General features: G+C 36.6%; 2 protein-coding genes and 1 pseudogene across 4 annotated transcripts; 2 read left to right on the top strand and 1 right to left on the bottom strand.

Moving 5' to 3' along the window:
* Positions 1–3,708: 3,708 nt before the first annotated feature.
* LOC130852089 (uncharacterized) lies at positions 3,709–5,391 on the bottom strand. Of its 2 annotated transcripts, none has more exons than XM_057732740.1 (2): positions 4,953–5,391; positions 3,709–4,434 (listed from the first exon to the last, which is right to left on the bottom strand). In XM_057732740.1, the coding sequence occupies exons 1-2, from the start codon at positions 5,389–5,391 to the stop codon at positions 4,202–4,204; spliced, it is 672 nt and encodes a 223-aa protein (XP_057588723.1). In that variant the 3' UTR covers positions 3,709–4,201. The 2 variants fall into 2 exon arrangements, with proteins under 2 accessions (XP_057588723.1, XP_057588724.1); XM_057732741.1 differs by having other exon boundaries at positions 4,309–4,532.
* Positions 5,390–106,145, top strand: ZNRF2 (zinc and ring finger 2). Of its 2 annotated transcripts, none has more exons than XR_009053297.1 (5): positions 5,390–5,840; positions 66,725–66,820; positions 69,999–70,086; positions 94,937–95,042; positions 102,402–102,425. XR_009053297.1 is itself a non-coding variant. In XM_057732739.1 (5 exons), exons 1-4 carry the CDS (start codon positions 5,390–5,392, stop codon positions 102,457–102,459), a joined length of 711 nt encoding a protein of 236 aa, XP_057588722.1. In that variant the 3' UTR covers positions 102,460–102,481; positions 104,871–106,145. The 2 variants fall into 2 exon arrangements, 1 of the variants encoding a protein (XP_057588722.1); XM_057732739.1 differs by lacking the exon at positions 69,999–70,086 and adding an exon at positions 104,871–106,145 and having other exon boundaries at positions 102,402–102,481.
* Positions 54,369–55,179, top strand: LOC130852088 (40S ribosomal protein S3a-like; annotated as a pseudogene).
* Positions 106,146–119,294: the final 13,149 nt, after the last annotated feature.

Here is a 119,294-nt window from a genome sequence, read left to right as displayed (position 1 = left end):
AAGCCTATTTAAAGACAGATAATTATACATATAGTCCTATAGTTTGGTAAGGAGACTAGGTAGTATACAATACTTACCAAAAAAAAAAAAAAAAGGCAAATTCATGGCCATCTTTTAAATACTATAATGAGAGGAAAGTGGGATGGCAGAGACTTTAACAAACAGCATAGGGCTGGTGCTGGCTGTAGCAGAGCATGGTTGGGAGGCTGTGGGTCTGACTGAGCAGAATAAGTGCTGTGACAGGTCTTCTGTCCTGTGCAGATCTGCTGTCCTACATGACAAAGGTCTGATCCATCACAGCTTTGAAAGAGTGGGCAAGAGAGGAAAGAGAAGCACAAAAAAAGGGTAAGTGCCAAAGGGAAGAGACTTGCTCCAACTGAAATTCAAACTAGGTAACAGCAAACTGATTGGTCGGGTGTTTTTATTGAGATGTCCACAACTAGCTTATCCGTTCCAGTGTGGGTTTCTGGTCACCAAATTTGTCAACATGAAGTGTTTTAACAATACAAACTAATTGTGAACCCCAAAAGTCTGTGGTCAAATATCATCATTTAAACCTGTCAGGAGGAGGAAAAACAGAGCATAAAAAAGCTTCAAATACTAGAAATTTTAAAGAGCTGGAGCTCTGGTCTCTTGAAGAGTCACTGAGACATTAAAACAACAGTTCTGATTATGTACAGGAGAGTGTTGTTTAGACCATCGCTTCTCCAAGGATGGTCAGAGGTCTTGTGGCATCAGCATCACTGGGCTGCTTACTAGAATGCACATTCTCAAGGTCCAACCCTGATCTAAGGAAGGAGAATCACTGAGGGTGGGGCCCAGCAGTCTGTTTTAAGAAGGTCTCCAGTTGATTCTTTCATGCACTGAACTTTGCAAAGCACTGATTTAGACCATCGTTTGTCCAACTTCAGATTACAATCCATTAGTGGGTTATAAAATCAATTCAGCAGGCAGTGACCAGCATTTTACAAAAGTGAAATGAAATAGAGACTAGAGTGCATCCCACGTAGCATGGGTATGATCTCATAGAACTTTCTTCAGTTCTATGCACGGGTACTGATTTGGATGAAGCAGCACTTTTGATTTCTGAAGAACTGGTAGGCTATCCTAATAAAGAAGCTACAAATTTTAAATGAAGTCAGAACTATTTGGTTGATAGTAAAACACACTGACAGCTTAATGTGGATTCTTGTTTGGAGAGAGGCAGAGGAGATAGGAAAGAGGGCCAAGGAAAGAACATAGCAGGCCAAAGTTTCATAACTCCAGAATCCTCAAGGTGAAAGAAACAAAAAGTACCACCCAGAGAGGAAATAGAAGGGGCACCTACCACAGGAGAGATGTCAAGGAGGTTAAGTAGGAGATAGGTCATGTGTGACCTTTAGGAAACCATCATTTAAGTTGGAATATTCATTCTCTCCTTTATTCATTCACTCACAGATCACTTATTGTACCATCACAGGTCCCAGGCACCGTGTTAGATGTTGGGGGTACAGATGTGAGGCCTATCATGGACAGTATTGTTTAATGACAGCAAGATCACTAATTCAATATTGCTGTGAAGATCAGTGCTGTGAAGGGATTAATAACACAGCACTGAGTGGGGATACTGAAGTTAGTCTGTGATGATGGGGTTAAGAGTGGGGTGACAGGGGACATCCATATGGAGAGGGCATTTAATCAAGATGATGACCACTTTTTTTTTTTAATCTTTTTGAATTAGTGTTTTTATTTTCTTTGGAGAAGCACATTTTAACATGATATTCTATTTTGAAACTAATCAGTGGCTATCTAGATTGGTGGTTCACACACATTAGCTTGCCTCACAATCCCTTGGAGGGCTTGTTCAAGCAATTTTTGATTTAGCAGTTCTGGGGGGGAGGGTCTGAAAATCTGCCTTTCTTACAATTTCCCAAATGATGCACATACTATTGATCTGGGCAACATACTTTGAGGATCACTGGTCCAAATGGCTGAATGAAGAGTTGAGCTAGATGGTGTTTCTAGATACACAATTTAAAGCAGAAGGAATTTAGCTGATCCACACGGACACAAAAAGTATTTCTTTATGACATTTTGATGTCTTAATAACAATAACGGCCACTTGAAAAATTTTCATGTAACAATTTTTATCATAAAATGTTTTACTGAGTTCATATTTAGCTTAGATATTTGACAGCCAGACAATTATTCTTGTGTGTGGCAAAGATGTGCTTGCTATGTGCTTGCCATAATTATTTCCTTCTTTTCCTGGGTACACACACAAAACCACATTTTCTGACCTCTTTGCAGGTAGGTTAGGCCATGTGACTGATTTCTGCCAACATGGATAGTGGGCAGAGGGATGCATACCTTTTCAGTCTTGGCCAAAACTTCTAATATCTGCCCCTTTTCTTTGGCCAGCCAGATGCACAGGATCTAGTGAAGGACCCTGTGAAGGACCCGGGGGCCTGCTTAGCTGCTAGATAAGAACCTGGGTCCTTGAGTCACCACTTGGAGAAGAGACACCCAGGATTGCCACTTAAGTGAGGAACTGTTTGGAGGGAGATGAGAGGGTATACCAAGTGAACTTGTAATGTGCTTTTGCTGCATCAAGACCCTGAAGTTGAGGGCCTTGTTTCCACTGCATGGCTTAGCCTGCCCTAAGATGCCGTCCCTGGCACTGCGTAACACAAAACACATATTTATGAGCTGAATGAATGATCATTACGACTCTAATTTTTATCCTCTGTATCCAATGTTCAGCCTGTAAAGGGCCTTCTCACTACTCATGTATTCAACAAATACTTACCTGGAGGTTACTACATGCCAAGCACTGCAACAGTGAGCCAAAAAAACATGCTTTCCATGCCCTCATGGAACTTGTGAGGAATGGACACCAACAATCCAACAAATGTAAAATTCCAACTGTTGTGAGTGGTGTGAATGCTGGAAACCTGGCACTATAAGGGGATTTTTTTTCCTAGGCAGAAATAAATGAATAAATGTTGAGTACTTTTCAGGTGTCTGGATAAAAATGATTTAAAAATGTAGGTTTGGATGTGATGAAGCAAAGTGTAACTAAATCTGGATATAAGAGTCATAGAGTTAACGCTTTCCATTTATTAGTTTTAACTAATGAATGGACTTTGTTCCATATTATAGTTATCTAAACTTTTAAAATGCATATGTATAATATTTTATAGATGGTAAAATATGAGTGAAACTCTTTATCAGTTGTTAGCTCCTCAGAGACTTGCAAAAAGTCTTTTACTCCTTTTTAAAAATCATAGATTATTACTTTTCTCTATTAACAGTAAGTTCTTGCCATATTGGTAACAAATTCCTGCTGAACCAGAGTTTTGCACCGAAGGCCTCATTCCATAAAAGTTAAATCGGATCAAACCACTAGACACCTTTTTAAATGAGAGCTTGTCATTCTGGTAATCACTCTGGCCTTTCAAATTTTTCTTTGCTTACCAAGTAAACGTTGGTTTCAGCAAGCTCATACCCAAGATGAAAGAATTTTAGATTTGAATTGAGTAACTTTGTGTGTATGTATATATATATAATATATATACACACACAATGCATCAATGTCTATATATATAATTCTTCACTTCTGTTTAAAAACTTGATTCTCATACTTCAAAGAGTGATAAAAATCATTACATAAATGATTCATTACAAATATGGGGAAAAAAACCGAAGTATTTATTTCTGTACAAAAAACACCAGTTGCTATTATTTTCACATGGAGGACACTTTTAGGCATTTTAAAAATGGGAGGGTCAGAGTAGGCTGTCCACTGGCTATTCAGACCATGCTTTGCTACCAAGATACCACATTACACTTAGGAATGGAGTGGGGAGAATTTTATTAATTGCCATGTTAGAGAAATAATAGGATTTTAAAGCTGCAGGTGCCGTCGAGATTTGATAGAAACATCCCAGGTAAGGAAACTAAAGTTCAAAAAGGTAAAATCATTTGCTTATTACACATAACTTAGTTTTGGTCCCAGACCTTGGACCCCGGGTCTCCTGAATCCGGTGTAGCTTTCTCTGCGCCAGTTTTTGCCCTACAGCTGAAGATCAACCTGGATTATCGTTAGTTCTATCAACTCCGTGCTTTCTGCACAGTCAGAGTGTTTAAATGGGATAGATCTAATTCAGATCAAGTTGGCTTCTGCCTTCTCGGTTCTTTCTTTTGTTTTCAGTCTTTATCATCAGCTTTGGTTAGCTTCTGTTTTATTTAAACACTCGGAGTAACACCAAGGAGGAGGCTGACACCCACCCAAACTGAATGACTCCGGACACCCGACCGAGCCAGTCCCACCCCGAGCTGAAAAAGGTGAGGTACCGCGCGGTCGCATCCGGCATCCGAGGGCCACGTGCGGGAGGAGGGGCCGCCTTCTGGTTGGCGTCCGCAGGGGCTCTGTCCCTCCAATCGACGTGGGTCCTGCGGTGGAAAGGGGGCGCGCCCTGCGTTGGGGGGCGGGGCCAGCGACCTGTCCATCACCGATTCCACAGGCGGCAGCACCTACCACACCGAGGCACCTAGGCGAGACAGGGCCGAAGCGGGCAGGCCGCGGCTGGGGGAGGCGGGGCCAGGCTGGCGGGAGCCAATCCGCCGGGCGGCGCCAGGGGGCGGGGGCGGGGCCACAGCGCGCGACCCAAACACACGGGCCCAGGCGCACCCTGGAGCAGCGCTGCTCCTCCGCCTTCCGGTGCGAGGGCCGGAGAGCCTCCTCCCCTCCTGGACACCCCCACCTTCGCGGCCCAGACCTCCCCCTCGCCCCTCCTTCGCGGGGGGGAGCGCGGTGACGGTTGCCGGGAAGCGCGCGCCGCCTCTCCCTCCCCTCCGGCGTCCTCCACTCACGCGCCACCCGTTTTTCCTCCTCCGTTATTAACAGCTGGGTGGCTGGGGGAGGAGGGAAGGTGGCCCCGGCGGAGTCTGGGCGGGCGCCTCCCACTCACCCGCGAGCCGCCGTGGGAGCAGGAGGATGGCGGCGGTAGCGGCGGCCGCCCGGGAGGAGGCGGTGCCGAGGCCCCGGGCGCAGAGCGCGGCGGCGGCAGAGAGCGGCAGCGGCCCGTCGCGGCGCCCCAGAACCGAAAGCAGCAGCAGCCGCACAGCCACCTGAGCCGCCCCTCCCGCCGGAGCCGGGACCTGCTTCCTCTCTGCCTCTGCCGGTCTCCCGCGCCCCCCGTCAGGCCGCCGGTCTCGCCCTCCGCCCCTGAGAAGAGCGCGCCGGGCGCCGACCGCCCCTCGGGGCGCCGGGCGGCGGCCCTGGACGTGCGGGCTTCTTTCTGCGCCGGCCTCGGCGCCTCGACCCTGCCCTCTCGCTCCCGCGCTCGCTCCCGCCCTCCCGGCGCTCCGGGCGCTGCGCGCGGGCCCGGCCCGGTGCAGGGCGGACATGGGCGCCAAGCAGAGCGGCCCGGCCGCTGCTAACGGCCGCACCCGCGCGTACTCGGGCTCGGATGTACCTTCCAGCAGCAGCGGAGGAGCCAACGGGACGGCGGGCGGCGGGGCGCGAGCCGCGGCCGCCGGGAGGCTTCCGGCTCAGGTGCCCAGCCCGCACCAGCCCAGCGCCTCCGGCGGCGCCGCGGCGGCCTCGGCGGCCCCGCGCAGCCGCTCCCTCGGCGGGGCCGTGGGGACCGTGGCGTCGGGGGCCCGAGCGGCGCAGTCCACCTTCAGCATCCCCAACAGCAGCAGCGGCCCGTACGGCTCCCAGGACTCGGTTCACAGCAGCCCCGAGGACGGCGGCGGCGGCGGCGGCAGGGACCGGCCGGCGAGCGGGGGTTCCGGCGGGCCGCGCCTGGTGATCGGCTCCTTACCAGCCCACCTCTCGCCGCACATGTTTGGAGGTATGGCCCCTTCCCTCCTTGGCTCCCGCGGGCGGCACGTGGGCCGCGTCTGCCCTTATTTTTATTCTTCTCCTTTTCTCCTTCAGCCTGAACGCCGGGGGATGGCCGCGCTGCCGGGCCGGGTCACCCCTCTTGGTGGGTGGGTGGGTGGGGGGAGTGAGGAGATCGCCCCTTAACCCTTGCAGCGCCGCTACCGCGCGACCTTTGGGTTTGGTTTTTGAAGACCTCGTGCACCCTCACCTCTTCGTGGCTCCCTAGTACAGAAAGCCCTTGTTTGCCCCCCCGGAGGGGAAGGGAGCAAATATTGTTTGAAAAACAAACCGACGCCACAGTCCTGGTGCTTGTGGTTTTTAGTAGCAGGAAGTCAGGAGAAGACCCGTTGCTAAATGTAGTTCTATCTGGTGACTCGAGTGGTGAGCAGTTTTTAAAGGCCAAAAGTCAGAGAGTCTCAAATGAACAGATGAGTATTTGAAAAAGAAGGGAGTTATCGCCTTTGGAGTGACTGTTAATATAATACTGTCATTCTTATGTGTGTGTAAATAGTCCCACCTACTGCGTACACTTTAATTGGATGAATGTGTTAGTGAAAAGTGTGTTTTTAACCCCAGAAAACTGCTACTTTAGATAATGGTTAATGTGAGTCCTTAATTTGGACAGAGCATTAAAAAATTGAAAACAGTTTTTTAAGGAGAAGCTAATAATTGTCACAGCTGTCGCTACAAGATGCAGTAAAAGCCTAGGTGCTTTTGAAAAGCAGTGTTCCCTAGAGTTCGGGGAAAGACACTGAGAAGTGGAAATTTTAGTAGCAAAACGGTATGTTTTTATGTAGATACAGTGAGTAAAGGTGCCCCTGATCTGAGGAAAGCAAATTCGACCTCTTCAATTATGTTTTATGGTTGTCAACTTATCGTCAAAATGGTTAATGATAAACGAATTAAGACACCCTTCCCAGTTCATGAAAAGAAGTAGAAGTTAACTCTGCTTAGAGATGCACACTATAGAAGATAAACATTTCAGTATTATTGCATTATGCATCATGATACAGTTGAGCACAGATGAATGGTGAAAACACCATCTTTTCCATTTCTGTGCCTCTTTTACTCATATGCTTATAAATGTGAGAAATTTGAGTAGGTAGTTGGTAAAGTGGAATGTTCATTAATGTAATTTTTATGCTCTGATGTTCTGTACTATCAGCACTCACATTAGCATAAATTAAAAATGGGAATGACATGTTTAGTTTTTCCCATCTTTTTAATACTAGTTTGCCTATTCAAAATATAGAGCAACTCTTTAATTACCTTACTTTAATTACTTGTTATGAAGTGATTTTTTCTCTGTAGCTAAAAATGTTGATTTTTCTTAAGATTGGCCCTTAAAAAAAACTTTTGTTTTTGAGAAAAAGTAGTGCTGACTGTACTGTGATTTGTGATTCATAGTCAACACAGTTGAAGGTACTGTAGTCACCACATTGAAGAATAACAAGACAGTTTCTTGAGAATGGGAGATTAGTGCAAGAATAAAGGCTAAGCTTGTTTTTAAAAATATCTTTTTAAGATTAAAATTCACATTTAGCAGTTATGTATATTTAGAAGCTTGCTAAAAAAGGGAATAAAAAAGATTTGCTGAATTAGTAGCTCTTATTTCTTTGGTGTATTGTTGGACTGTCTTAATTCATTTTTTAACGAATAACTTCTTTTAACAAAGTATTGTCTGTATGGGTTTCTTTTCTTAAATATGTATCATTCAGAGCAGGGGCAAATAGTTGACACCTGTGCTATTAATTCATAGTGAAATAGCAAATGAAGAAGACCTAGTTGCTGGAAGTTGGAGAAGGAAAGCATTTATGTTTTTTCTTACTTAAGTCCTAAATTTGTGCACTTAGCCCTTTTAGTATCTTGGTGGTTAGGATGATTGGGGCCTAGTGGAAGCACGGTGACACAGGGAACTGTGGTAGCCTTTCTTAACCAAGTCTCTGTAGAGAATGGAGCCCTAGTGTCTAAGGCATCTGTTGTATGCAGTTAAATTTTTTCTCCTGTGCATTTAGAGTGTTTCCAGTTCTGTGTTATTCTTAGGAAATTTGGGGAAACAGTCACTCAAATAATCTCATGTTTGGTAGTTCAGATGAGGAACCTCAGTTGAGAAAGTTTGAAAGAGAATCAGAAATTACCTGTTCTTATTAAATGATGGGAACAGATCAAAGTGCCAGTACCTTAAATCCTAGTTAAGACTGGGAGATGGAATACACCTAGGTGAAAAAACATCTTTTTAGCAGCATTTGCTTTAATGAGATTTTACCTTCATTTCAGTGGATGGGCTCATTAGGGAAACTTAATAGAAGCATGTTTGTCATCATCCTGAGATTTAGGGAACCAGCTGATGAATCATTATTATTATTATTTGGATCTTATTAAAACTTAGGCTTTATTATACTCCACGTTGACTTTTTGTTTGTTTTATAGTATTAATATGTTTATTCAGTTACAAATTATACAGATGTTTGGGCAATATAAAGTAACTCCATTTGAAAATTGAGAAAAGGAATATTTCTAAATTAGTGGAAAGTTATTTCTGTAATTTTATAAAACTTATATTAATGTTTGTACTGTTACTATCTCCTAATAGGAAAATATGGTACTAATAAGGCTCAAAATCATCTTTCCCTTATGGGCTGTCATGTAATTTATAGAAAAGGAAAGCCTAAACAATACCACTTAAAAAAAAAATTTGAAGTCTGGTAAGTTGAACTGTTACTAGTTCTGTCATAATGAATGAGGTTTTCTGCGTTGGTTTTATGTTTTGCTCTCTTTGGGACATTTTGGCTATATTCGCTCTTATTTGGTTCCCTCTAGAGAACCAGAAGAGAGGTGCTTAATTCAGATATTTCAGTTTACAGAAATTTCCTAGAACTTCCTGAAACTGAGTTGCTGTGTATCAGAATGTGATTATGAAACATTTTAGTTTTTAGCTCAAGTAGGTTTTTCTTCTTTTTGTTATTATTTTGAGTGCTGAGTTTAATACTATTACAGTGAACAAAAGCTTTTTCTTGTTTATCACCTTTTTTTAAAAACAGGTCTTTAAGGGAATAGTCTAATATTTAAAAGACTTAGTGGTATCTAAGTCTTTTGGCTTTATTGGGGTATGTCTACATTTTTTCCACTATCAAGTTGCTACTATTCATGAAATCAATTATTATGGGTAGTAAAATAGTGTTTAATGATCCAGCAAGGATGGTGGAAATAAATTGGACTGTAAAATTGTACCAGTCAATGGAGGTCATTTCTAGAGAAATCATGTGGGCTTCCTTTATATACATGACTTTGGAAGTGAAAAAGTAAAAAGAATTAATCTAGACAATTTATTGATGGTACTGGGTTGTTTTTGGCCTCCTCCTAATTGATTGGCTTTGAGTTTGTAATTCAGGTGCCTCCTGTTACTTAGAAAACATGCTACCTTTTATTGAAGGAGTTTAGGTTATCACTTAAAACAATGTTAAATAAAACTTGTACTTCTAGGCAGACTTCTCTTAATCTTCAAGACGGATGTGGGTTTTAAGGTGTTAGATTATCTCCATTAATTACCTGTATTGAATTGTAGTCAGTCACTACTTCTTACCGGTTATCTAGTGCCAAAATGTTTGAATTGGGGATATTGTGATTAATCTGCTTTCTATTCCTGAACGTTCTCTTACTCAATTGAAGGCTTTTATGGGGTGGTAGAAGAGAAATATCTGCTGCTTCTTAAGAAAAATGACTCTTCTAACCACTATCTCCACCCCACCCCCGGCCAAAACAAAACAAGAACTTGGTGGTTAATGTTTCTCACTTGTAATCTCACATAATCTTTAAACACTCTAGGGAGATACCTGTGTTGTATGCTTTGTTATGCTGAAGTGTGGCCTCTGTCATGGAAGTTTAGCATTTGGGAGTGTTTTGAGTTTTCTTGACTGCAAGGTAGAAGGTGTGCCAGAGGGAGGAGTGGTTTGTGTTGCATTGGGCATCATCTGATATGAGAGCTTCCTGACCTAAGTACTTTTGATGCCTTGCTGGCTGCATAGCCAGTAAGAGCTCCGTTGTTTTACTGACAGGTAGTGTCTCCAGCAAGTCCCCCAGCTGCCTCCAATTTGATTGCTTTGCCTGGTAACCAGTAAGTAGGTTCTTATTTATTTTCTGGTTACTGATACCACTAATTAGATACCAGTTTTTTTCAATTTATTATTTATCTTGTGTTTATAAGAATTGCCTTAATGTTATATACGTACTGGGTATATGTACAATTGGGTATATTAACAAATGGGTTGAAAAAGAAGTATAGGGACTACTTTACATAGCAGAGTACTTCCTAAATGTTTTAATTTTGGATGTATGTACTTGACTGGTGTTATTAATTAAATTTGTTCTACACTTATTTAAGTGTTTAGAAATTGGGGCAAACATGCCCTTTCTGTGAGCAGAGTGTTCAGAAATACTTTAAGTTCTGGTTGTATTCTGTTGCAGATAGTTTTCTATGCTGCTTATTAAATTACTATAAATTTAGCTGCCTAAAGCAACGCATCTTTATGATCTCACAGTTTCTATGGGTTAGGAGTCTGGGTGCAGCTTAGCTTGCAAGACTGCGATCAAGGTGTTGGCCAGGACTGGGTTGTAATCTAGAGACTGGGCAGGGGAAGGGTGGAATTCCAAGCTCCTTCCCTCTCTCAGGTTTTTGGCATAATTCATTTCCTCATGGTTGTTAACCTCTTGACAACTTGCTTCTTCAAAGCCAGCAAAGGAGAGACTAGCAAGATGGGCTGGTACTACACTCTTATGTAAATATGTGCATGTAATCACACACATCCCATCGCCTTTGCTGCATTCCATTGGTTATAAACAAGTCACAGGTTCTGCTCATACTCAAGGGTGAGGGAATGACAGAAGGGTATCAGCAGGCAGGGATCATGTGTGGCCACACTGATTATAGACTTAGGTTGACCAGCTGAACGTACAACTGTTCTAATCGTATTTTTGAACTCATTATATACTTTGAAGAAGTTGTAATAGTGTAGGTGCTAAGGGTTGCTTTAGTAAACATGAATTGGGCCCCTTCTAGGAGCTGGGCGTTTTAGTTGTTAGGGATACAAACATAGGGCTTCTCGCTGTTCTTGCTCAGCTCTCAGTTGAATTTGAGAGGATTATACACTTGTAACAAGTGCTGTAATAAATAGGACTGTTAACAGAATACTTTCTTGAGGTATCAATACTGGGGCAGTCTAAGAATACCTCACAGAGAAAGATAACATTTGAATTTTTTTTAAAGAACTTTTATTGAGATACAATAAACTGCATAGATTTAAAGTGTACAGTTTGATATTTTTATCTTATTAGTAATGTATATATGGCAATTCCCCCCCACCACTTTCCCCACTTAGTGTCCATATGTTTTGAACTGTCTTTTGAAAGATTTAGAAGTTTTATGCAGGGAGGACAGAACAGACTAAAGAAGAATCCACAAAAGCCTTGGCTTTGATAAGGCATATTAAAAAGTTGTGTGTCTGGATTGTAGGGTGCAAGGAGGAATGATGAGAACATGAAACTAGAAAAATAGCCTTGAACCAGTTGTTGAAGGATTTTACAGTGCTAGAAGTTTGTTTTACCTAACCAGGTTTTAAAGCAGGGTGGTATCATGATCAGGCCAGGGGTACCATTATAATCCTAGCTTATATGATGGCAGTTTTCAAAGCTGTATACAGCAGCCCTGATCACGATTAAATTGCTTGTTAGGAGGGGGAGAGTGGTAGCAGGAAGCTAAGCTAGGACTCTTCTAGAATATAATTGGTGGAAGATGCCTAAAGTGAAATCATGGCATAGGTGAGGAAGAGGAAAATTTGGATTTGATTGAGATTTCTAAGATAGAACTGATAGAATTGAGAACTGGGGTGTGTAGTGATGTCATTAGCCAATATTAAAAATAAAGAAAAAAAGAACAAGTTTTAGTCCTTTTAGGCTTGCTAAATTTTGAGGATTTCCGTCTAGAAGCATCTTTTAAGCAACTGGAAATATGTCTCTAATTTAGGACATTACAAAAAATTGAGGAATTGTCAATTTGCAGATTATAAGTGAAGCTGAACAGTGGTTAAGATTACTGGGGGTGGATATAAATTGAGGAGGAGCAAGCATGGAATCCTGGTGACAAGAATTTTAAGAGATAGGCAGAGTAGCAGGCCAGCGATTACAGTTAAAGCACAAGGAAAAGAACTTGTTTAAAATGTCTTCTATTATTAAAATAATGTATGTTCATTAGAGAAAACTAATGTGTAAAATATAGAAAGGCACATATAAGAAATTGCAAATTATAATATTACTGCAAGAGATAACCAGTATGAAATGTTGATGTCTATTTTTTTATAAATTTATTCTTTGTTTATTGGCTGCAGTGGGTGTTCGTTTCTGTGCATTGGGTCTTCTCCAGTTGTGACGAGTGGGGGCTGCTCTTCGATATGGTGTGCGGGCTTCTCATTGCAGTGGCTTCTCTTGTTGTGGAGCATGGGCTCTAGGAGCACAGGCTTCAGTAGTTGTGGCACTCAGGCTCAGTAGTTGTGGTGCACAGGCTTAGTTGCCCTGTGGCATGTGGGATCTTCCTGGCCCAGGGCTCGAACCTGTGTCCCCTGCATTGGCAGGTGGATTTTTAACCACTGAACCACCAGGGAAGTCCCTGATGTCTATTTTTTTCATATATATGTTTTTTGTTTGTTTTTTAGTATTTCTTTCTTATTTTTTAATTTTTTTAAAGAACTTTTATTGAGATACAGTTAACATACAATAAACTGCATATATTTAGAGTATACAATTTGGTATTCTTTTTCTTATTAGTAATGTATATATGGCAATCCCAGTCTCCCAATTCATTCCCCCCCAACCCTCCCTACTTTCCCCACTTGGTGTCCATAGGTTTAGTCTCTACATCTCTGTCTCTATTTCTGCCTTGCAAACTGGTTGATTTGTGCCATTTTTCTATATTCCTCATATATGTGTTAATATACGATATTGGTTTTTCTCTTTCTGACTCACTTCACTCTGTATGACAGTCTCTGGGTCCATCCATGTCTCTACAAATGTCCCAGCTTCATTCCTTTTTACAGCTGAGTAATATTCCATTGTGTATATGTACCACATCTTTTATATCCATTCATCTGTTGATGGACCATATATATGTTTTAGATAGAAAATTTGGAAGTCATTCTTGTATATTCTTTTGATTTTAAACCTGATGTCCTAATATAAGATTTTAAAGATACAGATTTCCTTCCAAGAATTGGCTTTAGCTAAATGCCACAAATTTTGAAGTGTTTTGTTAACATGCAGTTAAAAATATTATCTTATTTCCCTTGTGATTTTTTTTCTTTGATCCCTGGGTTATAAATCCTCTTTCTACTTCATCAGGTTCTTCTATCATGTTAATTTTTTTACAGCATTGTTTTTAATGACTGCCCAGTATTCCAGAATTCTTTCAATAAATATTTAATGAAGACCTACTTTGCCTTGCCCTGTCGTAAGGATACAGAAGTGAAGAAATCTCCCTGCTTTCATGGACCTTATATTCTACTTGGGGAGACAGTAAACAAACAAGTAAAATATATAGTGTCAGAGAGTGTTGAATGTGATGGAGAAAGATGGAGTGGAAAGGTAGATAGAGATTGTGGGGTGGAGACTTGTTCCTGTTTTAAAGAGGATTTTAGGGATAACCTCTCTAACAAGATGACATTCAAGCAGAGACATAGGGAGCAAGCCATGAAGGATTTCTAGTGGAAAAGCAAACCCAGGCAGAAGAACAGTAACTAGAAAGGCACTAAGGTGTGATTGTAATGAATGTACCTGATGTGTCTGCGAATAGCTATGAAACCAGTGTAATTGGAGTGCAGAGGGTTATAGAAGATGAGAGGAGTGGGGTGGAGCAGAATCATGAAATGCCTCATAACCATTGACCTAGTTTTTATAGTTTTGTTTTAGAGAGAAATGGGGAGGCATTAATTTTTTTGAAGAGAAGATTGATGTAACCTGACTTAGGTTTTTAAAGGATTGCTCTGGCCCCTGTGTGGGAGTAGACCCTAGAGACCAAGAGTCAAGCAAAGATGCAAAACTCTCAGCAAGAGATAACAGTGGCTTGGACAGGGTGGTGTCACTGGGGTTGGTGAAGAGTTGCCAGACTCTGGATATCTGGTTCTTTGAAGATGGATCCAACTGGATTAGATGTAGAGGAGTGAAGGATTTATGTTCAGCCAACCGTTGAACAGTGTGGGTGTTAGGGGTACGGGTGCCCTGGGCAGTCCAGTTTAATTTGTAGCTCCCCCTCTGAAATCACCATTCCTCCATTTCCATGGTTAGGCGTGTGGGATTCAACCAACTGAGGATAGTGTACTGAAGTATTTACTATACTGAAAAAAATACACATATAATTTGAGTTCAGGGGTGAACTGTAGATTGTTTGCAGTTTGGTACTATTAAACATACTATTGCTGTCAAAATCCTGGCATTCAAATTTTTATATTTCTCCAGTTACTTCTTAGAAGTTTACCAGAGACAAGGAATCCTTAGAAACAAAAATGTACATTTGTTCAAGGCATTTGATCTTTATTGCTGACATTGCCCTTTAGAAAGGAAAGCTTCTGCAAGCAAGGTATAATTTTTAGGACTATCTAAATCTTTTTTTTTTTCTCCCCATGAAAACTTAGATGAAGTTTTTGGTACTTAACAAGTGCATATTGGTAGGTGTGTTTCAAGTAATACCTGTCAGAATCATTATTTTATTCAGTGTGTGTGCGCTCTTTTTACAGTAAAGAAATTTAGTATATGAAAAAGAGTAAGTACATTCCATCATTTGAATTCAATAAATTCTGACCATCTTGTATATCCTAATTTTTGTTTGAATTGTGATTAGCCTATGATGATTCATTAATTTATCCTATTTATATACATGTAAGCTGAGAAAAAGAACAAAGTAACCATACACACACACATATATAAAATACGTTATTACATATAATTTGTTTCAAAGAGCCAGGTCTTGGTTTGAACAATAAATATTACTGTTTGTCTTATTGATTTTTTATTTATTCATTGGCTGTGTTGGGTCTTCGTTGCTGCACATGGGCTTTCTGTAGTTGTGGTGAGCAGGGGCTACTCTTCATTGTGGTGCTCGGGCTTCTCATTGTGATGGCTTCTCTTGTGGAGAACAGGCTCTAGGTGTGAGGGCTTCAGTAGTTGCGGCATACAGGCTCAATAGTTGTGGCTCACGGGCCCTAGAGCGCAGGCTCAGTAGTTGTGGTACACAGGCTTAGTTGCTCGGCGGGCATGTGGGATCTGCCTGGAGCGGGGATCGAACCCATGTCTCCTGCATTGGCAGGCGGATTCTTAACCACTGCGCCACTTAGGAAGTCCCTATTTCATTAGTTCTTTTATTTCTTAGTTTCTTTCTCATTTTGTAGTTAATTTTATTCTTCTAGCTTCTTAATTCATTTATTTTTCTTTTCTTTTTAAATAATAAAAGCATTTAAGGCTATGATTACTCTTTCGTACATGTAGTCACTTCGCACAACTAGACACTTAGTATTTTCATTGTCGTTAAGTGTACTTTTTTCATTTTGAATCAACTCTGTTGAGGAATAATTTCGTTAACTACATTTAGATTTTTTCCTTTAGCCTGGGAATTATTTTAAAGTGTAGCTGTGGTAAATTTTTAGGTGGTAAATTTACCGCTGTTGCTCTGGCTACTCTTGCTATTTCTAGTGTTAACTAGGGAGGCAGCTGTGCACACCACTATACCACCAACACTGCAAACCTCCAGTGTTAACTAGGAATATTACATCATGGTCAGGGAATCTGAAAACTTTTTCAACTGAGCGTGATAGATATACAACTCAAAATAGCATTAAATGGAAAAACAATGTATTGTCTTAAATTATTAGAAAGGATCCTAAAATAGCTCACAGAATCAAAGGAACAAGTTCAGGAGCCAGGGTCCGTGGAGCTGAAATTTAGCAATTCCATGTGTGCATGCACACCCACACCCTGGTTTCCTTTTGTTACCTAGTTTTATCCTCTTGTATTGATTATAGGCCTTCTTTAAGCTGATGGCCTACAGGCTCATGGTTAACTTCCTTCCGCATGTCATCTGAGTGGCCTGAAGGGAATATTTCCCTCCAGCTCCAGCAGAAGAACTCTGATTTAAGTTGTGTGCCTAACCATAAATCAGTCACCGAAGTGAAGGAGATGGAATGCTCTCTATGTGCAGGGTATATTCTGCTGTTATGTGGAGGAGTTTGGGTTTTCAAGTCAGACTGCCTGGATTGAGTCCATCCACGCCCTGTGACCTTAAGCAAGTTATTTAATCCCTCCATACCTTAGTTTTTTATCTCTAAAATCAGGATAAAAATCTTGTTTTGTGGTATTGTGAGGCTTAAAGTAATCTGTATAAGATATATCTTTATATTTTTAACTAACATTTGAATCTCTATCAAAAATGAAAACATTCAAGACTTAAATCCCTCTTCTCATTCTCACCCTCTTCAGGAAGACCATGTCCTTTACTCTTCTCAACTTCTCAGATTTTGCAAAAAAATCCAAAATTTCAGTTTTAGTTTTTGTAGATGTGTCTTCTGTTTCCATGAATCTCCCCTGAATATTTGAAATAAGCTTTATAGTACATTTACTGTGTCAGATGGTAAAAACTTTGTAAATATTGTAAATATCAGTTTTCTTCAAATACATTTTGTATTTGATAACAAGGCTAGTAATCACCAAAATTATTGTTTATTTATATCATATATAAAAACTTGTTCCAGAGAGAAGTGTTGTGTTTTTGTGTAAAGTAAGTATATGTAAACTGAATTTTTGAGCCAAAGACAATAGGTATAATGTGGACTATACAAATGGGGCCAATCATAAAATTGTCTTAGAAATAAAATTATGCTGTGCTTAATAGCCCTTTTTTTCATAACCATTTGACTGTGCTACAAAACATTCTTAATTAGTCTGAATATGACTTGTGGGTGTTGGAGATGGTTGGGGGAGATGGTTGGTGAGAAGTTAAGTCAAGTCAGTCCTTCTGTTAAGTGTATGCGACTTCTCCAGTATCTGAAAAGTATCTGAGAAACTTAATGTTTTTGTATTGTATGATTTACTGCATCTTGGGCATCTTGAATGACATGGCATTTGATAAAGGAATATACAGCTCTGCTGGTGTTTTGGCATGCTCTGGTCTGAGACCTCTAAGGTCTTGACTTGGAATTTTTCAGATTTCCTGTCTATTATAACACATCTTCAAAAACAGTACATCTGGTCACTTTGAAATCTCAGTTCCTTAATAACTCCCATGTTTCACTCTTTCCACCATCTTGCCACGTAAAGAGTTTTTCAGAGGAATGTCATTAGTTTCCTTAAGAAACTTAAATGAAGAATATTTAATATTATAGACCACTTTTAATGTCTTTTTAAATATAGAACTAATACTATTACTTTTGTATAGTAATTTATGGATTAGGAAAGTGATTTCACAAGCACTAACTCGTTTGTGTCTCATAAGAATTATGTAGGGTAGATAATTTCCTTGGTTATTTGGAGATGACAATCAGAAGTTAGATGAACCTCTTGCATTTGTTGTATTTTAAATGTCATTTATTCTGTATCTTAGTTGTAAAGTGTAATTAACCTCTACTAATTCAGCATCCTGTTCAGTTGGCTGCTTTTGTTTTCCTGTACAATTAAAAAAATTTTTTGTGTAGTTTTGTGTGTCATCTCCAGAGCTTCCCTCAATTGTCTATATCTTCTCTCATTTTGTTCATAAGCTGTGTATTCTGTGAATTTCATGTCCTTGTTAAATCTCTTCCGGGGCCTTCTGGCCAGCCCCATCCTGAGGTAGTTATCGGGTGAGGCCTCTGTTCATTATCGTTCTGAGAGTTTCATCTCTTTCTCAAATCCCCTAGTTTCTTGGTCTCATGCTTTTCTTTCTTATTGCACTACACTGTTTTTAGTAAAACAATTGTCTGTGTCTTACTGAGAAAGAATGTGTGTAAAGTAAAAGGCATTGAGACTTCAATGTCTGAAAGAAAATATTTTATTTCTGCCCTCACTCTTGATTGACAGTTTGACTTGATATAGAATTCTAGGTTGGAAATTATTTTTCCCCAGCATTTAAATTTTTTAAAATTGCTCTGTTGTTTTCTGGCTTTTGGTGTTTGCTGTTGAGCACACCCATGTCATTCTGGGTTTTGCTCCTTTGCGTGAAATATCTCTTACGCCTACTCCCCACCCCAAGCTTTTCAGATCTTCTTTAGCCCTAGGGTTATACAATTTCATTATTATATGTCTTGAGATAGCTCTGTGTTCATCCATTGCGCTGCATATCGGCAGACCCTTTCAGTCTGCTAACTCTTTAATTTTGGGTAGTTTTTAAAAAATTATTTCTGTGATTATGTATTCTTGCATTTTTTTTTTTCTCATTTCAGTGTTGGACACTGAGGGATCTTTTGCTTTATCTTTTCTCTCTCTCTTTTTTAAAAAAAATCTCTTTCAGTCTCTTTTGGGGGGATTTTTTCCCCCAACTTTATTTCTAACCTTTTAGTGAATTTTTGTTTCTGTGATCTTTTTTACTTTCCAAAAGTTTTCTTTTTATAATGAATTTTTTCATACATTCCATTCTTGTTTTGTGGGTACAATATCTTTTTCTAAGAATATTAAACTGTATTTTTGTGTACGTGTGTGTGCATATGCTTTTTTTTCACCTTGATCACTCAGTTTCTTCCCAGTTGCATTTTTCCCTTTGTTTAGCTTTAGTCTTTTATTAGGCTCTTTCTTCAAATGTTTGATCATCTTTGACTGGTTATTCATTCTTTAAGGCACTGAAAAGCTGATTGGAAGCTGTCTCTGCAGGTAGGGTCACCTGTCTGGACCATTTTCTTTTTAATAGTAAATTACTGTCTTTTCTCTTGGCTGGTCCGATGTTCCAGAATGGCTTTTCTCTTTTCTTATCTAGAGGACATTCTTTTTTATACCAGTGTTTTAGGAGCAGAGTGAGAAGAAAGTTGGGATACTTAATGTTCAATATGATAGTTTCATTTAATCTTCACATTCATTGTCAATAGGTACCTCTGCCTTTAGCTGTCTCTGTTGTCCCCAAGTCCAGAAACTTCCCTCCTCAAATAACAAACCTCTAGTCTTAGTGCCAGGGTTGAGAAGGAGCAGTTGCCTGGTTGTTTGAAGTCAGGGAGGACATCTGGGGGGCTCTCACTGCTTCTTACATGGACTTGCAGTAAATGTTTCTCTTTTTTGTCCTCTTCTGCCCACCTGCAAATTCTTGTGCCTGGTGTAAATCAGGTTGCTACTCTACTTTCCTAGTTCTGCAGTGAAAGTTACCACTCATTTATTTTCTTTCCATAGTCTAATAGCATTGCTTTTTTTTTTTTTTCCCCATTTACTCTATCCTTTTACAGGCTTATTCCCTTAAAAAATACATTTTTAATAATCCTAGGATGTTTGGACTGAACAGAGGCTGATAAATGTGTTCAAGCAGTCTTCTTTTTTTGTTGTTTTTTTTAAAAAAAATTTATTTGGCTGCACCGGGTCTTAGTTGCAGCACACGGAATCTTCATTGAGGCATGCATGCAGGATCTAGTTCCCTGATTAGGGATGGAACCTGGATCCCCTGCATCAGGAACGCAGTGTCTTAGCCATTGACTGCAAGTTCTTTTTTTTAATTGTAGAAGAAATATGAATCCATTTCTATATTCTTCTAAAACCCGCTTTTTTCTCTCTAATGTGTTTAAGAGGTTTTTATGTGGGAGGACATGGAAATGTAACTTTTTTTTTTCAGCTACTGCATAGTGTCCCATAGTATGCATGTACTGTAGTCCCGTTCTTCCATTGGTAAGCATTTAAGATGTTTATACTTTACCAGTGTTGGAATAAACATCTTTATGAATATGTACATGTGTACAGGTTTTTCTCAGATGGATACTATTATGATACCAGCCATCTGGAATTAGTGTCAGACTCAGCAAGTTTAAGGGCACTGACCTGAGAAGACTGCCCTCACTTCAGATGTCAGCCACGCTTTGGGGGTCCCTAGGCCACCTGCATTTCTCCTCTCTAGAGGATGGCCTGGCTCAAAGCCTCCATCCCTTTTCTCTAGTGGTTGGTCTTTCTGATGATTAACTCCATTATGAATCATCTCATTAGTATAAAGTCAGGTGCCATCCAAGGGGCTTATGAATAATGAAAATACTCTTATCACTGGGAAAATTACAAGGGTTTTAGAAGCTCTGTGTCAGGAATCCAGGAACCAAGACCAGACAAATTCTTTATTATACAACAGATTCCTAGAAGTAGAATTTTCTGGTTGAAAATTTTTAATAGATACTGAAAATCCCTTCAAAGGCATTAGTTATGTATTCTGCACCAATATATGACAGTACTAAATTTTCTGTAGCTTAGCTGGAATTAGATGCTATTATTTTTACTTCCATTTCACTTGAAAAATTTTGATTTGCATTTCCAGATTACTAGTGAAAATGAGCATTTTTCCATGTATATATTTTTGAACTGCCTACTCTGCCCATTTTTCTGTTCGGTTGTTCATCTGTTTTATATTGATTTGTAGTTTACTGTATATTCTACAAATTAGTCTTTGACTATATGTTTTAAATATCTCCTCCCAGGTTATTGACTTATAAGATTAAATTTTTATGAATTAGATTTATTGTATCAATTCTAATGGTGCAAGGTTATAAATTTAAATTATTAAAATGGTACTTAAAAGTCTATTGCTTCCTATAAATGAAGAAGAAAGGGTCTTTATTAATGGCAAGATAGTTGGGTGATTTTTAGCTCTCTTAGATATATTGGGTCTAATTTCATAGAGATTTAAATTATATAGGCCCTTGGCTGTCTCGTTCCCACTTTTTGGAACATTTGAACTCCTCTAAAGAGTAATTAAGAGGAAGAGGAGAATATTTACTGTGGCAGTATGATGGAGTCCGAAAGTAATAACTAATTCTTAAAAATTCTGTGGATGGTATTTTTCCACATTGTCCCTTTTCTGTTTTATTAAAGGTGATTTAGAATTGTCCATAACTCCAAGTGACATAATTCTATAAATATTACATTCTCTATTATAATGATTTATTATATGTATAGCATCTTTATAAATTGCTATGTGGTATGTTCTTTATGGAGTATAAAAGTATGTAGTAGAAGACTTAGTTCTTCCCATTTAAAATTTTACCACTGAAGAGCTATTTTAGAAGTTTAAATGCTCATTTTTTTTTTTTTTTTGGCATAAAACTTTCAAAAACACATATTTTAAATAGCCCCAATAAATATTAATCAAGCTTTGTTTCTAAAACTCTTAGTTGTGAATGTATTGACTACATCTTAATATTGATAGCATGAATGTTATGTTTATATTGATCTTGTGTAATATTGCTAGCTCATATCTGTAGATTTTTAGTTCATGAGAGCATATTTATGTACTCTATAGCTTCGAGTAACACTTTGCAAGAGTCAGAGAACATAATTTCCCCGTTTTATAAATGAGAAAACTGAAGCTCTGAGATGTTAAGAAATTTGGCTCTTAAGTGGTATAATGACTTAAAGTCATTAGTAAGTTCATAATGACTCCGAATCAGTTCAGTGCTTTTTTCATTTCACCATGTGTATTACTTTCCTATGGATGCTATAACAAGTTCCAATAAGCATGGTGACTTAAAACCACACATTTATTATTTTACAGTTACAGAGGCCAGAGGTACACAATAGGGCTCATGGGGCTCAGAGCAAAGTGTTGGTAGGCTGATTCTGGAGGTTCTAGGGGAGGACCTGTTACTTGCCTTTTCTGGCTTCTAGAGACCACTTTCATTTTTTTGGCTATGATCCCTTCCACCATCTTCAAAGTGAGTAACATGGGGCCAAGCCTTTCTCATACTGCCAGCTCCCTGGTTTTGACTCTTCTGCCTCACTCTTCCACATTTTAAGGACCCTTGTGATTAAGTTAGGCCTAGCCAGATAATCTCCCTATTTTAAGATCAGTGATTAGCAACCTTAATTGCATCTGCAACTTAATTCTTCTTTGCCATGTAACCTAGCATGGTTCTAGTGGTAAGGCTGTAGACATCTTTGGAAGGCCATTATTCTGCCTACCACACTATGATACTCTTGAATATCCTTATCATTTAAGGAAAATGCAGTATTTTTAGTAATATATGTTATCTATAGAGAAAAAAATGATTGAGATAGAACTGTAAAGAAAATATTTTGAGATAGCTATTGTACCTAAAAGAGAGTTGTAAAGAATTCTTTATCTAAAAGATGGTTAAATGAGTACTTTTCAAATATTCTATGAAACAGTAAAAATGAGTAAGCTGGTAAAATTTTAAAAACCTACAAAACAAAAATGCAGTGATCACCTGCTGTAGTCCATTGAACAGTTTTTATTCATATTAATTTACATATTGAAATTAAGTCTAGTTACGAAAAGAGATTCTTTGCTCACAGTCAGTAGGTCCCGGAGGATTTCTTGTGTAAACTTCAGGTGGCCCATAAAGCTTTTGAAATTATGTACGAAATTTTGTGGTTTATGTTCTGTAGGAATAATCCATAGATTTCTTCATCAGGTTCTCAAAGGGGTCTATCGTCCTAAATTGATTTAAGAACCATTGGTCTATGAATTTTTTTCATGTCTGATTAAGTTCTTAATGTTTTTTGTAAAGCTCTCTGATGTTTTTGTGTAGCTCTATTATACTTGAAGTTTTATGTGTAAAACAAATTATTAAGCTTCTGTTATATACTAGGTTCTGATAGTGGTGAGTGTAGCGTGGACCCTGTTTTCATCAAGCTGGGTAATTGTCATGTTCTTTTCTCAATCTTTTTTCTTTTAAACTTTTAATTTTTCTCCCCCTGAGCCTTCTCTAATTTTATTGTTGGGAACTGACCTCTTTGTGGAAAGGAGCAGCTACTTTTCCCCCTTTTTGAAAATTTAGGATTATTTTGAATATGTTGGAATGCACAGATCCTGAGTGTACATTTGATGAGTTTTGACAAATATATTTGACAATACATTGTGTAACCAACACACCATCAAAATAGGGAACACTCTCTTCTCCCCAGAAGTTCTCTTATGCTCCTTCCCAGTCATTCCCACAGTACTTCCAAGAGGCTGATTAATACTACCTATTTCTATTATCATGCATTAGTTTTGCCTGTTCTTGAACTTCATATAAATGGAGTCAGTTAACCTGTACTTTTTCATGTTGAGGGTTTGGGGTAATTGTAAAGTAAATTTAAAATGGGAGACCTTGGAAAGGTTAATAAAACTCTCTCTTGCCACTCTCATTTTCTCTATCCCTTTCATGCCACTCCCTCCCTAATCAGATACTGTACAGTAACACTGTGTTCTCACGTGTGGACAGTAAGCCTAAGAATACCCAAAGTGTTTAACCAACGATGGATTTATAATAGAACACTTGAGTGTATAAATACTTCAAGTTAAAAAGCAACTTAATTTTTAAATTAATGCTTAAATTTTTCCTTAAACTTTGTCCATTCTTTAAATTATCTGATTGGCAAAGGTTTTGAATGATACTAAATGTTTTATATGGTATTCACTATATCAAAGTGGGATATAGTGGTTAATTTATTTGCGGATTGTCAGTTCTCAGGAAAAGGACAAAGTTCAGGAAACTTTTTTTTTAGAATCAGTATTTCTAAGCATGGGAGAAATTTAACTTGTCCAGGGAATGTAGGGAAGTTGTTGAACAAAGATGCAAGAGTTGGGAATTTATTATGTTTTGGTTTAGTCTAAATCTTTTAAAAATTAGGTAGACAATGGCTAGACATCTAACAATTTTCTTTCTGCCTCTGTTTTTTGTTTGTCTGTTTTCATATATGAATCCAGCAAGTATAAATGAGGCAAAGGTCATATTAAGTTAGTTGTACAACTTAACTGTAATCCAAAATAACAGCTAGTAGTAGAAATTCCAGTCTTATGCAAGAAGAACCAGAAAAAGGAGTTCTTATGGCTGTTTTGACAATGAGACAGACTGTTCCAAGTCTTGAATATGTATTCCATATTCACCAGGGATGAGAACAGGAGAAGGATCTGCTCATTTTTTATATGATGCATGTATCAAGCTACATGGATTGAGAAAGGTGACTAGTATGGCAGAATCTCAGCCTGGAGATTCCTTTAGTACCTATGGAGAAGAGGATTCTTAAAAAGCGAGTAAAAGGGCCTGACTAAAATTCCTAAAAGCAATCTGGGGCATGGTTAGCTGCATTCACTTTTGATATGTTAAATATTTTCAGAAGGCTCATTGGTTATGGTGAGAACAAGTTATACTTTGAGGTCAATAAAGCTTGTTTTATGACTTTCATCTTTCATTCTCCTGGGCTTCAATTTCCATGATAAGCTAAAGCATTATGAGGCTTAAAAAAATAATTATGTCCATGTCTTGGGTTTGAATATACTACTGCAGGCAGTTCCCATTATTACTCACTCCATAAAGGTAATTAAATCTGCTGTATAAGAGCAAATGATTATGGAGAAGAATCAAGATGGCGGAGTAGGAGGGTGTGCGCTTACTCCCTCTTGCAAGAGCACCAGAATTACAACTAACTGCTGAACAACCATTGACAGAAAGACACTGGAACTCACCAAAAAAAACCACCCCACATCCAGAGACAAAGGAGAAGCTGCAATGAGATGGTAGGAGGGGCGCAGTTGTGTTAAAGTCAAATCCCATAAATGCTGGGTGGGTGACTCACAAGCTGGAGAACAGTTATACTGCAGAAGTCCCAAGGGTTCTGAGCCCCATGTCAGGCTTCCTAACCTGGGATTCCAGCAATGGGAGGAGGAATCCCCAGAGAATCAGACTTTGAAAGCCAGCAGGATTTGATTGCAGGACCTCCACAGGGCTGGGGAAAATGGAGACTCCATTCTAGGAAGGCACACAAAAAAGTGTGCTCACCAGGACCCAGGGGGAAGGAGCAGTGACCCCATAGGAGACTGAACCAGACCTACTTGCTGCTGTTGGAGGGTTGCCTGCAGAGGTGAGCGGCAGCTGTGGCTCACCGAAGGAGCCGGGGCACTGGCAGCAGGGGTTCTGAGAAGTGCTCATTGGCGTGAGCCCTTCCAGAGTCCACCATTAGCTCCACCAAAGAGCCTGTAAATTCCAATGCTGGGTCGCCTCAGGCCAGATGACCACCAGGTGGGAACACAGCCCCACCCATTGGCAGACAAGCAGATTAAAGTGTCACTGAGCTCCACCCACCAAATCAGATTAAAGTTTTACTGAGCTCCACCCACCCAGCCCAACCCACCATCAGTCCCTCCCATCAGGAAGCACCCACGAGCTTCCTAGAGAGCTTCCTCCACAAGAAGGCAGACAGCAGAATCAAGCAGTATCAGCAGTATTTCATCTTGTGGAACTGAAAATCACAGCCACAGAAAGACAGAGAAAATGCAAAAGACTTTGTACCAGATGAAGGGACAAGATAAAACACCAGAAAAACAGCTAAATGAAGAGGAGATAGGCACTTTTCCAGAAAAAGAATTCAGAATAATGATGGTGAAGATGATCCAGGACTTTGAAAAAAGATTGGATGCAAAGATCGAAAAGTTGCAAGAAAAGTTTAGCAAAGACCTAGAAGAATTAAAGAACAAACAAACAGAGATGTGCAACACAATAACTGAAATGAACAATACACTAGAAGGAACCAATAGCAGATTAACTGAGGCAGAAGGACGAATAAGTGACCTGGAAGACAGAATGGTGATAATCACGGATGCAGAAAAGAATCAAGAAAAAAGAATGAAAAGAACTGAAGACAGCCTAAGAGACCTCTGGGACGTTAAACACACCAACATTCGCATTATAGGGGTCCCAGAAGAAGAGAGAGAGAAAGGAACTGAGAAAATACTGGAAGAGATTATAGTTGAAAACTTCCCTAACATGGGAAAGGAAAAAGCTGCCCAAATGCAGGAAGTGCAGAGAGTCCCAGGCAGGATAAACCCAAGGAGAAACATGCCAAGACATATAGTAATCAAACTGACAGAAAAATTAAAGACAGAGAAAAGTTATTAAAAGCAACAAGGGATAAAGGACAAATATCATACAAGGGAACTCCCATCAGGTTAACAGCTGATTTCTCAGCAGAAACTCTGCAAGCCAGAAGGGAGTGGCATGATATATTTCAAGTGATGAAAGGGAAGAACCTACAATCTAGAATACTCTACCCAGCAAGGATCTCATTCAGATTTGAGGGAGAAGTCAAAAGCTTTACAGACAAGCAACAGCTAAGAGAATTCAGCACCACCAAACCAGCCTTACAACAAATCCTAAAGGAACTTCTCTAAGTGGGAAACAGAAGAAACGGACCTACAGAAACAAAAACAAAACAATTAAGAAAATGGTAATAGGAACATACATATCGATAATTACCTTGAATGTAAATGGACTAAATGCCCCAACCAAAAGACACAGACTGGCTGAATGGATACAAAAACAAGACCCATATATTTGCTGTCTCGAAAAGACCCACTTCAGACCTAGGGACACATACAGACTGAAAGTGAGGGGATGGAAAAAGATATTCCATGCCAATGGAAATCAAAAGAAAGCTGGAGTAGTGATACTCATATCAGATAAAATAGACTTTAAAATAAAAAATGTTACAAGAGACAAGAAAGGACACTACATAAAGATCAAGGGATCGATCCAAGAAGAAGAGATAACAATTATAAATATCTGTGCACCCATTATAGGAGCACCTCAATACATAAGGCAAATGGTAACAACTATGAAAGAGGAAATTGACAGTAACACAATCATAGTGGTGGACTTTAACACCCCACTTACACCAATGGACAGGTCATCCAGACAGAAAATTAATAAGGAAACACAAGCTTTAAATGACACAATAAATCAGCTTGATTTAACATATCTATAGGACATTCATCCAAAAACAGCAGATTACACATTCTTCTCAAGTGCACATGGGACATTCTCCAGGAGAGATCACATTTTGGGTCATAAATCAAGCCTTGGTAAATTCAAGAAAATTGAAACCGTATCAAGCATCTTTTCTGACCACAACGCTATGAGATTAGAAATCAATTACAGGAAAAATACTGTAAAAAACACAAACACATGGAGGCTAAACAATACTCTACTAAATAACCAAGAGATCACTGAAGAAATCAAAAAATACCTAGAGACAAATGACAGTGAAAACACAACAATCCAAAACCTATGGGATGCAGCAAAGGCAGTTCTAAGAGGGAAGTTTATAGCGATACAATCTTACCTGAAGAAACCAAATAAAATCCCAAATAAACAATCTAATCTTACACCTAAAGAAACTAGAGAAAGAAGAGCAAACAAAACCCAAAGTTAGTAGATGCAGAGAAATCATAAAGATCAGAGCAGAAATAAATGAAATAGAGACAAAGAAAACAATAGCAAAAATCAATAAAACTAAAAGCTGGTTCTTTGAGAAGATAAATAAAATTGATAAACTTTTAGCAAGACTCATCAAGAAGAAGAGGGAGAGGACTCAAATCAATAAAATTAGAAATGAAATAGGAGAAGTTACAAAGGACACCGCAGAAATAACAAGCACCATAAGAGATTACTACAAGCAACTATATGCCAATAAAATGGACAACCTGGATGAAATGGACAGATTCTTAGAAAGGTATAACCTTCCAAGACTGAATCAGGAAGACAGAGAAAATATGAACAGACCAATCACAAGTCATGAAATTGAAACTGTGATTAAAAATCTCCCAACAAACAAAAATCCAGAACCAGATGGATTCACAGGTGAATTTTATCAAACATTTAGAGATGAGCTAACACCCATCCTTCTCAAACTCTTCCAAAACATTGCAGAGGAAGGAACACTCCCAAACTCATTTTATGAAGCCACCATCATCCTGATACCAAAAGCAGACAAAGATACTACAAAAAAAGAACACTACAGACCAATATCACTGATGAGTTTAGATGCAAAAATCCTCAACAAAATACTAGCCAACAGAATCCAACAACACATTAAAAGGATCGTATACCATGATCAAGTGGGGTTTATCCCTGGAATGCAAGGATTCTTCAATATATGCAAATCAATCAATGTGATACACCATATTAACAAACTGAAGGATAAAAACCACATGATCATCTCAATAGATGCAGAAAAAGCTTTTGACAAAATTCAACACCCATTTGTGATAAAAACTCTCCAGAAGGTGGGCATAGAGGGAACCTACCTCAACATAATAAAGGCCATATATGACAAACTCACAGCAAACATCCTTCTCAGTGGTGAAAACCTGGAAGCATAACCTCTAAGATCAGGAGCAAGACAAGGGTGTCCACTCTTGCCACTACTATTCAACATAGTTTTGGAAGTCCTTGCCACAGCAATCAGAGAAGAAAAAGAAATCAAAGGAATCCAAATTGGAAAAGAAGAAGTAAAACTGTCACTGTTTGCAGATGACACGATACTATACATAGAAAATCCTAAAGATGCCACCAGAAAACTACTTGAGCTAATCAATGAATTTGGTAAAGTTGCAGGATACAAAATTAACACACAGAAATCTCTTGCATTTCTATACACCAACAGTGAAAGATCAGAAAGAGAATTTAAGGAAACAATCCCATTCACCATAGCAACAAAAAGAATAAAATACCTAGGAATAAACCTAACCAAGGAGGTAAAAGGCCTGTACTCAGAAAACTATGACACTAATGAAAGAAATCAAAGACGACGTAAACAGATGGAGAGACATACCATGTTCTAGGATTGGAAGAATCAACATTGTGAAAATGACTATGTTACCAAAAGCAATTTACAGATTCAATGCAATCCCAATCACATTACCAATGGCATTTTTCACAGAACTAGAACAAGAAATTTTACGATTTGTATGGAAACACAAAAGACCCTGAATAGCCAAAGCAATCTTGAGAAGGAAGGACGGAGTTGGTGGAATCAGGCTTGCCAACTTCAGGCTATACTACAAGGCTACAGTGATCAAGACAGGATGGTACTGGCACAAAAACAGAAAAATAGATCAATGGAACAGGATAGAACCAGAGATAAACTATGGTCAACTATTCTATGACAAAGGAGGCAAGGATATACAGTGGAGAAAAGGCAGCCTATTCAATAAGTGATGCTGGGAAAACTAGACAGCTACATGTAAAAGAATGAAATCAGAACACTTCCTAACACCACACACAAAAATAAACTCACAATGGATAAAAGACCTAAATGTAAGGGCAGACACTAAAACTCCTAGAGGAAAACATAGGAAGAACACTCTTCGACATGCATAACAGCAAGATCTTTTCTGATCCACCTCCTAGAATAATGGAAATAAAAACAAAAATAAATAAGTGGGACCTAATGAAACTTCAAAGCTTCTGCACAGCAAAGGAAACTGTAAGCAAGACGAAAAGACAACCCTCAGAATGGGTAAAAACATTTGCAAACAGATCAACAGACAAAGGACTAATCTCCAAAATATATAAACAATTTTTCCAGCTCAATATGAAAAAAACAAACAACCCAATCCAAAAATGGGCAGAAGACCTAAATAGGCATTTCTCCAAAGAAGACATACAGATGGCCAAGAGGCACATGAAAAGCTGCTCAACATCACTAATTATTAGAGAAATGCAAATCAAAACTACATTGAGGTATCACCTCACCCTAGTTAGAATGGACATCATCAGAAAATCGACAAACAGTAAATGCTGGAGAGTGTGTGGAGAAAAAGGAATGCTCTTACGTTGCTGGTGGGAATGTAAATTGAAACAGCCACTATGGAGAACAGTATGGAGGTTCCTTGCAAAACTAAAAATAGAACTACCATATGACCCAGCAATCCCAGTACTGGGGATATACCCAGAGAACACCATCATTCAAAAAGACACATGCACTCCAGTGTTCATTGCAGCACTATTGCAGCACTATTTACAATAGCCAGGACATGGAAGCAACCTAAATGTCCATCAACAGATGGTTGGATAAAGAAGATGTTGTACATACATACAATGGAATATTACTCAGCTGTAAAAAGCAATGAAACTGGGACATTTGTAGAGACATGGATGGACCTAGAGACTGTCATACAGAGTGAAGTGAGTCAGAAAGAGAAAAACAAATATCGTATATTAACACATATATGTGGACTGTAGAAAAATGATACAAATCAAGTGGTTTGCAAGGCAGAAATAGAGACCCAGATGTAGAGAACAAACCTATGGACACCAAGTGGGGAAAGTGGCGAGGGTTGGGGGGGGAATGAATTGGGAGACTGGGATACCAAATTGTACACTCTAAATATATACAGTTTATTGTAAAAAATAAAAAAAATAAAATGTTTAAAAAAAGCAAATGATTAGGACAGCAGCTTAGAAGAGTGTCCTCTTGCAGTTTAGTGCACCAAAGAGTCATAGTGATACTTGTAGAAAGGGGCATGTTGTTGCATGTTCAGAGAAGGAGGTAGTTTCACTTTTTTCAGAAGGGGTGGTGAACTGGTTCTGTCAGCATTATTTTTTGGTGTTTTGAAAGCAGTCTTCCTCTGTTGGAGAGTCAAGAGCTCTAGAGAAATTTGAGAAATCTGATAAGCTTATGCCACAGAAAGTTATACATACATATATATTCTTTTTCAGATTCTTTTCCATCATAGTTTATTACAATATGTTGGATTTAGTTCCCTGTGTATACAGTAGGACCTTGTTGTTTATTTTATATATAGTAGTTTGTACCTGCTAATCCCAAACTGCTAATTTATCCCCCCTCCCCCCCTTCCCCTTTGGTAACCATAAATTTATTTTCTATGTCCATGAGTGTGTTTCTGTTTTGTAAATAAGTTCATTTGTATCATATTTTAGATTCCATATGTTAAGTGATATCATATGTGTCAGACTTCACTTAGTATGCTAATCTCTAGGTCCATCCATGTTGCTGCAGATGGTATTATTTCATTCTTTTTTTATAGCTGAGTAGTATTCCCTTATATACATATATACCACATCTTCTTTATCCAGTCATCTGTCAGTGGACATTTACATTGTTTCCATGTCTTGGCTGTTGTAAATAGTGCTACTGTCAACATTGGGGTGCAGCTATCTTTTCAAGTTAGAGTTTTCTCTGGGTATATACCCAGGAGTGGGATTACTGGATCATATGCTAAGTCTATTTTTAGTTTTTTAAGGAACCTCAATACTGTTTTCCATAGTGGCTACATCAGTTTACATTCCCATCAACAGTGTAGGAGGGTTCCTTTTTCTCCACACCCTCTCCAGCATTTATTATCTGTAGACTTTTTAATGAGAGCCATTCCAACTGGTGTGAGGTGAAACCTCATTGTAGTTTTGATTTACATTTCTTTAATAATTAACGATGTGCATCTTTTCATGTGCCTGTTGACCATTTATATGTCATCTTTGGAGAAATGTCTATTTAGGTCTTCTGCCCATTTTTTGATCCCCAAACATGACCTCCTTTCATGTTTTTTAACTTGGCATCTAATTTTTCTTATCATAGTGTTTAAATAGTTGCAAGGGATGTAATTTAAGGAATATTAAAAATACTGATGTTTTAAAATACTGATATCACTCTTAAGTGTATCCAGTGGAATATTAAATATAAATACCTGAGTGTCTTGAGATTTACTTGCATCCTTTAAAACATCCATGAAAAGCTAGTGTATAATTGTTGGAAGTTTTACATTGTTCCTTTTTCACCTTGAAATCATATTTGTATTTTATTTTCCTCACAAAATTTTATACCAGAGGAGCATACTTTTATGTTTGTCTTCTCTGATCACTTTATCATACTCCTCCTCATGTATTTATATACACATATGTGTATGTTATGTAGTACTTACACATAAAACTTAATATATTTTATTTATTTATTTATGTATTATTTTTGGGGGGGCTACACCAAGTTCAATCATCTGTTTTTATACACATGTCCCCGTATTCCCTCCCTCCCTTGATTCCCCCCCACCCTCCCCGTCCCAGTCCTCTAAGGCATCATCCATCCTCAAGTTGAACTCCCTTTGTTATACAACTTCCCACTGGCTATCTATTTTACAGTTGGTAGTATATATATGTCTATGCTACTCTCTCACTTCATCTCAGCTTCCCCTTCACCCCCTGCCCCCCCCAAACCTCGAGTTCTTCAGTCCATTCTCTGCATCTGCGTCCTTGCTCTTGTCTTGTCACTGAGTTCAGTACCATTTTTAGGTTCCGTATATATGAGTTAGCATACAATATTTGTCTTCCTCTTTCTGACTTACTTCACTCTGTATGACAGACTCTAGGTCTATCCACCTCATTACATATAGCTCCAACTCATTCCTTTTTATAGCTGCGTAATATTCCATTGTATATATATGCCACATCTTCTTTATCCATTCATTTGTTGATGGGCATTTAGGTTGCCTCCATGTCCTGGCTATTGTAAGTAGTGCTGCAGTAAACATTATGGTACATGTTTCTTTTGGGATTATGGTTTTCTTTGGGTATATGCCCAGGAGTGGGATTACTGGATCATATGGTGGTTCTATTTGTAGTTTTTTAAGGAACCTCCAAACTGTTTTCCATAGTGGCTGTACCAACTTACATTCCCACCAACGGTGCTGGAGAGTTCCCTTTTCTCCACACCCTCTCCAACATTTGTTGCTTCCAGATTTTGTGATGATGGCCATTCTGACTGGTGTGAGGTGATACCTCATTGTGGCTTTGACTTGCATTTCTCTGATGATTAGTGATGTTGAGCATCTTTTCGTGTGTTTGTTGGCCATCTGTATGTCTTCTTTGGAGAAATGTCTATTTAGGTCTTCTGCCCGTTTGTGGATTGGGTTACTTGCTTTTTTGGTATGAAGCTGCATGAGCTGCTTGTATATTTTGGAGGTTAATCCTTTGTCCGTTGTTTCATAGGCAACTATTTTTTCCCATTCTGAGGGTTGCCTTCTAGTCTTGTTTATGGTTTCTTTCACTGTGCAAAAGCTTTTAAGTTTCCTGAGGTCCCATTTGTTTATTCTTGATTTTATTTCTGTGATAATAGGAGGTGGGTTAAAAAGGATCTTGCTTTGATGTATGTCATAGAGTGTTCTGCCTGTGTTTTCCTCTAGGATTTTTATAGTGTCTGGCCTTACATGTAGGTCTTTAATCCATTTTGAAAAACTTAATATATTTTATTTTATTTTTTTTGTCTTTATTTTATTTATTTATTTTATTATTTTTTGGGGGGCTACACCAGGTTCAATCATCTGTTTTTATACACATATCCCCGTATTCCCTCCCTTCCTTGACTCCCCACCTCTTGAGTACCCCCCACCCTCCCCGCCCCAGCCCTCTAAGGCATTTTCCGTCCTCGAGTTGGACTCCCTTTGTTATACAACAACTTCCCACTGACTGTTTTACAGTTGGTAGTATATATATGTCTGTGCTACTCTCTCGCTTCGTCTCAGTTTCCCCTTCGCCCCCCGCCCCCTCCCATACCTCGAGTTCTCCAGTCCATTCTCTGTATCTGCATCCTTGTTCTTGTCACTGAGTTCATCAGTACCATTTTTAGATTCCGTATATGTGAGTTAGCATACAATATTTGTCCTTCTCTTTCTGACTTACTTCACTCTGTATGACAGACTGTAGTTCTATCCACCTCATTACATATAGCTCCATCTCATCCCTTTTTATAGCTGAGTAATATTCCATTGTATATATATGCCACATCTTCTGTATCCATTCATTTGTTGATGGGCATTTAGGTTGCTTCCATGTCCTGGCTATTGTAAGTAGTGCTGCAATAAACATGATGGTACAAGTTTCTTTTGGGATTATGGTTTTCTTTGGGTATATGCCCAGAAGTGGGATTGCTGGATCATATGGTAGTTCTATTTGTAGTTTTTTAAGGAACCTCCAAATTGTTTTCCATAGTGGCTGTACCAACTTACAGTCCCACCAACAGTGCAGGAGAGTTCCCTTTTCTCCACATCCTCTCCAACATTTGTGGTTTCCAGATTTTGTGATGATGGCCATTCTGACTGGTGTGAGGTGATACCTCATTGTGGCTTTGACTTGCATTTCTCTGATGATGAGTGATGTTGAGCATCTTTTCGTGTGTGTGTTGGCCATCTGTATGTCTTCTTTGGAGAAATGTCTATTTAGGTCTTCTGCCCATTTGTGGATTGGGTTATTTGCTTTTTTGGTATTAAGCTTCATGAGTTGCTTGTGTATTTTGGAGGTTAATCCTTTGTCCGTTGTTTCGTAGGCAATTATTTTTTCCCATTCTGAGGGTTGCCTTTTAGTCTTGTTTATGGTTTCTTTCGCTGTGCAAAAGCTTTTAAGTTTCCTGAGGTCCCATTTGTTTATTCTTGATTTTCTTTCCATGATTCTAGGAGGTGGGTCAAAAAGGATCTTGCTTTGATGTATGTCATAGAGTGTTCTGCCTATGTTTTCCTCTAGGAGTTTTATAGTGTCTGGTCTTACATATAGGTCTTTAATCCATTTGGAGTTTATTTTTGTGTATGGTGTTAAGAAGTGTTCTAATTTCATTCTTTGACATGTAGCTGTCCAATTTTCCCAGCACCACTTATTGAAGAGGCTGTCTTTTGTCCATTGTATACTCATGCCTCCTTTGTCAAAGATAAGGTGCCCATATGTGTTTGGGCTTACTTCTGAGTTCTCTCTTCTATTCCATTGATCTTCCTTTCTATTTTTGTGCCAGTACCATACTGTCTTGATCACTATGGCCTTGTAGTCTAGTTTGAAGTCAGGAAGCCTGATTCCACCAACTCCATTTTTCCTTCTCAAGATTGCTTTGGCTATTCGGGGTCTTTTGCGTTTCCATACAAATCGTAAGATTTCTTGCTCTAGTTCTGTGAAGAATGCCATTGGTAATTTGATCGGGATTGCATTGAATCTTTAAATTGCTTTGGGTAGTACAGACATTTTCACTATGTTGATTCTTCCAATCCAGGAACATTGTATGTCCCTCCATCTGTTTGTGTCGTCTTTGATTTCTTTCATCAATGTCTTAAAGTTTTCTGCATACAGATCTTTTGCCTCCTTAGGCAGGTTTATTCCCAGGTATTTTATTCTTTTTGTTGCAATGGTGAATGGGAGAGTTTCCTTAATTTCTCTTTCTGCTCTTCCGTTGTTAGTGTATAGGAATGCAAGAGATTTCTGTGCATTAATTTTGTATCCTGCTACTTTACTAAACTCATCAATTAGTGCTAGCAGTTTTCTGGTAGAGTCTTTAGGGTTTTCTATCTATAATATCATGTCATCTGCAAAAAGTGACAATTTTACTTCTTCTTTTCCAATTTGGATTCCTTTGATTTCTTTTTCTTCTCTGATTGCTGTGGCTAAAACTTCCAAAACTATGTTGAATAATAGTGGTGAGAGTGGGCACCCTTGTCTTGTTCCTGTTTTTAGAGGGAATTTTTGCAGTTTTTCCCCATTGAGAACGATGTTGGCTTTTGGTTTTTCATATATGGCTTTTATTATGTTGAGGTAATTTCCTTCTATGTCCATTTTCTGGAGAGCTTTTATCATAAATGGATGTTGAACTTTGTCAAAAGCTTTTTCTGCATCTATTGAGATGATCATATGGTTTTTATCCTTCACTTTGTTGATATGATGTATCATGTTGATTGATTTGCGTATATTGAAGAATCCTTGCATCCCAGGGATAAACTCCACTTGATCATGGTGTATGATTTTTTTTAATGTGCTGTTGGATTCTGTTAGCTAGTATTTTGTTGAGGATTTTTGCATCTATATTCATCAGTGATATTGGTCTGTAGTTTTCTTTTTTTGTGACCTCTTTGCCTGGTTTTGGTATCAGGGTGATGGTGGCCTCGTAGAATGAGTTTGGGAGTGTTCCGCCTTCTGCAATACTTTGGAAGACTTTGAGAAGGATAGGTGTTAACTCTTCTCAAAGTGTTTGATAGAATTCGCCCGTGAACCCCTCTGGTCCTGGGCTTTTGTGTGTTGGGAGATTTTTAATCACTGTCTCAATTTCCGTACCTGTGATTGGTCTGTTCATGGTTTCTATTTCTTCGTGGTTCAGTCTTGGAAGATTGTATTTTTCTAAGAATGTATCCATTTCTTCCAGGTTATCCAATTGATTGGCATATAGTTGCTTGTAGTAGTCTCTCATGATCTTTTGTATTTCTGAGGTGTCCGTTGTGACTTCTCCTTTTTCATTTCTAATTCTGTTGATTTGCATCTTCTCCCTTTTTTTCTTGATGAGTCTGGCTAATGGTTTATCAATTTTTTTAATCTTCTCAAAGAACCACGTTTTCGTTTTATTAATTTTTGCTATGGCTTCCTTCCTTTCTTTTTCATTTATTTCTGCTCTGATCTTTATGATTTCTTTCCTTCTGCTCACTTTGGGGTTTCTTTGTTCTTCTTTCTCTAATTGTTTTAGGTGTAAGGTTAGGTTGTTTATTCAATCATTTTCTTGTTTCTTAAGGTAGGACTGTATTGCTATAAACTTCCCTCTTAGAACTGCTTTTGCTGCGTCCCATAGGTTTTGGGTTGTTGTGTTTTCGTTGTCATTTGTTTCTAGGTATTTTTTGATTTCCTCTTTGATTTCTTTAGTGATTCCTTGGTTGTTTAGGAGTGAATTGTTTAGCCTCCATGTGTTTGTATTTTTTGCAGTTTTTTTCCTGTAATTGATATCTAGTCTCATGGCGTTGTGGTCTGAGAAGATGCTTGATATGATTTCAATTTTCTTGAATCTGCCGAGGTTTGATTTGTGACCCAAGATGTGATCTATCCTGGAAAATGTTCCGTGTGCACTTGAGAAGAAAGTGTATTCTGTCGTTTTTGGATGGAATGTCCTATAAATATCAATTAAGTCGAGATGGTCTAATGTGTCATTTAAAGCTTGTGTGTCTTTATTTTCTGTTTGGATGATCTGTCCATTGATGTAAGTGGGGTGTTCAAGTCTCCCACTATTATTGTGTTCCTGTCGATGTCCCCTTTTATAGCTGTTAGCATTTGCCTTATGTATTGAGGTGCTCCTATATTGGGGGCATAGATATTTACCATTGTGATATGTTCTTCTTGAATGGATCCCTTGATCATTATGTAGTGTCCTTCCTTGTCTCTTGTAATAGTCTTTACTTTCAAATCTAATTTGTCTGATATGAGTATTGCTACTCCAGCTTTCTTTTGACTTCCATTTGCATGGAATATCTTTTTCCATCCCTTCCCTTTCAGTCTATATGTATCCCTTGGTCTGAAGTGGGTTTCTTGTAGGCAGCATATAGAAGGGTCTTGTTTTTGTATCCATTCAGCCAGTCTGTGTCTTTTGGTTGGAGCATTTAATCCATTTACATTTAAAGTGATTATTGACATGTGTGTTCCAATTACCATTTTCTTAATTGTTTTGGGTTTGTATTTGTAGGTGTTTTCCTTTTCTTGTGTTTCCTACTTAGAGAAGTTCCTTTAGCACTTGTTGTAAGGCTGGTTTGGTGGTGCTGAATTCTCTTAACTTGTGCTTGTCTGGAAAGCTTTTGATTTCTCCCTCAAATCTGAATGAGATTCTTGCTGGGTAGAGTATTCTTGGCTGTAGGTTTCTCTCTTTCAGGACTTTCAGTATATCCTGCCATTCCCTTCTGGCCTGCAGAGTTTCTGTAGAGAGGTCAGCTGTTATCCTTATGGGTTTTCCCATATATGTTGTTTGTTGCTTTTCTCTTGCTGCTTTTAATATTTTTTCTTTGTGTTTAATTGTCATTAGTTTGATTAATATGTGTCTTGGCGTATTTCTCTTTGGGTTTATTCTGTATGGGACTCTCTGTGCTTCTTGGACTTGGTGAATTATTTCCTTTCCCATGTTGGGGAAGTTTTCCACTAGAACCTCTTCAAATATTTTCTCAGACCCTTTCTTGTTTTCTTCTTCTTCTTCTGGGATGCCTATAATTCGAATGTTGGTATGCTTAATGTTATCACTGAAGTCTCTGAGACTGTCTTCTATTCTTTTTATTCTTTTTTCTTTTTCCTGCTCTGTGGCGTTTATTTCCCACATTCTATCTTCCAACTCACTTATTCGTTCTTCTGCCTCAGTCATTCTGCTGGTTCTAGCATCTAGAGTATTTTTAATTTCAGTTATTTTGTTATCCATTGCTGTTTGTTTTTCTGAGTTCTTATGAACTGTTTCTTGTACTTTCTCTATTTTGTTATTGAGATTTTGTATCATTTTTACTATCATTACTCTAAATTCTTTTTCAGGCATTTTTCCTATTTCCTCCTCATTTATTTGGTCTTGTGGGTTTTTTTCCTGCTCCTTTGCCTGCATGGTATTTCTTTGTTTCCTCATGGTTGTGCAAACTCTTGGGGTTGCTTGTCCGGGCGATAGAGGTGTTTATAGAAGACTGTCCAATCCTCAGACTAATGTCCAAGTATTGGATTAAACGAATATTAAGTCTACGGAACACATACATGTATAAGACACACAATTACTGAATCCGTTAGGACATAAGGCTCTAGAAAGACCTGACAGAACCCCAGTGTGCTATCAGATATTCAAGGAGAAACCCAACAGAAATTGACAACTGAAACAGAACAAATCAGAGACAAAAGCAAAGAAACAAACAAACAAATAACACCTTACACATACAAACATTAATCCAGGGAGATTTTGTAAGCTAGGATCAAATATAGAAAAGAGCCAGAGTACCACCAGAGAGAATGGAGATTCTCAGAATGAGATTAGACAACTGTACTAAGAACTAAGATAAAGACAAAAGCCTAATATTAAATACCAAGGCAGTGCGTCATCTGGAGAATAGAGCAAGGAGTCTGAGCAGACCAATAGTGTTGCTTATAAGTATGTTAAGATAAAATAAACTTAAAAAGGCTGGAAGAAAGGGGAACAGAAGAGCGTAGTGTGGTTGGAAATATGCAAATAAAAAGAAAGGAATAGGAATGTATAAAAGATAGGGATGAAAGGAAAGCATGAGAGATATATTGTCCGTACTACCAAAAACTTAGCTAGATATAGAAGTATAGATAAAGGCAAAAAAAGAATAAAAAATATCATTAAAAAATTATGTTATAAAACTTGTAGATCCCTTAGGGCTAAGATCGTATTTAATAAAGAAAAAAAAGAAAAAAGAGAGAGACAAAAAGAAAAAGAAAAAAAAAAAATCCAGAACTGTTCCCAGAATGGACCAGTTCAATAGGTATTGATACTACTATTTCTGTTTCCTTAGCGTCTCAGCTGTAAGTGTCCTTCTACTCGCCTTGGGTTTTTTTGCATTATTCTGTGACCAGCAGAGGTTCCTTTATTGTTCATCTGTAAGCATCGGTGTGTGGAGAGGGATAGGGTACAATAGTGGCTCCTTCTCCTGGGCGTGAGTGAGCACTGGCGCACTGTTGTTTCAGTCCGGCTTGGAGGTGCCTGTTGCAGAGGGACGGCGGTGGCTCAGGCGTAAACAGAAAGTCTTAGAGTTGGGCCTCCCTCGGGTTTTTTTTTTTGTTGCTGTTGTTGTTTTTTTTTTTTTTTTTCTCTCGGCAGCCTCCCTGCTGCTGGCATTGCAAGGAGTTTTAATCTAGCCCCGCCTGAGGGTGCTTGTTATCTCTGAGCGCCTTAGGTGGCCCACGGGTGTCTCTCCACTGCCTGTTGCAGAGGCGCCAAAAGAGAGAGAGAGGCTATACGCGAGGCTCCTCCCCCCGCCCGTGAGCCTGCAGCCTCCAGCCGCCATCATGGCCAGGCAGCTCTCACGGACGGGCACTCCTCTCCGCGGACCTCCTCCCTCCTGTCCTCTCGGTCCGTCACCCTACCGGCAACAATGATTCTCACCCTGAACCAGCTCTCCGGTTCCCACGCTCCCGCTCCCGGACCCTCCGTTCAGCCGCGGATCGATGTCTTGGTCCGTCAACGCTGAGCTGCGCTGCGGCCCCTCCGTATGTTTCTCACTCCCTCCCGTCTGCCACAGCTCCGCCGCTTCACCCTCTTTGAGCTGTCGTAGATGCCTCCCTACCGGCTATGTCGGGCTCCCTGCAGTCCTTTCTGGTGTCTGAGGCCGTCTGCTGGTGTTCTGCTGGTTCTCTGTGGGAATTACTGCGTCCTTCCGTGCATTCCCAATGCATCTGTGGAGAGGGATGCACTCCACGTCTCTCTACTTCGCCGCCCTTAAGATATTTTAAATATACTTTAAATTTCATTAAAAATTTTGTGTTGCCATCAAGCTCTAGATAGTAAACATTGCAGCTGATAATAATATACAGTTGATCAAAAATAACATTGAAATCATACAAATTTTATATATGTATGTTTGTCTATTAGAGGGGGCAGCATCAGTCTGTTTAAATAGGCCATCCAGATGATTCTGATACATGTTAAAGTGTGAGAATTTCAGTGTAGGGTTTTTAGACTACCTAGGAATTATGAATTCAGACAGCAAATGCAGCAAGAGTTCTATCTGTGGCTCCAAATTCTCAGTAATGATTTTTCCGTCTCCTCCCCACCCAGTGTCAACGTTCAGTGTATTTTCCTTGAAGTTGTCTGGGAGATGGTGGCAAAGAGAGAAAGGTTATTTCTAATTTACTGTAATTGTAACGTTGTAGCCATTTGAGGGTATCCTAACTCAAGGTAAAAGCCTATTGCTGTTCACTGTGCTGTTTTGGATTTTCAGCGTTCTCATTTTCTGGCCTCCGAATTTGTATCTTTCTTGGCAGCTCGTTAATGTTTTAATATTTTTTTTAATCCTGGATTTTTTTTTTTTTTTCCTGTTAGGGTTGGCCTAAGTACCTGTTCTACTATACTATATTCCTGGAACAGCATTCTCTACTATTAAATTCAATAGATTTTGCCAGATTGCTTTCTAGGGAAATGAAAACTAAGGTAGTAATGCGATAACACTTTATTCCTGTCAGGTTGGCAGAAAGTAAAGTAGTAACAACATACCATTGCAGGTGACAGGGGTTGTAAGTGATACTGGTGTAAATGTAAATTGTTCTGGTCTTTTAGGAAACTTAAAAACAGCTCATGTCTGGCAAAAACCATCATGTCAAAGGAATAGGTTGGGGGAAGTATGTCTCCAGCAAATGCAGCTGACCACTGCTTTCATTTTTCTGTGGTGAGGACCCGAAATGGATGGTTCTTACTAAATTCTTATGTTTAGGACCTGGGTGGGTGAGGTTTGCTTAACCAAACAGAAAGAGTAGGTGGACTTAGGGGACGTTTACATAGGCTTGGAAGAAAGAATTGAAAGCACTGGTAGATTAAACCGTTACATCTTCCTTACTGATCCACCAAAAAGTATAATAGGAAAGTGAGGGAAATAAACAAAAGCCTGGGGTGAATTAAGAAGGGAACTGTATGCGAGTGGTGTGCTGGAACCAACTCTTCGTGGAGTTGATTGTTAAAGTCAGGATTTGAGCAGCATTGTTAAAATTATGTAAACTTACAGTTAGATAAATTACGTTTTGAAGAAAGATAATAAATACTCAAAACTTATCACTTCCTAGTTATTTTATTACATTTTACTGTTAATGTATTCGAGATTTTTTTTTTACAGAATAAAATTTTACATTATTTTAATTAAAGAAAGAAGAAAGCATATTATAAAGAAAGATGTGGGGACTTGCTGGTGGTCCAGTGGTTAAGACTCCATGCTTCCACTGCAAGGGGCATGGGTTTGATCCCTGGTCCAGGAACTAAGATCCCAGGTGTTGCTGGGACTTCCCTGGTGGTCCAGTGGGTAAGACTCTGCTCCCAATGAGGGGGTCCAGTCTGATCCCTGGTGGGGGAACTAGATCCCTCATGCATGTCGCAACTAAAGATCCTGTGTGCAGCACGTAAGACCTGTCGCAGTTGTGTGGCATTCTCTGGTTCAGTTGGTAGGATGCAGGCCAAAACTCAAGGTCTTTTGGAGTTAGAAGCAGCCAACATAGAAGTACTTGATGGCATCTGGTTTCAGGACTTAATGAAGCTCAGGTTCTTGATGTCTTGTTGCAGAAAGAATTCAGTGAGAGACAAAGTGATAGGTAGGACGTGGATTTGTTCAGAGACAGACACACTCCACAGACAGAGCGTGGGCCATCTCAGAAGGTGAGAAAAGGCCTTCTTGAGGTTATTGACATCTGTTGATTGTATCTGTGTGGTGGAAATACTGTATAACTATGTGCTACTGCTCATCTCTTCCCAGTTCTGTGTTCAGTGGTGATACTTTGGTGGCTTAAAATCAAACGTAGAAATCATGGAAATCAGCAAATATCAAGAGTCAGGGGACTTCCCTGGTGGCACAGTGGTTAAGAATCCGCCTGTGAATGCAGGGGACATGGGTTCTATCTCTGGTCCGGGAAGATCCCACATGCCACAGAGCAACTAAGTCTGTGTGCCACAACTACTGAGCCTGTGCTCTAGAGCCCGTGAGCCACAACTACTGAAGCCCACGCGCCTAGAGCCTATGCTCTGCAACAGGGGAAGCTCCCGCAATGAGAAGCCTGCGCACCACAACGAAGAGTAGTGGTGCGCAGCCCCCGCCCCGCCACCGCAACTAGAGAAAGCCTGTGTGCAGCAACGAAGACCCAGTGCAGCCAGTAAATAAGTAAATTAATTAATTTTTAAAAAAGCAACCAGAAAACAAACAAACAAAAAGTCAGGACTTCTTTTTTTCCCTCTGGAGAGCAGTTGTTGCACATTCACCAGAACACCTTTAGGTATAACATTTTGCTATTAGAGATACCGATTGCTTTTTGCAAATTTGTTCTCCTAGTCTTTTAAAACATCGTTATTTAAAGGTATCTTGGTAAGTCTTTTTCTTGTAAGCCATTAGTTTCACTTATTGAGTTCCTTGTAGCAAGAAGGAATATAGTTTTTTGTTTTTAGAGAGATTGAGAGATTTAATGCTTATAGCAGTGTTATCAATGAAGTAGACTAGTTAACACTAAGACATTATTTCTCTAGTATTTTTATTTGTGACTAGAATTTGATTTTTTAATAAGATTAAAGTAGTATTGTTTTAATTATTTCTTACTTGTATATTTGGTGTCTTTATGTTCGAGTACTTCAGAAAATCAGTGAATTAGGAAATTCTCCATAAAACTTTTGATTCACATTACATTGATCTGTCATGCATATTTTCAGCACTCATAGGAATAAGAAAATAACATTGAAATATTGTGAAAATACTATTCAAAGTTGTTTACTTACTATTCAGTGGTATAGTGGTTTACATTTTTGGATCTGTAGTTGGGCCTTTGTGACTTTGGCCAAATCATTTTAAGCCTCTATTTCCTCAATTAAAGTGGTGATAGCAGATATTAGTACCTACCTCATGTGGTGGATTTGAAGTTAGATGAGATAATGTAGCATTCAGCAAATTGTTTAGCTTATAGTAAAGTGCTCTGCCAATGTGAGCTAACATTCTTATTACCAAAATAATAAATCCTCCTATCTACAAGTTGCCTTGAATGGTGGGTATGAAAGCTAGTAGTAAGTAAAAGATTATATGATATACTTTATAAAACAATAAAAGCTACTGAAACAAAGTTGTGAGTAAAATTTAGTCTTTTATGGCATATTAGGTGCATGTAAGTAAGGTGATTAAGTGTTGTCACCTTTCATTTGTTTAGGGCAGTGGTTAGATATGAACCATTCCAACAAATAAGAAAACCATCTATTCACTGAAATGTTAAACTACTACTTTAGTTGTATAGATACATTCTGGATAAACTTAGGTGATTTTCCTAAAATACTAAGTAGTCCAGTTGCTATAGAATAGAATTTAAGGATTCTTGGTTCCCTTAGTAACTTAAGTTGCATATTGACTTGTTGGCTGTGATGAAAATTACAGACTTTACCTTTTTTGCCCTCCCAAGCCTGCTCTTTAGAGGAACTGTGTCTAAATAATAAGCAAAACAGGAGTAAGAAGCAGAAGAGGGCACCAAAAACCCCATCTCTCATTACTTGTAGAAAGTTGGCTGCTTAACCTCATATTTTCTATTTATTTGCTATTTTATTGTGGGTGCCTAGAGTTGATATTGTGTTGCCACTTTTTATTCTTAGTATTGATTGGGTTTTCCCTCTTTTTTCTACTCTGCTACCTCTATTCCTTCTGGAACCAGTAGTTTAATGGTAAGTATTTAAATAAGATTTACAAAGTTTTTGACCTAGTGAGGAATTTTTTTACCCTCACCTATGTTGGTGAAAACTTTGTAGACTCCAGATGGTCTCTGTGGTTTCCCAGGTTTCCATTGTGGCGTTGTTTGTGTGTAGACTGATGAAATTTAGTTTTGAGGTACACCTGTCCTTGCATGCTGTGTCAAATGGCATCCATTGTTTGTATGTTTCATAGTGATGTTTCTCTTGGAGCTTGCACTCTTCTTTTCTCCTTCTTTCTGCTGTTTTTGGGGGGGGGGCAGGAGGGGGAGCTTTTGGGGTGGAAAGGAGAAAAATGTTTCTCACACTTGCACTTTTATTTTTCCTACAGTATTTGGAATCTTTCCAAATTTTGCCAGTCAGATATCTGTAAGATGTTTATTTTATACAAATTAAAAACATAATTACCATTATCTTTGGTCAGAATTATAGATTGAATTCGAGTCTAAGTGATACTGCTTTCATCCATTGACTCTTCACTGCTAAATTTGCAGTCAAATTTTGTGTTGCTTTATTTCTCATTTCAGATTTCAAGATATTTGAGCCTTTTACGTATTTTTAAAAGGTAGAAATAGGTTTTTTAGGATTTATCATAGCCGTATCTATTTGTTATGCTTTTCCTTCAAAGCTTTATACTTTAATGATAAATTACTGTTGCATTTACCACCAAGACTAATACTTATTTTTTGAACTTACATTATGAAATGTAATTTAATTGATTAAAAGGATGAGGCTAGATTTAGAGCACTAAGATTCAAATAGTAAACTTTGGGAAGTCATTCTCATAAAATCCTATCATTAAAAAAATCAATTTTTTTTGTTATACATGAGAAAGATGCATAAAATAGAGTAATTCATATTTAAAATATGAATACCAGTGCAGCTATCACCAATGTCCAGAAGTAGATAGAACATTGCCAGTACCCCAGAAACCCTCCCCTATGTCTTCCTGATTATGAAACTTTTTCTTTCTCTTAGAATAATCATAATTTTTTGGATAACCATTTCCTTGCTTTTGTTTGTTTTGTCATTTACGTATGCATTCTAAAGAATATCTTTAATTTTGCTGGCTATATATAAGTGAAATCATACTCTTAATTTGGATCTTTCTTCTCTTCCTCAGTATTATTTTTGTAAGATTCATGTATAATGTGTGTAGGATACGGAGGGAATAATAATTTTCCCTCTACCCTTCTAAGTTTTTAGCTGAGACTCTGGTAATAAATGACAGATTAACATGAGAAAAACAAACAAGTTTATTAACATGTATGCTTTATGTATATGTGGGAGAAACCCAGGGAAAAATGATGCAGCCTGGGCAGTTAAAGTTGCTTCTCATAATTATTGCAAAGGCCACTGTCAAACCATCCTGTAGGATCCCTGCTAGACACCACATACTCATTAGGATGTATTCATTCAAGAAAATTTACTAAGCACCTACTGGCACAAACAGTGCCAGGCACTGTGTGTGTTGGTTGCTGGGATACAGGAATAAACAAGGCAGATGGAGTCCCTGCCCTCATCAAGCACACGGTCTAATGACGGAGCTATTAAAAGGGTCTGCACATAATTAGCATGAATTATGAAAAGCACTACAAAGAATGTTTTTATCAATTGGGATTGAGTTTGGCTTCCAGGAATAGAAATTCAACTACAGCGATGGAAACAAAGGAGGGTTTTATCTCTTGCATAAAACAAGTCCAGAAGTAGGCAGCCCAGTGCTGGAGTGATGGCTTCCACAAAGCCTTCAAGTACCCAAACTCTTGCTATGCTTCTGCTGTAACATATAAGCATCCTTAATATCCTTAACCTAAAGGTCCAAGACAGCTGCTAGAGCTCCAGCCACCACATCTGTGTTCTAGGAATAATAAAGGAAAGACACAAAGAGCAAAGTGCAAAGAGAAAAAATAGTCAGCTCTTTTTCAATTTCTCAGAAGCCCTACCCAGCAATTTCCTGGCTATCAGGAAGGCTATGAGAGGTAGTCTTTTTTTTTTTTTTTTAATGAATTTATTATTGGCTGTGTTGGGTCTTTGTTGCTGTGCGCGGCTTTCTCGTAGTTGCAGCGAGTAGGGCCTACTCTGCTGTGCGTGGGCTTCTCATTGTGGTGGCTTCTCTTGTTGCTGAGCATAGGCTCTAGGCATGTGGGTTTCAGTAACTGTGGTACGTGGGCTTCAGTAGTTTTAGCATGTGGGCTCAGTTGTGGCTCATGGGCTTAATTAGTTGCTCCACAGCATGTGGGAATCTTCCCAGACCAGGGATTGAACCTGTGTCCCCTGCATTGGCAGGCGGATTCTTAACCACTGCGCCACCAGGGAAGTCCCTGACTCTTTACTTTTAAAAGCGACACTTTGAGAGCTTCGACGTATAATCTTTCATATCTGCCACTGGCTCACTGTTGATCTGTGCTGAGTTTAGTACCCTGAATCAGCATAGCCCAGTCTAAGCTTCCAGCACAATTAAGAACACATGCATGGTTTTATAATAAATCAGCAGTGGGTATTTTTTGAGTGGGTCTACTTTGTTGGTCATTGTTGAATAAAAGTGAAAGTATAGGTAACTTTCACGGTTGATGGGAAGGCAAAAATTAAATACTCTATCATTGCATGTTAGTACAAAAAATGCTTAGTAATGTTTGGTTGATTTTTGCATTCTTGTGATTCAGTTAAATCCTGCTTATCAGGAAACTACAGATTCGTAGTATGTAATATATGTTGTTTTAAAAAGTGTAAGTTAATGGTTGGAAGAGAAATGAGGCAGGAGTTGGGAGGGAACAGATAATGAAGGCTTTGTGTAATGAATGAAAAGATTCTCTCTGTATGTACATATGTATGTATTTATTTATTTCTTGGCTGCACCACTTGGCTTGTGGGATCTTAGTTCCCAGACCAGGGATGGAACCCAGGCCCCTGACTGAAAGTGTGGAGTCCTAACCACTGGACAGCCAGGGAATCCCTTATCTCCATGTTTTAAATAGGAGAGTGACAAGATCAGATTTGCATTATGAAGATGGGCTATAAAAACAGTTTGGGGAAGGGGAGGGCTAGAGCAGAGATATATAGAGGCTACTATGGCAGTCCAGGAAATATAGTAGCTAGATACAGAGCAGTGATGGATGTCTAGAGAACTGGTTGAATTTGACAGATACTTGGGTGGTAAAATCTACAGGTTTGTGATGGATTGAGAATAAATAGGTGTGGCTTCAGGGAAGCAGTGATAATATTGGCCTGACCTGAACATCATTATTCCTCAACTCCTTCGTAGTCTAAACTTTTTAATCAAGTTAATTGGCAGCTTACAGTTTTAGTCATAACCCAATGTTTTTGAAGTGGTTTTCCTAGCTCCCTCCTTGAAACAAATATTCAGACATTTTGAGCAATTTTTAATGACTTCAGGGATCAGCAAACTTTAAGTAAAGGGACAGATAATAAACATTTTAGGCTTTGCAGGCCATTTGATCTCTGTCACTTCTGCATTGTGAAGCCAAACATAGAAAATATATAAATGCATGCATATGGCTGTGTTCCAATAAAACTTTATTAGTGGACACTGAAATTTGAATTTCATATAATTTTCATGTGTCACAAAATATTAGTTTTTTCCCCAAACATTTAAAAGTGTAAAACTGTTTTTGATTCAGGGGCTGTGCAAAAGCAGACTGCGTTTTAGCTCATAGGCCCATAGTTTGCCAGTTACCCCAGCTGCAGTGTCTTCACAAGAAACTTTTAAGATAAATAGCAAATAGGCTGTAAGATGTTAATTCCTTTCATTCTTGAGGATATATAAATCCTTAAGTCTGTAATGCTATTATTTGATCCTTTCATTATGGGTTGAGGGGGACTGGAGAGACAGGAATACACATAGAAACAAGGAACTCCCAGCACACTCAGTATAACTGGGAAAATATTTAATGCAGAGTGAATTCCCTGAAGAACTGTTATCTTTAAGGAGGTAATTAACACCATACCAATGAGAAGTAGTTTCCAGAGGTCAGCCCTTATGGGAAAGAAACTTTGTCAGACTAATTGCATGTGTTAAGAAAGTGGAGTTGGGTTATATTATAGTAGTAAGGAACCTGATTTGTACCTGAGAGTTGGCAGTTCTTTTAGCCTTTGCTCTTCTTGGAATACCACATGCTAGTGATTTCACATCTTCTGCTTAACTTGAAAACACTTATAGAACCAGCCTCTTAATTCTAAATCAAATCTGACATGGTAAATCATGAGAATTAAATTATGTACGCATGGTATTAGGAGTTACCGGCAAAATCGAGTTAGATTATTTGAGTACAAACATAGTGGGCAAAGTTTTACCTACGAAAAAGCAATACTGATTACAGTTAGGTACCCAGCTACTGTAATTAACATTTGATTTTAATTGTTATACTAAACTATTTTTTGTTTGTTTTGTTTTTTGGTCATGGCTTGTGGAATCTCAGTTCCCCGAGCAGGAATTGAACATTGAACCCAGGCCATGGCAGTGAAAGCCTGGAATCTTAACCACTAGTCCACCAGGAAACTCCCAATACTAAACTGTTAATGTATATTTAGACTTCATAATTACCTCTTTGTCGTGGTGGCCTTAAAAAATTAAATTATTGACAATAGTAGAAAATACTTTTAGCCAAACATATGTAAGATTTTAGAGCCCCGGTTGCCAAAAGAGCATTTTTAAAAAAATCCTGTCAAATTTTGTTAGGTACATTTTGCTTTCAGTTGGGTATCTAAAAAACAGTTATTTGGTAAAGAATGTGATAAATAGATTTATGTTAAATTTTCACACTTGTGAATTACTTTGTTAATATTTATTGTCGATAGGAAATCTCTAAACATCAAAGCCATATTACTTTTTTTTAAAGAACTTTTATTGAGATAAAATTGACATATAATAAACTGCATATATTTAAAGTGTACAATTTGATATTTTTTTTCTTATTAATAATGTATATATGGCATTCCCAATCTCTCAGTTCATCCCCCCAACCCTCTCCCCCCATCCACTTTCCCCGCTTGGTGTCCACGTGTTTGTTCTCTACATCTGTGTCTCTATTTCTGCCTTGCAAACTGGTTGATCTGTACCATTTTTCTAGATTCCACATTTATGTGTTAATATATTTGTTTTTCTCTTTCTGACTTCACTCTGTATAACAGTCTCTTGGTCCATCCATGTCTCTACACATGTCCCAGTTTCATTCCTTTTTACAGCTGAGTAATATTCCGTTGTATATATGTACCACTCCTTCTTTATCCATTCATATGTTGATGGACATTTAGGTTGCTTCTGTGTGCTGGCTATTGTAAATAGTACTGCAATGAACATTGGGGTGCATGTGAAAGCCATGTTACTTTTAACGGAAAGAAATATAATTTTTAAAATATCTGGCTATTTAATTACAATTTTGTTTTAATTATTAATTATTTTTGTCCTCACATTTCAAATTAGTACATTAGTACATGGGGAAAAGTAGGTTTACTCATTCAAGTGTAAGATATAACTGGGATGACACAAATATAATTTAAATCTAATTCTGGAAGCTTAAAAAATGTAAATATTTTGTATACTTTGTCCCTGTATATATGTGGCCCAGTATTTTTTCTTTCAACTTTTTTTTTTTTTGCATTTCCAATTAAAATATTTTTTTCTTTTTTCATTTTTGGACAATATAGAGTACAGTGAGAAGAGAAATAAAACTATAGAATAGAGGATATATTATTTTTATTCTTTACTGTATCTTCCTGTTTTCTCACCTATGTTCTAACAGTTCTGCTTTAGCCAGTGCACCAGGTTCTTGCACTTTCTCTTGATCTTTAAGCCTTCCCAATTGGATTTTAACGTTTCTTCTTTTGCTTCTTTGTTTTAAGTGGGTATTCGTGGGGAATCCTTTAAAGTCTCTAATTGCACTTAAGTGAATAGAATCGTTAAAGATTTTAAAATTTAGTTGATCAGGATGAGTGATAAAAGATTATCTCCCTTAGAAATAAAGTGCATGCTAAAAATTTTAGGATTTTATTAAAAAGTAAGTTCTTTAAGAATGTAATGTGCATATCATTCCCTGATATTTTTTGGAAAACATATCTTTGTGGTGGATGAGGGAGAATTTATACTATGATTATTTATCAGAAGAATATGTAGCTCATTATGTCTGCTTCTGTGGCTGAGTGGAGCATTAAACCATTTAAATATATGTTTTACCTGAAACAGCAACAGAAAGGCACCAGATACTGCTTACCAAATAACTGTTGTATAGTTTTTCAATGAACTGTTGTTCATTTCATCTACTTTCTAGAAAATTATGTCACACATTTTGTTGTCTTTAGGTTAAATTCTGATAGGTGACAGCATGATAAAATGTCCGTGTTGTATGTGGGTGTTTGCGCCTGTACGCGTGCGGATGTGGGGGTGTGTGTGTGAGAGAGAGAGAGAGAGAGAGAGAGAAGCAGAGGGAGGGGGGAGGAAAGGGGAGGAGAAAAGGAGGAACGTTAAGTGTAGCCATGTTTTAAAAATGTCATAGCTAGCTCTTCAAAGCTGCCATTGTTAACTTGAGCACTAAGGAGAGAATTGTGAAGAGAGAAAGAACTCCACACTTCATCATCAAATTTGGGCAAGAGGAAGGGTGTGTTAGAGGGAGTACATGGCTGTTCATTCAGTAAATATTTATTGAGTGTCTACTTTGGTATGGTGCTGGGAAGTAGATATCTTGATGTGAAACATGAAGAAGATATATTTTAAAATCATTCCTTATTTTTTTTTCGTTCAGCAGAATATTTTGCATATTTTATATCTGTATTTGAAAGTTCTAAAGATATTTGACTTTCATTAAGACTATAATATAATTAATTGCCTTGTAGTTCTTGGAAAAAATTTTAAGTCTAATGAAGTCTGGTTACTAAGCTAGTAGTAATTTTGTTCTTGTTTACATTTTGAAAAGACTTAAAAAGCTTCAGTAAAATTCAACTGACCTTCTAGTAAATCGTTTTTGGAATAGCTAACTATGGTAAGACAACATATAAATATGATAGGAACAGTATGTGTCTTATAGAACCTGAAGTGAAACAGCTGATAAACAATTATAAGCCATGTGGGCCGTACCCAAGTTGATACTCTGTTTATAGAACTTTGATCATATAATAGCTGTGTTGCTCCTCAAGGGAATTGGAGCTATGTCTGTTTAGAAGCAAACTATTTTGGGACATTGAGCTTATTGAGAATTTTAGTTGTACAGATTTTCCGTAGTATTTTGCTTTAAGCCAATGAGTATGAAAAGTTATTAACTGGTGGTTAGAGTTCACCGTAATAATTATTCTGAAATCTATATTTAAATATTTTCCCTTCATTTGATTTCTTTGTTAATCTAGAGCCATGGCAAAACTACCATGTGGTTTATATATTACATATGATGCCATAGTCTAGTGGGCATTATACAGCTATACTGTGTCTTAGATGAGAAGCTGTGGCTTAAAGGTGCATTTCTCCATCTAATATGTGAATTCCCAGAGCAAATGCCATTACTCTATCCTCTGCCTCCCCTCCTCCCCTGAAAGAAAATTCCAGAGCAGAGGTTATTGTCCTATTTATAAAAAATGAATAAACTCTGACTACTGTTGAAACTTGACTCCAAAAGTTCCTTGCATACTGCTGGGATTTGAATATTTGTGCCCCCACCCCCTGAAATTTCTGTGTTGAAAACCTAATGATGGGGCTTCCTAGGTGGTGCGGTGGTTAAGAATCCGCCCGCCAATGCAGGGGACACGGGTTCGATCCCTGCTCCAGGAAGATCCCACATGCCGTGGAGCAACATGTGTGCCACAACTATTGAGCCTGCGCTTTAGAGCCCGTGAGCCACAACTGTTGAGCCCATGTGCTGCAACTACTGAAGCCCATGCGCCTAGAGCCCGTGCTCCGCAACAAGAGAAGCCATGGCAATGAGGAGCCCGTGCACTACAATAAAGAGCAGCCCCCACTCACCGCAACTAAAAGAAAGCCCACGCACAGCAAAAAAGACCCAACACAGCCAATAAAATAAAAAACAAACAAACAAAAACTGTAAAACCTAATGATGATGGTGTTAGGAGATGGGGCCTTGGGAATGATTTGGTCATGAGAGTGGAGGGTTCACGGAAGGGATAGTGCACTTGTAAAAGAGGCTCCAGAGAGCTTTCTAGCCTCTTCCGTCATGCAAGGATACAATGAGAAGTCTGGAACCAGGAAGAGGGCCCTCGCTCGACCATTTTGGCACCCTAATTTCCAGAACTGTGATAGAGAAATTTCTGTTATTTATAAGCTGCCTGGTCTCTGATATTTTGTTATAGCAGCCTGAGTGGACTAAGAATGTATTTAGTAAAGTTTCTGAAATTGTCCCAAGAATACAGAGACTAAGTTACCCTTGGCACTGAGGCATCCTTATCTTATTCTAGTAGTAAACTGGTTTCCATCAATGAAGGAGAAAAACTAATTACCTCCCTTTGGCCTTTGTCTGTGTTTTGGTCGTCCAGCACCCTGTCTCACTACCCTCTTCCCCCAGTGGGGATATGTGGCCACTTTGAGGTTCACTTGATGAAAGAAAATGTTCAGTATGTTGAATTTTACAAGACTTATTTGTACTAGTTAAACCACTGATCTCTAGGTCCTTATACTATTATTGGCATACTAATCATGTTATAAGTTAAGGACACCTTGTTTATATTGCCATATGGAATGGATTTAATTTTCCACGGGAGCTGACCTGCTCCATATTCCCGTAGTTTACTTTTCTACCATTCTGAATATTGTTTGGTTCGTTTGTTCCCCTTTTCCAGCTGTTTAGTAAGAGCAGTCAGTTGTATTCTATTTGGCATTCTTATGTAAGATGGATTAATTTCTTAATTCAGTCATAGAAGTTTAAAAGAGAAAGGCTTATCTTAGTTTTTCCAGAGAAAACATCCATGTTGCTGAAGATCTTTATTTTCTTCTTAATGAAGTTGTCATTTTCCATATCAGAATTATCTTTCTATACGTATTGTAATACAGGACTCACACAAATTACAATGACAGAGAAGCATTCTGTCAGTTGTGGCCCATCATTAAGATCTTATGTAGTTACTCTAATCTATCACATTTGTAGGTTATATGTATTTAAAATAGTCTAGACAATAAAAAAGCCAAAATATAGGATGAGAAATAAAGCTAATGGGATATTTTGGGGAGTGAGGTGGGAGAAAGAGAAAAAAAGATGACGGAGAGTTGATCGATAAGCTAGAAGACAATAAAAAGAATAAAATAATGAAAAATGATAGGAAACAAAAGAAAAAGATGGACATCTTTGCAGTGTTGTTTTTTTTAAGATTGTGAGTATGCCAAAGACAAACATTTCTACATGTTTTTGTTGCATTTTATAACTACAAAAGTTTTTTCAGTTGGTGGAGGAAAATTATTGAATTTCCAATACTTAATCTTTCTGGGTTTTGGAACAGTTTCCCAAATATGGGAAGTACATTTGTTAAGATGTTCAGGAATTGGTCTCAGTATGGACTTTGATTTGCTCGTGGTTTGTGGTTTATGTTCTTAATCCTAACCATTCGTTTTTTGGAATTTTGCTATTGTACACAAGGAATATCACCTCTTCTTGAAAACAAACAAGTTTAAAATAGATCCCCTATAATGGTTGTATGGTTGTTAGAACATTTTTATGTATAAGGTATTGTATATTGTTAGTTTAACTGGTTGCAAGTGCTTTGTGAGAGAGGTCTGGTAGATGAATAGGCTGGGGAGTGTAATGAAAAGAGCCCTAGTTCTGGCCCTACTGCTGGCTTGTTTTATAAGTTCTGGCAAAATTTTTTACTTCTCTGGATTTTCTTACCTGTGGAAGATTAGAGTAGATGCTCCCTTCGGACCCATTCACAGTCTCATAAAGTTGTATCTAAATGGCATGGGATAGCACGGAGTAGTGGCTCTTTTTAAACAACACTGAGGGCATTGTTAGGTGAACCTAGCATAAAATATATAAAAATGTCCACACTGTGAGTATTTTTGTTTTTTTAAAATCAGGAACTGAAAGAGGGAGAAGAAATTATACCTTTCCCCACCTTTTTAAACTACAGAGGAACCTTTAGTACATATTTGAAGTATCTTTGTAGAACATTTTATGAATCATTTCAGTGTGCTCATATTTAACATGAGAAAACCTTTGGATAGCCTTTCATTCATTCCAGTATTTGAGTGTCTGCTATGTGTCATAACAGGCATACTAATGGCTTTGGGACTACAAAAAATAGATTGTAATTTTCACTTAAAATTGCTTCATTCATTTCCTTTTTTCCATTCTCATCGGAAATAGTTCTTTTTAAAAAGATAGTATATCCTTTTGGCTCTCTGAGCAGCACCATGGCGGTCAGCAAGAACAAGCGCCTTACGAAAAGTGGTAAAAAGGGAGCCGAGAAGAAAGTGGTTGACCCATTTGCTAAGAAAGATTGGTATGATGTGAAAGCACCAGCTATGTTCAATATAAGAAATATTGGGAAAACACAAGTCACGAGAACTCAAGGAACCAAAATTGCATCTGGTGGCCTCAAGGGTCGTGTTTTTGAAGCGAGCCTTGCTGATCTGCAGAATGATGAAGTTGCGTTTAGAAAATTCAAGCTTATTACTGAGAATGTTCAGGGCAAAAACTGCCTGACTAATTTCCATGGCATGGATCTTACCCATGACAAAACGTGCTCCATGGTCAAAAAATGTCAGACCATGATTGAAGCTCATGTTGATGTCAAGACTACGGATGGTTATTTGCCTCGTCTGTTCTGTATGGGTTTTACTAAAAAACACAACCATCAGATTCGGAAGACCTCATATGCCCAGCACCAGCAGGTCTGCCAGATCCACAAGAAGATGATGGAAATCATGACCTGAGAGGTGCAGACAAATGACTTGAAAGAGGTGGTCAATAAATTGATTCCAGACAGCACTGGAAAAGGCATAGAAAAGGCCTGCCAATCCGTTTACCAGCTCCATGATGTCTTTGTTAGAAAAGTAAAAGTGCTGAAGAAACCCACGTTTGAATTGGGAAAACTCATGGAGCTACATGGTGAAGGTAGTAGCTCTGGAAAATCTACTGGGGATGAGACAGGTGCTAAAGTTGAACGAGCTGATGGATGTGAGCCACCAGTCCAAGAATCTGTTTAAAAATCAGACTTTTAATGGTGACAAATAAAAGATCTTATTTGTGATATTTAAAAAAAAAAGATAGTATATGAAAAAAAAATAAAGTAACAGAATTGTCACAAGTGGTAGAAAATAATGAATTTCCCTGATGGACTTAAAATATGATCCTGACATAAACTGAGCTCTTCAGTAAAGTTCATTATGCAAATTGATATATACTGAAATTATTTTGTAGATTCTCAAGGATTGTTTTTGATGATTTATAGAATTAGATATTTAAACATTTACTCTGATAAATATGCTTGTTGAACAAGGTTAAAATGTATTCTATCTTGTGGAAACATTTGCTATCCTGTCATTTAAATTTTGTTAGAGATGTTTGTCTTATTAAGTAGCTGTCATTTTAAAACTATATAGGTTTTACTTGTTTCCCTTTGGCTCTCTGAGCATCTTTTCCCTTGTAGCAGTTTTACCAATTAGAAAACTGATAGATAGACAGAAGACAGTCTACAGCTCATCTTGCCTGTGTGTGTTTTTTTGTTTTTTGTTTTTTTTTAGGTAAATTGGCTTGCGTTTTCTGAGGAAATTTTTCAAGTCAGATAATTCTATATTCGCCAAGCTCTGAACAGGTCCTACTGGCAAATGAGGTCTTGGTTTACACTCCAGACATTTTGCTGTATGTCATATATTGTATGAAACTTTGCTTATGGAAGTTTCTTTGTTTACCTTTCTTTTTATTGGCATGTTTTTACTTCTTTTTACTGACATGTTTAGAATTTTGCCTTTAAACTAAATTTCTAAAAAAAAAAAAAATGCAGTTTATTCTGCAAACAGTGCTTAGGGCTCTTTTAAATTGCAGTTAGAATTACCAGTAATTAGAATTTCCTAATCTGCCTTTAATTGTGCCAGTCTTGCTTGTATAGAACTCAGGTCAAATAATGCAATTCATTCATACATGCATTTAGATAGTTACTGAGTTTTGACGGTAAGTCTACCTGGATGTTGCGGCAGGGTGGTTGGATAGAATACTTGGAAGAATATACAGTTTCTGCCTCACAGGTATTATCGAATTTGGGAGATAAAATCATCACAGAAGAAATGTAGTGGCTGCTGACATATATCAAATGAGTGTTATCAGTAAATGGAATATAGTAGGACAGAGAAGGACATGGTTTTGAATTCTTTTAAAAGGTTTTATTGAGGTAGTAAGACTTAATCTGTGCTTGAAGGGATGGGAGATTTTTAATAAATAAGAGAAAAGGCATATGGACTTAAGAGCAAAGGCATAGAGATATGAATGGGTGTATTCTATTGGAACAAAAGGATTAAATTGCCTACACCAAGTTTGTATTAGGGTAATAGTGATTATGCAAAAAGTCTAGTGTAGGGGCAAATAGGGTATGCCTGTGTGTGTGTGCAGTAATGTAAAAGATGATCACTAGTCAGGATGCTGTGGTAGAAAGCTTGATAGCTTAGGAATCAGAAGAGCTGAGTTCTGTCACTTGATTTCTTTACACTTAGACTGCTCTCTTTAAATGAGCAGTTTAAACCAAGACAGTCTGTAGACTCCTTGGGCTTAATATTTGTTTCTGTTATTGAAGATAAGAAATGGCAACTACTGTTTTGTATTAATTGGCGAGATTGGTGTAGCAAATTGAGGTCACCTGCTCTAAAAATCCCGCTTACATTCCTCTCCATTGATTCATTCCATTGTTTGTCACATTCAGTGCATATATACCTAAGGGAGTTTTAAGCCTGTTGGTCATTTCCTTTAGAAATTATATCAGTTAGTTAAAATACCTAATTGAGATCAGAAGGAATTGAGCTTTGTTTAAGGGAAAGTGTAGATGAATAGTTTTGATTTTGGGTAACTTGGAGTGCTCACTTTGGATAGAGAACATCGATACCCACTGGGGATAGTAGAAGGGTAAGCAGACCTGGGGAGGGGCAGGATATTTGGATTTTTATAAAGCTTGAAGTAGATGAGTTCTAAAATCAGGCATCTCTTTTATTTCCAGAGCAGCCAGCACAGGTTATCTTCCTGTTCTTTCTCCCTGAATTCTGGTAGTGGTTGAGAGGATAGCTTTTCCACTGTGACCCTTTCTGGTGTCTTTATTTTGTTTGTAACTAGCAACTAAGCAAGTGCATTTAGATGATTTGTTTGCAGTTGTAAAGTGATTGTTTGATATTTAAATCTTATCATAGGACCTGATACTTCCATCTTCTGTCTTGCCCAACAAATTCTGACTGTGGGAGCATATTTTTCCTGCTGTTTGGTGTATAGTGTTCCGTGGTTTCTACAGGGGAATTGGTTCTAGGCCCCCATGGGTACCAAAATCTGCCCATGCTCAAGTCCCTTATTATAAAAGATGGTGTAGTATTTACATATAACCTATGCACAGTTTAAATCATCTCTAGATTACTTATAATACCTAATATGATATAAATGCTGTGTAAATAGTTGCCAGAGTATGGCAAATTCAAGTTTTATTTTCTGGAATATTTTTTTCTCCTCCATGTTTTGATCCCAGTTGCTTGGATCTGCGACTGCAGAACCTGCTTATACAGAGGGTCTACTATATTTACCAGACTTGAGTGTAGGAGCAGTCCTTTTTGCTTGTGGAAGAAGGAAGCAATGTACAAATACTAAGTAAGTGTAGGGTTGGGCCACAGGAGATATAAAGAAGAATCTTTTTGCCTTAGTCATCAAAGTGAAAAGGGACAGGTATTCACAGTTATTGGTGCTGTTGGTGTTTATTTTACTATATAAAGTAACTTTGATATGGCAGATACATCTCATTGAATTGTTACAGGAAGGATCTGGATTTTAACATTAAAGGATGTCATTTTAGAACTGTACTGTTTTAAGAACTTAAGGAAAAATAAGTGAATTGTCTAAAAGTTGAAAAAGGGACAGTTTCAATAAATAATAGTCATTGTTTATTGAATGCCTGCTATGCTCTAGGCACTTTGTATACGTTATTGTAATCTTTAATCCTCATCAGATTGCCAATATGTAAGTGATATTATCAGTGTTTTATAGGGAGAAAATCAGACCTGGATGGCTTAAGTACTTGCCTTCCCTGGGGTCACACAGTTTGTGTGTAGTAGAAACTACATATCCAGGTTGGTACTCAGGTCTTTTGGAAGTCAAAGACTGTATTTTCACTAGACCATTATAGTTAGTAAGGAAGGTAGACATACAATTAAGTAATTAGAGTACCATGTGCTACACTGCAGTATTGGACGTGCCATCAAAGTACAGAAGAGATACAAAGGGAGGGGATGATTAAATCAGCATTGAGGTGGAGCATTCTGTAGCCTTTAGAGAAAGACTCTTGGGGAAGGGTGACTCCTGTGTAAGGTTTTTTTGTTTTTGTTTTTAATTGGAGTATAATTGCTTTACATTGTGTTAATTTCTGCTCTACAGTGAAGTGAATCAGCTATATGTATGCATATCTCCCCTACCTTTTGGATCCCCGCCCCCCATCCCACCCATCTAGGTCACTAGAGAGCACTGAACTGAGCTCCCTGTGTTATACAGCAGGTTCCCGCTAGCTATCTGTTTTACACATGGTAGCGTATTTATGTCAGACCTAATCTCCCAATTCACCCCACTCTCCCCTTCCATCTCTGTGTCCATTTGTCCATTATCTACATCTGCGTTTCTATTCCTGCCCTGCAGATGGGTTTATCTGTACCGTTTTTCTAGATTCCATATATATGCGTTAATATGCAATATTTGTTTTTCTCTTTCTGGCTTACTTCACTCTGTATGACAGACTCTAGGTCCATCCACATCTCTACAAATGACCAAATTTCTTTTTACGGCTGGATAATATTCCATTATATATACGTACACATCTTTATCCATTCATCTGTCAATAGACATTCAAGTCGTTTCCATGCCCTGGCTCTTGTAAATAGTGCTGCAGTGAACATTGGGGTGCATGTGTCTTTTTGAGTTATGGTGTTCTTAGGGTATATGCCCAGGAGTGGAATTTCTGGGTCATATGATAGTTCTATTTTTAGTTTTTTAAGGACCTTCCATGCTGTTCTCCATAGCGGCTGTACCAATTTATATTCCCACCAACAGTGCAAGAGGGTTCCCTTTGCTCCACACACACTCTAACATTTATTATTTGTAGATTTTTGATGATGGCCATTCTGACTGGTGTGAAGTGATACCTCATTGTAGTTTTGATTTGCATTTCTCTAATAATTAGTGATGTTGAGCATCTTTTCATGTGCCTCTTGGCCCATCCATATGTCTTCTTTGGAGAAATGTCTGTTTAGGTCTTCTGCCCCCCCCTTTTTTTTCCCCACCCGGTTTTTGATTGGGTTGTTTTTTTTGATATTGAGCTGCATGAGCTGTTTGTATATTATGGAGATTAATCCTTTGTCCGTTCCTTCGTTTGCAACTGTTTTCTCCCATTCCTTGGGTTGTCTTTTCATCTTGTTTATGGTTTCCTTTGCTGTGTAAAAGCTTTTAAGTTTCATTAGGTCCCATTTGCTTATTTTTGTTTTTATTTTCATTACTCTAGGGTCATAAAAGATCTTGCTGTGATTTATGTCAGAGTATTTTTCTTTCGTTTTCCTCTAAGAGTTTTATAGCGTCTGGTTTTACATTTAGGTCTTTAATCCATTTTGAGTTTATTTTTGTGTATGGTGTTAGGTATTCTTTTTTTTTAATATTCATTTATTTTTATTTTTTGGCTGCATTGGGTCCTCGCTGCGCACAGGCTTTCTGTAGTTGCAGAGAGTGGGGGCTACTCTTCATTGCAGTGTACAGGCTTGTTATTGCGGTGGCTTCTCCTGTTGTGGAGTACAGTTCTAAGCATGCAGGCTTCAGTAGTTGTGGCACGTGGGCTCAGTAGTTGTTGCTCCCAGATTCTAAAGCAGAGCTCAGTAGTTGTGGCACATGGGCTTAGTTGCTCTGCGGAATGTGGGATCTTCCCGGGCCATGGCTCAAACCCATATCCTCTGTATTGGCAGGTGGATTCTTAACCACTGTGCCACCAGGGAAGCCCCATTTGTTTCCATTTATATTTAGTTCTACTAGGGACTTTTCCCTAATCCTTTTTTACTTTTACTTTTTGAATACATTATATTATTAATATTGTTTGAAAGTCAAAAACTGTATTTCCCAGTGCAGCCAAATAAATAGATACTTTAAAAAAAAAACTTTCTTAAAAGGTGAACACAGGAGTACCTTAAGTTTTTCTTTCACTGCATTCTCATTTACCACCTGTGGGTATCCTGTGTATAAACCTTAATTTGAAATTTATCCTTCCTTGTTTTTCTTTTTTGCAGATATACACATACACATGTATTCTTATTTACTCTTCTTTCTTGCACAGTAGCTAGCATAACATATGCCTGCTTTTTCACATTGTTTTTTCCACTTGATATAGCGTGGGTATCTCTTCATATCAGTTTATAGAGACTGTTCTCATTTCTTTTTTATAGTTGTATAGTAACTCCATTGCATAGATACATAATAGTTTATTCACCAAATCTCTTATGTGTTTCCAATATTATGCTATTTCAAAGAGTGCCACAGTAAATTACTGTGTGTGTTTTAATTAAAACATAAATGTATTATCTTTTGAGGTTCTGTGAGTAAGCTAGGATCAGTAGATGGGCTTCCCACTTGGAATTTATCAAGCAGCTATAGTTGGAACTTAGGATTGGAGTCATCTGAAAGTCAGAGTTACCATTCAGGGTAGCTCACTCAGTATGCCTGGCAATTGATGTTGGTTGTTAGCTCAGAGCTCAGCTTGGGCTGTCAGCTGGAATGCCTACCCATGACCTCTCTATGTGCCTGGGACTTCCCAGAGCATGTCAGCTGGGTTCTGAGAGGGTATGTTCCCAAAGTGAGCATCCCAGAAGGCCCAAATGGGAGCTTCGAGCCTTCTTAAGATTTATTTCAGAAATACCAGAACATCAGTTATGCATTCCATTGATCAAGCAAGTTATTAAGGCTGGCCAGGATTCAAGGGGAGGAGAGTTAGACTCCTTAATGTGAGGAACAGGATGCATGAAATTGACAGCAACTGTCTTTGGAGACTATGTACCATAGTCCGCTTTCTAGCAACCATAACTCACATCCCTTCCATGTGTAAAGCATGCTCACGTTCTTCCTAAGACCCAGCCAGTCTCATCCCATTAAGGCATAAATTTGAAGTCCAGAATATTGTTATTTAAGTCAGGTTCAGATATGGTTGAAGCTTCTCAGGTGTAGTTCCTCCAGTATAGCACCTTGTAAACGATTTCCCTTGACCTGAAGACCTTTACTGAGATCTTTATTTCTCCATATGGCTTTGAGTTACTATCTAGTATCCTTTCGTTTCACCTTGTAGGACTCCGTTGAACATATCTTGTAGGGCAGGTGTAGTGGTAACAAACTCCCTCAGCTTTTGTTTGGGAATTTCTTAGTTTCTCCCTCACTTTTGAAGAAGTTTTGCTGGATATAAGATTCTTAGATGACAGTTTTTTCCTTTGAACACTTTAAATATATCCATCAACTGTCTTCTAGAGTCCAAAGTTTATCATGAGAAATCTGCTTATAATCTTATTGAATCTCCCTTGTATGTAATGACTCACTTCTCTCTTTCTGTTTGCAGTGTTTTCTGTTTGTCTTTTGAAAGTTTGATTATAATGTGTCCTGGTGTGGCCTCATCTTACATGGCGGTTGTTGAGCTTCTCAGATGTTCGTCTTTCATCAAATTTGGAAAGTTTTCAGCCATTATTCAAATATTTTCTCTATTCCCTTCTCTATTCTTTTGGAACTCCCAAATGTATATTTTGGTCTGCTTGTTGGTATCCCACAGGTCCCTTAGACTCTGTTCACTTTTTTCAAACTTTTTGTCCTTCTGTTTCTCAGACATGATAACTTTATTGCCCTATCTTAACGTTCACTGATTCTTTCTTTGCCTTGTTCAAATCTGCCTTTGAAACCCTCTGGTGAGTTTTTCATTTCAGTTATTATACTTTTCAGCTCCAGAATTTCTTCTTGGTTTGCATTTTTTTCTATCTATTGATATTTTGTTCATACAACATTTTCTTGACTTTCTTCACACTTTTCCTTAGTTCTTAGAGCATCTCTAAGACAGGCATTTTAAAGTCTTTCTAGTATATATGGCATCAGGTCTTTTTCAGGGACAGCTTCTGCTGGGTTTTTTTTTTTTTTTCCTTTGAATGGGCTATACTTTTCTGTTCATTTGTATGCCTTGTTTTTTTGTTTGTTTTTGTTTTTCTCAAAACTGGACATTTAAATCTAATACTGTGGTAACTCTAGAAATCAGATTCTGCCCCTTCCTTGGGGTCTGCTGTTTTTTATTACTGTTTTTGGGGGTATTGTAGGCTGTCTCTATGCTGAGGATCATTCCTGAGGTATAAACTTCTTAGGCCTTTTCTGACTCTTTTCCCCTGAGTGTGCGTATTCACTTTCTAATTTTCCTCCTATAAGCAATTGTTTTGAAATGTGCTAGTCTTTAATGTCTGGCTCCCCAAAGGAGTAAAAGAGAAAAATGAAGAGGGATGGAGAGGCACAATCCCTTTAAATCCCTTTGAGGTCTCTTCAGCCAGAGGTGAAGGGGCTTACAACAATAGAGGGAGGTCCAACAACAGTGACTGCCTTTTTCTTTGTACCTTCTGGATCAGATGAAGCAATCAGCAATCAGAGTGCAAATTCGCAGTATTTGGAGCACAGGGTCGGTTTCCTACCCTGACTCCTATCAGCTGTGTGCAAGGTGCTCTAGGAACAAGTGCACCACTGCCTGCCATGTGGCTGGTGATGGGGGCATGGGTGACTACCTTTGTACTAAGAGCTGAAATTCACCAGTGTATTGTCTAAGTCCTCCTTCCTCTGGAAGTTGCAAGCCTTTAATAGTTTCCAGACTTCCAAAATAGTTACTTAAGACAAATCCTGCCTATTCAATTTTTGTCTAGGTGGGGAGGTAGATTCCCTCAGTGCTTCCTTCCTAGTTTGCCATCATCCCATAATCCTCTATCTGTGCATGTGTTTTCTGATATTGTTGTGGGCATACCTTCAAGGAGAGATCCTAGAATTGGAATTGCAGAATCAGCAGGTAAATACACATGTCATCTAGTTAGATATTGTGAAATTACCCTCTGTAGAGGTTGTACAATTTTGCACTCCTACTGGCAACGTATGAAAGTACCTGTTTCTCCATAGCCTCACCAACATGTTGTCAGGCTTTTGAGTTCTTGCCAATTGGGATGAGTAATGATATCTTAATGTAGAGATAAAGTAAAGCCCAGGGAGAGAAAACAGTATGTACAAAGAACCACCTGGAGTTTTAGTTAAAACACAGTGAATTAAACACACAGTGAATTTTCTTTTTCCTGCCTCCTCATTCCACTAAGATGAGAGTAAAGAAATAAACAGAAGAGCTTGAGAGGAAAGTGCTGCTTTCATTCTAACACTGTGCAGTTTTTCATTTGTTTAAGGGTTAGTTGCATAGCTTTCTTTTTGGTGAGATGTCTGTTTAAAACTTTTGCCCATTTTTCTAACAGGTGTTTGGTTTTCCTCTTTTTTTTTTTTTTTTTACAAGTTCTTTGTATATTAAGGATATTGTCCTTTTGTGATAAAAATTGTAATTTCATTAGTCTTTTGAATTTGTTTCTGCTGTTTTCATATGCAAATTTAAAAATTGCTTTATGTTTATGAGAGAAGCTCTGAAAAGCTGTTTGGAAGCTTTATATGTAAGATTAGGACTTGTCAACAGACAGGGATCTTGCTGTTTCATTCTGTGGAACTTTTAAGAGAAGAATCTACCAGTTTTTCTTGGTAGAGATGAAGAGATTGGTTGGAAGGTCCCTTTTCTATATGTAGATATTTATTTATTGCCTTGTTTTCTTCCCTTCCCCTTGCTGTGCCTGGTGTCCCCAAGCCAATCTGTTTTGGGTGTCGTTCCCTCCCCCCCCCAGTACAAAACTTTCATTCTCTTCTCTAATTGGAGAACTGTAGTTGCTTGGCTATATGTTATGGGTTGGAGACTTGGGGATCTTTTTTATTCAGTCTTTCAACCAGTCTGGATTTTAACCTCATGCCTCACCATTGTCTTGGGAAATTATTGGAGGTATAGATTCTAAATCCTTTGAGAATTATGTAGTGAGAATTGGCTTACTTCTGCAGACACTTAGGATGTCTGTTTTCTCAGTCCTGTTAATTCCTTCATCTGTTCTCATCTGTCTCCTTTCAAGTTCTTTATCTTATTTTATTATATTTATTCTTTTAATTGGTTTTAGGTATAAGGAGGAAGAAACGCATCAATTTATTGTATTTAACTAGAAATGCAGTGGTTCTTTATACATAGTTTCTCTCCTTAGGCTCTACTTAGTGGATAGTTGGATGGCTGTCAGTGGTTCATGGTATTGCACTTTTGTTTGATAATTTAGAGTTTATGTGCCAGTACTCAGATGATTTTGATCAGTAGTTAGAAAATTGGTTACGTTTTTTTTTTTTGTCCTGTTTAACTTCAAGGGAAGAAAGTTTTTACAATTCTAAGCAAAAGATTGTTATTGGTCCTGGAAATATGAATGCTGCTTGAGAGTCTCTTTGTCTTCTCCCCATTTGACCCATGTTTTGCCATATTGGTATACTCTGTGTTTGGGGATTATAGCTATTTTGTAGTTTAATTTTAGATTAATCCCCTTTGCTTTTTTTCTTTTTCATTTTGGTGGTTTTCAAGAAGCAGGAAGCAAACATACCTTTATTCCTTTCTTTTAAAATGTATTTAATACAGTGTGAAAAACAGTGCTCAAAAACTTATATTTCATTTAGGAAGTTGAATACTTGGATTAAGTACCCATGCCAAAACATTTTCCTGTTCAATAAAGCTGTGCACAAGGTATGTCTCTAGTTTGACTTGTTGGGTTGCAGTGAGTTTCATGTCATGACAGAGGGGAGAAGAGTGTCTTTAAGAACACACATATACTAGAAGTAGAGAGCTACCAAAATCTGAGGCAGCTTTAGGGACTGTTGGCCTACCCCCACAATCACCCTTCTTATTAGTTGTTGTCTCTCGTAGCACTTTGCTTCTCTCTGCACATCTGCTCTAAGATCTCCATGTGAAGCATTTTCCTGTGCTTGCTGATGATTTCTATTCTCTTATAGAATAGAGCCTACACATGACCCAGAATGGACACACCCCACCCCAGTCTCTCTTACCTTTACCTACATGTGACCTTTCTTGCTTCAGCTGTCTACAGGTGGCCAGTGTACTTTCTTGCTGTTTCTTACTCTTATTTCCAAGAAAAACGAATTGGTCCAGACCATCTTTTTGTGCCACTTCTGATTTGTTAGTTCCTAACCAAACTATAAATGGACTTTCTTGGATCAGTTCATTGCTCAAGCAGGTTGGGGATGTTGGAGAAGAGAAATAGGTCAGCAGGGAAACAGCAAGGAACCATGGATGGACAGTTACCCTTGGTAAGTGAGAAAGCAGGATAGAGCTGAATGCATAACATAGTCCCTCCTTCAGTCTACCAGTTTTTTAAAAATATTTGTTTGTTTGTTTGTTTGTTTGTTTATGGCATTGGGTCTTCGTTGCTGCTCACGGGCTTTCTCAAGTTGTGGTGAGCGGGGGCTATTCTTCATTGTGGTGCACAGACTTCTCATTGCAGTTGCTTCTCTTGTTACAGAGCGCGGGCTCTAGGCGTGTGGGCTTCAGTGATTCTGGCACGTGGGCTCATGGGCTCTAGAGCGCAGACTCAATAGTTGTGAAGCACAGGCTTACTTGCTGCATGGCATGTGGAATCTTCCCGGAGCAGGAATCACACCCGTGTCTCTGCAGATTCTTAACCACTGTGCCACCAGGGAAGTCCCGTACCAGTTTATTTTTAATAGAGTACTTCAGGCAAATAGTGCAGATTGAATATTGTAGGAAACTAGCTAATAATCTGTGTCAAAATTGACTGAGAAATCTGCTCTGGTGGTATTTGCTGTTTGCATTGTGACTTTAGTAGTGTGGTATGGCACCTCTATACTAGGAGTCAAGAGTCTTAGATTCTAGACCTGATTTGCTGTTCTGTGAAGGGCTTCACTTTCTTCATCAGATAAATTTTAAAATGTCATTGGAGTAGTTTCTAAGGTACTATCTAGCTGTAAAACCTTGCAACTCAAATTGTACTATACCAAGCTGGGAAAGGTACTTTCCACAAGGATGCTCAGAATACAAAGGTATTATAATGAAATCATAAGTTCAGATTAATGTAAAAAATTAGAAATGAGAATGATTGGGCCCATACATTAGAAAAGGATGCAAGAGTTTTGTAGTGAACCAGGATGCGAGAGTTTTGTAGTGAACCAAATTCTCCTCATTTAAGCTTGTTTTATTTGAAACAGTAAGTGGTGTTTATAAACTGCTGGTGTTTATAAACTGATTTAAGTCAGATATTATAGTCATAAACTCTTTTCCCAACTTAAGTTGCACATAGGTAGTGTATTCATGTAAGTATAATATTGAAGTTTGAAATGCTTTTTCTTCCTGGCTTTTTAAAAAAATACAGTTGGATATTCAAAATAAGTAACATGGATTTCTTTTACTTTTTAGGATTTAAGTGCCCTGTATGCTCAAAATTTGTACCCTCAGATGAAATGGATTTGCATCTTGTGATGTGTTTAACAAAGCCAAGAATAACCTATAATGGTAAGTCCAGTGCCCTAAAAGAGTACTTTAAATTAGAATTATCTTAGATTTTAATGAATTTCATGTTTCAGGTAAAAGTTAAAAGGCCAGGAAGGACTACCTATGAGTCCTGAGCTAACTGGTATCCTAATTAGGTTGGTGCTTTGGCTGTGCCATTCTTACCTGATTGCAATCTCCAGATATTCACGACTATAGGAGAGATTTTTCAGTGTAGTCTTGGTACATTTTGAAATAGACTTGAAAAAAAAAAAAAGTTCATTCATGACTTCAGATAAATAGAATGAAATAAAGGAAAAATGAGAGCTTTTTTTCAAAATTTTACAGATAAAAAGACAAACTTCAAAATTCTTGGAGAAATTTTACGTTTTTCAAATGTAAAATTTGGTTTGAAATAGAATGAGTAAGAAGAGTATCAGTAAACAGTGAAGCCAGTTGAAAGATTGACTTCTTGACCAACAAATGTTTTTTGAGTACCCGTCAGGTATGAGGTATATAGTGTTAGGGACTTGGGACATAGCGGTGAAGAAAACAGATGGATCCTACAGCCTAGGATCAATGAAACGTTAATCAAGATAGTAACACTTAGTAATCTGAGATTTCTCCTCAGATTACAATAAATCTTGTTGGGGTAAAATTTAGCATTGAAATGAACATGTTATTTTGAGTAGCTTTTTTGCGAAACGATTTAGGAATCTCTCTCTTGCTAAGGTATTGCTTCAGCCACACCATTATAGTAATAATTGAGTACTTTTTCACATATTCCAGTGAATAATTAAAAGTAGCTTTTAGCATTTCCTTTGAATAGTAAATGTACCTGTTGATTATATATAAACCTTTCTGCATTAGGAAATTGAATTGGCTACTTTTCATAATCTTATTGAAATTCAGTTACTTAAGAAATGAAGACATTTTTATTCAGGTTCAGAATTTGAGGTAAAATTGATTGGGCTTGTTTCTCATACTCTATTATCATTACTCTCCATAATTATTATGTTTATTACCAGTGTTTTTAAAATAAATATCCTTAAATCTTAAGACTCTGGCCTTGAATTTTAAAAGCCAAGTATATTTCCTTTTACCATATATTTGCAGATAGTATTCTGTTTATTTACTTTTTGTGTAGTGTATTTGGATATAGTCTTTTTATGTGTTGATATTTGGCAGTTTTTAATTTCCTGATTTAACTGTGCTCAGGTCATCAAAGTTTTCGACGAAATCACTTAACTTGGTGGATTAAAGAGCGATATGTAACCTCCCGCTTGGGGATACCGTGAACCAAGAATTAAGGTTTTAAATATTTGACAATATTCCAATTTAGAAGTTAGTAAACTTAATGCAAAAAGTAAAGTTGCGGCCATAAGAATGGCTACCTACTTTAAGGTAGGTAGGCCTGAAAGTTTTTTAATTTGTTAACTATAGATTAACATCTATAAACATTCACAACAAGAAGTAAAAACAGCTTCTTTATAAATATATATGGCCAACTATGTTAAAAGAAGGAGGAGCTTTAATTGACTGTTTTAGGTTAGCTGGAGGTGGCAGATTGGTTAATGTACTTTCCCATCACAGGCTATGGGAATTCTAAAGGTTTTGAAGGCAGAGCCCTGTAGGGGAGGAAAAAATAATCCCTTTACCCTTTTGAATAAAAGACAGATTAATAAGAGGAAAATAATAAAAGTTTATTAACATGTATACCTCCTGTATACATAGGAGGTACCCAGGGGAAGATGAGCAGATCTCCAAGGTGGTTTAGAATGTGGGGTTAAATACCATCTTCAGCTAAAGACAAAGAAGTAGTGAGGGTGGGGAGGCCTGTTGTGGGGGGGTTACCAGGAAATTCATGATAAGAGGTTTGTTATGCGGATATAAGTTAGTGCCTTCTCCATTGGTAAGATTGTCTTGTAGTAATTTTTTGTAATTTGGAGCCCTTCTTTTCCTGGTACTGAGAAGGAGACACCTTTGCAAATGAAGAGTTCCTCTGCTCAATATTACATAACAACCTACATGGGAAAAGAATTTGAAAAAGAACAGATACACGTATATGTATAACTGAATCATTGTGCTGTACACCCGAAACTTAACATTGTTAATCAACTATACTCCAATGTAAAATAAAAAATTTTAAAAAATGTAAATTTCCCTTACAAAAGGGTAGCTTCTGCTTTCAGAGCTTCTCTTGAGTCTGCTATTTCTCAGTCATTTAAAAAATAATCTTTATGCCAAAGAAGCATATTTTAGGTTAGCAGATTCTGCTACCCTTCAGTCACCAAAATCTGACCTATCAAGGATATAAGCCTGCATGACAGCTGACCTCTTTAACACCTAAACAATAATCTAGGATTATTAGGAAGTTTAGAACAAGGTGAGTTGGAGAATTCTGAAACGGAATCCTTTTTGGTCATATGGATTCCTCACAACTTCATATTTGAATTCCTAAAAGTTGATTTTCTAGGGAGAGAAGCATTAGGGAGATTAGGCCTCTAAATTGTGTTAATACTCAAACAAGAATTTTATTCAGTGTGGTGCTCATTAACATAAACCTTTTGTAGCCTTTCCTAAAGTAGCTAGATCTACAGTTTTAAAATTTATTTGTTCAGTATATATTAATTTAACAGTCTATAAGCATTCACAGTTAGCAAGGAGAATAGTTGGGCTTGTTTTTCAGGCTGGATTTATATTTATAGTCAAACTCCGAAATAGAATGAATTCCAGAAATTTGAATATAACTTGATGATTCAAAGTTTCAAATTCATATTCACAGAGATGATATTCTAAATGTTGGTTTGATTTACCAGGCTAGCCTACAGAAATATTGTTATTGTTTTTTATTTTTATTTTTAAGATTTATTTATTTTTATTTATTGGCTGCATTGGGTCTTTTTTGCTGCGTGTGGGCTTTCTGTAGTTGTGGAGAGTGGGGGCTAGCCTTCGTTGTGGTAGACGGGCTTCTCATTGCAGAGGCTTCTCGTTGCGGAGTACACACTCTAGGCACGCAGGCTTCAGTAGTTGCGGAGCGTGGGCCCATTAGTTGTGGCTCACAGGCTTATTTGCTGCGCTGCATGTGGGATCTTCCCGGACCAGGGCTTGAACCCGTGTCCCCTGCATTGACAGGCAGATTCTTAACCACTGTGCTACCAGGGAAGCCCTCTTATTGTTTTTTAATCTGTAATATATTCAGATACCCAAGTCCTGGCAACTGAAGAAGGAAATTGACTGGCCAGGTAGAAGCTCTCAGGATTTAGGCAACTGGCTCAGCAGAAGTTAAGGTAGGAGGCCCAAGGCAATCATGGCAGGGAATGATTCAGAGTGATGTGAGTGGTTGTCTATTTGCAGGTGGTATTTTTGGCAGATTGGGAAAAAAAAGTTCAGAATGGCACAATGAGTGTTCATAGATAGATAGATAAAATAGGTAAGTAGGTAGGTAGGTAGATAGCCCTTAAGTTAGAGACTGCCTGCTTCATATACTTTTCCCTCTTTCCTGGGCTTCATTGTTTAATTCATGGACCTAGTAATTCGATGCATAGCCTTGTGAATGTAGTATAAATTTTACGAGCATAGAGTCTCTGTTTCCTTGTTTCTCATCTTCTAAAGTATTTCAAAAGAAACAAAAAGGTGAAATAAATATTGATAGCGAATTTTTACTCTTGATTTTCTTGGTCTTTAAACTACCAGATGATAGCATGTTTTACATCATATAATGTTCAGTTTTCATTTTAGACTTCTGTGATTGAACTCTGTATTTAAGATATCTTTGTTTTGTTTTATTTGTAGTTAGTACTATGTGTGTGCATGTGCATCTGAAGGTGTAGCTTGAAATAAGTTTGTCTTCTGAGAGTTAATTATAAACCTATATAGTGAATCAAAACAGAGCTTTACAAAATCATCGAAAAGAAGACTGACCGTGGACAGAGTAAGATGTGAATATTACTCTTTTAAAGTAATAATTTTTGAAGAAAGATTGAGTCAGTTTCTTTTTTTTTTTTTTAATTTTTTTTGTATTGGAGTATAGTTGATTAACAATGTTGTGTTAGTTTCAGTTGTACAGCAAAGTGATTCAGTTATACATATACATATATCCACTCTTTTTTAGATTCTTTTCTCATATAGGTCATTACGGAATATTGAGCAGAGTTCCCTGTGCTATACAGTAGGTCCTTGTAGGTTATCTACTTTAAATATAGCAGTGTGTACATGTCAGTCCCAAAGACTGAGTCAATTTTGAAGGGAACTTGTGCTGTAATGAAAGTGAGGGAAAAGGATCCCATCTTCTATGCTGTCAGTAGGAGAATGTATCTTATCATGCTTACTTGGATGTTGAAGACAGGTTGCAGCAGGTAGTCAGCCCTTGATTCCAGTGTGCACATGCAGTCTTCTAATGATCTGGTTTTCCTCCTTGTAGCATGTTTGCAAGAAAGTACATATTTTCTCCCTCTGTAGTTACTGTCTGGCTTTCCAGGCAGTTGTGGTTCTCATTTTAAGTTATAAACTTGCTTTCTGCCTTACGTATTACATTTTCTTGGTTTTAAGAACCTCCCCCTCCCGACTCCAACACACTCATTTTAATCTTTCTGAATTCAGGGTGCTTTCTGAAATTGGCATGTCTCTTATAATTAAGGTTAAAATATATATTTGTCAATTACTGAGCAGAATTTTAAATAAGGAGGTAGTTATCATTGCCTGAGTTTGTGTGAACTTTGCCTTCTGTGGAAGATATCTACTGTCTGATTTGATGACTCTGTTCATTTATTTGCATTAATTTTTGTGGTTGAGTTTTAACTTAAATGTGGATTCCTAATTGTGGTTTTAAATGACTTTGTAAAGATTACATTGTGGGGCAGCATTGAAGTTATCTTTATGTACTTTAAATTGACTGTCATGCCATGACGTGACATTAAAGGCAATTGAAAGTGTCAGATCCCTTATGCTGTATTGTAGAAATTTCAAAGTAGATGGTATCCCAGAAGAGGATGGCACAATGAAAACAAAATTGTTCTAAAACCCACATGGGATTCCTATAGAAAAATACAGTCATCTTCTGTTAAAGGTGAACTTCTGATGAAAAATTTTAAATATACAAGGAGTGAGAGTCAGCAGATATGTTAGAATTATCACCCCACGAACTTTAGAACTATAAATGTTTGTTTTTAAATCATTAAAATCATTAAAATCTGAATAAGAAGTAAGTAAAAAATAAGATACATTGTGAATAAGATGCAAATTGAACTCTTTAGACATTAGTCATTGAAATTAGAATCTCAACCAATAGGTAAAGCAGCAGATTAGATAGGGCTGCAAGGAGAATTAGTAAAATATAAGATGGATCTGAGGAAATTACACAGAGTATAGTAGAGATGTACATGGCATGGAGCCTGTAACAAAAACATCCTCCATACATACAATAATCTCCTAAAAAGAGATGGAATTGACTTCTGGTTTCCAGTCCCAGATGTAGGAAGTTTGGAAGTAGCCACTGAGGTCTAATAGCAAATAAAAACCTGAACAGACTGAAAAATCAATAACTTTTCTTAGATTTGTAAGAGGTGGGAGGACACAGGGCAAACCGCCACCCCCCACAGATTGTGGAGACAGGCAAATACAGAGAGTCATGGGTTTCGACTTACTGCAACAGACTCAGTGGGAACCAGTGCCAGGGTAAGGAAAACCTGGACTGTGATGAATTGCCCAGGGCTCAGTGTGGGCAAGTCTGAGAGTTTAAAACTCCAGGGAGATCCAGTCCAGTGGGGCCTCTACAGTATTTTAAGATATATCACTAGGAGCTGAACCAGGTTCTCATGGTAAATGTCAGGGAAAAATTCCCTTCTGCTTCTGGCAGGGGGATGGGAAAAGGAACCATTTTGAAATATGCCAGAGGACTCTTACAGAGTATTGAGTAGAGTTTCCTGTGCTATACAGTAGGTCCTTATTAGTTATCTATTTTGTATATAGTAGTGTGTATATGTCAGTCCCAGTCTTCCAATTTATCCCCTCACCCGCTGGTAACCATAAGTTTGTATTCTGCATCTGTGACTCTACTTCTGTTTTGTAAGTATGTTCATCTGTACCATTTTTTTAGATTCCACATATAAGCAATATCAAATGATTTTTGTCTTTCTCTGACTTCACTCAGTAGGACAGTCTCTATGTCCATCCATGTTGCTGCAAATGGCATTATTTATGGCTGAGTAATATTCCATTCGATATATGTTCCACACCTTTATTCATTTATCTGTTGATGAACATTTAGGTTGCTTCCATGTCCTGGCTACTGTAAATAGTGCTGCAGTGAACATTGGGGTGCATGTATCTTTCCGAATTATGGTTTTCTCCAGGTATATGCCAAGGAATGGGACTGCTGGGTCATATGGTAGTTCTATTTTTAGGTTTTTAAGGAACCTCTGTACTGATCTTTATAGTGGCAGTACCAATTTACATTCCCACCAACAGTGTAGGAAGGTTCCCTTTTCTCCACACCCTCTCCAGCATTTATTGTTTGTTGATTTTTTGGTGGTGGCCATTCTGACCGATGGAGGTAATACCTCATTGTAGTTTTGATTTGCTTTTCCCTGATAATTAGTGATGTTGAGCATCTTTTCATGGCCATCTGTATGTCTTCTTTGGAGAAATGTCTATTTAGATCTTCTGCCCATTTTTTTGATTGTTTTTTTTTTTTTTTTGATATTGAGCTGCATGAGCTGTTTGTATGTTTTGGAGATTAATCCCCTGTTGGTTGCTTCATTTGCAAATATTTTCTCCCATTCCGTGGGTTGTCCTTTCACCTTGTTTATGGTTTCCTTTGCTGTGCAAAAGCTTTCCAGTTTAATTAGGTCCCATTTGTTTATTTTTGCTTTTATTTTCATTTTTACTACTCTAGGAGGTGGATTAAAAAAGATCTTGCTGCAATTTATGTCAAAGAGTGTTTTGCTTATGTTTTCCTCTAAGAGTTTTATAGTGTCCAGCCTTACATTTAGGCCTTTAATCCATTTTGAGTTTATTTTTGTGTTTGGTGTTAGGGAGTGTTCTGATGTCATTCTTTTACATGTGATTGTCCAGTTTTCCAAGCAACACTTATTGAAGAGACTGTCTTTTCTCCATTGTATATTCTTGCCTCCTTAGTCATAGATTAGGTGACCATAGGTACATGGGTTTATCTCTGGACTTTCTATCCTTTTCCGTTGATCTATATAGAAATATAGATTGGTTGGTTGGTTTGTTTTGCCAGTACCATACTGTTTTGATTACCGTAGCTTTGTAGTATAGTCTGACATTAGGGCGCCTGATTCCTCCAGCTCTGTTTTTCTCAAGATTTCTTTGGTTATTCTGAGTCTTTTGTGTTTCTGTACAAATTATAGTATAGTTGATTGTATAGTATAGTTGATTGTGTTAGTTTCAGGTGTACAGCAAAGTAATTCAGTTATACATGTATCTATTCTTTTTCAAATTCTTTTTCCATTTAGGCTGTTACATAATATTGAGCAGAATTCCCTGTGCTATACAGTAGGTCCTTGTTGGTTATCCATTTTAAATATAGTAGTGGGTACATGTCAATCCCAAATTCCCTAACTATCTCTACTCCTCCTCACCCTTCCTGCCCTGGTAATCATAAGTTACAGCAGTTCATTTTACCTGGTACATCATGTTTGGCTATCAAGAAAAAAATCACAGGGCATACCAGCAAGTGTGGTGGGGAGACAGCTGTTTGAAGACACAGAATAAGCATATCAGACATTGCAGAGATGTTGGAATTATCAGATCAGGAATTTAAAACATGATATGATTAGTATGCTAAGGGCCTAATGGATAAAGTATGCAGCATGCAAGAACAGATGGGTACTGTAGGCAGAGAGATGGAAATCCTAAGAACTGAAAAGAAATGCTAGAGATACAGAACACTGTAACAGAAGTGAAGAATGCCTTTAATGGGCTTACTAGTCTGGCCATAGCTGAGGAAGGATTCTCTGAAGTATAAGATATATCACTAGAATCCTCAAAAACTGAAAGCAAAGAGAACTAAGACTAAGAAACAGAACCAAAACAGAGCAGAATATCCAAGGACTGTGGGACAACTGCAAAAGGTATAACATGCATAATAGGAGGTGGAACTGGGGAGAGGCAGCCTTTGAAGGGAGATAATGGAGGGCCTTCTAGAGTTTCTGGAAGACAGGAATTCACAGATTGAAGGAGCACTATGATCCTGAGCAGTATACATAAATATAAATTTACACCTAGAGACATGCTATAAACCAAATACCAAATAAAAAGAGAAAAATGTTAGGGTAACCTGAAAAATAGTATTTTACCCTGTTCTGCTTGTGTTAGCATTTCTAAAATGCTTCTTGTTTTGTGTAGTAATTTAAAATTTAGCATGTGTTTACTTTATAAATAAGGTAATGGATCAGAAGTGGTATACCAGAAACTTTACTACAGTTACAGTCTTATCCATTTACCAAAATTGTACACCTATTTTTTTAGCACTAAACTCAATTTTATTGCCTTTCTGTTAGCATATGACTGCTCAAAAGCAGTACCAGTTTGCATTTAAAATGTTATAAATAACAACAGTACTTTGTACAAAGTACAGTCTTTAACTTTAGCTTGCTGAGTTCAGATCTCTGTTATATGACAATGCCAGTGTGTAATCTTGGTCTTGGTTTTTCTCTGCTGTAAATTTAAGGCTAGAAATAATGCATATCTTCGTAGAGTTACTGTGAAAATCACACATAGTTCTTTGTAGGTATAGTGAGTGTTAAGTAAACAACACCTGTTGTTACCACTAAGAAATATTACCTTTGACGTTAAGAGGTAAACATATGGTAGGTACCGTATTTAATGTGCTAACAAATCTAAAATTCTTTTATTTTAAAAGCTTATAGTTGTTTAATTCCAAAGTAGTCTAAAAGTCTTGCATGGAAATAATAGTTCTATAATATATGGAGAGGTGAGGGGGTGGGAGGATAATTAGAATACTACTTGTTCTCACATGATGTAATAAATTTAAAGCTGAAATTTAATGAAAGAAATATTTTCCTACTTTCTATAAGCAATATGGTGGCCTACACAGCTGAAATCTGAGGTCTAAATTTGATAATAGACAGATTGTGCTTAATCTTTTCAGAAGAAGCATAAATCCTTTCATGTTCTGTACAGAAATAAAATACTGTAAAAAACTAACTATAAATGGATACATGTGTTTATCTTACCTTCTTTCCTTATGGCTTGTTTTAAAAGAAGATACGTAGAATAGGAATTGAAATTAAAATACGTAGTTCTGTGAGAAGGAAGTTCTGATAGATCTCTAAAGCATGAAGTAGGTTTCAGATTCCGTTTCAATTTCTTCAATAAAATATGAGAAGGAAAATGACATTTTTATTTAAATTCTTAATTTGTCTCATCATTTCGTAAATCTTTGTCTTGCCCTTTTTTGTGTGTTCTTATCATATCATTTTCATAATGTTGATTTTTTTTTTAATCATTCTAATATCCAGGGTAAGTTTTGCTGATCATAAGAAATCAGGAGAAACAAGACAGAGACATTGAAAAGACTTTTGGAGTACAAGAAAACCGAGTAAACCTATAGAGCTGTCCTCAAAGGGAAAGGATTTATTTCCTCTGGTCACAGTTCTTATTTTGGTTAGGACGTGGTATTGGCAAACTATCATTTTAAAGGAATTCTAATGCAGATTAATAAAATGCATTTCCAAATTTATCTCATTTTTGTTTCTTATATATTAGAGCAAAGGTAGGATTCAGCTCATGTCTGTCAACAGTTTTGCCCTTTCATAAAATATTTTATATGTATGTACATAGAAAAAATAAATTAGTGTATTTAGATATTTAATCTAGACCTTGAAAGGATTAATAAGATTTGGAGAGAAGTGCAGGGTGAGCTCGGAAATAACAGGTAGGTATAGTTTGGGGGCAACAGAGAATAATAAAAGAGAATTGTGGGTGAAAAGATAAATTAGGGCTGTTTTTAAATAAATTATTTGGTATTTGGAAGATTAATCTTGCATTCATGTGCAAAAATGTAAAGAAAATAATTTCTTTACAGACCAGTTTGGAGAATGGTATGGTATTTTCTGTAGAAAGTGGTTGGATGTTGTATTAGGAGAAGAAAGACAGATGAAGAAAGAATGAGTTGGATTTAGTGATTGCTGGAAATGGGGAGGAGGTGTCACAGGTCATTTGAGGATTGGCAAGTGGAGGACTCAGTGTGGGGTAGAGATTGTAAGAGAGAACCTAGCTGCTCTAAACATTGTGCCAGGGATGTTGGTCTTTGCAAATGTGAAAATTGTGAAATGTAATTTTTTAAAAAGGATTTTTCCAAAATGAGTAAGGGTTTTAGGGTTAAAGTCACTGAATATTTTGTTGAGTTCAAGAAAGGTTTTACAGAGGACTATTAAAGAAATGGCTTGTGAATATTTTTTCAGTGATCATTTATTACTTGTATGACTTTTTTTTTTTTTGGTAATGCTTTTCCCCCCTCCTTTAAGTCATATTGGTCCTGATAATTCAAAACACTGCCCTGGATTTGCCTCAGAGACGACCTTGAGCAGTATCTTCCCAGCCACGGAGTGGTTTGGTTTCAGGGAAGGCAATATTAACACAGTGGCTCTGCCTTTTGGGGGAATTGTATTTGTCTTAACATTTTAACAGTGTATTAAGGTAATACAACAATAAAAATACTAAGGAAAATATTCTGGATAGTCCCATTCCTTTGCTGTCTAAATATTTATAGTATTTATGATTTGCTTGATTTCTTTCATTTTTTTGCTAGGCTGATTTTGGGATCTCCAGGCTTCTATACCTCTCAGTACCTCCTAGATTATTGTTACTTAGGATTCCTTCTATCTTGATTCATTTAAACTGCACTTCTTAGTATTCAGTTCTTAGACCTTTCCTTGTAATGCTTTTTGGTATGAGAGACGTTTTTATAGCTGAAAAATCTTTGACACCCAGTACCCAAATCTTGGTTTCTAAATACCATTCTCCTATAAAAATAAAACAGTGCTTCTTGGAGAAATGGCTGATTCCAGGGCTGGAGCAGAGAAAACAAAAAAAAAAAGCCTGGAGATCTTGTATTGTCTGACAGTAGGGAAGTGCTCAGAAATCAAAAAGATGAGGGCACGTCAAAGGGACACAGGAGCCAACCTGAATGAGGTCCCAGTGAATAATTTGAGCAAAAAGATTAATATAGCATGGTATTGGATCATAACTCAAAGTATAAAATAAATATATCTGGTTCCATCAATCAATCATTAAATTAATACAGAAAAGTAAAAGTTTAACCTGGAAATTAATCCTAAGAGACAAACCATATGTTTCTTTTTAAAAAAATAAAAAAAAATTTTTAACATACCCTTTTGAGGTGATTTAAAAGAATTTTTTAATGGGCCATATGTGCCCTCTAATTTTAAGTATCCCCAAGACATACTAAAACATATTGTGTGTGGCACATATATAATTTGAAGTACATAATCTTAGTTTATTATCACCATTACAGTAGTGGTTGAAAGGGATTTTTAGGGGGATGAGAGCTACTGTTGTAAGCCCCAGCAACAAAAGATTTTATCATTTTCTCTTCCTTATGTTTTAGAGAGAAAATGAGTTAATTTTGTTAGGTTTTATATTGTGAAATTCTCATAGTGAAGGGCTCCGATTATGAAGTCTTTCTTTCTAGCTTCAGACATTTTATGTTTATTATATATAGAGTACAGATGAGTGATATAAAGTACAGCCCATTATTTATTAACGTAAGACTCAGTTGGACTCTACATGTTTTACCCTTTATTAAATTTTACTAAGAAAGATGTTCACTGTCTTGCTCAATGCTATTTTTTTTTTTTTTTTTTTTTTAAGATTTTCAGTTTATCTATTAAGGAACGTGTTTTGTCTCTACGTTTGTTTTCATTCATCGAGAACCTATATCTTTAGTGTTAAACTTGTTACATTTTGGTCTAGTATTTTATAGTTTTGCTACTGTTACGGATGGATTTGCTTACCGTTTGAATATCAAATTGGTTTTGCTGGTATAAAAAGAAGCTAGATTTTAGGCAAGACTTTGGATTTTCTAAATTTATGACTGTCATCTGCCAATGAAGATAATATTTTCAAGCGTTTCTGCACGTGTTGTTTCTTTGTCTTACTGCGTTAGTTTGAAGCTTAAAAATGATGTTGATAATAGTGGTGCCAGTGGGCATGCCTGTCTTATGTGTTTTGTGTTTCATTGTTTCATAGATGCTTGCTTATAGTTTTGGTAAGTCATTTTTATTGTGTGTATGTCATTCTTGTCCCATTCTTTTACTTAAGGGCAAAAAACAGACTAATTTTAGTAAATGCTTTCCCCTCCCTCTTATTTGTTGATAAATTATGTTGGTAGATTTTCTGATATTTCAGTTGAATTGTGTTGATTTCTAATGTTGCTGGATTTAACTCTTTGATCATGGATTATTACTTTTTTAAAACAATGCTACCAAGTTTGTGCTAGCTAAAGATTATGCCAGTAAAATGAGTGGGAAAGCTTTTCATCTTTTTCTCTGTTCTGATGTAATTTGAAAAACCCAGGAAGGACTGTTCTTTTCATATCAGATAGAATTTGACTGTAAAACCATCTACCCCTCTTTTTTTTAAGGTAGATCTCTGACAGCCCTTATAATTCCCATAATTCCTTATGGGAATTTGTATTTTGTTAGAAAATAAGTGTTTTCTTCTAAATTTCCTAATTAATTGCCATGGCATTGTATATTACAATTTGTTACAAATATTTTAATTTTTAAAATATTTTTGGTTATATTGCCCTTTTCATTCTAATGTATATTTTTGTACTTTCGAATCTTAGGCTTGTTAAAAGGGCTTACATTTAACTGATATTTTCAAAGAAGCTACTTTAGGGTTATAAATTAAGTTACTAATTTATTAGTGCTATGTACCAAATAAAGCTACTTAATTTATTTTTTCAATTTTTAAATTTTAATAAAATTATTTTAGGAATAGAAATATTTTTCTTATAAGAGCTTTAGTTGTATCTGAGGTTTTAATATGAAAAGTTATTTTTGTTAATGTCTAGATAATTTCTCATTTCAATTTTTAACCTTTTATTTTGATTCAGAGGTTAAGTAGAAAAAAATGCTTAATTTTGAAGATAAATTTTTTTATGAGGCTTGGAAGGGGTATATGTAATGGGAAGTCATTTTGATCTTGGTATTAGAGAAAGCTGCCCATAATAACTATGTTTTTGAAATTCACTGAGGTTTTCTTTGTGACCGTGTACACCATTGACCTCTGTAAATCATGAATATGAGAAGCATATGTTTTCTGTAGAGTAAAAAATTTACTTCTACTATTATTCTTTTTAATTCATATGTATATAAATACTTCCAGTAAATTGAGTTTGGTTGTATTATTGAAATACTCTGTATCCTTGCTTATGTTTTTTGTTTTTTTTTTTTTTAATTTATTTTTTGGGGGGGGTACACCAGGTTCAATCATCCATTTTTATACACATATCCCCATCTTCCCTCCCTTCCTTGATGCCCCCCCCAAGCCCCCCCCATCCTCCCCGCCCCAGTCCTCAAAGGCATCTTCCATCCTCGAGTTGGACTCCCTTTGTTATACAACTTCCCACTGACTATTTTACAGTTGGTAGTATATATATGTCTGTGTTACTCTCTCGCTTCGTCTCAGTTTCCCCTTCACCCCCCGCCCCCTCCCATACCTCGAGTTCTCCAGTCCATTCTCTGTATCTGCATCCTTGTTCTGGTCACTGAGTCCAACAGTACCATTTTTAGATTCCGTATATGTGAGTTAGCATACAATATTTGTCCTTCTCTTTCTGACTTACTTCACTCTGTATGACAGACTGTAGTTCTATCCACCTCATTACATATAGCTCCATCTCATCCCTTTTTATAGCTGAGTAATATTCCATTGTATATTGTTTGGTTTACATAGTCTGATAAATTTGGGAAGAAGTTTGTTAACATATCTCTTCTGTGGCCATAGTTTTACTAATTTTTTTCTGATTTTTTTTAAGTTCCTTTTGGTGATAGTTGCCTTGCAGCAGTCTTTTTCTTGCTTTATATATTTCATAGCTTTGTTATTTGCACAAATATTTATGACTTATTTTCCATTTGGGTTGAATCTTATTATGTTGTAAAGTACACTTATCTCTATTCTGCCTTCTCTGATGTTATTTTGACTTATGCTTACCAGAAAGTGTGAAGGGTCTGAGATTTTACCCTACTTGTAAGCTAACAAATTAGCCTGCCACAGTTTCATGGATTTTGACAGAAAAGAGAATCAAAGTACTTTTATTATTATTAATCATAGCAGTAGGCAGAATATCAGCATTTTCTTGTGCCAGTCCCTCAAGTCCCTATTCTCACAGGGTGATGGTGAAGAGGGCAAGGTGATATCTGCACGCTCAGTGATTTGCGTTGCATAAGAATAACCCTGAGTTTAGGGAAGTAAGCAGGTCTGCGCTTGCACTGGAGGGGACACTGTCTATATTTCAAGACTGTTTGCTGTACAGAGATCCTTGAAAAGATAGTCCAAGAGAATGAAAGAGAACCATGGAAAATTGTCTCCCAACAATTTCTTTTTGTGTGTACTTGCCTATCTGCTTATTCCCTTTTTTCTTTAATTAATTTAAATTTTATTTTTGAATAAGTAGTATTTTTTTTAAGATGTAACATATTTAATAATTTCCAACAGTATATTCTTGATTTACATTTAATGAAAATGTATTAAAATTATTAACTTATTAAGCATGTCTTTTAAATTTTTCCAGGTTAAACAACAATTGATATGAATACATACCCTATAAATTTTGTCATTTATAATAAAAAATTGCTAATTTTCATAGTAAATTTATGATCCATCAAGTAATATTCTGTGTGTTATTGCATATTAACTCACAACAAATCTATGAGGTAGAAACTATTATTATTCCCACTCTACAAATGAGAGTACTAACATTCAGAAAGGTTAGGCTAATCATTTAAGATCATGAGGCTAATCAGTGGCAAAAATGGAATTTGAACCCAGGTATCATTGCTGCAGTGTATATTCTCTTAACACAATATTTCAGTAAGAAGTGTAATAATTTAAAATATATACATATATATAATTTCCACTTTTGTCAGTTTTTTTCTTAAGATTTGTCTGCTTTTTTGTTTAAAAAATTTACATACAGTAAATTTCTTTTTTGTTATGCAGTTCTGTGAATTTTAACATATTCATAGATTGATATAACTACCACCAAGGAAGGGATACAGGGCAATTCTGTTACCCCCAGATTCCCTCATGCTGCCCTTCATAGTCAAACACTTCCTCCATTCCTAACCCCTGGCAACCACTGATACTTCTCTGCCCCTTCAGTTTTTCTTTAAGAGAATGTCATATAAATAGCATCATACAGTATATAATGTTGAGACTGACATTTTCACTTAGCATAATGCATTTGAGATTCTGAATAGGTAGTATTTTTGCCAAAGCAGAGAGATATAAAGGATGTATCATGAAGTCTCCCCCTCACCTCAGTCCCTCAGTCGTCCTTTCGAGAGGTAGCCAATACTACCAGTTTCTGGTGATCCTTCCAGAGATACTTAATGTATATGCAAACAAATATATACATGTATTCTGTTGCCATACACCCTTTACACTATGACATCATGCTGTAAACATTCTGAACCTTGAGATTCTTTCATGGTGTATCCTGGAAATTATTCCAGTTGGTCGTCATCATTCTCTTTACTGTTATCTTATATTTTATAAGCGGATGAACCACAGTTAATTAGCCAGTCTCTTGTGGATGGACGTTTAAATTGTTCCTGGTACTTTGTATGTGTATGATGAGTATGTCTGTGGGATGTAGTCCTTGAAATCTTGCTTGGTCAGGGATGTATGTACATTTGTATTCCTGTTAATACTTGTAGTACTTTATTTTAGTGCTGGAGTGTATTTGCCAGTATGTAAGATATTTGCAAAAATTGTGACTTTTTAAAAATTTGTTCAGATATTCTATATTTAAAATTCCCAGGTGTTAGGGACTTTTCCCCTCTGGTTTTGCTTTTTTTAAATTTTACTGTATTGTGATCAGAGGTTGTTATCTAAACTATTTCTATATTTTAGTGTATTAAGATTTTCTTTGTATAGTTTAATATGTGGTCATTTTGGGCAAGTGTTCCATGTTCATGTTCAGTTTGAAAGGTCTTCTGTATCCGTCTTCTTTCTCACTTTATTTGTCGTGGACTGAGGTGAATTAAAGTCTTCTGCTAATATTTTTGTTTTTATCTGTATTGCCTATACTTTTTTGCTTTATGAATGGTGATGCTATGAATATGTTATTCCTAACTATTATAACTTAGATGCTTTTGCACCTTTTAGTACTATAAATAGTCCTCTGTCTCCTTTAATGCTTTTCTCATTATATTCAACCTTTTCTAATGTTAAGATTATAATTATTTCTTTTAGTTCATTTAGTTTGTATTTGCCTGATGAATATTTTCTCTTCCTTTAACTTTCAACTTTCATTTTTTTGTTTCAGATATAATTCTTGTATACAATGCAGGGTTAATTTTATTTAGGATCCAATCTAATCTTTCCTTTTATTGTGTTAGTTTAGTCCATTTGCATTTATGAATATGGCTAGTTTTAGTTCTGTCATTGTATTATATATTGATACTTTGTTTTTATGGCTTTTAAAAAATGTTTCACCAAGTGGTCAGTTTTTCTTTGTTTCATATGCTGCTGCTTTTACTTAGGAAGAACTATTCTTCTTTTAGAGATTACTTTCATAAATATAACTATATAATATCTTTAAGTTCATATTTTTAGACGCTATTAATTTCTTTCTATGAGCAATGATGAAATTGAGTATATTTCCTCTTTCTCCCTTTCTTACTTCTATGTCCCAATTTTAGTTGTTACGTTATCTTAATCTTTACTCTTATGCTATTAAATATATTTATACTTCTGTTATTTGCCTTGTCAACTTCAAATGATACCCAGTTGTTGTAGATAATAATTAACTTTTAATGTTTTAAGTATATAATCTATACATTATCTAATCATAATTCCCACATTTGTTTTAACCTTGCAATTAAGTAGATTCAGTTCTCACTGTCAATCCTTTTGCTTTAGTTTTTCCAGGTTTCTCTTGGTTAGCTGAGGTTTATCCTCATTTAAAACCTTTGAGAAGGGCTCATGGAAAACAGTTCACTAGACTTCTTGCATTTAATATTGCTTGTCTGTGTTTTATTATTTGTTTGTTTGTTTCTGTATTTGAATAACAGTTTGGGTGTAAAATCTTTGGGTTATCCTTCCTTTACTTGAGGATATTATAAGCTTTCTTCCGGTCTTACAGTGTAAAGTGTTACTCTGGATAAGTCTGATACCAGCCTGATTTCACCTCCTTTTAAAATTGACAGTCTTTTTGATGAGTTGACCAAAGAACTGTATTTTTTATGACCAATATCTACTAGGATATATTTTAAATAGTGTTGATTTTTCATGATTAGTTTTTTCTAGGATTCAGTGTGCCCTTTAAGTATATAGATCTAGATCTCTTTTTGTTTCCATGATGTTTTCTTGAATTTTATTTTTTTACAGTACTATAGGTATGCAATTGAATCTCCTTGTCTTCCATAGTAACATTTTTTCCTGTAATTATTAAAGCTTTTTTCATTTCCAATTTATTATTCTCACTTTTGACCCCTTGTGTTTCTGTGATGCCAGAAATGTCTGTTCTTTCTTGTGCTCCTTCTAGTTTCACCTTCATTTTGTAATAGGTTTTTTTCCCTCTTCTTTTTCATCTTCACTCCTGAGCTCTTATATCTTGGCATGTGTCCCTGTGTTTCCCTGTATTGGTTTTGTTTTGTTTTTCCTTTTTAATTCATGGTATATAAGTTGATTTGTTGAAGCTAGAGAATAATTATGTGATATTCTGTTATACTGTTCAACACACATACATTTACATTATAGCTGGTAAATTTAGTGTTGTTCTTGCCCTTATTTTGTATTTATTATCTATTTTACTTTGTTCTTCCCAGCCTTCTCTGGATTGATCAAGTTCTTTCCCTTTCCTCCAGATTAATTCAGAACTTTTACAATACATCTTTCATTCCTTTGTTGATTACCTTACTTTAATATGTGTTTTTAAACATATACTTCTGTTTTATTATGTCAAAATTAGGAGTTTTCTGTGTGCTCATCCTCTTAATATATTATTCATGCTCACCTTCCTGTCTCTCACTCTGCTCCCCCTCTATCTCAACTCCTGGATATTATAAAATACCTTAGACTTTTACATCCTACATTACATATTAAGTTTGCACTGTCAGGATTTTGCTTTTGTTTTACAAATCCTTGGTTATGTTACAGTTTCAGTCACAGTATTATCTACTTGGATTTAAATTTCACTTATACGTATTTCATTGCTCATTGCTGTTTTTTGTACTCCTTAATTTTCTTTTTCTTTATATTGAGAGTTCTGCTATTTTAATTTTCTTTTTTGTTAAAAGCATTTTCATGAATAATTCTTAGAAAGCCTTTCATGGACAATATACTTAGTGAGCTGTTGGATTCACAAGTGTTTCTTGTTTGCCTTCACATATGTTTACTATCTTGGCTGAATATAGGATATTTTTATTTCTTTTTTTTTTTCCTTTTGTGTCTGTAAAATTGTTCTACTCTCTTACTCCCAGTATTACAGATGTGAAGTCTTTCTGGGTCTCATTGTTTTTTCATCTTAATTTACCTGTTCTTTCCATTTGGAAGCTTATGGGTTAATTTTTTTTTTTTTTTTTTTTTGGGAAGGTTGGAAATTTTTTTTTTTTCCTAGGATGCATCTATTTAAGTGTTTTTTCACTTTACTCCCATCTCTGTTAATCCTGTTTGAGACTTTATAAGCCTTTTCAGTCTAGAAACTCAGTGTTTAGTTAGTTCGGGGATTATTTTCTTCTAGTATTTCTTTATTATTTCTTTCTCTTTTTCTCTTCCTCTGATTCTTATAATTTCAGTATTAGAGCTTCTGGATTTATTCTCTGTGTCTTATATTCTCGTTAATGTTTTGGGTTTTGTTTTTTGTTGTTTTTTTTTAGTTACGTGCTATTTATTCTAGATTACTAGCTTGGTGTTCTGCATTGGCCTTCTTTTTTCCCTTCTGAAATATTAAAGTATTATGGGTTTTGGTTCTAGGAATTTCTACTTGTAAGTCATCATCCCCTTCCTCCCTCCCTTTCTTCCATTCATTCATTTGTTCTCATATTATAGTAGGTGTTGATTTCAGTTTTTCAACTTGGTTCACCTTCATTGACATTGTTGTGTGTACTTAGTTTATGACCTTCCCCTGTTCCATAATGTTAGCACACATGTAGATGATACTATTATTTCTTTCTCAAACAGAAGATGATAGAATGCAAGATATTCTTCTCTTGCGAGCCTTGTGGTCATTAGCTTGGCACACACTAACCCTTATTGTTTAAAAGTGTGAGAAAAGAAGTTTCCCTGTTCTTGGGTGCAGAGAGAGTTCTGTCCTCAGCCCAACTCAGTAGCTTCTTTCTTTGAGTAGTGCTTTCATTGTCAGAGCAGCCTTCTTCCCTTGTTCCAGTGGAATTCACTCAGGTACTGAAGTTGCCTGGGCAACTGAAGGATAGGCAAATTTTGGGCAGAAAGAAATAAACTTCTTTCAAAATCAATGTGTTTACCCTGTCCTTAAAACAATTTTTTTAAAAACCCATTTTACACTTGCTTTTTCTTGATTTTCATGACGTCTCCTTACCTGAAGTTTCAGATGAATCTAGGTTAGATTTTTAGGATCCAGCAATTAGTCACAGTTATTTTAGTAATTTAATCACAGTATTTAGTCCTTTAGTAGCAGGATGAAAGGGAATCAAGAAAGAACTCTGGGTTGTTAATTTTGCATGACTATTGTCAGAGCTGCTGGTTCTCACCTTCCTGTTTTTTCCTTCAGGTACATTTGAATTTCACACTTTATTATCTAAAGAGTGGACATTTAAAAAGGCTCTCTCCTGTGCATACATCGTACTTTTAATTCTTTACCCATACATACTAATCAACCTATAATTATTTATTGGCAAACTCCACAAATATTCAGTGCTTTCTGGTTGATTGGCTGATATGAACCACTTGGATAAAGAAGTCAGTACACTTGAAAGAAACACAAAGATCGAGCCCAGCTGAGTCACCAGACTGCAAATGAAGTACCCAAGTCACTGAAACACCAACCCCCTGGCTTTGGGTCATTTTCTCTGTCCATTGGTTCATTTGTTGCTTGGTGTTTTCTTTAGTCTTCTGAGATCTTTTGCTTCATTAGCTGTTCAAAAAATATTTATCAAGAAGTTACTGTCTGCAAAACACTGTGCTACAGTAAGCAGAACCTACAGGGTTCCCTGCCCTCATGGAATTTACTGTTTCTTGAATACAGAGGTTGCAGAGTATTGGCTGCATCTGGCTCACAGACTTTGTTTGCTTACACAGCATCAAAAATGTTTTTGTGTCGGTATTTTGAAAATGAAGATATTTCATCTAAAAACCTAAATTTGCAGCTGCTTTAACTATATCTAGCCACGCTGGCTCTTTATGCCCACATGGCATTCTGCTGTAGAAGCAACTGCCCCTTTAGATAGGACTGTGGGCACCAGTTTGTCACGATTACCTGCTAACCCCTAAAACTAAGGCCAAATTCATTTAGCATTTATTATTATAACTGTGCTGTTTTTTTTTTCTTGTAAAGTAGTTTAAAAGATGAGCTACTTCTTGAACGTTTTTGTGGCTTATCACCCTTTAGGCATTTTGAGTTTTCACCCTTGAACATTATCTACCCGTCAGCCTGCTGATTATCTTAAAGCCTCAGGAGGAAGCAGCAGGGAAATATCATCACACTTCAGCCTCAGTACATACACATACACATTGTAATACTTCTTCTCAGGTTCATTCCAACAGACTTAGTTCGTAAATCTGATAATAGTTCTAACATAGTGTGTTTTGTTGTATGCTGTAATACAGTACCATTTGAGTTGAGATTTTTCACTTTCAATATGGTAGTAGAATTTTGTTTAATTTAGCTAACATTTAGAGTTTTAAGCATTTTTACATTCATTAGCTCTTTTATTTTTAATCAAAGAAAATGAGGCTCAAAGAATTTTGTGCATTGCCCAAAGTTCAGGCCTGTTCTTTTTCTGTAAGCCTGTCTTCCGTTTGCATTATCTCATTAGATCTTCATAACACTCTTAAGAGACAGACAGGTCTAGCAGGTTTCATCATTTTTTTAGATTGAAGAAAACACTCAGAGGAAGAGTCCTTTCTTGCAAGTAATCACATAGCTAGTATTCGTAACATACCTGCTCCTTGCCAAGTACAGTGCTAGACATTTAACAGGTATTAATTCTTACCACTGCCCTCTGAAGTAGGTATTGTTATCCCCATGATATTCCTAAATATGTTTCAGAGTTGGAATTTGAACCTAGAAATGTCTATAAGTAATACTTTTTAAAAATTTGCTACATTACCCAAATTGTTTGCCTATTTTGTTATTGCCATTAAAGCCTACGTTATAATCTAATTTTAAAAGTATATAATCATAAATTAAGTGAAAATCAGCTTTTTTGTTTTTTAAGGACTGATATTTGTTTTTTTGTTTTTTTCTTTTTAACTTTTTAATGTGAACAACTCATTTAGGTAAACAGTTGTTTAGGATTTAGCAAATCAGCGATTTGTGACAGGGAGGAAGTAAAGTCATCTTGATTTGATATGAAGATTGGGGAGTAATTCGATAATTTAAAAATTTCTTAGATGACTTGTATAACTTTTTGCAGCTTATTAGGTACCTGGTTTTATAAAATAGTTAATCCTGAGCTGTTTTTTTAGGCTTAAGTTAGAAACAGAAAGGTCCAAGAAAGCTAAATCTATAAGTATTTAGTGTTATTTTTGTATATTTTGCCTTTTAAGAGTCACAAGTTCTGTCTCCTCTTGAAGAATAGTCTTAATTTTAAAGTAAGTTTCTAACAATGCAAATGAAAAGTGGCTATGTGTTGAGGCAATTCTCAATTATATTTAAACTAAAGAAAGCGCTAATGCAGTAAATATCTATGGCATCTAGGCAGAGGAAGCCATCAGTTTCTTGTCGAACCAGAATAATTAGTTTCTAAAAAGGATAAAATTTGACCCTGACCACATAAGGTAATTCCCATGTTTTTATTGATATATTAATCCTACAGTGAAAATGACTGTTTCCCTTTGTTGAATATTTCTAATTCCCCTTAATGATACTTGAGTACAGTAACAGTTCATGGATCTGTAATCTAGAATATTAATGTTAACTTCTTTTAAGTCCATTAGATACAACTTTATATCTGAAAGTATTTATTAATAAACCTTGTGAGCCCCAACTTTTCATTCTTTGAGTAATTGCTTTTTACTAATGTTGTGAATTTTTTTAATTCTTGATTTTTCTAGGGATTATTTCACATTTCAGCTGCTTTTGTTTTCTACTGCTATCATTGAGGGTTCAAGAACAAAAAATAAGTCTTCAGGTAAAATGCCTGATCCATAATAGTGCTTGGCATTGTATTTTGCTGAAAAGATCATATACCTTTGGATGCTTGATCTGAAGATAAAGTTGTGGTGATTATGGAATTTTCGCATGGAGTTTTGTTGGCTGCCTCTAACAAATGTGGTCTTATTTATTGTTTTTCTCCCTCCCCATCCCCCGCACCCCAAAGGATTTTGGCCATCTGCTTTTTCTCATGTTGTCTTGATCTGCAGTAACTATATGGATATGTGCTTGTACTTGCTAAATACTTTAATTTTGCATATTTGGCTGCTTGAATTTTAAGTAATTTGGGCAATGCAAATTAAGAGTTTGAGGCTGTAAGTAAAAATAATAGTTTACAGAAGTTTTTAGTTAGCTCATAAATGTATGTTCCTTATCTACTATATTAAAATATATAATTTCATATTTTGCAAAAAATAAATAAAATTTACCATTCAGTTCCTCAGTTGCACTGGCAACATTTCAAGTGCTATTTTCAGGCCATATGTGGTTAGTAGCTACTGTTTTGGACAACACAGATAAAAGACTATTTCTGTCATCATAGAAAGTTCTCTTGGACAGGGCTGTTTTCCTGTTCCATAGAAGGAAGTAAGCAGTGAATTGTGAGCTCATTTCTGATACCTTTTTTTTTTTTTTTGGCACACGGGCTTAGTTGCTCCGCAGCATGTGGGATCTTCCTGGAGCTGGGAACGAACCCATGACCTCTGCATTGGCAGGCGGATTCTTAACCACTGCGCCACCTAGGAAGCCCCCCGATACCATTTTTTATAGCAGTTTAATAGCACCAGAAAATAGAGCATATGACCAGTCTTAAGCATACTTCCTCTAAATAGGCAGCCGTTCTCACCTTTAATATTTCATACCTTAAGTTGCCTAAAACCGTTTGCTTCTGTATTTATACTCTCTTAAAATGAAATTGTTTCTTGTAGCAAAATTCATGAAGTTGTAAAAAGACCAAAGGCTTAGCCTCAGTTTGAATCCTGACCCTATAACTTACTAGTATAGTAAGTTATTTAATTTATTTGAGCCTCAGTTTCTTTATCTGTAAAGTGCAGGTAACTTTAGTTACCTCATAGGGTTAATAAAAGACTTATGTACGTCTAAAAGCATGTAACAAAGTGGACATTTATAATACTTTTAAATATAGAATGAAGCCAAAACATTTAAAAGTTAATTAGGCAGTATCAGTTTGTATGGCGTTGTTCCCAGCCTGGCAATTATAATAGATCTCTAGAAATGGCTAGGTCAGGAGTATCCTATAGAAGTTTCTGTTGGCCGTGGAATTATTTATGACATTTTATAAAATTGAAACAACTGGAATACCAGAATGGGGAGAAAAGGAAAGAGAAAAATGACAAACTTTGTTTCTGAAGAAGTCCATAAATGTTTTTCTGATCATAATGATAAAAACTAATATTTTGTATAGCGTTTTTATAACTTACAAATTTTTACACAAGATTCTTTAAAATTTCATCTCTATAACATTGAATGCCTTTATTATATTAGTATTAAAGAAGAGTAACAGGAAACTCAAGGTTGGCCAACATTTTGGAGGTTATGTACCTCACTAAGAGTGAGAATGGAAATTCATATCGTTTGCAACTTTAAATCTTATGCTCTTTCTACTTCAGCATGCTGTTTCCTTGATAGCAGTTGTTTTTCTGAAGCAGGTGTATATTTCAGAATCTCTAGGGATGGGGCTCAGGGGTGTATGTGTGTATATTTTTTTTCCCCTGTGTTGAGCAGAATATGCACCCAAGTGATTTCGGTGCGCACTTCTTGATAAAATCATTGTTCTCTTCCAGGTTTAATTCTTCTTTTCCTGCGTCAGTACCTCTCAGTTAATGCATAGACCATGTGAATAAATCAAAGAATTAGACCGATAAGCAGTACGCTGATTCTAGATGTTAAGTGGACGTTAACAACACTTTTGAAAAAGGAACACAAGTTTAGTTTCCTGTTCACAATCTTGAGTATCTCGCCACTGATCAGTGCTTGTGGAGAGGGGAATTCCACACTGGCCAACCATGGTAGTTAAATCTATTTGTCTTCCCTTCTCTGTTTTTCTCATATTAATTTTGGCTAGTTACTAGTCTGCCCTGAAGGTGTTCTAGTCCTAAAATGTTGACTCCTTATTGCTTAAGATGGTTTCTTCATGAATATTTCCAACTGATTGGCTAGAGACATTTAATAATCTTTTCCCAGCTGTCTTAAAGACGTTTCAGTGTCCTGGTATTTCTAGGCCCTATTTAACTCTGCATGTGTCTCATTACTAAGCTGAAAACTTTCTTTTGAAAGAAAGTACAGTGTCACAATGCAGTAGGAGAGGGGACTACTCTAGAAAACCTCCAGTCAAAAATTAATCATGTTGCATAGTAAATTTTCAAAAATAAAAAATACCTTTAAACATTACAGATTCTATTGGAAGTAAAAGTTTCAAATTTGAAAATTAAGAATTTGCTACTTGAGGCAGTAACTGTGAGGTTTTGCAGTGAGAGTGAACTGTCTTTTAACTCAGCTGCTCATCAAAATGCAGTTGAGCAGTGGCTATAATATGTTAACATTAACTTTTAATTTTCTGTGCAGAGATCATTTCATTAGAAAGTATTTACATTGGATATTGGGCTGCTTCTGCATTAAAATTAATGTGTTTGCAATGTTCTTATATATATAGGTATACCTTTCTTAACATAGAAAATACAGTTCTACATATTTTTTATTACTTGGACTTAAGGACCTTCTGATTAAAATGACTGACATTAATATGTCATTCTAGATTAAACAAAAAAGATTTGTTTAATAACTTAGTACTGGCAAAGCATATCATTATATTCTTAAAATATATATTATCCCATTAATTATATGCAGATTGGATTTGTCTTTGTTGTACTGTAAATAAATTTTTTTATAAAACAGGATAACCAAGGCCTTTTTAAGATATTAAAATTTTCCCAACTCAAAGATTTTTAAAACCTATTGAGATAAAGAAATGAGAGTTGGTAGTTACGGGTCAACATAAAAGTATTGTAAGACACATTTCTTTGAACAATGAATTCAGAAGCTTGTACTTAGTGGATTTCTACCTAGTTTTATTTGCTGTTGAGAATCTGTTACATAGATTTACATGGCAAAAATGTGGCAATACTTTTTTTATTTTTTAAAAGCTGGTCTATCTAATTTATGTTGACTGAGGTTTTTTTTAGTTCATATATACTTAAATGTGGATGGATTAATGTATTCCAAAAGGTAGAAAATTTGATACCATAATCCCTCAATTCTAAGACATACTTCTTTTTATAAATTTTAACAGCTCTGGAAAATGAGGTCTTAAAATTGTTTTGTGTCATTGTTTAATGGAAGCATTTTTTTCTTACTTGGTGAAATATTAAACTCATGGTGCATCTTACAATTATCAATGTCTTAAGCTGGATAATATACCAGTACTATGATCTTTTAGTGTTTCCTTCAGATCTTTTTCATTGCTATCATCATAGTGTTAAATGACAAAACTAAAAAATTCAGTAACAAGTTTTATGTCCTCTATTCACGGGAAAACAGTCTATGGATTGGGGACTACAGTGTCTAACAAGCACCTACCCAAGGGATATAGAGCAAGAGTGAGTTTTATGGGGCCTTAGAAGAGGCACTGTGAAAACAGGGCATGATTGGCTAGGAGGATGGGGGTTTCCTTATAAGGCTAGCAGGTTCTATTTTCTAGGGCAAGGCAGGCTAGCTAAAGCTGAGTTGGAAGATTGTGATTGGTGTTGGGTTTCCTTGAGAGTGAGGTATTTTCTATAGTGTAGGCTGATTTAGGTATAGGTTTGTGACATGGTCAGCGCCACTGAGATGACATCCATTTTGTGGGTTCCAATATACCAGTTAACTTTAACACTAGTTAGGTGCTTTACATTAAACTGGCTCCCTATCTGTGGAAAGCTGTCCAGAACAATAAAGGAAAAGTGGAGATCAAGAAGAGGAGGAAAGACTTGGGGTTGCAGTTGGTTGGAACTGGGGTCAGGGTTGTGTTTAGAACCTCCAGGGTCAAGAAAAGAAAAATGGGGAGAGTACTCTTGAGGGGGGTGTTAATAGGCATCATTTTCCATTTACCCAGCTCCAGTTGCCCCCAGATCTTTTTCTGGTTAAGTCTTTGATGTGATATATTAGCTTGTGAGCTACTCAGTAGTTAGCTAAAATTACTTTAGCCATATTCCCTAAATTCTTAAAGCATAAACCTTCTTATCAAGGCCTTTGCTTTTTCTGTGGAAGTTGCCCTGTTAATCCTTCTAGCCTTATGGGTAAATCATCTGCTGGTACCCTCCTTTCTACAGACCAAATAGAGTCTGTATTTCCTCTTAGTGTGCTGTCTCAAAATGAATAACTAAAGGGGGAACTACTTATGGAATGGATTTTTCTAGAAGGAACTATTACAGATATGTGCACAATTAAATTTGTTGGTTTTTATAAGAGGTATGGGACTAGCAGATAAATAATTAATTTTAGGAAGCTTTCCTAGCTTGCTCTGTATTTAAGCATTTAGATAGCCTTTCCGGTTTATCTTGTTTGATTTTAATTTCCAAAACCAGTAATTTATCTATTTGTGATATAAATTTGTATTGCATGTTCCTGCTTTTGCTTTTTGTTCTCTAAACTTACTAAGAATGTATACTCTTAAACAGTTTATCCATGCTCTACAGTAAAGGCATGTTTTAGTTATGCTTCATTTAAAAAGAGTTACAAAGCATATCTGGCTAATATACTCTATTTTAGGCAAGATCCTTTTAAAAATTAAAAATTAACATTAATAAAATGTAATTTAAATTTTCAGTATAAAACATAAATAGAGAAAAAAAATTTTTTTTTTACCCAAGAGGAATTTTTGTTTTATAAAGGGGTTTCACTACAGGAGTATTTTAAACAAAGTGATTAAAATACCCTGCAGGGTCTTCTGCAAGTTAGTCTAATTGCTGCCTATAGTAGACTTGGCATTGTCATGGAAAACGATTAAGAATTATTGAGTCCAATGTCTGAAATGCTCAAATTTCCAAAAGTCCCTTTCAGAATCTACACAAAAGCTTTGATCTGCCTTTGTATTTTCTTGAATTAAGCAGATTTTTTAAAAAGTCCTGTATTCAAGATGATTTCTTTAACTTATGCAATTTTGCTGTTTTAGAATTTTAAAAATTATAATAGTCTTTTCTGCCATGTTATACTCTATACATTTTTTGAATAGTAGGATAAGGAAAACAAATTCCAAATCACAAATAACTAACTTACTGATAAAGTTTTATAGCAGAGTCATTTGCAAGTTGGAGGAGTCTGTACTGTTCTTACTAACTGTAATGACTCAGTGAAATCTAAGTGGAAATGAAAGACACTGTCCATAGGTAAAGGTAAATATTATTCACTGATTTATGAGTAGCATTTCAAATATAGGTGCTGAGTTTTATGTATTTCTGACAAAATATGCCAGTCACTATTCTTTATAAATTAGAATTCACATAATTCTTTCAGTTCTGTTGTCCTAAATTCATTTTCTTTTTTCTCAGAGGATGTGCTGAGTAAAGATGCTGGGGAATGTGCAATATGCCTTGAAGAATTGCAGCAGGGAGATACTATAGCACGACTGCCTTGTCTATGCATATATCATAAAGGGTAAGCTAATTTTTATGTTAACCAAATCGATATTACACTAAAGGACCTTTCTCAAAGTTTCAAACTTCTGTAGTTAGGGCTGAGAAGATTCCTTCTTCATTGAATCTCTCTTCCCCCATTTTTTAAAAAATAATGGCCTTTTTTTCCCCTGCTAGTACTAAAATTTAAGCCTGTATCTGTTTGCATCCCAAAGACTACTATTTGTTAAGCATGTACTATGACCCAGGTGTCGTCCATAGCTTCTTCTTTTCTTTATTATTAATTACTTTATTTATGGCTGCGTTGGGTCTTCATTGCTATGCACGGGCTTTCTTTAGTTGCAGTGAGTAGGGGCTACTCTTCATTGTGGTGTGGTGGCTTCTCTTGTTGCAGAGTACAGGCTCTAGGCATGCGGGCTTCAGTAGTTGTGGCACGTGGGCTCAGTAGTTGTGGCTCATGGGCTCTAGAGCACAGCTCAGTAGTTGTGGTGCACAGGCTTGGTTGCTCCATGGCATGTGGGATCTTCCTGAACCAGGGCTCAAACCCGTGTGCCCTGCATTGGCAGGCAGATTTTTAACCACTGTGCCACCAGGGAAGTCTTGTCCATAGCTTCTTGAATAGATTATCTTATGTAAGCCTTGTAACAGTTTCATTGTACAGTTGAGGAAATAAGCTGAGGGATCATAGACAATCTCTCCAAGGTCACATGGCTAGTAGTAAATGGAAGAACTGAGATTCCAGCCATGTCTGTTTGACTCCAGAGCCCATCTGGTTTCTCATAAAGGGATTTTGGTTTCAGGAAAAATATGATTTAAGATGATTTAAGGTAACCTACAAAAAGAATAGAAAACTATAGAACTTTAAAAGCAATGAAAGAAATAATGTGGAATTTTATTTAAAAGCAGGGCATGGGGATCGGGGAAAACATAAAGAAAATAGTAAATACTACCAAAACAAAGAGGCAAAAATAAATCCAATATTAGTAATTATAATAAATCCAAATAGATCAAACTAACCAGTTGAAAACAAATCAAAGGATTGGGATACGCTGTTGATGAGCAACACACTTAAACATAAGGGATATAGAAAAATATGGATGTAAAGAGATAGGAAACTACATCCAGACAAATATTAACTAAAATAAAACTGACAAAACTAAATTAATACAAAATTAACAAAATTTTTATTGCAGAAAGTATTATTAGTAATTTATGATGATAAAAGTGTATAAAATTCAATTGTGTACCAAAGAACAGTGTCAAAGTAAAATATTTGTAGAACTGTCAGAAAAAATTTGACAAATCTATCATGATAATGGGAAATCTCAACACACTTCTCATTGAGTCAAGCAGACAAACAAAATTAGTTAAGACCTAGGAAAATTGAGCAATATGGTTAACAGATTTGATCTAATGGAGGTATATGTGTGTATCTGCATCCAGCAATTAGAGAGTACATTTTCTTTTCAAGTACATATGAAGTATTATAGAAATTGATCATGTATTAGACCATAAGACAAGTCTTAGCAAATCACAAAAAGTTGCTACCATACAGAAAGCTGTTCTCTGAGTGTAGTTCAATGTCAGTGACAAAAGATAAAATATTCTTCACACATACTTGTAAGTAACTTATGGATCAAAGAGGAAATCATAAATACTCTGAACCAAATAATAGTGAAAACCTTTTTGACATTTTTCTAGAGTGATCTTGCAAGTTTGTGCTACTGTGGAAAGAAAGACTGGAAATCAGTAATCCAAGTTGTTACTTAAATTAGAAAATTGATAGCAGAATAAACACAAAGATCAGAGAAAAAAAATTGAATGAAAAAAATTACATACTAGAGAGCTAACAAAGTCAAAAGTTGGTTCTTTAAAAAAAATAACAAAATAGATTAGCTTCCAGCAAGGTTGTCTCTAAGAAGGAAAAAGAAACAGTTTAGGAATGAAAAGGAACACATAACTTTAAAGATAGCGGAAATTAAAAATATTCAGCAAATTCTGTGAACAATTATATACTTTTCAACTAAAAAAATTTAAACAAAACAGTCAATTTCCTTAAAAATAGAATATTGTCCAAAATGACTCAAAAAGAAATAGGAAACCTGAATAAACTAATAACTATCATAAGTAGTTATTAAGGCCCTGAAAACAATAAATATTTAAAACAAACCAAAAACCTAAAAACAGGCCCACAATGACAGTTTGACAGCAAGTTTATCAGATACCTAAAGAACACCATGTTAACATCATATATTCCCCCCAAAAGTAGAAGTTGATAGATGGTTCTCCCACTTATTTTATGAGAACAGTATAAACTTGGTACACAAATCAGACAAGGACAGTATAAGAAAGAAAATTAAAAGGCACTCTCATTTATGAACATAAATGCAAAATCAAGAAACATTCTAGCAAACCAAATTCATCTATATCTAAAATAATTCCTCTCTGCCAAATTGAATTTATGCTAGGAATGCAAAGACACTATATGATTAGAAAATTTGTGTATGTAATAACAAAGGAAGATGACCATATTTACTTAATAAATTCTATATTATTAATAATTTAAAATCAAAAGCAAAGAATAAACATTAGATAATATATTAAAATTAATAAGAATTAAGCTGGGTTGCCAGATAGGAGCTCAGCATACGAAAATCAGCTGCATTCATATCCCAGTAAGAAAAAATATAGATAACTTTTGTTTAGAATAATAATATTAGCAGCAACAGAAACTACAACAGGAATAAGATATATTAAGAATAAATCTTGGGACTTCCCTGGCAGTCCAGTGGTTAAGGCCCCACGCTTCCATTGCATGGGGGCATGGGTTTGATCCCTGGTCGGGGAACTAAGATGCCATGTGCTACATGGCATGGCCAAAATAAACTTAGAAAAAACAAAAAAAAACTTAAAAAAAGAATAAATCTTACAAAACATATTCAAGGATTTAAAACTTTATTGAAAGATATTATGGAACGTGTAAAATAAATATGGGGGCAAACCATTTTGTGGATAGGAAAACTCAGTGTCATAAAGATGTCACTTCCCCCCAGATCTATGTAGTTAATACTATTCCAATCAAATCGCAGCTAGTTTTTTCATGTGACTTGACAAGTTGATTCTTAAATATATACAGACAAAACAACAAGGGCCAAGAACAGTCGAGACAATCATAAAGAAGAAAGTGACGCTGGGGGCAAGGGGTGGGGAAGCTTGTCCTATACATATTCACTATAGGACTATTAATTAAGACAATGTGCAAAGGATACAGGCGGGTCAGCGGGAAAGAATAGTCCATAAACACTCATGCATATATGGAGAGACAGCAGAGCACAGAGGTTAAGAGCACAGACTATTGGGAGTCAAGATTCCTAAGATTTGAATTCCAGCCTCTCCGTTTATTCACTATGCCCTCTTGGTCAAGTTACTTAATTTTTCTCTGCCTTAATCTGTAAAATGAGGCAGTAGCACCAACTTCATAAGAGTTGTTCTGAGATTTTAAATGAGTTATTATTAGAAAGTGCTGGCACATGATAGATGGTATAGGAGTATTTGTTTAACATGAATAAATGGAAAACTTGGTTTGCCAAAGGTGGTATTATGGTATAGTAAAGATAAGAATGAACTATTCAGTGCATGGCACTGGGATCAATTGGTTATTGATATGAAAAAATAATTGAATCCTGTTTTACATTTGAGATAAGAATTCCAGATAAACTGCCTGTGGTAACTAAAATCTATAAAGTGTTGGAAAGAATATAGAGAGATGTTCTTTTCTTCCCCTATTTATTTATTTATTGGCAGCGTTGGATCTTCATTGCTGCACATGGATTTTCTCTAGTTGTGGAGAGTGGGGGGCTACTCTTCATTGTGGTGCGTGAGCTCCTCATTGAGGTGGCTTCTCTTGTTGCAGAGCACAGGCTCTAAGCACGTGAGCTTCAGTGATTGTGGCACATGGGCTCAGTAGCTGTGGCTCATGGGCTTAGTTGCTCCGCAGCATGTGGGATCTTCTTGGGGCAGGGCTCAAACCTGTGTCCCCTGCATGGGCAGGCAGATTCTTAACCACTGCGCCACCTAGGAAGTCCCTAGAGAGAGATAGATGTTCTTAACCTCATGGTAAGAAATTATTTATTGTGGGAACTAAGATAACCTCCCCATAAAAACTGAGAAGAAAAGTTGATGAATTTGACTACATTAAAATTTAAAACTTTTTTTGTATCATGACACTGTGAAAAAGTCAAAAACTAGACCTCAGAGTGTTTTCAATACACATAACAACAAAGTTTTGATATCTAAAACAGTACTCTTCTTTAGCAGCTTTCTTTAATGCAGTTAGCTTGTTGCAGTTGGTAAATGGTATAGTGGTGACAATATAATGACATCATACTGGTTCATACATAATATTTTTCAGCACATTAATGCTTTGCTCCATCAAATAAAAGCAAATATGGAAGCAGGCCATGGAAGAATACAGTTAACTATAAGGATGTCCATTCACCAAGTACTCTCACACCCAATTCAGTTAGGCCCTGGGATTTATTTTAGAAGTGCTTGCATTCTTCATAGTTCTCAAATTTTGTGCATTGGCTTTTGTCTCCATAACTCCAACAGTATCAATCCTTTCTTAATCCTCTTTATGTCAGGCTTACCTCACCCCTTTTTAAAAAAATCCTATATTTTATTTGAAAGGGAACATGTGTTGTCTTTGTTCCGGTTACAAGATTGTATGTATTGTTTGAGTAGTCTGCCTTTAACCTGTTTTTTTCTCATAAACTCTCTTATTTTTAGTGCACAGTTTTGTAGAAAGCAGTGTTCGTCAAAAATGTATATATTATATATACATTACTAATAAGGAAAAAATATCAAATTGTACACTTTAAATATATGCTGTTTATTGTATGTCAATTGTATCTCAATAAAAGTTCTTAAAGAAAAAAATTTTTTAAAAATGTCTATATTATAGCTGAAATATCTGGATAATAACTTCTTACAAATCTATAAGGAAAAGACAAATCAAAATAGAAAAATTGGCAAAAGTTGTTAACAGCTAGTTTACAAAAAAGAACTGCAAGTGTCCAGTAAGCATACAAATGTATCTGCTGTACATATCCTACAACTCAGTAATTCCGCTCCTAGGTGTATGCCCTAGAGGGATTTTTATCTTGTGCTCCAGGATAGTGCTACTGCTACTACTCTGTGCAGATTCAGGATGAGATCCAGGAGCTTGTGCCAGAATATAAGTCAATACAGTGCTGTCTTCATTGAGAAAGTTGTGCAATGATTAAAAAAAAAAATCAATCAAAACAGTGTGTTTAGAGGACTGGTAACAAATAGCTCATGGATTAGCACTGTGTGGACTACCCTTTGAGTAGGGCTGGCTAAGAGATGTATGAAAATGTTCATAGCATCACTGAAAGTGTCCATTGGTAAAAGAATGGATACATAAATTGCCACGTGCTTATATGAGGGAACACTGTACACAATGAAAATGTAAAAACTAGAGCCTTATTTATTAACAATTGCAAATCTCAAGCAAATTGACTGAAAAAAGCCACTAGAAAAAAGCATACCTTATGCTAGTATTCAAATAAAATTTAAAACATGGAAACAGTACTGTATGTTGTTTTGGAATATGTGTAATATATAGTTTTAGAGTAAGAAAAGCGCCAAAATCTGGAGAATGATTTGCTGGATTTGAGAGAGGGGAATATAATATTTTAAATAACATGAGTTGATAGCAATTTATCTAAGAAGGACCTGGGATTTTAAATGGTTTCTTTGTCTAGATGAGCTGAAATCATATGGTTGTAAAATAAAAAGTGCCTGTTTTAGATCACAGAGGTGTACTGTTCAGATAAACTGGGAATTGTTAACACATCTGGAGTATTTTGTTCGTTTCTCAGTGCTTTGTCATAAGAGGCGTTCTGGTAGACCAGAGGACCTCAAGAGCCAAGTGAGTCGAATAGAGAGCACCCTGAAAACAGTGTCATAAACCAAATTGGGCATGTTTGTTTAGATAGTGAAAGTCTTAATGGCAACAGAAATTGTTTTAGATATTTGAAAGGTCATGTGGGTGAGATCTTTTACCTTCTTTCCTTTTAAATTTATCCATCATTTTTACTATCAAACCAACCTGTCAGGATATGAGGATGGATAAATATTAATTTTACCCTTCAACATACTAGCCAAGCCTTCTAGCTTTATGGCATATGCAAATTTGCAGTGTGTCAACAGTGAGAACGTTGAATAGTTTAAAATCTGCTTGGGTGACTTCCTAGCTGTTGGGCAGGTTACTTAACCTTCTTAAGGCCTTGAGTTTATCATTAGCACTTTCTGCAGTGATGGAAATGTTCTGTATCTGTGTTATCTAGTAGCGTAGCCACTAGCTGTGTGGCTGTTAAGCACTTGAAATGTGACTAGTGTGACTGAGGAAGTGCATTTTTCTTTTATTTAATTTTAATGAATTTAGCCACTTGTGGCTTACTGCATTGGACAGTGCAGATCTATGATAATTATGTAAGTAACCCTAATATTTAATTTCATATAAAATCATGAAATGGTTTATAAATACAAATGGATTATGGTATATTTGTGTATGTATATGTATTGAAGGAAGGAAGGGATAGAATTAAATTGTTTTCAGTACTCATATCACATATAAATATGGTCTTTTAAAATGTGATGCCGGAAGATACCATATGCCACAGAGCAACTAAGCCCATGTGCCACAACTGTTGAGCCTGCGCTCTAGAGTCCATGAGCCACAACTATTGAGGCCATGTGCCGCAACTACGGAAGCCTGCACACCTAGAGCCCGTGCTCCGCAACAAGATACCACCACAGTGAGGAGCCCGCTTACCACAACAAACAGTAGCCCCTGCTCACTGCAACTAGAGAAAGCCGGTGTGCAGCAGCGAAGACCCAACACAGCCAATTAAATAAATAAATAAATATTTTAAAAATGTGATGCAGTATTGTTGTAAAGAATTAAAATTTAAAAGCTTTATCTATGGCATAAACTGGTTGACATTTGCATAAATGAACAACTCTCTTGAAAAGAGAAATATCTGCCCAGATTTGTCCTTTAATTTTGAATATTGGTAAAGTGGTAGTTCCTTAGATTGTCTTTTAGGAATGGTTGTTCTGTTTAAACTTTAAAGTACTTTATAGCCTAATTTTGTAAAGATTTATTTCCTTAACTGCTTGGAATAATCAGAATGTAATAAACATATTCTTTTATTTATATATGCCAAATATGATCAAATTGAAATAGTTTTTTTCCTCAGATATATTACTGTCAAGAAGTAAGCATTTTTATTATGACAGTTATGATATAAATAAACATGTTTCAATTTTTCTGATTTTTTTTTTTCTTTTCTAGCTGCATAGATGAATGGTTTGAAGTAAACAGATCTTGCCCTGAGCACCCTTCAGATTAAGCATCAACTTCCTGTTTTATAGGTAGTTCTATTTATGTTTTAATTGCTTTTTAAACTGTTACCTGAGTTATACATTCTCAATCACCGTTTTTATTCATTCACTTATTCATTAAGGTGTGCGTTTGTGTATATGTGTTCCAGACATTGTATTAGGCTACTGTGCAGAAAACTCACAATAAAAGATACATAAGGGACTTATGGGACTTCCCTGATGGTCCAGTGTGTAAGACTCTGAGCTCCCAATGCAGGGGGCCCAGGTTCAATCCCTGGTCAGGGAACTAGATCCTGCAGGCATGCCGCAGCTATGGGCCCTTATGCAGCAACTAAGACCCAATGCAGCCAAATAAATAGAGAGATATAGATAAATACAACTTTCTTGATTTCCTGGAGAGTCATATATTAAGTAAACTACATTTTTGGTACTTTAAAACACGTTAGCTTATTTAATTTTAGTTTAATACTTTAAAAAATCCCTATGAAGTGTAAATATGATGACCCCATTTTACCAGTGAGAAACCTGAGGGTCAAGGTAATTAAGTTCTATAACATTAAGAAGCACATTGCAGCAGCAGTCCAAGGTCATGTAGTTAGCAACAGAATCAAATTCCATACTCTTATTCGTAACTTCGCATGTTTTTAGATAATGTAATTTAATATTATAATTCTAATCATAATAATTAGTTAGCATTTATATTGTATTATTATGTGCCAGGCATTGATCTAAGCATTTTACAGCTATTAATAACTCATCTAATCCTTATAACAACCCTTTGAGCTCAGTACTCTAACACCCATCATGCAGATGAGGAGGTTAAGTTTTAGAGAGGGTAAGAAACTTGTCCTTAGTAGAGCTGGGAGTTGCATCCAAAGATTATGTTCTTTGCTGTTTTGCTGTTAGATAGGAACATTGTCTTCAGCAAGTTGAATTTGTAGTCATTCACTTAATTTTGCACTTTTGTATCGTATCTATACAGTAGACAAAAAAAAATTGAATTTTAAACCACAGAATTTGTTTTGCACATCAGCTTTTTTTTAAAATAAGTTTTTGAATTATCTGTTTTATGCATATTAGCGTATATATATCAACCCCAGTCTACCAGTTCATCCCACTACCCCCGTATCAGCTTTTGAACCTTTTACTGTGAGATGATTCAGATCATACCTTGACACATTTGAAGTATGAATTGGGATTAGATGCTGTGTAAGAGAAGTGTGGTGATGGAGTGGTATTTTGAGAATACATGCATGTATGTATGTTTTTATTTCACTATGTAAAAGATATTTTGAAGAGGAGGATGCTTTGGAATGTCTTCAGTGTCACCTTACTGGGCCAATAAAGTAAAGCTATAGCTAAAATTATAGAAGCTTTTTAAGAGAAGTACTAAAAACTATTGCTAATAAAATGAAATTTTTATCTTAGTATTTTACATACCAAAATAATATGTCTAAATCTTTCACCCGTAGATAAAATTTGTCTTTTTAGTCAATGAAGTTTTTTGTGTGAAAATGGAATTTTATAGTGTGAAATCTTTTATTACATGGTCTAATCAGCTAAATTTTTCTTTTAGTGTCACAGTGAGCTTATGGGATATGTGGAACATGCATCTCCTCTCGTGGTCAATATGCATGTCTGTTGGTTTTAAACAGCATTTCAGTTCCTTTACCCTATATATGTTATCTTCTTATTCATTTATTTTTTTTTTCAATGTGGAACCCGAGTTTGGTGGCAGCTGCCCTCAGAAATGTGAATCAGTGGTATCTGTTTCTATGGGTCTTGAGTCACTTCTACTAATGTATAGATGTGGAATGTCTCAATTCTCACATTTTTGCTTTTGTTCTGACTGACCTTATTTGTCAGATGGTAAATTCCTCCTATCCCTTTTGCTGTTCTAGATTACAAGTGTATGCGTGTGAAGAGGATTCAGTGTTGTTAAAACTTTTTTTTTTAAGGCAACATGTAGTAGCACTTCTGATACACTTCAGCATACGAATTTAGTAGCCAGCCCAAAATGGAGATACATGAATATCTAAGGTCTTGATTAGTTAGGAAATCATTTCCTATTTTTAATTTGAGGTTTTTAGTTTCTTGGAGAGGGATTAATAAGTTGTGTCTATGTGTGTTTTTGTACGTGTTTGTGTGTGTTTTCTGTACCTTTGTGTAGTCTTTATTGTGAAGGTGGAATGAATGTTACCTAGTGGCTTTTTTTTGTAACTATTTTAAGCTTTAATTGGTCCTTCTGTGTCCTTGATTTGTTCTTTAGCAGAATATAGATTTTATCAGTTTTTAAAATACTAAGTAAGTGTATGAAAATTTACAGTCTAAAGCAATGTTCGTGGGGAAATGGATGTTGTGCTTTGATTTGTATTACTATGGACCATTGCTTAAACTAAATGTATTCACTTTTACACAGGTTTCCTTGTCTTTTCAAGATGCTTGAAAAACTGAGAGGATATGAAGATCTGTCTCTGGAAGAATAAAAACAAAAATGCAGGCATACTCAGCCAGAAATCTAAGTTCTGTGAGACCCAGTAATGCAGAGATGGACAATCATATAGGAAAAAAAGTCCTGCTGAAGAGAGGACAATTGCCACAGAACTCAGTGTACCAAACATGCATATAAAGGACACACAGGGATTTTGAAAATGCTGCACATCCCTTAATAGTCATCTACATAGGTAATACTGATGAACATTTTGTATTCAGACGCCAAAGTTAACTGATTTAAAAGTTGATTTACTTTTTATTAAGTTCTCTAGAGCTGAGCAACTAGTTGTTTTTAATTTGTTGGTTTTTAGTTTGGGGTCCCTTTATTTTCCTCAACATGATGTTCCTGCATTCATCTATTCTTAAATTGAAGACCACATAATTTACTTCTTAAAAATTAGTCTTAAATGTGAAACCAAGAAATGTAATCAAGCAGTAAAACATTCTCTGAATGTATACCATGATCTCAAGTTCTTCGATTTTTTTTCCCCAAGAGTGGAAAATAGACGACTACATAGGAAAGCTAAAGTATGTTAATATTTTAAAGGTTTAACATTATCAGAATGCAGTCCAAAGAGTAAAAAAATCAAGTGACATAATTACATTTTAATTAATTAAATCTAGGATTATCTACTGAATTGCAATTTATTAAATATATTGTTTCCTTTTCAAATAAAACTGCTCAACAGTTAATCAGCAATGAATCATCTTGCAGCTATGCAACTTTAAAAAAATATGAATTACCAATTTTAAGTGCTGCCAGCTACAGTAATTTTGTTTTAACGGGTATTTTTGTTTGTTCTTTTCATGTAATTATTTTATTGTGCTTTGCATCTCCAGGCAGTTTTCCTACATTTGGGTAAAATGTTCAACAGGTTGTAAACTTAATAACTTATGAAAAGGGTAAAATAAAATTTTCTTGAGTGGAACTTGGAATAACTTGAGGGACGTTTTTATATATTTTTAAAAATCAGAATTTAATTGGGATGCCAGATTTATAGCAATTTGCATCTTTAATTTTCCAGATAATCTGGAGTTTAGCATTTGATAAATGATTTTTTAAAGCAAACATGAAGATTTTGTTAACTTATAATTTATTAATGTGTTATTACTGTAATTGAAAATGTTATGGTTAAATTCAGTCTTGTGTAGAAAGAAATGTATTAAGCAAAATTATGTGAATAAATATTCCCACAAAATACATCTGAATGGTTAAAAAATACTGGAAGAGAGCTATCAGGGCTTGCAACAGTGAATGTCTATTTTTTTTTTAAATATTCAAAAATACCAATACATAGATTTCATGTTTTCAACATAGGGAAAATGTTATCAGTGAACAATTTAAGCAGGGCACTTTACTCGGTATAATTGAGAGTTACACAGTACTGTTTCCTTATTTGAAGCTTTCTTTATTCTATTGTATTTAAGTATTTGCTTTTCTGTTTACTGTTGCTATTCTTATCCTTCTCAATTTTTTTTCCTGTTCTTTTGCTTCTGTTTCATATTTTTTTAAAAGGGCACGTACAGGAGCAAGTGCTGCTACCCAGAAAAATTTGTGTATTATAAACAATTAAAAGAGTTTTTAATTGCTTTCTGTGTGATTCTAGACCAGATAACATTTTCCCTAAAGTTATGCTGTGAAATGCCTTTTGTTATGCTGCAATTGATAAAAGAATCTAAAACCTCCGTGGTGACAGCTGACAGCACAGTTTCATAGGTGCTTTTTTTAACCAGTTATGGGAAATATTCTTCCCTGAAGGAAAATATTCTTTCCTTAAATTTTTTCTATCATCATGAAATCTTAATATGAATGCATTTTAGTTCACATTTTCAGTTTTGTAAGCTCGCTCTCGCTCGCTCACTCTCACCCCCGCCACCAAGAAAAACCTCTTAGAATGTGAATAATTTTTTTTCTACTGGTATATTGGTATGGTAAGAATTATTTTGTTGTCTTCCATTCTTAAAGGAAAAGATTTACTATAGCTGTGGTAGTTAACTATAGATATTCTCGTGGAAGTTGATTTTCTGATATAATTTACTCACTGACTTTTAAAGATTATTGGACGAAATTCAATTTTCCTTCTCTATCCTGTACCATACTGTCACAATGTTATTCACTTAGCCTTTGTTTGTCTTAAGGTTCTGTGCTGCAGCTCCTACAATAGAAGCTCCTGTGGTTTAAAAGAAAGTTCAGTGTTTGTCAGTGTCAAGTGCTACTTGATTATTTCTCTAGAACAGTATTTACTTAAATTTGTTTATAGTGATCTCCTTTTTGTTAAAATTTACAAAAAGTAGCATTTTTTTTCTTTTTTTTTACTTTAAATTCAGTCTCCATGAGAGACTTCCTTAAAAGAAGAATTTAGAAACTGAAAATTTTTTAAGGCCCAGATGCTCCAGTTTTTATTTAAAGTCAAAATTGCTAATCTGGAAAATATTATAAGTAACATAACATACATAATGTCACTTATAATATTTGTAAATTTATATACAGACACTGAATAGTATAAGTAGGACATAAAATCACGTTTGATGTTTAAATGTGTAGCTAAAACTACTGACAACTGAATATTATGGAGACAGAATAAAGATTGAAACCCCTAGTTATCTTGTTGGTTATAAGTTTTCTAGAATCTTTGTAAATACTTGTTTTCAAATAAGGTCACAGTTGGGCATATAGAAAACAGTATGTTCTGAAATTTCACTTTATTTCCACTTTTATTCATAATGGGTTGATTGCCCAATTTGACTCATCTCATGGTGATCTGGCTTTTTTCCCCCCAAAATGTATAAGAGAGTGTAAGAATGTATATGAGTATAATTATTCTGTCTTCTTTTGGCTCCTTCCCAGAGAAATAAACTAAGAATAGTCTTAATCTATGTTTTTTAGATCTGGTTATAAATCAGGTATAGATTGTGTTTTAAGAGCAGTGTTTGTGATTGAAATGTAAATAATGGTTTCTATAACTCATTTTTTTGTAGTAGCCAAGACAACTAAAAAGTCATGTTGTTAACTGTTCCGTACTGTGTAGGTTTTGGTTTCTTAGTACAAGTCTTCTATTTCTTTAAAATGTTATATAGTTGTTTCAGTTTTCACCTGCTAAACAGTCTACTACAATGTAGCCCTAAAATGACTGAGGAACATATTTGCAGTATGTATTTTGAAAAGATTTCAGTTTAAATGAGCTAATGGAAATACCAGGTTTTTTTCAAAGCTTAGTTCGCTTTCTAAATTTGGATTTAATGATGTTTAAGAGCAGCTGTCTAGGGCTTCCTAGGTGGCGCAGTGGTTAAGAATCCACCTGACAATGCAGAGGTCACGGGTTCGATCCCAGCTCCAGGAAGATCCCACATGCCACGGAGCAACTAAGCCCGTGTGCCAATAAATAAATAAATAAATAAATAAATAAATAAATAAAAGATGACTAGATACTAAAAAAAAAAGCAGTTGTCTAACATAGCAAGTCACAGGGATATTCCTTTAAGTGACAAAGACTGTAAATTTCACCTAATTTTATTTACTAACTTGGAGAGTTGAAGAAGGGAAATTTTCTAACAATAAGCTACATTTGAACAAAGCATGAAACTTTTTTTTAAAATTCAAGAACAATTGAACTTATCTGACATCTGCATTACGCATTGATATTCAATCATCTTATGTTTTCAAAGAGAATGTTTCCATATAAATCAGATTATTAGGAATTTTATAAAACTACATAGAGATAAATATTGCTTTAAATATGAGTATAGTTTGTTAGTTGCAGGAAGTTTTCCAGTTCATTTGGGCAATTTTCTTGCATTTTGATTTATCCGGAGGTGAACTCAGAACATATTGACCAATGGGTAGTTAAATGTGAAGTGTCCCTTGTTCTTTTTTGTACAGATGTTTTCTAAGTTAAAAAAGTTCTAGCATGCCAGTATTTTGTCTTTGGCCCATTCCCCTTTGTTTTTGAAGTGTGTAACTTCTGGTGTTTTTCTTTGCTATATTGTGAGGAACATTTTGGTAGTTACATTATCTGTGTTATTGTCCACTTTGCTTCTCTACTCAGATCTTTTCCTTCTGAAACTAAATTGTTACTTGATTTTCTTTACAAGAAATTGCTACTTGGTATACTCCTAGTAGTGATCCTTGTTCAGGAAGAGCTGGTAAAAATTTTTTGGTAATAACTTACCCAGACAATACTTTGAATACCATATTCTGTGAATGCTGTGCTTAAGCTAGGAAACTGGATGTTCTTTTCAGGAATTCCTGTATTGAATGGGAAATACCTCGTCTTTTAGGTTATCTGATTCTCTATGGAAAGTAAAAGGCATCAAAGAAAACCAGATACGTTAATGTTCAGTTTTAGTTGAAAATGTGACATTACTGTACTTAGGGGAGTTGGCATATTTTCAGATATTTAAGCCATCATTAATTTTAAACCAATAGATTGTTGGTTGCTTGTTTATAGAGAGGCAAAGAGTAGCATGGCATAAACTCATCCCAGAAATAAATGAAATTTTAAAAATTGATATTATAGTATCTGTTAACCAACCTTGTGCTTAACTCTGCCCTGGACTGTGATGCACACTTCAGGACCCCAAGTCTTAGAATTAGAAGTGATTACTTTCTTCTATTACTGAATCCTCATGATTTCCTTTTTGATTTGGTATGCTGAGATTGATAAGTACTGATGATTTATACTTATAAACTTAAGAGTCCTGTCAGTATCCTGTTTCCAGTGAATCTGGTGCCAGCATCTTGGAAAGGTTTCATTACTAGTCAGAAGCACTTTGAACATCTGTGTGCACGTAATACCGTTAGCAAACCCTATAGGGAGAGACAAAAGAGATTTTGGGATTTGATGATGATCCTGATCTTTATTACACCAGTCTGTTAACGTTTTACAGCTTTGCAATGACTATATGTTTCCTTATTTGAAAATCATGATAGTAATAGATACTTACCTCCACTGCACTGTTCATGGTTTCTCCTCTATTAGAAAGTGATTTTCCTGTTAATACGGTATCAAAAGCATCAGTCACAAGAAATATAGAAAGTGTGTTAGGGACAGCTTGTAATAGTATGTTCTAAACTAAAATGGAACAATTCATTATTGGTATTTTAATAAGTAAGACTTCTAAATGATCTTGCCAAATTATTCCATTACTTAGAAGGAGAAAATAAGAAAAGAATGCTTCCATGGAAGTTTGTCATATCCACCCTTATGTCTAGAAGTTGACAGTACATTATCATAAAACAGAATTATCTGAATGCTGAAAGGTTACCATGAATTAACTGATGTTACAGTTTATTTTTGTGTATGTATTACCACAAAAATTTAATATAAAAATTAGTTAAAATTCTGCAGTAGCTTAAGAAACGACTGTTTGTAGTGGTAATGGACAAAGAGGCCTTTTTACCATAACCATAAGGAAAGATGTACTGTGAAATTTCTAATGTAAAACCTATTTTGTAAATTTGTAATTGATATATGATTGGAGAGCTCTAAGTTTTGGGGAGATGGTCTGCCGGTGAACAGTCCTAACTTTTAAAATTTAGATTGTGTTTTAATAACGTTCCATTATGTTTTTAAAAGGAGAGTAATTAGTCTTTTGAAGCACAGTTTTCGTGATGGAAGAGGTATTGGATTTTGTAGTATAGTGGTTAACAAATGGTTTCTGGAGCCAGATTGCCTAGTTTTGCCATCTCCTTGACATTGGGCGAGATACTTCTCTGTGCCTCGCTTTTGCTATAAAAAGAGGTAAAAACTACTGCTACCTCAAGGTTGTTGTGAGGATTAAATGGGAAGGTACGTGTGTGCACCAGACACAGAGTAAGCACTTAATAATGTTGGTAGTTTTTATAAGCAATAAAAATGTGTGCCCATCTGTGAATAAACTTTGTTATTCTCTTCATTCATGAGGTGTAGGAGTATGTCATAGACCTTAACTGATATGTTTAAGAAACCTAAGTATTACAGAGGACAGTGCAGATTCTGATCTTCCTTCTTACTGAAATCTAGACATTTATGATTTCAGCAATTATATATTAAGCACTGCTTGGTTCTGTGGACTGTTAGGGAGCCAAAGAATATAGAAATGAAGGATAACTGACCTCTAGGAGTTTAATCTTTTGTGGGTGAAGCAAATGAGTAAAGAAGCATATCATAAGGAGTAATAAAGCCTGTGATAGTAACAAAGGCTGTTGTGGAGGTGGTGAGAAGGGTCACTAAACTCAGACTAGGCAAGAGAATGACTACGTCTTTAAGAAGAAATAGGTCATAGCTCTAGGGGATATGGATGAAAGGACATGTGGAGCAGGAGGTTGGGAAGGGTATTCCCAGGCAAAAAACATAGCACATGCAGGCATGACACTCCTGGAGAATTGCTATGTCTGGAGGTAAGCAGGTGACAAATCATGAAGGGATATATGTGCCAAACTATGGTTGAAGGATTTTAAGCAGGAAAAAGAGAATCAGATTTTACCCTTCAGATTAGAGGGGAATGAGACTAGAGGTAGAGAGACCTATTAGAAAATTGATAGTAATTCAGGCAAGATGATGAGGGGCAAAAATAAGGCAATGACAATAGGGAAAGCAAAGATGGAGGAACTTAAAGATGTAGAGAGTAGAATTAACTCGGTGGTCGCTTAGATGTAAGGGATGACTGATAAGAGCAGGACAACTCCCAGCCATACTTTTTCCACATCTTAAAGGGTAGAATCTTAAGGAAAGAATCTCTCCCCCCTGGGGAAAGCCAGTTATGCCAGAAGTTCTCTGCTGGAGAACTAAAGACCACCAATTCTAACATGAAGGATCTTAAATGGGAGGCAGAGCCTTGAGAGAAAATCCAGACAGGAATTGCTGACTCTGTGTGTGTGTGTGTTTTAGGGTTCAGGGGGTGTCTACACAAAAATGTGGCCAACACTGTTAGTGCGTGGTAAGTGGGCTACACTGAACTACTTTAACGACATCTAGGTTGAATGACTTGGACTCCTCTGTCACTAATCTCCCCCTTAACCAGATACCTGTTGGAGTAGGGCCGTGCTCCCCCAGGTGTGCTTAGTAAAATGCCGAGATGCACTCTGAAGCATTCTTGAGGTTTTCTCTGTGATTAATTTGTTTCATACCCTTTCAGTTGTACCAGTCTTCTACTACTCTTGGAAGTAGAGTCTTTTTAGAACTAGACAGGGAGGATGAATCCTGCTGTCCTGATTGATGCTGCTGTTGGGCTGAGTGGGTTAGGCTATGCAAGAGAAGGACCAGAGTTGTTTCCTTAGTGCCTGGAAGAGCTTGAGATATTCCTTGTATTAGGTTAGGTCAGGCGTCAAGGCTCCCCCCCACCCCCAACTGATTTGCTAATCTAATACAATGTATCCATGGGAGCAGCTCAAGTTTTCACAAAATCTCCAAATTGTTTCAGAGGTCCCCCTGAAGATTACTTGGAACTTCCTAGAGAAGGAATTTCTACAAAGCAAAGCCTGTGAGAATAATGGAAACTTAACATGTGAAAGGGAATTGTTCTAAAATGTCAAAAATGCTTATATTCATAAATATTACGATTTGAAATATGGATTTCCACGCAGAGTAAAAACAGGTTTTCTGCACTAAGTACCTTAATGACAGAGCTGTTATGCCACATGGTGCCTTATTTGTATGGTTCTCTCCTGTGAACTTCTGAATTCAGGGTTCATTATCTTATGAGACTTTTTAAAAGTACATGACCAAAAAGAATCTTCCCAGCAAAATCAGTGTGAGATTTAAATGCTTTTGGATTTTCTTGATCATTTAGTAGCTGGATAACTGAAAGCAAGCTGTACAGTATTAGCAATGTAAAATTTGCATCTCAGAAAAATAAGTTACTGTATGTCACGACCCTTTGAAAGTAACTCATTAAGAAATGAAATGTCATTAAATCTGTAAAGGTGAAGGGTATTCATGTCCAGGTATTCAGAGGACAGCCATCAAGGAAGTCAAACGGTAAATGGCTCAACCATTGTTGGAGCTCAAACACTGCAAAGGCTGAAGGCCTTCCTAGGGCATGTCAGTATACAGACTGTTATGATTTTAGTATATAGTCAGTGTAAAAACTACAAATGAAATATTTTGCGTTCTTTTTATTTTTCAGTCTTTGAAATCTAGTATATATTTTATATTTATAGCACATCTGTATTCAGAACTAGCCATATTTTAAGTGCTCAAGAGCCAATATGAGACCAGTGGCTGCCGTGTTGGACACACAAGTCTAGATGACTGGGAGGTTGTTTCTCTTTTTCTTTCTTTTTTTTTTTTTAGTGGCAGAGATATTTATTATTGAATCATCTTCCTCAAATTTTAGACGCCAAAGAACCTTCATTGTGAGGTTGTTTTTCTCCTCTGCTTAACCTGATTATTTTTGGAAACCTTGTGATTCCAGCTTTGTGAAGTCCTGAGTTTCTCAAAATTAATTTAGCTACTACACATGAGCAGAGCTGGTCCTATGCTGTTACTAAATTGAGGCAGTGTTTCCAAATTTTTTTTCAATGGAAAGGGCTGGAAATATCTTGAAAACGTTGATGGTCTAATGACTCTGTGCGTGCTCTCCTAGGTGTCACTGACTTGTTGTGATTAGGTTTTCTTGGTGAGCACACACAGGCTTGAATAACCGATCAGTTTGACAGTCAGGAATTAGACCAATAGGAATTGTGAGCAGTGGTGATGAATAGCACTGGCCTGAATTGTCCCGTGTTGAGCTCTGTTGGGGTAGTTTCATGAGTTGCAGGCCTTCTAGCCAGTAGGTGACTTTTTACCACATCCATGCTTAAACTGCTAAACTTGTTCACCTGACCCTCATTCACAAAACTGAGATTCTTCAAAATCCAGCTTGATAGTCAATTCTGAGCTCTCTTCAGTAAGATGTTCTCTCGTTTGTGTGGGTTTCTGTGCTCAAGTGAGCTGTTGAAAGGAGTCAACGGGTGGGATTGCCAAAGAGTTTGTCTTTAAGGATGGACTACACCCAGGGAAGACAGGTACTATACTCTTCTGCTTTCGGATCCCCATAAGCCAGTGATTCTCAACACTTGGCTAAACATTAGATCAACTCAGAAGGTAGGAAGGGAAGGCAGAGGCAGCTTTTTAAAGATATTAAAGGCCCCACCCCAGGGATTCTTGAGTTTGACCTGGTGTGATCCTGTTGTGTAACCAGTGTACAACCCTTATGTAGGGCTTCCTCGTACCCCTAGAATAGGGTGTTAGCCCTTGAGGAAGAGAGTGCCAAGCATGTTTCAGACCTCTGCAATTAACCTGTAGCTTCCTCCCCTCCAGTTATCTTTCTTGCTTGATGGAACTCTTGGCTCTTTCTGAGTGAGAAAACTGCTCCTATATTAAGCATTCTTCTCAACTCTGCAGTTCATAGAATAAACGACCTTATTCAGCCAGGCTCACATCCTTGATTTGCACAGCAACGTGTATAGATTCACAGAAGCCATTTCTGCCTCCAGAACATGGCTCTGACAAATCAAAAGCCCTTTGGCTTTCAGGCTCTTGTCTCTTCCTTTGGCTTTCAAAAACTCAACTTTGACACTCGAAATTGAGCAATAATGTCTTTGGTTTAATCCATATTGTCTCTCCCTACTGAAGCAGCAGCTGCCAGTGAGTCACTAAGTTGCCATAAGCGACCAGGAATGCAAGGAATGAAAAATGTAGCAGTTAATAATTCAAAATAGTGTTTTATTACACTCACATCGATCACTAGAAAGCCACTGTGGTAACTGTATGTGGGCATGTGAGTAGCTATAGTCTCATATAGTTTTCATTCTTAATGTTGGTAATCTTTAGAAGTCTCACCATGAAGAAGAATGTGTGGGAGTTACTTGAACTAGAATTCGGGGTAAACTGAAGTGGTTCATTCATTTAGCACATATTTATTGAACGTTTGGTAGATGTAAGATACTGTGTGAGACACTGTGTGTACCCTAATCAGGAAAAAGATAGTTGCTGCCCTTAGGGAGCTTGTGGTTCGGTATTCCTAGCAGAAGCTGGTAATCAGCTGTGGCATAGCATATGTGTAAATAAAATGGATGCGTGAAACCTAGCTCTTTTTTTTTTTCTTTCCAGCTTTCTCAAGCATGTACAAGTTTAAGGTGTACAGTATAACGATTTGACTTACATACATCATGAAATGATTACCACAATAAGCTTATCAAACATCTACAGATACAAAATAAAAGAAAAAAATTTTTTTCTTTGTGATGAAAACTCCTAGGATTTACTCTCTTTACTTTCACATATAATACTTTGGTATTAATTATATTTATTATGTTGTATATTACATCCCTAATAATTATCTTATAACTGGAAGTTTGTGCCTTTTGACCACCTTCTAACGTGGTTCTTGAATAAGCATTTGTGTCAGATCTTTCAAGGCATAAGATTATTAAAGTCATTGGAAAATATTTGTGCATCTGGTAACAGTTTTGTACCTTGTGCCAGACCCAGGTATGTGTCAGTGCTGCTGAAACAAAGGTGAAAGCAGATGAAAGTGCTAGAGACACTAGGAGTACAGTAAAGACAACCAGACAGATTTGTTAACTCATTTCCATTTTTAGAGGCCTGTTTCCTCAGTGAGAACAGTGTTATATTTCTAATCAAATTTTTCTTCTCAGCTTTTTAAAAGAACTAATACATTATTATTTGCATAGGGCAATAATGTCCGTTGTAAGTGTACAATCTGATGCGTTTGTAGACACACATACACCTGTGAAACTGTCACTACAACCAAGATGAGTACATTTCCACCCCCCCTTGGAAGTTACCTCAAGCCCCTTTACCATCAGTTTCCACCCCTCCACCCTCGGGTCTGGACAGCCATCAATTTGCTTTGCGCCACTACAGATTAGACGAAAACATTTAGTGTGTAATTTATTTGTGTCAGGAGTGTTTGGCTCAGCATGTTTTGTGAGAGGCATGAGTGTGGTTGCTTGAATCAGTTCTTTTTTTATTGGTGAGTAGTAGTCTGTTATATGAATGTGAATACCCTATAGTTTGTTATCCATTCTCCTGTTGGTGGACACCTGAGCTATTTCTATTATAGTTTGGGGCTATTATGAATAAAGTGGCTATGAACATTTACATATAAATCTTTATGTGAACATGTGATTTAATGTCTCTTTAATAAATACCTAGCAGTGGAATTACTGAATTGTATGGTAAATATTTGTTTAACTTTATAAGATAGTGCCAGACTGTTTTCCAGAGTTGGCTGTGCCATTTTTCACTTCCACCAGCAGTGCATGAGGGTTTCGCCACATTACTGTCAGCATGCGTCAGTCTTTTTAATTTTGGCCATGCTAGTGGGTAATGTTGTAGTATCTTGTGGTTAGTTTGAATTGACCTAACTACTGATAATGTTAAGCATCTTTTTATGTGCTCATTAGCCATGCTTATGTTTTTTTGGTGAAAGGTCTATTCAGATGTTTATCCCATTACTTTTAACAGTTTTGTTGAGGTATAATTTACATAACCATAAAATCCAACCATTTAAAGTGTATTATTCCATGGCTTTTAATATATTTACAAAGTTGTGCACTCCTCAGCGTATCTAATTCTATAATATTTTCATCACTGTAAGGAAACTTTATACCCATTAGCAATCACTCCTTATTTCTCCCTCATCCAGAACCACTAGTCTATATTCTGTCTCTATAATTTCCCTTTTCTGGATATTTCATATAAAGGGAGTAAAACAAAATATGGTTTTTTGCATCTAGCTTCTTTCACCTGTTTCTGAGATTCATCCATGTTTGAATAATTTCATGCATGTTTTAATGCATGTATTAATAATGCTTTACCTAACTTTGCTGAATAGTGTTCTGTTATATGTATATCCCACATTTGTTCATTTACTAATTGATAAAATTTGGACTGTTCCCACTCTTGGCTGTTATGAATAATGCTATTAGAAACGTTCACCTTCAAGTGTTTGTGTGGATATGTATCTTTCATTTGTCTTAGGTAAGTACCTAAAGGTAGAATTGCTGGGTTATATGCATGCAGCCTTCCATCCCATCCCAGCCTGAGATTTGTTGGAGACTCACTTAGTGTTACCTCATCCCCATATCGCTATGTTAAGTTTCTGCTGTTCTGTGCTCCTGTTGCTTGCGCAGCTGGTATCTCACCCTCAGGCTAGCAGTAACGTTGGCCTTCTCTGGTTGCCCCCAAGATGCTACTGTTTCCAACAATACCCCTGAGCACGAGTTTTCTTACATTTTGCTCCAAATCAGTTCAACCCCCTCCAGCAGGGAGGTTGCAGATACAGCCTGCCCCACTCTGGTAGGATTACAGAGCCACCAACTTGGGAGATTTCTGGAGAGAAGGTGGAGCTGTTGTAGGCTGAAGTGCTGGGCCCCCACTGATTTTGCAGAGATTCAATAGGTTTTCTGAAGTTAATTTCGCTGTTCGTTGCATGCCTTTGGTTAGTTTCCAGTTTTGAAATGATTGTTTTGATAGTTTTGCCAAATTTTATCATTGTTTGGTGGGGAGGAAATCTGCCATACTCCTTACCCAGTTATTCCTGAAGTTTCACAGGGCTGCTTATTTTTAAATTGGGTCGTGCATCATTTTATTATTGAGTTGCAAGAGTTCTTTGTATGTTCTGCATACAAGTCTTTAATCAGATATATGATTTGCAAATACTTTCAGTCTATGACTTACGTTTTCATTTTCTTAACAGTGTCTTTGAAAGAGGAAAAGTTTTCAATTTTGATGAAGTTCAATTTATTTTTTCCTCCTCATGCTTTTCTGTGTCCTAAAAAATCCTTGCCTAATACAAAGTCACAGAGATTTTCTCCGTATCTTACATTTAGATCTGTGATATAATTTGAGACAATTTTTGTATATGGTGTTGAAGGTAAGTATTGAAGTTTATGTATATCCATATGACTCTCCAGCTTATTTAGATCATTTGTTGAAATGATTTTTTTTCCCTCGTTGAATTAACTTAGCATTTTGTTGAATCAAATGATAGGTGTGGATCTGTTTCTGAGCTCTAGTTTGTTCCAGTGAACTATGTGTCTATTTATGCCATTATTATACTGTCTTGATTATTGTAGATTTATAGTAAGTCTTAAATCATTGCCTTCAATTTTGAAAAAAATAATTTGCTGGTCATAGAATTCTACATTGTCTTTTTTTTCCTTCAGTACTTTAAAGATACTGTTTCATTGTCTTCTGTCTTACATAGCTTCAGTCAAGAAGTTTGTCATCACTTTTTTTTTTAATTTTTTTAAATTTTTTTGGGGGTACACCAGGTTCAGTCATCTGTTTTTATACACATATCCCCATATTCCCTCCCTTCCTTGACTCCCCCCCCTCGAGTCCCCCCCACCCTCCCCGCCCCAGTCCTCTAAGGCATCTTCCATCCTCAAGTTGGGCTCCCTTTGTTATACAACAACTTCCCACTGACTATTTTACAGTTGGTAGTATATATATGTCTGTGCTACTCTCTCACTTCGTCTCAGTTTCCCCTTCACCCCCCGCCCCCTCCCATACCTCGAGTTCTCCAGTCCATTCTCTGTATCTGCATCCTTGTTCTTGTCACTGAGTTCATCAGTACCATTTTTAGATTCCGTATATGTGAGTTAGCATTCAATATTTGTCCTTCTCTTTCTGACTTACTTCACTATGTATGACAGACTGTAGTTCTAACCACCTCATTACATATAACTCCATCTCATCCCTTTTTATAGCTGAGTAATATTCCATTGTATATATATGCCACATCTTCTGTATCCATTCATCTGTTGATGGGCATTTAGGTTGCTTCCATGTCCTGGCTATTGTAAATAGTGCTGCAATAAAAATTTTTTAAATTGAGATGTAATTTGTATACCATAAAATCCACCATTTTGAAGTGTACTATTCAGTGTTTTTGGTATAGTCACAGGGTTGTGCAACCACAGCTATCTAATTCCAGAACATTTACATCACTCCAAAATGATATCCCGTGCCCATTAGTAGTTACACCCCATCGTCCCCTTGCCCCTGGTAACTGCTAAACTGCTTTCTCTCTGTGGATCTGCCTGTTCTGAGGTTTCATTAAATGGAATCATAGAATATGTGTTCTTTGGTATTTGGTTTCTTTCACTCAGCAGGATGTTTTCAAGGTTCATCCATGCTGTAACACATAGTAGTACTTCATTTCTTTTTATGGTTGAATAATATTCTGTTGTATGGATATACCACATTTTTTTGATGGACATTGAGTTGTTTACATTTTTGACTATCTTGAATAGTGTTGCTGTGAGCATTCATGTACAAGTCTTTTTATAAAAGTATGTTTTCAATTATCTTTGGTATGTACCTAGTAGTAGAATTGCTGGGTCATGTATATGGCA

The sequence above is a fragment of the Hippopotamus amphibius genome, chromosome 4 (genome assembly GCF_030028045.1).
Source record: "Hippopotamus amphibius kiboko isolate mHipAmp2 chromosome 4, mHipAmp2.hap2, whole genome shotgun sequence".
NCBI classification, from domain to species: Eukaryota; Metazoa; Chordata; class Mammalia; order Artiodactyla; family Hippopotamidae; genus Hippopotamus; species Hippopotamus amphibius.
This window is presented reverse-complemented; position numbering and strand designations above follow the sequence as displayed.

Bases quoted from the DNA above. Each gene is read 5' to 3' on its own strand.
- ZNRF2 (XM_057732739.1), top strand. From the start codon at position 5,390: ATGGGCGCCAAGCAGAGCGGCCCGGCCGCTGCTAACGGCCGCACCCGC. The intron at 5,841-66,724 runs GTATGGCCCCTT...TTTACTTTTTAG, and splicing joins CTCGCCGCACATGTTTGGAG to GATTTAAGTGCCCTGTATGC. The intron at 95,043-102,401 runs GTAAGCTAATTT...TTTCTTTTCTAG, and splicing joins CTATGCATATATCATAAAGG to CTGCATAGATGAATGGTTTG.
- LOC130852089 (XM_057732740.1), bottom strand. From the start codon at position 5,391: ATGTCCGCCCTGCACCGGGCCGGGCCCGCGCGCAGCGCCCGGAGCGCC. The intron at 4,435-4,952 runs GTGAGTGGGAGG...TTTCCACCGCAG, and splicing joins GCTCCCACGGCGGCTCGCGG to GACCCACGTCGATTGGAGGG.